Here is a 144,179-nt window from a genome sequence, read left to right on the forward strand (position 1 = left end):
CACAGCAACAGAACGTACCAGCGTGACTTCAAATACTTTGTTACAGGAAATGTTCAAAATGTCGTCCGTTAGCGAAGATACATGCATCCACCCTCCGTCGCATGGAATCCCTGATGCGCTGATGCAGCCCTGGAGAATGGCGTATTGTATCACAGCCGTCCACAATACAAGCACGAAGAGTCTCTACATTTGGTACCGGGATTGCGTAGACAAGAGCTTTCATATGCCCCCATAAATGAAAGTCAAGAGGGTTGAGGTCAGGAGAGCGTGGAGGCCATGGAATTGGTCCGCCTCTACCAATCCATCGGTCACCGAATCTGTTATTGAGAAGCGTACGAACACTTCGGCTGAAATGTGCAGGAGCTGCATCGTGCATGAATCACATGTTGTGTCGTGCACATGTTCTAGCAGCAGAGGTAGGGTATCCCGTATGAAATCATGGCGGTGAATCGAGGAAGTACATACTGACGAAACTAAAATGAGCTCTAACATGGAAATTAAGCGTTTCCGGACACATGTCCACATAACATCTTTTCTTTATTTGTGTGTGAGGAATGTTTCCTGAAAGTTTGGCTGTACCTTTTTGTAACACCCTGTATAACCATACGAGTGTCATTCCACCATGAACGATGAATTCCATCACCCTAGACAAACTTACTTTTTCTTCATCAGTCTTCTGGCAGGTTGGATGTGGCCCACCTCAAATTTCTCTCCTGTGCCAGACTCTTCACCTCAGAGTGGCAGTTGCAACCTACGTCCTCAATTATTTGCTGTATATATTGCAGTCTCTGTCTTCCTCTACAACTTTTACCGTATACAGCTTTTTTTAGTACCATGGAAGTTATTCCCTGATGACTAACAGATAACCTACCGTACTGTCTCTTCTTCTTGTCAGTGTTTTCCATATATTCATTCCCTCACCGATTCTGCGGAGAACCTCCTCATTCCTAACCTAATCAGTCCACCCAGTTTTCACATTCTTCTTAGCACCACATCTCGAAGTTTTCTATTCTCGTCTCTGCCGGTTTCCCCACAGTCCGGTGTTCTCAACCAGGTGGGCAGTGAAGTTTGATCTCTCATCTATATTATGCCTCTCTAAAGTTTAAATGCTCGCCAAACCTAATCTCAAATCTCCTTGGGTGTATTTTGGCTAACGGGGTTGATAAAAGATAAATACACCACCAATTGGGTGTGTAGAGAATGGAACGTCCAGACAGTGACGCCCGTTATGTGGGACTGACAGGTAGAAGACTTGAGGTTAGGTTTGGTTAGCATTTAAACTTCCAAGAAGCAGGATATAGTCGAGAGACCAAACTTTGCTGCCCACCTGGTTGAGGACACACCTTGCCCTCACTGAGGTCAGGTGTCAAGTTATTGCACTACGCTGAGAAAGGGAGATTCGTGGACCTCCTAGAGGAGATGGACATATGCTGACATCTGAGATCTAACGCCCACATGCTTAATGAGGAGGTATTGGTGAAGAGCACCCGAGTTTGATAGCTCTTCGACGATCTCCTACTTCGTGACAAAAGATGTCACGACCCACAAGGAATCTGACATAGAATTTCAGCCTGCCTTTAAACATAATGGAGTATTATCAAATGCTATATCTAATTTAGCAACTACAAGTAAATCAGTGTTGTAAATAAGTATTGAATTTTAACCTAAAGAGTAGGTATAATGGCAATTTGTTTTATCGCCTTTCTGCAAACAGCGCAATTCAGTTGTAACTACACAGTACGTTTAAGTGTGAAGTCTTACGTCAATAGAGGGCGTTTGTATGTTTTATTAAGTGTGCCTGGTTAAACTATCCTTGTCATTTTTATCTTCATTATTTTACTTTGATGTTGACAGGTCTTCTTAACAATTATTTGTAAGGACATTATTTCTTTATATTAAAGATTGTGTGGATCTTATAACCACTACGATATGATTCACTAACCTAGGTTTTAGCTTCTGACGAATTACAGTTTGGTATGTAACTATTTTACAAGACGATCTTTTTAGTTTGTTAATTTTTATTTCCAAAGTGATGTAATATGTTTGTAAAAGATAGTTATGTGAAGCGACTACTGATTCTTTGCATACTTTGTAATATTGCATTTCTTTAATATTTCAAAAGTGATACGCAAATATTCTTTTTTATTTTAGATATTATATTAAAAAAACTCTTTTTAAACTTTTGTAGTGAAACAACACTCAGTCATTTCGTACATAGAGTGCGTTACTTGTACTACATGACGTAAACCAAGGCGGTTGTACTTGCTGTAAGGAACCACCTGTGTCCCTCTGCCTACACACCTGTAAAAACACATGGTGATATGAACTGCTGAGATTCTGTTGAATTGTGACGAAAGTGGTATGTTGACCAGAGTGGTTAGCTGCACTATATCATGGTGTTTACTTCTTGTTCTATGTAAACTAAATTAATTTTGATTTAGTAATTTTCCTTGTTTTTTAGCACTGAAGATGGCTAGATATAGCCCTAATCTAAATTTGGAAGTATAAAAAAAAAACTAATGGGATTGCGACTGACTGCTGTGTGCCTCTCCTTGCTTATCTTCTTCAACATTTCCCTAGTTACATTACTAGTCCCTCTTAGAAAAAGATACCATGCACATGAAAACGGCAGCGAACTCACAGAATCTGCTACTTTTCGTGATGATTAACAAATTGTAGTAGAAACGCTACTCCTCCTGACGGTTTGAAAGCAGTCGGTGCATGGCACGCAGCTCAGGGGCAAAATTAAATAGAAACTAGCTGGCTGTAAAGAGTAAGGTACAGTGTATGTTTTAGCCTAAGTGGAAGTTTTTTTGCCTCCATTCCTCTGTAAAAAGAGCATTTTTGTAGAAACATGTTGACTACTGAAGAGACAGTATGGAAACCGCCCGCATAGCCGTGCGGATTAATGTCCCTATTCCTGTACTATGATGTGATCGGCCCCGGATCGAATCTGCCTGCCATATTAACGACGAGGGCGTGTGTACCTGCCATCCGGAAAGTAGCTTTCGGACGGTTTCTCACATCTCACTAAGTGAATTCCGTGCAGGTACCTAAGTCTCAGATACACGAATCGCAAACATTTAGAAATTTTCGCTCTCTTTTATATGGCTGTCTCTACGTGCGGAGAGTTGTGGTACACGTATTTCGTCCTGGGGAGTAACTGGATGGCGATAGGAATGGCATAAATTAATGATGCCAGATCAGTTAACAACCATGTCGACGCTGCGTCAGTGAGGGACAAAGGGACAACAGGAAGACTTAAGAAACCGAATGGAAAAATTTACAAAACAGGGGCTAGAGATAGGCACGAATGACATATTACCTCAGATTTTTTTATGTAATGTCTCATCGACAACGAGACCGAATAACTTTTTTGAATATGTTACGCTGCTGTTACCCGACGCATAAAAGGTACGATGTCTTGTCTACTATTGCTGTTATTTGCTATTTGCTTATTTCATTTCCTTACTGGTTGCATTAATGGATCGCCGTCAGGTGGACAGCGTGGTCTGACGTATGCCACATCAAATGGCTCTGAGCACTATGGGGCTTAACATCTATGGTCATCAGTCCCCTAGAACTTAGAACTACTTAAACCTAACTAACCTAAGGACATCACAACACCCAGTCATCACGAGGCAGAGAAAATTCCTGACCCCGCCGGGAATCGAACCCGGGAACCCGGGCGCGGGGAAGCGAGAACGCTACCGCACGACGACGAGCTGCGGACGAAGTATGGCACATCCATTACGTTCAACTATAATTAGCTTACGAATAGAATATGCACATAGTTACTTAAAAACAATGTCCAGTCATATTAAAATGACCAAGTTTTAGCCGGCCTCGGTGACCGAGCGGTTGTAGGCGCTTCAGTCTGGAACCACGCGGCTGCTACGGTCGCAGGTTCGAATCCTACCTCGGAAATGGATGTGCGTGATATCCTTAGGTTAGTTAGGTTTAAGCAGTTCTAAGTCTAGAGGACTGATGACCTCAGATGTTAAGTCCCATAGTGCTTAGAGCCATTTGAACAACCTTTTGAAAGCCTCAATAACCACCTTGTACAGCGCGAGACGTTCAGAGAGAGAGTCACTGAGGTTCTGGAAGGTACCTACAAGGATGTGCAGCCATACTCACTCCATTATCGTGGCCAGATGCGCTAGGTTTCTTGGTTGAGGATCCATAGCGCGAACAGCCAGAGCGAGGCGGTCCCACTAATCCTCGATTGAACTTAAATACGGGGAGTTTGGTGGCCAGAGCATTACGGTAAACTCATCTTGATGCTCTTCGGACAGACACTGTGAGCTGCGTGAGACATTGCGTTGTCCTGCTGGTAGAGGCCATCCCTCCGAGGAGAAACAAACCGCATGTAGGGACAGCCTTACGTTAAACTATACTTACCTTCCGAATAGAACACGGTCCCCACGAATATATGCTTACTTGCGTTTGATGCGTTATGCCTTTCAGAGTGACGAGGTCAAACAGGGAATGCCACGAAAACATTCCCCAGGGTATAACACCCCCTCTTGATTGCGGAGTGTTTGCTTTCAAACTTTTCGCGCCGTACACGCCAGAGTCCATCTTTCCGCTGGAGCATAAAAGGTTATTCACCTCAAAAGGCCAGCTGTCGCCACTCAGAGGACGTCCAGTTGCGGGATTAGCGTACAAATTCCAGACTTCGTCGCCGGTGAACAGCAGTCAGCATGGATGCAAGAACCAGGCGCTTGCAACTGGGGCGCATAAGCAGCAACGTTTGCTAAACAGTTGTTCAGAAAGATACTGTTGGTAGCCCTTTGGTTCATCTCGATGGTCAGTTGCTCGGAAGTTGGACGTATGGTGCTGTCGCGTATACATCTCTGCAGCCATCGTTCATCACCGCCGTCTAGGGACCGTGGTGGACACAGTTGTCTCGGCACCTGTTTTGGATAGCGCAGTTTTACCATGAAACGTGTGCTTTGACCATGGCGGCACGCAAACAGCTTACATAGTCAGCCGTTTCGGAAATGATTATTCCCTTGTCCTTTGGACATGAGGTAAAACATTCAGTTTCCGCATATTACAAGGGGCCCGAGCACACGAGTGATATCAAGATATGAGTAACTGGAATGTTTGGGATGGGTCATTCTTGCTGACACAATAGGTTTCTTTTTTGCTGTCATGTCGTTTATTAAAACAAAGGGTACAGCTCTTTGTCTACAGTTCAGAGGATGTACCACCACTTTATTACATACTATTATATACAGTCATATCACCAACTATTTTACATTTCATATCAACACTTCTACCACGGACAAAGACACAAATATCACATATGCATGCAGTCATTGAATTTTCAGAAGATGTATTTGTTCGTCATTTAACAGAATACCTGAGGACAATGTTTTATGATATCGATGTTCAACCATGTCGTTCTTGGCTTAATGCTATTCGTTACGCTAGTAAAGAAGACGTGAATTGCATATTTAATGTCTCTATATCTTACCGGACTTTTCGTCTCCAGCTTACTGTTTTCCACGTCCCCCGATCCCCTCGACACTGTTTACATACCCTCGACCGCTAGAGCTGCCATCTCCTATCTATGAGTGGTTTTTGCACGTAGAATTCGAACACAGGCGCTGGTCGTATTCAAGTGACTGAACTGTGTACATACCTTTCTATTAAACACTAAATGTGAAGTTAGAATTCTGTCACGAAAATAGTATTTTCTATTTGTAAAATCTGCATTGTTTTGAAATACTGCGTTGTTTTAGAAAATTGGAAAAGGGATCAGTGCTATTCTAATAACAATGCCATTAGAAATGAGCAACAAACACATGGCACAAGAATTGATAGAACACTGGTGACACAATAATATCCCTGCTGCCGTTTACCGTGGCTTAAGGTACTCGTTTATGAGCAGTGTGCGAGACTTGCCCCCACTTGATCCATGACGTAGTTTCTCGCTGTCGTCGGTGGACATCCGTTGTGTTGCAGAATGGCACCAACTCTAGCCTGGAAATACTTTTACGAAGGATATTCAGTTTTATTCGCTTTAAAAGATTAAAGACGTGTCTGCCATTTCTACGAAATAATAAAAGAAAAAACAAACTATGGAAACAAATAAATTAAAAACTTAACAATACTTCATTTACAGTGTGCTGCATGTGCCTACATAATACGCCTTTTTCGCTTTTAGCTCTTGAAAAGCAGAGTTCTTTAGCCTCAGTTTTCACCCTTCAGCACTAACTATTAGTAATGCCCAAATAGTGGTACGATCCCGATTTACGACATGATTTTGAGCAGGGTTTCAAAGAACTAGAAGGATCAGGGGAATACTGGTGATTTATTGCAGTTTTCCATCACTTATCAGTTTTCGAGAAAAAACAGCAGACGGTGGAAGGCTTGTATTCATTTATTTGCCTATTTAACATAAAATTTTGAGTCTATGTATCTTGAAACTGAGAGAGTCAAATTTTTTAAATCCTTTGTCGATTTCCAAGTTCAGTATAGGAAATAACAAGAATGAAAGTCCGAAATTCGATTATTTCAGAATCCGGTTATTTTGAGCGGTTTTAACAGTCAGCTTAAACTGGGGTGGAAAAAGTCGATATATAACCGAAAATCGGTTGTTTCAGAGATAACAGGGATCAGTAATAGAAGTATGAAAAACGCAGGCAACGACTACTTTGCTCTTACGAATATTGGGCAACTAGCACGTTGACGAAGGCGTTCAAGTACTCTATACACGTGCACTGCTATGCTGCAGTGCTTGTCCGGTTGCCGATACGCGGGATCGTAGGCGTTCCAACTCACATACGTACAAACGCATCATGCCTGTTTAGCTGTTGAGCTGGAAACTGCTAACTCAGTTGACTGTGTTGACTACTAGCTGATAATTTTATGGTGAACAACTACGAAGCGTTGTTTTAATCTATGAAATGTCATGTTTAAACGCAGTGCCCAGCCACGACAGCTGTGACATATTTGCTGCTCTGCTGTATGCTTGTTATTGCAGAAGTTAAACGCACCATATGCGTCAATAGTGTGACGCAAAAAATGCCGTACCGATACTGAACCAAAGCTTGTACTGATGATAATGGCCGAAATATTACACATATTCGTGTATGACTGCTTGTTTTACAAGGAAGAGGGCTTATGGAGTCATTATGAGACTGAAAAAGAAAGGATTTGGCTGCCAGTTCCACTTCAAGTAAATTTAGGGAAACCAAAGGTGACATTACTAATAAACATGTTTCACCACCCTGTTGGAAATCTTTAAGACGAACAATGGGATACATGGAAATTCGTACACGGTAGAACACTTTATACCGAAGGTTAATCAGCATTGGAGAATTGACATCTCAAGGGCTTAAAAAGTTTTACAAGACGGACACAGATGTTTAGTACAATTATGGTCTTTATGCTAACGATTTATGAAACCCATATCCACTTCGAAAATGCGAAACTTCCTCCAATCTAGAAAGAGATTTTCACTCTGCAGCGGAGTGTGCGCTGATATGAAACTTCCCGGCAGATTAAAACTGTGTGCCGGACCGAGACTCGAACTCGGGACCTTTGCCTTTCGCGGGCAAGTGCTCTACCAACTGAGCTACCCAAGCACTACTCACGCCCCGTCCTCACAGTTTTACTTCTGCTAGTATCTCGTCTCCTACCTTCCAAACTTTACAGAAGCTCTCCTGCGAACCTTGCAGAACTAGCACTCCTGAAGAAAGGATATTGCGGAGACATGGCTTAGCCACAGCCTGGGGGATGTCTCCAGAATGAGATTTTCACTCGGCAGCGTAGTGTGTGCTGATATGAAACTTCCTGGCAGATTAAAACTGTGTGCCGGACCGAGACTCGAACTCGGGACCTTTGCCTTTCGCGGGCAAGTGCTCTTGTCCCTAGTTCGAGTCTCGGTCCGGCACACAGTTTTAATCTGCCAGGAAGTTCCTTCAATCTGTCTCGAACTCGGCAAAAATCCAAGTAAATATTTTCTTAAAGTCGTAGAATTACGCATTTTTACAAACCAGAACTTAATAACCCTCTGCAATGCACTTAATTGTGAATAACAGAGTAATCACGTAGATGTGAGTCACTGCTTCCGAGGACATCAGATCAGCTCTAGGTTACAACTAAATAACAAACGCTGACGACTTCCTTCCTTATCCTTCCTTAATACGAGCCGGTGCAAACTGTCCGTAAAGACTTTATCGTAAACAGGACGTTAAAACTTGACATTCCTGTCGTTGTATAGTGTCACTGTAGTCTTTCCGTAGGCAACATGCTTCGAGTAAGTTCTTCATTCAAATGTCCGAAAGGGGACTGCCAGAGTGAGGTTCCAATCAGAGAAATACAGAAGTAACTGATTAACCAGTGCGGGATTCTTTATAAATAGGAAGGTTGGACAAAGAGTGAGGTACTCTGAACTGCTGAATGATAAGATTATTCCTATCAGTATCGATCTGCTTGATTCAAACGTAGTGGATACCCGTATCCAGTGGCGCCTTTCGGCTGAGAATGTTACTGAGGTCGGTCGGCGCCGTCTGGCGTTCTGAGGCCTGTTTGAACGGAGTTCAGCCCAGAGTTCGACAAAATTAAGGGATCGATTTTTCTGAATCCCGTAACTCCTACCAATTGCAACGCTGAAGTCTGAACTTTGGCTCAAAGCTGCGTATAACCTTTTGGTTTAATAGTGCGAAAGCGTGGCGCCCTACGACGACATCCGCAGCCTCGGCGACGCTTAAAACAGCAAGGTGTCGACACAAGCGGAGAAAAGACCACAACTCAGAATTTCAAGTGACATGTAACGCAGGTTAATGATCTCTCGTTGGTACCAAATTTCGACACAGTTCTGCCCAATACCACTGTGTACGTGTCAGACGATTTTGAAGGTCGTCACACCCACTCTTACCCGCATTTCCCGCCGCAATTTTCCTTTGTTTTGCCGATTCTGTGAAGGTGGTTATAAACTCGACGAACATCGTTCAAATCACGCGGTTTTTGTAGTGAATGACCGGGCAAAACATTTTAGACAAGCCGCTGCTGAAAATCGGCACGAAAAGCCCTCAGAGGGTGGCATGACGGGTGTCAATTAAACCACCCCTTTCTTGTGGCGTTGATTCCCACACTTATCGGGTCGGAAACAAGAGTTCGCATTGCGAAGAGGAACAGGAAAACGTTCTTCACAACCTTTGACACTGCTGATATCCTCGGAAGTTTTATTCTCTCTCTAAGGGAATTGTGCGCCTGCATACCCATTGCATGTGATGGCATCCATTTGGAACGCTGCGCGACCACAATTTTCGCCGGAGGGGACCAAACGACGAGGTTATTTGTCCCATCGGATTAGCGAAGGATAGAGAAAGAAGCCACCTTGCCCTTTCTAGGGGACCACCCCGGCATTTGCCTGAAGCGTTTTAGGAAAATCACGGAAGACTTAAATGAGGATGGCCGGACGCGGGTTTGAACCGTCGTTGTCCCGAATGCGAGTCCAGTGTGCTAACCAGAGCACCAATTCGCTCGGTTTCAGGTTTGAATCACAGGGTACCTTCAATACCATTCGATGAGATATGAAAGTGAAGCAACTAAGTGTGCTTGTGCTTTTCAGAGCTCCTATTTTGTGTCCTGTGACACGATCACGGAAGGAATACGACGTTAACACGTGTGCGAATAAAACGGCAAGGAGTCCCTCTAAGACCCGCAGTCATTCACCACTTCGGGAAAACCCTCGGTGGCATGTGCCTACCTTTATCGAGAATTTGAAAAATGTAGCTGTACAGACAGAATCCATGATGACGTCGTAGATGCTTGCAGACCAGCAAACCCTTTGACACTCTTCGATTCCGGAAGACCTACAATCAGACGCAAGGGCATCAGTGTAGAGCCGAAAGATCAGTAGCATAGAATACCTACAGGCGCCTGGGACTGTCGCCAAGTGTTCTGTTTGCGTAGACACATTGTTAAGATGGATAACAAAGAGGGTGGATGGCACCGAGGGGGTTGCCGAACTGGTGGTTCGTAAGAAAGGCCCTTGCATGTATCATTGTCACCCAACCATTCCCCTCCCACTATCACACTACAGTAGGGACGGATGAAGAAGCTTAAGCACCCTTTGTTGCTTCGAATCACTTTCTAGTTTCGTCGAGTAGTGTTGGGGAGTCCCTAGCGGTTCCGATCTATTACACCAGAGCGAAAATTACAGTTGCACTACGCTTCAAACGCGTAGATCACATTTAATGGGGATGCAGCCCTCAATGTCCTTAGAGAAGGGCTGAAACATCTGAGGGTGTGATCAGGTTGTCAATAAACGAAGTCCTGTTGCACATGATGTTGCGAAATGTTGTGTTAGACTGCATAATTTACGGACATTAAAACCCCAAGGAAAGCGCTCTTTTTTCTTGTCGGTTCTGAGCATCGGTTTTCCTCGACCATCTGTAAGAAAATCGAGCGATTTCAACGTTGGGGGTCGCTGTTCAGCCTCCATCGCAGAGGCGTCAAAAGACTGACTGATATGTGGGTAAAAGGGGAGAGGGGGGGGGGGGGTTGCCAACCTTCCTGCCGTTAAGGCTCACGGAGGCGTTGAATCGAATTATGATGAAATTTGTTGTCAATGAGACTTCATTAACTCACTTTAAACCTCACATGAACTTCTGAGCTGTGTCCTTTTTTTCGCGTATGTCGACGCCTTGGTGTTTGAAGAGTCGTCGAGCCCGAGGATGACGCCATGCTTTTGCACCATTACAAAAGAAGGTTGTACACACCTTTGAGCCAAGTTTCAAATCCAAGCGAGGCAATGGGTGGGAATTACGTGGGTCGGAAAAGTCGTCCTTTTATTCTGTTGCGCAGTGAACGGACAAAAAGAGTGGATTAGGTCCTTGAGAGGCTAGCTTGATATGTAAATGAAGATCAAATTCGGTCATGGGGACCTGGAACGCTTTTATTTATTTTAGTATTCAGTCTTCTGACTGGATTGATGCTACCTTCCACGAGTTTCTCTCTTGTTCTAACCTCTCAGAGTAGCACTTGCAACCTACATCTTCAATTATTTCTGGATGTATTCCAATCTCTATCTTCCGCTACAGTTTTTGCCCTCTACAGCTCCCTCTAGTACTATGTAAGTCATTCCCTCATGTCTTAACAGATGTCCTATCATCCTGTCCCGTCTCCTTACGGTGTTTTCCGCATATTCCTTTGCTCTCCGATTCTGCGTTGAACCTCCTCATTCCTTCTTCAGCTTATCAGTCGACCTAATTTTCGACATTCGACTGTAGCACCACATCTCAAATGCTTTGATTCTCTTCTGTTCCGGTTTTCCCAAAGTCCATGTTTCACTACCATACATACTACTCCACACATACATTCTCAGAAATTTCTTCTTCAAATTAAGGCCGATATTTGATATTAGTAGAATTCTCTTGGCCAGGAATGCCTTTGTCATAGCTGGTCTGCTTTTGATGTCCTCCTTGGCCCGTCCGTCATTGGTTATTTTACTGCCTAGGTAGCAGAATTCCTTAACTTCATTGACTTCGTGACCATCAATCCTGATGTTAAGTTTCTCGCTGTTCTCATTTCTACTACTTCTCATTACCTTCGTCTTTCTCCGATTTACCCTCAAACCATACTGTGTACTCATTAGACTGTTCATTCCGTTCAGCAGGTCGTGTAATTATTCTTCACTTTCACTCACGATAGCAATGTCATTAGCGAATTGTTTCATTGATATCCTTTCACCTTGAATTTTAATTCCACTCCGGAATCTTTATTTTATTTCCATCATTGCTTCTTCGATGTACAGATTGAACAGTAGGGGCGAAAGGCTACATCCTTGTCTTACACCGTTTTTAATAGGAGTGCTTCGTTCTTAGTCGTTCAGTCTTATTATTCCCTCTTGGCTGTGGCACATATTGAATATGACCCGTCTCTACCTACAGCTTTTCCCTACTTTTTTCGAACACCTTGCACCATTTTGTAGTGTCGAATGCTTATTCCAGGTCGACAATCCTATGAACGTGCCTTGATTTTTCTTTAGTCTTGCTTCCGTTATTAACCGCAACGTCAGAATTGCCTCTATCCTGCCTTTACTTTTCCTAAAGCCAAACTGACTGTCATCTAGCGCATCCTCAATTTTCTTTTCCATTCTACTGTTTATTATTCTTGTAAGCAACTTGCATGCATGAGTTGTTAAGCTGGTTATGCGATAATTGTCGCACTTGTCGGCTCTTGCAGTCTTCGAAATTGTGTGGATGACGCATTTTCGAAAGTCAGATAGTATGTCGCTAGACTCACACAATTTCTACACACCAACGTGACTAGACGTTTTATTGCCACTTCCCCCAATGATTTTAGAAATTCTGATGGAATGTTATCCATCCCTTCTGCCTTATTTGACCTTAAGGCCTCCAAAGCTCTTGATTTCTGATTCTAATACTGTGTCCCCTATGTCTTCTAAATCGACTCCTGGTTCTTCTTGTATCACATCAGACAAATCTTCTCTCTCTCATAGAGGCTTTCAACGTATTCTTTCCACCTATCCGTTCTCTGCATTTAACAGTTGAATTCCCGTTGCACTCTTAATGTTACCACCCTTGCTTGTAATATCACCGAAAGTTGTTTTGACTTTCCTGTAGGCTGAGTCTGTCTACTATCATTTCTTTTTCGATGTCTTCACATTTTTCCTGCAGCCATTTCATCTTAGCTTCCCTGCACTTCCTATTTATTTCATTTCTCAGCGACTTGTATTTCTCTATTCCTTAGTTTCCCGGAACATTTTTGTACTTCCTTCTTTCATCAATCAACTGAAGTATTTCTTCTGTTACCCATTGTTTCTTCACAGTTACCTTCTTTGTACCTATGTTTTCCTTCCGAACTTCTGTGATGGCCCTTTTTAGAGATGTCCATTCCTTTTCAACTGTACTGCCTACTGAGATATTCCTTATTGCTGAATCTATAGCCTTAGAGAACTTCAAGCGTATCTTGTCATTCCATAGTACTTCCGTATCCCACCTCTTTGCGTATTGGTTCTTCCTGACTAATGTCTTAAGCTTCAGCCTACTCTTCATCACTATGTTGTTATTAGGTCTATTATCTGCTCCTGGGTACACCTTACAATCCAGTACCTGATTTCGGAATCTCTGCCTGACCATGATGTAATCTAACTGAAATCTTCCCGTATCACCCGGCCTTTTCCAAGTATACCTCCACCTCTTGTGATTCTTGAACAGGGTATTCGCTATTACTAGCTGAAACTTGTTACAGAACTCAACTAGTCTTTTTCCTCTCTCATTCCTTGTCCCAAGCTCATATTCTTCTGTAATATTTTCTTTTACTCCTTCCCCCATAACTGCATTCCAGTCTCCCATAACTATTATGTTTTCATCCCCCTTTACATACTGTATTACCCTTTCAATATCATCATACACTTTCTCTAGCTCTTGATCTTCAGCTTGCGACGTCGGCATGTATACCTGAACTATCGTTGTCGGTGTTGGTTTGCTGACAACAACCCTGTCACTGAAGTGTTCACAGTAACACACTCTCTGCCCTACCTTCCTATTCATAACGAATCCTATTCCTGTTATACCATTTTCTGCTGCTCTTGATATTACCCTACACTCATCTCACCAGAAATCCTTGTCTTCTTTCCACTTCGCTTTTCTGATCCCTACTATACATAGATTGAACCTTTGTATTTTCCTCTTCATATTTTCTAGTTTCCCTACCACGTTCAAGATTCTGACATTCCACGCCCCGACTCGTAGAACGTTTTCCTTCCGTTGATTATTCAATCTTTTTCTTATCCTATCCTCCCCTTGGCAGCACCCTGCCGGAGACCTGAATGGGGGACTATTCCGGAATCTTTTGCCAATGGAAAGATCATCACGAGATTTCTCGTTTTACAGGCCACATGACCTCTGGATACACGTTACGTGTCTTTAATGTAGTGGTTCCCGTTGCCTTCTATATCTTCTTGCCGTTCATCAATGCTGACTCTTCCGCCTTTAGGGGCAGTTTCCCACTCCTAGGATAAGAGAGTTCCCTGAAGCTCTGTCAGCTCCTCCACCCTCTTTGACATGACCGTTGGCAGAATGAAGGTGACTTCTGGTGCCGGAAGTCTTCGGCCGCCAATGCTGATTATTATTCAAAATTTAAGAAGTGGTGGGATTCGAACCCGGGACCGAACACGTTTTGATTATAAATTAAAGGCGATGGAGTAGAAATAAATTCAGATCACAAGTTATTAATGGTGATAAGGCTAAAGTTAAAAAAATCGTCAAGAAATATCAAAGCGTAAACATGTAGCATACTGAAGTACTGATGAATGATACTTTGCGTTTGAAATTCTGAAGTTATAGATACTGGGATGATGAACAGAACATTAGACAGTTTAACTGAAGGAGAATGAAGGGCCCTAGACAGAGCAATAACATAAGCTAGAGAGTCAAATATAGGCACGAGAAATTTTGTGAAGATATCTTATGTAAGAGAAGAATTAATTCAATTGATTCACTAAAGACGGAAATATGAAAAATCCAGGAAGAGAAAGGAAAACAGCAACACATCAGTGGCCGGCCGGTCGTGGCCGAGCGGTTCTAGGCGCCACAGTCTGGAACCGCGCGACCGCTACGGTCGCAGGTTCGAATCCTGCCTTGGGCATGGATGTGTGTGATGTCCTTAGGTTAGTTAGGTTTAAGTAGTTCTAAGTTATAGGGGACCGATGACCTCAGAAATTAAGTCCCATAGTGCTCAGAGCCATTTGAACCATTTCTGAACACATCAATGAGGACTGGAATCAGTATGAAGTGCAGGGGCGTTAAGAGCAAAGTAACTGCAGGTGGAATGTTTGCAAATCGATCAAGAGATGCTTTCGAATGAAAGCTCCAAGCGACATTCGGTGAAACCTGATACGCCCTGCTAAACCCATAGGACAGTAGTACGAATTGTGGAAGGGGACCAGAATGACCAATAAGAAACCTTACTTCAAAATGGCTGAAGGCCTTCGTTTAAAAAAAATAAAAAATAAAACTGCAACCAATTTTCCAAGGCAGAAGGCCCAAAGCTTTTAACCTTAAATAGTATTTAAGCCCAAGTATTGTAAGATTTGATAAGTAAGAATCCAAAATTTGAAAGTGGCTGAAGGCCCATAATTTTAAGAACAACACAACTACAGTAAATTTTCAACAGGTAGAACGTCCACAGCTTATTTTGAAAGAATGTAATACTTGATAAGTAAGATCCCTAAAACTGAAGGCTTTTAAAAACAATACAAATCAATAAATTTTCAACTGGCAGAAAGCCTTTTATTTTAAAAACACAATTACAAGCATACAAATTCAAACCATCGGCTATTAGCTATTAAAAATACACAATTAAACGCAAATAAAAAAGGCAGTATAGGCAGCGGCGCTCAGAAGTTTCCACGGGGGTCGGTCTGCCCTTGAAATATTTACGTTCGCTTAGGAGCGACAAGAAGTCCGCCCAACTATACTCGATCCGCCGGCAACACAACCAAGAGACAGTCAGGAACCCACCGACAAGAGGACTTGCTAACAACCGACCAGTATACGAGGATTACAAAGCCAAAACGGTATAGACACAGCCGCACACAACCAAATATACATTAAGCTGTCAAAAACTACACACCATGTTGGACAGTGATAATAGGTGAGAAAAGGACACTGCCTAAATTTACGTCAGCGACCACGGCAGGTAACTGGAATACTATCAGCCACAAGGCAGAAAATTCCGCTGGTGAGATTGAATTTCAAATCGACAAATATAGTTGATTCCACAACACGGCGGCTAAATCTTCACCAACTCGAACACTCGCTGTTGCTCCCAGGAACACGACCAACCAACCGGACAACGTGGACATGGCGTCGGTAATTAAATCAACACTCAACTTTCATGTCCTGGGTCGATGAGCCACGACCCTCGCAGCACTCGGAACAGCCCCCACACGCTCCGACACTGCGTAGAGACCGCTTCAGGCCCGGCCGACAGCTCCGCGCGGAGACTTACTTGCTGATCCGGTCCAACCGACCGACTGGCTGCACACCGGCAAGCCGGAACTGTATTCACCAGACCAAAGATGGTATACGCTGCAAATGTCGATACACACCGCTGCTGCCACACATAGAAAGAGGAGGAACCACGGCATAACCGCAATAGCCGCGGGAAACCAAACGCAGAGTAACAGCCAAGTTTTAAGGCAACGCATAAGCCGGGGTCAGCACGGCTCAAAACCGACAACAATGGCGCCAACATTAAGAGTGCAAGTGAAACAGAGAGGGGATAGTGTACATATAGAAAGAGTTCGGTGAAGGCTTGTTCGACGGCAATCAACTGTGCGGTAACATGATAGAAGGAGACTGGAGAGGCGGAGGGTGTCGAGTGTTAGTCTGACGAGCAATAGGAGTAGGAGGGATAGAAAACATTTCTTAGAAATTTTTAAATTATTCAGGAAAGTTTAAGTTCGTTGATGGGATCTATGAGACAGGACGTAAAACATCAAAATTTCTGAATAATATCATCCAGACAATACCAGGTACAGCACGGGAAGATAAATGCAAGAACTTGGCTCATTTACTCGTAGCTTAATAGCACAAGTACCCAAGTTGCTAACAACAACAATATACCGAATACTGGAAGAGTAAAAAAAGGATCTGTTAGGTGTTGATCTGTTTGACATGAGGAAACGTAAAGATTATATTAGATTAGATGTACTTTTCGTTCCCGTAGATCTATTGTGAACAGATCTTCGACGATGTAGAACATGCCAGCCACCAAAAGGACAGTTAGAATGTTGCCCTTGATAGTGGAGGCAAGACGTAAGAAAAAGCAAGACTGCGTCATACGTTTTGTCAACTCTTAAAATGTGTTCGACGATATAAAATGGAGTAAGGTGTTTGAAATTATCAGAAAAATATAGTAAGTACCACAAAACTATAGCACGCCTCTAAAGGAGGCAATACCAGATGATGTTTTCCGTTGATAAAGTGCAGTACTATATGCAGATTCGTTCTTTACATTTCAAAGGGAACAATTCTGAAATAATCCACGCTTAGTTATTAGATGTGTCTGGCAACAGTGCACTATAAAATGACACGGTGTGTAAATTGCCCAGATAGGAACAATATGGCCAGACTATTCTGAATGACGAAGAACGAGGGACGAACGCTGTATGCATCACTATGACCGGAACCAATGGAGCAAAGTAAGCACCAGTAACTGAACAGTTGTTCGATCGACAGCTCATGCGTCTCTTCGAATACAGTCTTATTCGTGAAGGGGGCACGGCACGTTTATCGCGAGTGCCATTGAGATCGTTTTCCAGGTAGAGGCATGTATGAAACAGCAGGAAAGCACATGTTTGCGGAGCAACGGGCCTGCTATTCGTTCTATCGCCTGTGTTACTTCCATGTTGGCCTGGCTGATCATCATCCGGACACGAGTGACCTGCACCGGAAACGGAAGTGGACACATTATTCCATTGGATAACCAGGCCTGGAGGCGAGCGGTGGGTCGTCGTCATGCACACAGCTCCTGGCGGCTCCAGGGTTTTCCACTCTTTGTCAGCGCACTGTTACTGACAGCTTAGGGTTATCAGGTTCGGTGAACAGTGCAATGGAGTATCTGAGACCAGTCTTTAAAAATAACTTAAGTAAAATGCAAATGACACTCACATCTCTGAAGGAAGTAGCATCCATCATAAAACCCTTAATATATAAGTATTCCAATGGGTATGATAACATATCATCGAAGTTAATCAAAAGAGTGCTCAAACGAGTTGAGTTCTATCTTAAGTTATATGTGTAATCGATCTCTCATCGGCGGAACATTTCCAGAGTGAAAAAATATGCTGAAGTTAAGCCTCTTAAATTAGAGGCCACTGGCATTTTCTGTGACCTGTCAAAAGCCTTTGACTGTGTGAACCATAGCATTCTCCTCAGTAAATTAGAATATTATGGTGTCACCGGCAATGCTGCAAAATGGTTTGAGTCTTATCTATCTAACAGGAACAAAGGGTGTCGTTGCGAAATATCTGTGCAGTAAGCAGACAGTCTTCATCTGACTAGGAATTAAATACATATGGTGTTCCTCAAGGTTCCATCTTCGTCCATTGTTTTTCTTGTGTACATTAATGACCTCTCATCTGCTACAGTGCCAGATGCTAAGTGTTTTCAAGTACAGATTTATAAATAGCTCCTAATCAAATTTTCACTGACATTAATAAGTGGTTTAAAGCTAAGTGACTGTCTTTAAATTTTGAGGAGACCCACCATATTCAGTCCAGAACCCGTAAGAGATTTGAGTTTGATTACGCATGAACCTGTATTCAATGTATGCCGCCTTTAGAATCTGAAGATGATCATTGTATGGCCGAAACCGGTTATGACTGTGTTACAAGAATGTGATTGCGTCTTTAAATAAACAAAAAATTTTACAAAATAATCAATCACTCACTCCACTGACAAAATGTTTTTCCAGATTTCAGTTTTGATAGCACTTGGTCACAACAGTTAAGATTAGGTACTTTGTGCATGATAAATTTATTAATAGTGCATAACAATGTTTCGTTCTAACAACATGTTAATTCTGCAAATATTAGCTTTTCCAGTTTATCGCATTGTATTCTCCTATTTCGACAATATCCTTACAAATGATCAGGGTAGTAAGTACTATATTCAAATGGTTTATGATTTTATCTTATATTTCTGACATGTTCCAAACCCACGAGAATCATCACATTCTTTGGATCTATGGAACGAAAACTGAATCTAATCCAATCCAATATATCGGATTCTGTTCGGCCTTCTGTTGTTCTCTGTTCCTCTGCTTGACCAGGCAGTCTGAGGAGAGTGTCGCTTGTATCAAAACATAATAGCTTCCATTTGGTTATTGTCATAGAGTTATTATTTGATGGTGTGCTTTAAACTATGATTTCTTTAAAATTGATTTAATGTGTAATGAGTCATTGTTTTGGATGTTCAAGGTATATTTTTCTGGTTCGTTATTCACTAAATCGACTAAACTTTCTTTGATTACTTGGAGCCCAGAAGCTTATGCTCCTTACTGGGCAAATCTTGTGTATGTATTTCAGTGAGTTACATGTCCAAGCCAAGCTTGTGTTTACACAGGTGAGATTCACCAGCCACCCGCTCGCGTCCTCTTTCCACTCATGTTTCCGCCCCGCGCGACGGTTAAGTATTTACCGTATCTGCGTCGTGGCGTGATTTGAAGCTAAATGTCGGTTAGACGCTGAACTTCTTCGCAGTCAGATGTAAGTCGGTGTGGTTACCTCAGCCAGTTACCTTAGTATATTTTAGCGACTTTTCACAATCGTTTTGTCTATGTTGACAGCGTGTAGTCTGATGACTTAAGTTTTTTCTTGTTTTGCTTAAAAGTTACTCAACTATTCATGAGGTTCGTAGCTTGGGGCGTGTATCCACTAGCCACTTAGAAAACGAGAAGTGTCGTGAGCTGCTTAACGGGCCTGCCCTAAGTAATGTCCGGACGACATTGTCCGAAGTATGGTGGTTTTATATCAAGGAGCTTTAATTGTTTTCGATCCCTCTTAATTAATACCTTTTTAGATAAACGTCAATTATTCGTTGAATTTTAGTCAAACACATTCAGAAAATGTATATGGGATACTTATTAAAAGGCTGTTTTCTCAGGATCTCTGAAGAGATTGTTACGTAACTACAATTAGTGAAATATTATCTTGCTGTAAATATTTCAACAATAGTAACCAGTAGGACACAACATTTTTATATTTTTGGAAACAGAATAACATTTATCGTAAATTTAAACTTTCATACTTCACGTTGCTATGAATGACTTTTGGGGAGTTGAGAGCAATTGTTTGAATTGACACGCTAACCTTTTATCTGATCTCACCGAAATATTTGAAGACTTGATAGTTATCAGTAATAGTTTTTAAGTAATTCTATTTAATTTAACAGTTTCTTCTTAATATGTCAAGGTCATGTTGGTTCAATTAACAAAAAAAGAATGGCTCTGAGCACTATGGGACTTAACATCTGAGGTCATCAGTCCCCTAGAACTTAGAACTACTTAAACCTAACTAACCTAGGGACATCACACGGGCATCCATGCCTGAGGCAGGATTCGAATCTGCGAACGTAGCGGTCGCGCTGTTCCAGACTGAAGCGCCTAGAACCGCTTTACCACACCGGCCGGCCCTAATTAACAGTTATTTTCTAGGAAGCATTAATAAAAATCTTCATACGAATGATGTTCAACCGTTATTTGGCTTGGTCCTTCCACTCGCAGGCACCCTACGCCAGTAGTGGGTACCAGTAACATGTGGATTCACCATCACCGAAACAGGCGAAGACTCAACCTGAATCGGGCAAGTTGATGCTGAGTATTTTCTGCTACTAATGGCAAAACCCTCGTATACTACCGAAATATCCTGTTAAGGTTACGGGTGGCTTTTAAGGCGAAGCGTCTCAAAATACTGTCCAAAGAAGTGATGTTGCTCCCTGACAACGTCCCAGGTCATTCTGCTCAGAACACAGCCACACATGTTGGTTCTTTGCGCTATCAAATTTTTCCTTCCATACCCTCGCTCCAGCTCGCCATATTTTCTTGGCATGACGTTTTGTGAGTCAACATCAAAAACGGGAATCATGTTGTAGTTGAAGTGAACTAATTTTGGCACCATGAAAGCAGAAAAAAACACATGATAGACGAAGCAAGGATAATATTTGAGTGGGAAAACTGGAGGAGAAGAGAACCGAAGCGTCTGTAATATGGTGTTACAATAGGGTGCTGAAAATTAAGTGCACATAAGGTAAGAAACGTGGTGGTTCTCAAATGGATCAACGGGGAAAAGAATATCTCAGCGGTCGAAATCGTTCGATGTGCCACTCTGAATTTAAGAAGTTGGCACAAGAGAGGAAGTCTTGGTGGACCACATCGAACATGTCACAAGATTCAAAGAGAATCTTTACTTCCTTATTGCTACTTGGGACCGCACCTTCACCAATACAGCTATCAGAATACGTTGCGTGAAATAAATATCTGTGGTAGAAACGTTTCCTTATTCAAAGTTTGTAGGAACTTGCCATCTTCTTTTAATCCAGATTGTGTAATAGTACTCTACTGTGATATAGGAATGTCCACCTGTAGCTTCTCGATCACACTGTTGTTTAATATATATGAAAGTGTTACATAAACATTCGGATGAGAAATTGAACTTAATTTTAGTTGAGAGTAAAATAGGTGAGTTTCAACAAGTTTTATTTATTATTGCAGTCTAACAAGAAAGTATTGGCATCTTCAACTTTTGTAGTCCTGTATTCCTCAGTTGCGTGTAATATTACGGTATATTGATAATTTTGACTTATGGACCGTCTGAAAACAAGTGAATAAACACAATTTTAGTGCCATACGCGTTTCGCCTTTATGTTCTGCAAGGCATCATCAGTGGCCTGGAATATGGACATATGTTAGCTATTTAATTTACGTTTTTGTCACTGTGTCTATAGGTTATAAATAGTTCTGGTGGTTGGTATTTCCTATTAAGTAGTAATGTTTTGAACTGTACTTACAGGTTGCGTGGACAATTTTTTAAATATTACGCTCCTGTTGCATTTTCGGTGTTGTTCTTCTTCTTAAGAATGCCAATTTGCGGTTTTTTCCCACATTCCACAGCACTATGAACTGAAAGCTTGTTTCAATGCAATGTTTTGGTTTCTGTTGCCAACTGTCAATTGTTTTTGCCAAAGATCGAATGTTATTGCCAAACTTTCGAGTGTAATTATTGAATCATCACTGATTTCATTCGAAATAGAAAATATGTATACATCCATCCCTATCACAGAAACAATAGAAATCATAGAACAAAATCTCTCATCCCACAGCAACCTCACCACAGACGCAATAAAAGAAATAACAGATATTCTCAGACTGACAAGTGAACAAAACTACTTTCAGTTTCAGAAAGAATATTATCTACAAAGTGATAGATTGCCCATGGGATCCCCAATATCTGGAACACTAGCAAACATTTTCATCAGTCACCTAGAAAATCAGATATTTGAAAAGATAACCACTAATGAAATTTTCAAAATCATATATTGGTACACATACGTGGATGACATTATTTGTCCGGTAGATGAGCCAAGTGAAAAAATAGATGAACTCCATTCGGAAATAAACAAAGCTCATCAGAACATAAAATTCACACTTGAAAAAGAAAAAGAAAATCAAATAAATTTTCTTGACATTAAAATAAGAAAAGAAAATGGCAAACATACATTTAACATCTTTAGAAAACCAACAGCCATAGACACAATAATACATTCCACATCCAACCACCACCACAGGCAGAAACTTGTAGCACTAAGACACATGTTACATAGATTAAATAGAATCCCACTCAGCAAGAGAAACTATGAACATGAAATGTGTACAATCACACAAATAGCTAGGAACAACGGATATGACACACATGTGGTACACAGGCTCAATCAAAAAATAAAAACACGAATACAAAACAAACATAACATTTCCAGAATACAAGAGAACTCGCCAGCTGAAAACTTACAAACACACTCAACAAACACATACAATGAAAACACCACACAGAAAAGAACCAGATGGTACACCATGACCTACACACATAAACTAATACACAGATTTGCAAACATCCTAAAGAGACAGGGCTTCAAAATAGCATATAAGCCTGGGCAAACCCTCCAGTCACACCTAAGCCAGCCAGCTACCAAGAGGGACAAATTCCAACAATCAGGAATATATAAACTTGAATGTCAAAGTTGTGTTGCAGTATACATAGGCATGGCATGCAGGAATTTTGAAACACGATACAAAGAACATATCAGATGTTGGAAGTATGAAACAAACCATTCCAGAGCATTTAAAACACCATAACCATCATCCTACAAACATAGAACAAGAAATGAAAATAATGAGAATAAGCAACCATGACAAACATCTTATACAAACGCAAGAAAACTTCCACATCCAGAAAGCCATAGTAGAAAACAAACATGTGATAAATGAATAAACACACATCAGCACAGGCTCCCTACTACAGTTAATAAAGGAAATGATAACATAAAACAAAAAAACTCTTCACCACACCTTCTGGACAGACACACACACACACACACACACACACACACACACACACACACAAAGAGACACACACAAATGCACACACAAATACATACACGAACAGATCACCGATACTTCAATAATTACATTCGATCTTTGGCAAAAACAATTGACAGTCGGCAACAGAAACCAAAACATTGCATTGAAAGAAGCGTTCAGTTCATAGTGCTGTGGAATGTGGGAAAAACCGCAAATTGGCATTCCTAAGAAGAAGAACACCAAAAATGTAACAGGAGCGTAATATTTAAGAAATTGTCCACGCAACCTGTAAGTACAGTTCAAAACACTACTACTTAATAGGAAATACCAACCACCAGAACTGTTTATAACCTATACACACAGTGACAAAAATGTAAATTAAATAGCTAACATATGTACATATTCCATGTCACTTATGATGCCTTGCAGAAAATAAAGGCGAAACGCGTATGGCACTAAAATTGTGTTTCATTCAGTTGCTGTCAGACGGTCCATAAGTAAAAATTGTCAATATGCCGTAACAAGGAAGTATTTTAATGCAAGTATTGTTACAAAATAAACGAAACAAATCGTGCAGTTAAAATCGGTATAGGGGCGTGGCGTTTTTTATTAGTAATCAACACGTCCTGGGTCTCGCGTTCAAACCCCGCCACTGCTTAAATTCTGAATAAAAGTCATTAGCAATGGCGGCCGAATACTTCCGGCACAAGAACTCACCCTCACTCAGACAATGGTCGAGGGCGGAGGAACGGAGCAGAGGCCACTCTCTTGCCTTCGGGGTGGGAAACTGCCTCTGAAGACGGAGGACTCAGCAATGATCAAATGGATGAAGATGCAGAGGGCAACGTTAACCACATTCAAGAGTCTTGAACGAACTGTGACAGAAGTCCGGAGGACAGAGGCCTGACATACTGGAATATGCATTGATACTATTAAATGGTGCACTGATAATGGCTAGGCACTAGCCGAAGTCTAGATTTGTCGCATAAAACCTGCAAGAAAAGGACGACTGCTTGCTGTGCTCTGTCATTTGAAAGAAATAGACATTTTCGTACGATAACTCACAGAACGTTATTTCTCAAAGAGAATTTGGGAAACATTGGTGATATTGACTTTGTTCTTAGGAGGACCACTCCTCGGATGACGAGTTGCTCATCCACTTGTATGTGCCTGAATTTTTCAGTTTTTTTTTTCTTAAATATCACCTTCATTCCTCCACTCTTGCACTCTGAGCCACTGTTTAAATGACGTGGGCGTCAACGAGAGGTCACAACCTGTTCTTCAAGCTAGTCTTTCTCATGCTGTGTGTTCTGTACCTTTGAAGCTTCTAGCTTCTACAGACCCTCAGCCACATCGCGAACTGAAGACTCCTCTCATATCTCAAAGTCTTAGAGTTATCATTTTCTGTAATGATTGTAGACGCTTAGATTGATGATGCACAAGGATGCTTCTAACAGTTGGCTGTACGATAGGCAGCGAAGCATGTCAAATAATATTTTGATAAACAATAGTATCTCTGCACCATAAAATGTGTTTGAATCCTAATTCATAGGTAACGTGCAATAAAAATTAATTTAAAATAAAGAAAAGTATATGTGGTTCATGGTGTGGGTTCCTGTAGTCATGTTCTAGTTCACGAACCACGGGCAACGTATGAGTGGCCAAGTAAGTGGTCCCGACAGTCGGGATACCAGTTACTTTGGAATAAGGCTGGGCATCTCGGACATATTCTGAGTCGTGGTCACCTTTGTGCCCATACGGCAAAGACTACCAAACCCACCGGTTAGTCCCTCAACCGTTAGGGGTAAAACTCAATGGGACTCGGGGCAAGTAAGGCTAGCAACCTGCTTCCCTGGTACTTTAAATATGATGCTGGCAACAATCAGAGCAAAATTGCCACGGACCTTTGGAGGTGACGGAGTCCCACCTCTAACTGACAAACCAGGGACTCCTAAGATACGACTTGGCAAGCAAATGGTAATGAGATGGGGAGCTATTAATATCAATGGGGGCTACTCTGGGAAGACGGTAGAGCTGGCAGAGGCTGCAAGTAAGATGGGGCTGGACGTTTTAGCTCTTAGTGGCATTCGAGTAAGGGGTGAGAAAGAAGAGGAAGTGGGAGAATACAAGGTCTACCTGTCAGGAGTCAAAGCAGGAATAGCACAATGGGGTGTAGGGCTTTACATCAGGAAAGAAATGGAACCCAGCGTAGTTGCAATAAGGTATGTAAACGAACGACTGATGTGGATAGATTTGACAGTGTCTAGCAAGACAATTAGGATTGTGTCAGTATATTCGCATTGTGAAGGGACAGATCAAGATAAGATGGATAGTTTTTATGAGGCACTCAGGCCGGTGTGGCCGTGCGGTTAAAGGCGCTTCAGTCTGGAACCGCGTGACCGCTGCGGTCGCAGGTTCGAATCCTGCCTCGGGCATGGATGTGTGTGATGTCCTTAGGTTAGTTAGGTTTAATTAGTTCTAAGTTCTAGGCGACTGATGACCTCAGAAGTTGAGTCGCATAGTGCTCAGAGCCATTTGAACCATTTTTGGAGGCACTCAGTTATGTAGTTGTTAGAGTAAAGGACAAGGACAGTGTTCTGCTCATGGGTGATTTTAATGCCAGGATTGGAAATCGAACAGAAGGGTATGAAAAGGTTATGGGTAAATTTGGAGAGGATATGGATGCCAACAGGAACGGGAAAGAGCTCTTGGATTTCTGTGCCAGTATGGGCTTAGTAATCACAATCTCCTTTTTTAAACATAAGAACATTAACCGGTATACTTGGGAAGACAGGGGAATCAGATCTGTCATTGACTATATAATAACAGATCAGGAATTCAGGAAGGCTGTGAGGGACACACGTGTATTCAGGGGATTCTTTGATGACACTGATCATTATTTAATCTGCAGTGAAATTGGGATTGTTAGGCCGAAAGTGCAGGAGGTCAGGTCCATATGTAGGAGGATAAGAGTGGAGAAACTTCAGGATAAGGAAATCACGCACAAGTGCATAACAGCGATCTCAGAAAGGTACCAGTTAGTTGAATGTAGTCAATTACAGTCATTGGAAAAGGAATGGACAAGGTACAGGGACACAGTACTAGAAGTGGCTAAAGAATGTCTTGAAACAGTAGTGTGTAAAAGTAGGATGAAGCAAACAGCTTGGTGGAATGACACAGTCAAGGCAGCCTGTAAAAGGAAAAAGAAGGCGTATCAAAAATGGCTACATACTAGAACTCAGGTAGACAGAGAAAGTTATGTTGAGGAAAGAAACAAAGCCAAACAGATAGTTGCAGCATCCAAGAAGAAATCTTGGGAAGACTTTGGAAACAGGTTGGAGACTTTGGGTCAAGCTGCTGGAAAACCATTTTGGAGTGTAATTAGCAATCTTCGAAAGGGAGGTAAGAAGGAAATGACAAGTATTTTGGACAGGTCAGGAAAACTTCTGGTGAATCCTGTGGATGCCTTGGGCAGATGGAGGGAATATTTTGAAGAGTTGCTCAATGTAGGTGAAAATACGATCAGTAATGTTTCAGATTTCGAGGTACAATGGGATAGGAATGGTGATGGAAATACGATCACATTTGAGGAAGTGGAGAAAATGGTCAATAGATTGCAGTGCAATAAAGCAGCTGGGGTGGATGAAATTAAGTCGGAACTCATCAAATACAGTGGAATGTCAGGTCTTAAATGGCTACACAGGATAACTGAAATGGCCTGGGCGTCGGGACAGGTTCCATCAGACTGGACAAAAGCAGTAATCACACCAATCTTTAAACATGGAAACAGAAAAGATTGTAACAACTACAGAGGTATCTCTTTAATCAGCGTTGTGGGTAAAATCTTCTCAGGTATTGTCGAAAGGAAAGTGCGAGTATTAGTTGATGACCAATTGGAAGAAAATCACTGTGGGTTTAGGCCTCTTAGAGGTTTTCAGGACCAGATCTTTAGCTTGCGGCAAATAATGGAGAAGTGTTATGAGTGGAACAGGGAATTGTATCTATGCTTTATAGATCTAGAAAAGGCATATGACCGGGTTTCTGGGAGGAAGTTATTGTCTGTTCTACGAGATTATGGAATAGGAGGCAAACTTTTGCAAGCAATTAAAGGTCTTTACATGGATAGTCAGGCAGCAGTTAGAGTTGACGGTAAATTGAGTTCATGGTTCAGAGTAATTTCAGGGGTAAGACAAGGCTGCAACCTGTCTCCACTGTTGTTCATATTATTTATGGATCATATGTTGAAAACAATAGACTGGCTGGGTGAGATTAAGATATGTGAACACAAAATAAGCAGTCTTGCATATGCGGATGACTTAGTTGTGATGGCAGATTCGATTGAAAGTTTGCAAAGTAATATTTCAGAGCTAGATCAGAAATGTAAGGAATATGGTATGAAGATTAGCATCTCCAAAACGAAAGTAATGTCAGTAGGAAAGAAATGTAAACGGATTGAGTGCCAAATAGGAGGAACAAAGTTAGAAGAGGTGGACGGTTTCAAGTACTTAGGATGCATATTCTCACAGGATGGCAACGTAGTGAAAGAACTGGAAGCGAGGTGTAGCAAAGCTAGTGCAGTGAGCGCTCAGCTACGATCTTCTCTCTTCTGTAAGAAGGAAGTCAGTACCATCTGTGCACCGTTCAATCTTTCGACCAACTTTGTTGTATGGGAGCGAAAGCTGGGTGGATTCAGGTTACCTTATCAACAAGGTTGAGGTTACGGATATGAAAGTAGCTAGGATGATTGCAGGTACTAGTAGATGGGAACAATGGCAGGAGGGTGTCCACAATGAGGAAATCAAAGAAAAACTGGGAATGAACTCTATAGATGTAGCAGTCAGGGCGAACAGGCTTAGATAGTGGGGTCATGTTACACGCATGGGAGAAGCAAGGTTACCCAAGAGACTCATGGGTTCAGCAGTAGAGGGTAGGAGGAGTCGGGGTAGACCAAGGAGAAGGTACCTGGACTCGATTAAGAATGATTTTGAAGTAACAGAAGAGGCACCAATGTTAGCACTGAATAGGGGATCATGGAGGAATTTTATAAGGGGCTATGCTCCAGACTGAACGCTGAAAGGCATAATCAGTCTTAAATGATGATGATGATGATGATGAAAGAAAAGTATGTTTGTATCTGTATTAATAAATAACACTATCAATATTTCTCAACGTTAAGGAAGCATGAATCGTTATTTTTGGAAGATAGTATTACCGAGCTGTTTCCGTCGATACTGAACATCTTAACGCGTTTACTAGTTTCACCAACGATTATGAATATTATGCTCGTCAGACTGAGTAATGAGATGCACATTGGCATACAGGTGCATATCTGTAATCTAATGAAGCGAACGCAAAAATTCTGTGTGAGCTTTTTACCAACTGGGTAGTTAGTATGGGACGTTCAAATAGCTTGCCTAAAACATAACGTTTTATTGCACTTTACTTGCCACCGAAGAGTAGTGTTGAGCATAGGGTGTGGCTGCACACTCGCTGGGAGGTTACACCACAGCTTATGTGGACCGAGCAAAGCGTTCATGTGGATGCATTGTGCCCACCCGGCTGTGAGTTTCGCCTGGCTGAAGCCGAAACGCAATGACGTGCGCAGTATGGTGTAAGGCAAAGGGGAGGAGGAGACTGAGCATTGGCAGTGTGTTACTGCCAGCACAGGCTATAGCCGGTTATTGGTAGATTATCCTGGAAGTTTCTTCCCTTATATTTCACATTTTGCAAGAACTGGAGGAGAAGGGGTAGGGAGTAGGGAAAGGATGAATCGCAATTGTATATGCTTTCATTCGGAGATAACCATTCACTTGCCCCATCCTCCTGCATATATCAACCATAATTATGGGTCAGTAAGAATTTTAAACCTCGACTGCTTGTGGCACTGCCGGTATGAATCTCGTGATTTCATAGTGATTTTAAGTTTCTGTATGGAATAGTGCTCCACTTGTGTAGAAAATATAGACTGATGACCAAAACGTTATAACCACTGCCTTCCGTGGACTTGAATGGGATCTGGTGGGGTTGTGGGCAAGTGACGCAATAGTGAATATACGTTAGTATGTAAGTGGTGGGTGAAAACACGAGTAGGCGACAAGGCTTTAGACAACGACGAATCACCCAAATCATGAAGGTCGGAAGCCTGCTCGCCCTGTAAAGTAGGATAGGCGGCGATCTGTGGTAGATCTTACGACAGAGTACATTGCTGATGGAGGTACAATTGTTACGGAGCACATCGTTCACCACACACTGTTGTCATCGAACTCCACATCAGACGACCATTGTGTGTTCCCAAATTGATACGACAACATAGTCAGTTACTGTTTCAGTGGACACAGGATAATTGAGGTAGGATCACAAATCAATGGAAACGCGTTGCCTTATGGATGAGTCACGTTCCTGACTAACACTAGGTCCATGGTCGTGTCCGATGATTATCAACACAAGTGGAGTACCATGTTCCTTATGGTTGACATATGTAGGAGGATGAGACGAATGGATGGTTATCTCTGAATGAAAGTATATGCAGTTGTGATTAACCCCTTCTCTACTCCCTACCCTTTCTCTGACTCCCCCCTTCCCGACTCCCTCATACTTCACATTTTGTGCCATACGTCTGCGCTAGATTTCCACACCCCTAAACATCCCTAGGTCCACTGTTTCCGATGTGATAGTGAAGTGGAAACATGAAGGTATACGTAGAGCACAAAAGCGTACAGGCCGACCTCGTCTGTTGACTGACGGAAACCGCCGACAGTTGAAGAGGATCGTAATGTGTAACAGGCAGACATCTATCCAGACCATCACACAAAAATTCCAAACTGCATCAGGATCCACTTCAAGTACTATGATAGTTAGGCGGTAGTTGAGAAAACATGAATTTCATGTTGCTCATAAGCCATACATCACGCCAGTAAACACCAAACGACGCCTCGCTTGGTGTAAGAAGGGTAAACATTGGACGATTGAACAGCGAGAAAACGTTGTTTGGAGTGACGATTCAATGTACATAATGTGGCGATCCGATGACAGGGTGTGGATATGGCGAATGTCCGGTGAACATCATCTGCCAGCTTGTGTAGTGCCAACAGTAAAATTCGGTGATGGTGTTACGGTGTGGTCGTGTTTCTCATGGAGGGGGTTGCACCCCTTGTTGTTTTGCATGACACTATCACAGCATAGGTCTACATTGTTTTCGGGGATGGCGATTGCATCTTTCAACACGATCGAGCACCTGTCCATAACGCATCGCCTGTGGCGAGTGGTTACAAGACAATAACATCCCTGTAATAGACTGGCCTGCACAGAGTCCTAACCTGAATCCTACAGAACACCTTTGGGATGTTTTGGAACGTCGACTTCGTGCCAGGCCTCCCCGATCGACATCGATACTTCTCTTCAGTATAGCACTCCGTGAAGAATGGGATACTATTCCCCAAGAAACCTTCCAGCACCTGATTGAACGTATGTCCGCGAGAGTGGAAGCTGACATCTAGGCTAAGGATGGGCCAACACCATATTGAATTCCAGCATTACCGATGAAGAGCACCAAGAACTTGTAAGTCACTTTCAGACAGATGTAGTCTGTTACCCAAAGTTTCCTTCACAGTTACCTTCCTTGTAGCTGCGTTTGTATGTCCAACATATGTGTCTGCCTTCTGGACAGTCCACTCTTCTTCGTCTGAACTGCTTACTCTGGTGTTCCTTATCGCAGTATCCACATGCTTAGCGAACTTCAAACGCGTTTTGTCATTCCTCTGCATTACAGTATCCCATTTCGTTCACGCCGATTTGCCCGGACGATTGTCTGAAGCATCAGTCTGCACGTCATTACTAAATTTCTATTTAAGTCTAACGGATGTCCCAACCATTTTGGGTCGAGCTGATTGTTGATAACGGGTTCACAACCGATTATGTTGAGACAGGGAACCAGTGGTCTGAAAACCTCATTTATTGTGTTATGTACATACACAGCATATATCGCACAATAAAAGCGTAGCTCATACTAACTGCTCAAAGTGAAGACCGCCAGTGTCAATGCATGCATGGCCGCACTCTCTCAAAGAGCCCTGGTGTCTGTTGCACCAGCAGACAGGCAGCTTGGACCCTAGCAAGCAGGAGTTGATCCGTTTCTACAGGGGGTTCATACGCCGAAGTCTTGACGTAGTCCCAGAGTAAAAAGTCAGGAGATGTTAAGCCCAGCGAGTGCGCTGGCTGTGGGGCAGGACATTCTCTTCCAATGCATCGATGAGGGTACGTATTGTTCAGGTGCTCGCCAACATTAACATCGAAGTGGGCCGATTTTGGCGTGAAGGGGACGTAGCACGTTTGCTGCGAGCGCCGTTGAGGCGTTTTCTTTTTTTTAAATTTTTTTTTTCGTGAGAGGCAGTCAGTGCTGCATCACGGATAATGCAGGTCTGCAGGGTGAGGGGCCGGCTGTATGTTCTAACGCCCATGTGTCTTCCAAGTTGGTCTGGATGAATATCTACCAGACGTGAGGTGCGTACACCGGAATCGGGAATTATTCTTTTGGCAACCATTTCTGGGGGCGGGCACGAGGACGTCGTCATCCACACGTTTCCTGACAGTCCAAGTTTTTCCACTGATTGTCATCGCACAACAGCTTTGCATGACCGGTGAGTTGCTTTAAGATCGCTGCTTCAGTGCCGAGACCATGCGGCATTCGTAAAGACTGAATTTGGTGTCCGCTTTGAGCGTGATAATTGTGAATAGTTCGCTTCTTATGCGCGTTTATGCCCTGGCTCAGTTCAGCTTCCTGTCGTTTTCCTTGTTCTTGTGTCTGACCAGGTGATCTGAGTTCCGTATCGCAGGTATCAAAACAGTATAGCGTTCATTTGTTAATTGTTACAGAGTTGTGGTTTGCTTGTGTGACTTAATGAATTTTATGTAAATTTCGTTTATGTTCAATGTACCATTAGTCACGACGTCCAAAATTCTTTTTAGCCTGGTACACTAAATCGCCAGTCGCTTTTTTAAATTATTTGGACCCTGGAAGCTTATGCTGCTTACCAGAGCAAATCTAGTGGCATGAATTTCGGTAGGTTATACTTCCAAGTCAAGCTGGTGTTTAGGTAGGTGAGGTTCACAAGCCAAGCGCTCACGTCTTCCTTCCACCTTTGTTTTCCATACTGTGCAGCGGTTAAGCATTTATTGTTTCTACCTCGTGGCGTGATGTGAAGCTGGATCTCGGTTGGCCGCTGAACTTCCGTATTAACAGATATAAGTGGTGGCGATTTTCTTGGTCAGTTACCTTATTATCTTTTAGCAACTTTTCACAATCGTTTTGTCTAGGCTGCCAATGTGTAAATGATGACTGAAATTTTTACTCGTTTACTTAAAAATCATTCTTCTGTTCATCAGGCTATCATTGTACGTTTGTGGCTTGGTGCTTGTTCCCTCTAGCTGATTAGAAAAGGAGGAGCGTGGAGAGCTACGTAGCGGGCCTGCCCTACAGAGTTTCGGAGCTTCTGTTCCTGATGAGGCGTTAAACACATCACCGCGACACTTTATTCCCTCCAGCCTTCATTCGCGGAACGGGTTAATCGTAAACTAAAATCCTCTCTGAGGCTGAAACGAAATAGGGTCTTTTTTACCATGGTTGAGTCTAGCCTTTAATAGAGCCAGGCATGAGGCGCATAGAGTTACCCCAGCTTCGGGCCTGCTCGTCCGGACCACCCTGCCTGGCGTGAGGTGGTTCCACATCAAACAACTTTGTTTTGGTTTCCTTTTAATGAACCCTTTTAGGTAAACCTCAATTATTTGTTGTATTTTAGTCAAACATAGTCTAAGGATGTTTGTGACCATTTTCTCAGACCTTCGAAAATATTGTTAAGTAGCTTCAACTCCACGAACAATACGAAACCAGAACAGAAGGGAGAACCGATAGAGGTATTCAAAGTACCCTCCGCCACACACCGTCAGGTGGCTTGCGGAGTATGGATGTAGATGTAGATGTAGATGTAGAACTGGTGAAACATTATCTTCTCCCCACGATACCGAGGTGGCAGAATATCTTGCTAATTCAGTGGTTACGAAGGTTCCGGCATTGTTTGGTGACACTGAACAACAAAAAGAACAGGACCTCAACTTGAACTTTGTTAGGGAGCAGTTGAGAGCTGGTCAGCAAGTTCCCAGGTACGAATTGTAGAAGGACATTCTGCCGCATGCACAGGGATGAGGAGCTTAAAATGTGTCTGCCTGCTGCGGTAGTTTCCGCTCACTATCATATTTCCGTTGCGGGGGCTCATTTTAGGGTATATAAAACCATTCACCAGATCCGTGGATCCCTCACCAGGCCCACCCGAATTGCGATGATAGGAAAATGGTTAGTCATTGCCGAGAATGGAAGATGGCGAAACCGAATTCCGATGAGCGTAGAAGACTGCTTCAATCCACTCAGGTGGAGGTCCTTATAGAGCGTCTTTTTATTGATTACGTTGGTCCTCTACCGCGGCCCCAACGTGAGCAGTGCTATATATTTGTGGATTTGTGGTGGTTGATGGTTTTACTCGATTCAGATGGTTCCTTCCCATTAGTGATATTACTGATGGACAAAGTATTAAGTATTTGAGTTAGATTTTCTCTTAGTTCGGTCATGTAATCGTCATTGTCGGCGATAATGCGGCTTGTTTCTCTTCGAGGGAGTTTCGGAGCTTCCCGATCAGGCGTTAAACATCACCACGAGATTTTATTACCTCCAGCCTTCATTCGCGGAATGGGTTCATCGTAAACTAAAGTCCTCTCTGATTATTTTCCACTCTGAGGTTCAAACGAAATGGGATCTTTTTTACGATGGTTGAACCTAGCTTCTAATAGATCCAGGCATGATGCGCACAGAGCGATCCTTGCTTCTCTCATGTTTGTGTATTTCCTTAATTCCCATTTTTCAAATATCTGATCCATAGATGATTTGTTGCCCAATGATATTAGTGCTGGGTTAACCAAGGATAATTGGCGTAGAGCCAGTGCAAATATTCAGAGCTTGAATAAAAGGAAAACAGTGCAGTACAAACTGGGCCGATGACCATGGAACATTCAGGTCTTCGTAAGAATTTTCGAGGTAAGGCGAGTAAGGCGTCCCGAGAAGTTGTACCCCACCTTGTGGCATCATATAAGGTGTTGTAGGTACCCACTCCTGTCACGCTTAGTCTACGTAACCAAAAGAGTGGAAATGAGTTGCGGGTGCACCTTAGCCAAGTTAAGTGAGGTAACATTAATTAAGTCTCCTTTGTGAGCACTACCGTGGTTCCTGTTTCAGGGTGGGAGGCTGAACCGTTGCGTGATCGATAGCACACGCCATGTGTCATGGAACACAATCTTTGGCGTGAAGGTGGTATAGCACAGTTGCTGCGAATGTTGTTGAGATTTTTCTTCCTGGAGAGGCAGTCAGTGAAGCAGCACGAACAGCGCAGGTCTGCGGGGAAACGGGCCAGCTGTTTGTTCTTCCGCCCATAGGATTCCAATTTCGTCTGGCTGAGCATCTTCAGAGTACGAGGCTCGTGCACCGGAAACGGGAATGGACACGTTATTTCTTTGGCTGAGCAGATCTGGAAGCGAGCGGTTGGTCAAAGTCATCCACACGTCTTTCGCCAAACACTCTAAAGATGAAACTTCCTGGCAGATTAAAACTGTGTGCCCGACCGAAACTCGAACTCGGGATCTTTGCCTTTCGCGGGCAAGTGCTCTACCACCTGAGCTACCGAAGCACGACTCACGCCCGGTACTCACAGCTTTACTTCTGCCAGTACCTCGTCTCCTACCTTCCAAACTTTACAGAAGCTCTCCTGCGAACCTTGCAGAACTAGCACTCCTGAAAGAAAGGATATTGCGGAGACATGGCTTAGCCACAGCCTGGGGGATGTTTCAGAATGAGATTTTCACTCTGCAGCGGAGTGTGCGCTGATATGAAACTTCCTGGCAGATTAAAACTGTGTGCCGGACCGAGACTCGAACTCGGGACCTTTGCCTTTCGCGGGCAAGTGCTCTACCAACTGAGCTACCGAAGCACGACTCACGCCCGGTACTCACAGCTTTACTTCTGCCAGTACCTCGTCTCCTACCTTCCAAACTTTACAGAAGCTCTCCTGCGAACCTTGCAGATTTAGCACTCCTGAAAGAAAGGATATTGCGGAGACATGGCTTAGCCACAGCCTGGGGGATGTTTCCAGAATGAGATTTTCACTCTGCAGCGGTCCCGAGTTCGAGTTTCGGTCGGGCACACAGTTTTAATCTGCCAGGAAGTTTCATATCAGCGCACACTCCGCTGCAGAGTGAAAATCTCATTCTGTCACTCTAAAGATGTTTGTGACCTGCCTGTTTTGAAGACTGTTTTCTTAGACGCTCCGAAGAGTTTGTTATGTAGCTTCAATTGGTGAAATATTATCTTGCTTCTCCTATTGAAATTTGCTGTAAATATTTCAGTAATAGTAACTAATGATACACAAGATTTGTATATTTTTGCAAAGAGAATAAAATTTGTTGTAAATTTAAACTTTCATAGTTCATTTTGCCATGAATGATTTTTTTTTAGGGTTGAGAACAAGTATTTGAATTAACACTATAACCTTTTCGTTATTTGATCTCACTGAAACATTTGATGAAATTGTTGGTCGATTATCAGTAACCGTAGTTTTGGCTTAATATGTCAAGGCGCTGTTGATCTAATTGGTAAAATTATTTTTCCTGAGAAGTTCTAATAAAAATCCTGATGCGAATGATGTTCAATCCTTATTTTTCCGGTCCTTCCACTCCCAGGCAGCGTTATAGTAGTAGTGTGCACCAGACGCTTCATCTACAGTGAGGAGCCAAAGAAACTGGTACACCTGCGTAATATCGTGTAGGGCCCCCGCGAGCACGCAGAACTGCCGAAACATGAGGTGGCATGGACTCGACTAATGTCTGAATTAGTGCAGGAGGGAACTGATACCACGAATCGTTCAGGGCTGTCCATAAATCCGTAAGATTACGAGGGCTTGACACCTCTTCTAAACAGCACGTTGCAAGGCATCCCAGATATGCTGAATAATGTTCATGTCTGGGGAGTTTGGTGGCCAGCGGAAGTGTTTAAATTCAGAAGAGTGATCTAGACCCACTTTGTAGCAATTCTGGACATGTGGGATGTTGCATTGTTATGCTGGAATTGCTCAAGTCCGTCGGAATACACAATGGACATGAATGGATGCAGGTGATCAGACAGGATGCCTACACACGTGTCACCTGTCAGAGTCGTATATAGACGTATCAGGGTTCCCACATCACTAAAACTCCATACGCCCCACGGTGCCTCCACCAGCTTGAACAGTCCCCTGCTGACACGCAGAGCCCATGGATTCATTAGGTAGTCTTCACACCCATACACGTCCACCCGCTTGATACAGTTTGAAATGAGCCTCGTCTGACTAGGCAACATGTTTCAGTCATCAACAATCGAATGTCGGTGTTGACTGGTCCAGGCGAGGCGTAAAGCTTTGTGACGTGCAGTAATGAAGGTACACAAGTTGGCCTTCGGCTCCGAAAACCCATATCGATGGTACTTCGTTGAATGGTTCGCACGCTGACACTTGCTGAAAGCCGAGCAGTGGAATCTGCGGCAGTTTGCGGAAGGGTTGCACTTGTGTCACGTAGAACGATTCTCTTCAGTTGTCATTGGTCCAGTTCTTGCAGGATCTTTTTCCGGCAGCAGGGATGTCTGAGATTTGATGTTTTACCGGATTCCTGATATTCACGGTACACTCGTGAATTGGTGGTACGGGAAAATCCCCACTTCATCGCTACCTTGGAGATGCTCTGCCCCATCGCTCCTGCGCCGACTACTGCACCCCGTTCAAACTCACATAAATCTTGATAACCTGCCATTGTAGCAGCAGCAACCAGTCTAACAACTGCGCCAGACACTTGATGTCTTACATAGGCCGTTTTGTGCCTGTTTACATATTTATGTAATTGAATACGCATGCCTATACCAGTTTCTTTGGCGCTTCAGTGTTTGAACACTACAGACCGTGCAAAGTTCGGCACTAGAACACTGCGGTGGGTAGGCCATTGACAGAAGTAAACGCAGGGTTCAAAATCCGTTCGTTCCACTGTCTGCACACGTTCATTATGATAAGTTTGTAACACCTGTTCCGCTGCTACTGCCCACTCTGTATCCTTCGAACTGTGCATATCGCAGGCAAGTTAACGGGTGCTTATTGATGTGCGGTCAGCCACACAATCCAGAACCATCTCCTCCAAGCCTGGTGTTGGGAAACATATTTGGCGTTAACCTAGTGCGGCTCTTTGTGCTGTGAAGGACTCAGTTTCTCGTAAGTTGGTAACCACAAAGGCAAACTTCTTGCAGTTGGAATGACTCCACTCTAAATTCCAGGTGGTTTACGGGCACTACATCCTGCGGTACAGTACATTAAATGCATATCTTTCAACTCTCGTGACTAGTAACGTTCCATATTTCAGTACGCGTCATGCACTGTACACAGTAACACACATCACAATGGACACAAGGTGTCTGATGCATTTGACAAGTGACACCAGGGATAGTGGTGTGCATGCAGCACTGATTAACGCACCAATACGACGCCTGCGGTCGTCACATGACACACGTTCTATGAGCTAAGTTGTGTATAGTATGTTGTATAGTAAGTCTTTTTGGTCGTCAGGGGCTATACTGTTTATCACCCGCTGCCTGTTCCAGTGTACAACAGACATCCGGGAGTTTTGCGAGTGTGCGCCGCCAAAACTGCGAGGGGCTTTGCAGTATATGCATTGAGACAGGTGGTAGTCGCTTTGAACAATTACTATAAAGTACGTTGTTATTATGCGGTGTACACTGTGTACGTCCCTAACACAATAAATATACATTTGCAACCATTGGTTCGTTATCTCAATACAATTGGTTGTGGCAGATGATCCCGGCGGAGGTTCGAGTCATCCCTCGGGCATGGGTGTGTGTGTTTGTTCTTAGGATAATTTAGGTTAAGTAGTGTGTAAGCTTAGGGACTGCTGACCTTAGCAGTTAAGTCCCATAAGATTTCACACACATTTGAACAATCAGTTGTGAACCTACTATCACCTGTTTCAGTCTGACCCATAAGGTTTGAGACACCATGTATATCCCCTCCTGGGTACTCGTTATAATCCAATATCCGGTTTTGGAATATCTCTCTGACATTGATGTAATCCGGCTGGAATCTTTCCGTGTCTCTGGGCCTTTTCCACGTATATCTCCTCCTCTTGTGATTCTTGAGCAGTCGCTGCTACCAGCTGAAATTTGTAACACAACGCAATTGTTGGTTTTACTCCTGATTCCTACTAACGGGCCCATATCGTCCCTCAGTCCTTTCATTCACTCTTTTCCCTACTAGCGCATTCCAATCCCAAGATTATTAGATTTCTATCTACCTTGACGTTCTGAACTACCCGTTCAACATCCTCATATTCTTTACTTCTTCATCTTTTGTTCGCGACGGCATGTATACCTAAACGATGGCTGTTGCCGTCGGTTTGCTGTCAGATCTGATGAGGATACCCTGTCGCAGGCCTCTTGCACAATAGTAAGAAATGGGGGACTTTCATCTGAACTTCCATGGGAGCTGAGTTAGTAATCGGAAGCAGCACGTAAGTTGGCTACATGAACACTATTGCGGACCACCACCATCCTTTCAAGGTTGGTGAGTTCCCCGACGCCGATGGTATCTTTCAGTGGATGACTGTCAGTATCACAAGGTGTGAGTCGTCTGCAGTGGTTTGAGGTCACATCTTGGCCACCGAATTAGCCTTGTATGAACCCTATGGAAGATTTCTGGGGACGCTATCGGGCGCCAGCTTCGCTCGTAGAAACCAGCGTCTCGTGGTTTACGGGAATTGCGTGTCCTCTCCGTAGTCATCTGATGCCACAAAGCTCCGGAAAACTATCTAAGTACTTTTAGAATCCATGTTACGCAAGTCGCCACTGTACAGAATGTCCCATTTATCTTGACCAGCCTAAATAATTATTGGTCCAGATGCAAATTACAAAATGTTTCAAGCAAATGTCCTTTAGCCGACAGGGGGTCGTCAATCAGCATGACTGCCTTCGTTGTAGCTTTTTTTTTTTTTTTTTTTTTTTTACAAAGATATGAACAGCGGTATGACTTTTTTAAATGGCACCCTGTATTCTTTACTCGGCAATTCATTTCTTCATTTCCTCTCCTAAAGACCCATTGAAAAATGTAGCACAGGGCCCATTCACTGAAAAACAACGTTATTAATTTCATAACACAACATTGCCGTTGACGCTCCCAGTGCTTAGTGCAGGTAGCCGGCCGCTGTGGCCGAGCGGTTCTAGGCGCTTCAGTCCGAAACCGTGCTGCTGCTAATGTCGCAGGTTCGAATCCTGCCTCGGGCATGGATGTGTGTGATGTCCTTAGGTTAGTTAGGTTTAAGTATTTCTAAGTCTAGGAGACTGATAACGTCAGATCTTAAGTCCCATAGTGCTCAGAGCCATTTGAACCATTTAGTGCAGGTACTAGGAGTAACGGAACACATCCACGTGCTGCTGTTGACAGAGGACAAATGTAAACATAAGTAGAATGCACACCCGTCATTCCGTCAATCATCGTCAGTTGAAGAGTTGTCTGAATAAAATGTACACTAAAGAAGACAATGTAGAAATACTACTCATCTATGGGGAATGTAAGTTAGCAGAACAGTAATTGCAGTACTATTTTCTTATGCACGGGTACATTTAGTACAGTAGTTTAGTGCTTTTAAATACTGTTGTGTAGAGTAGACATGCAGTAAAGGCTGTCCTTCCCACAAAATGCATCGACATACACTGACGGGGGAAAAAAGTGTAGCCGCGCGGGATTAGCCGAGCGGTCATTGACTGTGCGGCTGGTCACGACGGACGTTCGAGTCCTCCCTCGGGCATGGGTGTGTGTGTTTGTCCTTAGGATAATTTAGTTTAAGTAGTGTGTAAGCTTAGGGACTGATGACCTTAGCAGTTAAGTCCCATAAGATTTCACACACATTTGAACATGTTTTGAAAAAAAATGTAGGCGCCATATGAGGACGCAAGTCAGATTTGCCTAAATAAACGCTGTAACGGTCTTGAGCGTTAGGTACCTTTGAGGTTGCACGTGATGTTAATCACGAAATCCTTTAAGGTGCCAAAGACGTCATTATACATACCTTACTGAGTTTGAAAGAGGTTGTGTAATCTGGCTGTGAGACTGTATGTTGTTTCTGCAATACTGCAGGAAGATTTGGCAGGAATATAGCCACCGTACATGACTGCTGGCGGTGGTGGTCACAAGAATATACTGTCACAAGAAGATGGGGCTCCGGACGACCACGTGGCACTACCGACAGGGAGGACCACGACGCAGCAAACCTTTATAAATCGGTTACTTCAAGGACAGCTCCGAACCAGACGAACTGTAGCGTGCACTCCACTGACTCCAAAACGCCGTCATTTGCGAATTCAGTGGTTTCAAGCGAGCTCCCATTGAAGGGCAGCGTGGAGGTTTGTTGTGTTTTCTAATGAAAGCTGGTTATTCCTCTGTGCCAGTGACGGAAATACGCTGGTTGGAGGCCAGCTGAGGGTCTGCAACCAGCCTGTCTGCGTGCCAGGAACACTGGACCTACACCTTGAGTGAGGCGCGATTTCGTATGACAGCAGAGCACCTCGTGGTTACCCGACGCACCCTGACTGAAAATTTATACGTCACTCTGGTGATTAGACATTTTGTGCTGCCACTCAAGAATAGCATGTCAGGGGGTGTTTTCCAACAGGCTAACACACGCTCACATAGTGTCGACATGTTGTCTTGGCCTGCACGATCACCAGATATATCTTCAATCAAGCACAAATTGGACGTTATCGGATTACAAGTCCAGCGTCATCCATAACCAGCATTAACTGTCCTTGTTTTGGCCCACCAAGTGCAACAGGTATGGAGCTCCAGACTACAAACTGACTCATGCACCTGTTCAGCAAGGTGCATGCATGTTGGCATGCTTGCATTCGACATTGTAGCGGTTGCACCGATTGTTAAGGTACGTCCATTGCACTTTCGCAACGGCTTTCTTTCGCTTACATTAACTTATGATATTGCAGTGTTAATCACTTAAATATGTTACTTAGACAAATGTATTCACGAAATTTAATTACTCTACATTAATTATTTTTCGATGTTGCCATTTTTTTCCATCGGTGGCTTCTGAATACCTATGAAATTAATATTTCGCTCTCTCTCTTTTCAACTGCAGCTGGTATCTCATGGAACGAGAGATTAATTTTTATTCTCCTCATCGAGGTAAAACATATTACTGAGATTTTACACTAGTTTGACTCGTGTGGAAATGCACTATGTAAAGAACACCGGTAACTTTTGGAGCTGCAGTATTTCCGTCGATAGTGTGAGTGACGTTATAGGGAAACAGAACCGGCTTTTTTATCCTCATGAACTAATATTAAACTTTCATTCCCTTTGCCTCTTACTCAACTATCTCCTTGAGATGTGCAGAACTCTATGACTAATCTTATAAGTGTTTTTGCCAATGTAAATTCGGTGCAAAATATTGATGGGGGCAGGTTGCTACTGTTGTAGACATTATGAATTCATGAACTACAACACAAATCTTACTTATCGAATCCATAATAACATAAAATATATTCTACAACATTTCATGCCCATTCGAGTTACGTCTCATAGTTGCAGATATATATTTGGTCTACCAAAGGGCCGCTAATTTGGGATCAAGTAAGACAAAAAAGTCTATTTTCGTGTCTGTAGGAAATTTTAACTGAATAAGCGAACAAGTCTTGCCATGCAGTTGCCTAAATTATTTCAGACGAACTCTATAAAGAGTAATTGTTCTTCTTAAATTTCAAAAGATTTTTTGATTTTGTATCGAATGTCCACAAAAGGAAAAATTCTTGAATATTAGGGAACAAGCTGGGGAAATACTAAGAAATAATTGGTTGTGCTCAAATCGAAAGTACAAACTAACACATTAATAACTTCACAAAATCATCCGCAAATCTCCTCTACGACAGTCCCATTTGTCACTACATTCTGTGTCGTGTAGTCGAGCGGTAGTCTGTATTTCGGAAAGGGTAATTGTCATTAAGAGCCAAAATACTTACACAGTTCACTACACATTTAAAGATTAATGTGGTGACATTGTCACTTGCAAGAGATGGCGTGTTTGCAGTCGCTTTATGCACAGGTATGTACGAGTACTAGGCACTGTTTCACAACTGGAAGGCAATGCTACATACACCCACCACTATTCTTGTGAAGTGGCTGTGTCCCTGGTTTGTATGCTACTACAAGAGGTATAATTTTTAATGGGCGCGAAGTAATATTTAAAAAAAAATTTAAAAAAACTTTACGCTGTACTGGTTCCCAATGTCAAATTTAATGAGATTTACGCACGAACGTCAGACTACACTGGCTGTTAAAAACTGAATATAAAATGACTCAAATGAGAAAAAGATCTCTTTGTCACGGAGTTCAAGTGAGCATAGCATTAAAAATTGTTTTTTAGCCTTTTGATTGAATATACATAGATAAAAATCATTTTGCTGAGTAAATTGTCGAAATCTATGAAATTATGGCTAAAGAAGATCTTTATTTCTACTTCTTTTCTGTAATTATACAGATGAGCAGTCATTAGGTCTCTTGCAGAAAGACAGACTTCGCGTTCCTACTTTTCCCTGTAAATATATTCCAGCTAACGTACAATATTTCGTACGGGAATATAATTTTTTAATGTGCATGTGGTACATAATTTCTTGCCACTATATCTGTGGGCACGGGTGCTTATTTTAAGTTCCCACTTAGGTATTTGAGAGAGCTATTTATTAGTGCTGCCTTGTGTCTGCAGTAATTTGTAACCTCCATTATGTGGTGACATACTGCAGCCGCATATTTGCATATTTGGATGACCAGAGTTGAGAGGCTATCTAACCGCACAGATATGGCAAATATACACAAATTCGCTTCCGAACTGCGGTTAGTCGGGCTGTGGTAATTGCGGGATTACACCGATCATCCAAAACATTATGACCACTGCGTACCACGACACTGGATGCCGCCTCGAGGTCTTGCAGGCACGTGGCGCGGTAGCAAAAGTACGTAAGCGAGGCAGAGACGGGCGGGGACCACAGTAGCGAACATATGGGCTGCAAATGGGGAAATTCGTTGAGATAAGCGAGTGTGACAAAGGGCAGTTTATTATTACGAAGAGCCTGTGAACGAGTATCTCGAAAACGGTGAAGCTGGTGGAATATTCACGTGCTACTGTCGTGAATATCTAGGGAAAGAGATAGAAGGACAGTGAAACTACTACTGGGCACTGAATGGCTGGACATCCACGACTCTTCACAGAACGTGGGGTTCGGAGACTTGTCCGTTCTGTAAAGTCAGATAGATGGTGATCCCTGGCATCTCTGCCGGCCGAAAGAGTCCAGCGCTGGTGCACGCGCAAGTGTTTCCTAGCACGCCGTTCATTGTACATTGTTGAACATGGAGCTCCGCAGCAGTGCCCTACGTGTTCACATGATGACCCAACGACATCGCCAGTTAGGTCTGCAGCGGGCACGGGACTATTCGGATGCGACCGTCGATCAGTGGAAACGTGTCGACTCTAGGGCTGAATCACATTTTTGCTAGGTCGATGGTCGTCTCTACAAACTTGCAAGTGCAGAAGAATGGCACCCACAGCATAATACTGCTCCCACCAGCCTGTATACGTGTGTGTGTGCAGGGACCGAATCCAGACCGGAAATGGAGGAAAAAAGATCCTATGAACATGTGTCCAGAAAAACAAGTCCCTTCAGTGTCACCAACCACATCAGACAACATTTAAAGCCCTTTTTGGGCGAGTGTTTGATCATGGGTCCTTTCAGACAGACGACCGTGTAGGGAGGCGGCGGATAGCGCGTACGCCAGATCTGGATAGTGAGACGAAACCTAGTACAAGTTCCAGTAAAGTGATCTGCCGACATGGTAGGAGCCAAAGTACGATAATGTGTGTCCGCTACAATCCCTATCACCTACAATCCAATGGAGACCACTTTGAACATCTGTTGTGATGTGGGTGCAATGCAGCTCTGTGCTGTGTTCTGGGACGGTTTGTCATCGTTGCATGCACACCCTCCGTATCTGGACACATGTTCATAGGAACTTTTTTCCAGTCTGGAATTCTTCCTCGCAGTGTGTCGGTTTTCATCTACACTTACATAATACTCCGAAAGCAACCTAATGATATACGGCGGAGGGTACTTTTTACCACTGAGCCCTCAAACCCTTTTCCACTTGCAAATAGCGCTTGGGAAGAATGATTGTCGGTTAGCATCTGTACGGGTTCTAATTTCTCGAATTTCCTCTCCGTGGTCCTTACACGAGATATATGCGGGAAAAAGTAATATGTTATCCGACTCTTCCCAGAAAGTTCTCCCTCGAAATTTCAGTAGCAAATCTCCCTGCGATGCACAACGCCTCTCTTGTAACGTCTGCCAAAAGGGTTTGTTGAGCATCTTTGTAACGCTAGAGTGCCAGCTGAAAGAACCCATGACGAAATGCACCGCTCTTGATTGGATCCTCTCTATTTCTTCTATCAGCCCTACATTGTGGGGATCCCAGACAGATGACAAATACAAAAAAGTGCTTTATAAGCCACTTCTTTCGAGGATGAGTTACATTTCCTGAAGTTTCTTCCTATGAAGAGAAGAGAAGAGAAATGGAGTTCTTCACATATATCGTCGTTTGTCTAGAGGAGGTTGCTGAAATAGGTTGTCCATCAGTGGACACGATTCATCACACATGTGTTGGAAGCCTTCTGCTAACTTTGGTATGGAGACATTTGCTGTTAACGAATGCAGGTAGACAGCACTCTAAGTTACACACAGAAGATGGAATTGTAAACAATTTGATTGCAAGTTACACCACACAACTGATGCACACCATGAGAACAACGGAAAATAATGATTAAATGTGTGGGAAATGAACTGCAGCAACCTCTTTCTCTCTATAGAATGCATCATCAGTCTTTCACTAAATCATACCTCATTACAACCCATCTCAATCAAAAATAGTTCAAATGGCTCTGAGGACTACGGGACTTAACATCGGAGGTCATCAGTCCGCTAGAACTTAGAACTACTTAAACCTAACTAACCTAAGGACATCAGACACATTCATGCCCGAGGCAGGATTCGAACTTGTGACTGTAGCAGTCGTGCGGTTCCAGACTGAAGCACCTAGAACCGCTCTGACACCCATCTCAATCGATCACTCCTCTTACTTTCTACCACCTTTTAATGTAGATCCACAGCAATTTGGAGACAGATGGTTCTTTTTCAGGAAAGCATCAAAGAAAGCAGTCAACTTGCTTGTATAATAACAACCTCAATAGACATACAGTACAATGTTGTTAAAAACAAACACACAGCAACTCTTGTGTAAGGTATCTGTTAGCTGACACCATACGGTTGTGATTGGTCAGAGAAACACATTGTAAATACCATTTGTTAGGGATTAAAACTCCTAAACCATCCTGCACAGGGTCAAATACACAATCCATTCTGTAGTTATAAATTGCAGTCCCCCAGCTGGTAGTACAGCACTTATTAGATAAGGCCACTTTACAAAAATCTGTAAGATGTTTGCCAATAGCTTTGGGATGACACCTTAGATTGTGATCTGACATATATTAATTTATTACTCTACATTTGGTGGTCATCCACATTAAACATTCTTTTCCAGCTGTCTTACCACTGCCGATGAAAAACAACTGTTTCCCTGGTTCCCAATGCTTCCATGTCAACTTTTTCTTTATTTCCTCTTTCTGTTCCCATGTACAAGAATATTCATGAACCAAGCAGAAGACATGCATGTACTTCCTCATTCCCCCTAAATTTCCCCGAATTTTGGCGCACTTTCCCCCAATTTAAAGGTATTTTCTGTCAATATCCTAATTTTATTTTATGTCACTTTTGCCCATGCATAATGTCATCACTTCTCGCTATGTATTCTAAAATTGCTTGTAAATGTAGTATAGTTGTCAACACCTAGCTCAAATCCACTATTTTTTTGGTCAGATGGTATAGTATACCATCGTACCATCCAGTCACCTTCAACCACATATTCTACAGCTGCATTTCATTCTCTCTCTTTTCCGTATGTCAGTGTTTATGCGTGTGTTGCAGATGGCTCCCATGACCCAGTCCTCTCACTGGTGGATCCACCTTCGGACACAGAACACATCTCTGGATGTAACTTGTGGTGGGTCCACCTTCGAACCCTATCCCACATGGAGCGTATTGTGGATCCATCTTTGAACATTGCTCTGGATGTAGAGTGCATTGGAGCCACCTTCAAACCCTATCCTGGATGTCGTGTATTGTGGATCCACGTCCAAACATCGCTGTGGATATAACATGTGGCAGTTCCACACTTGAACACCAGTTCAGGTCTACTCTGTATCTTTTCCCATAAAAGAGATTCCCCTGCCTGAAATTGAATTGCAGTAAAGGATGATAGAAAGTGGATGGAGTGATCGGATGAGAGGGGTCGTAATGAGATATGATTTAATGGTAGACTAATGATGCATTCTAGAGAGAGTGAGATGTTGCTGTAGGTCATTTATTATGCATTTAACATAGTTTTCTGTTGTTCTCTCATGGTGCATTAGTCATATGGTATAACTTGCGATCGACTAGTATACAGATGCGTGTTCTGTGTGTGACCTAAAATGCTATCTTCTTGTAATCGTTAACAGCAAACATCTCCATACCACAGCAGAGGGATTCCAACACATGCGTTATGGATCATGTCTGTCGATGGACAATCTGTTCTAGGAAAACGAAGATGTATACAGAGTAATCCGTTTCTCTGCCCATCTTGGACCTAGATCGACTCTTCAGTTTCTTAACTGCAGTGGTTCTAACCTAGTGACAGGTGTCTGTGAGGCACTGAAAACCACATGTATACATTTGGTTGACAGTTGTCCTGTTTACAAAGCTAGTGCAGTGTGGCATGTAATTTCACATGTCAAACACTGCTGCTATGCATTTGTCTATGTCCTTGTAAGAGACATTCTCCATTGCTAACAGTCATTCAATAGGACTAACACAAGCACAGTAAAGTTTCTGAACCATTGTAAGATGTGAGCAGTGGGCGCTATACACCTCTAGAAAGCCATTTTGTGCATATATCACGAAGGCTTTTTCTTTGATGTACAAGGAAGTTGTTCAAGTTTGTTGCTGTAGTGAGTGGCACGGAGAACTTGCACTGGATGTATGTCAGATATTAGATACATGTCCTATATTTGTGTAATAAGAGCACTGCACTCCACAAGGCTAAGGTTTTGGAAACCAGATGGAATTCATATTACAACATGTTTCAGTGCAGAACCATGTAGCCTTAGGACTGCATGTGTGTACGTTCTGTGATAATTTCCCTCTTGCCGATGCCTTCGTGGTACTGACTCCAGATAGAACTACTTTAGAATTGGTAGCAAAGCTTGAGCCATGCGTGGGTCATGGTCATGCCGTATATTGCTTGTCATCTTGTTTTCATGGTTCTGTCGCCTTTTTCTTATTCAATTTTTTTTGGCATCACTACGTTGCTGGTTCGATTCCCCATGAGTGGCAGCAGCAGCGCTTATCGATAAATGCACTGTCATACTGTCTCCAGAGTGACCGTTAGTATTTCCGGCTCGTTGTGTTTTGGGGGTTCAGTCGGGTATGGAGCGCCAGTGAGGCATGGACAGCCAGTGCATACCGACCGCTGGCCACACAGATGAACTGTCCAATGGAAGGAGATTGGAACGCGAACAATCGCCGGTTGGTCGTTCGGTTGGTCGTCTAATTGGGTGACGCGTATTTGGTCTTTTGACCGTTTCTGGCCCTTGTCAGTTGGTCACCTTGCCGGATGTGACAGAGATGTCGTCGCCAATGGGCAAGAGTTACCTCTGCATGGGTGGGTCCAAGCCAGTACACCCAAGTCGTCGAGTGTAAGTTCTAGGAGACTGATGACCTCAGATGTTAAGTCCCATAGTTCTCAGAGCCATTTGAACCATTTGAACTGATATTTTTGGTTCGTCAGGTGGAAGAGAATTGATTGGGTTGTTGGTTGGTTCTTCAGCCATCTCTAGGTCGTGCTGCCACCCAATTATTTAGTGTTACACTTGGCTGTCTGTCTCACCTAAACTGTTGTTAGAATTTCCTCCCGAGGCCGACCCTTGGAACACTTCTGAGCACCACTGTTTTGTTGTTTGTGACTGAGATTTTCTTTTTTCGCAAGTACTGTACCAGGCCTTCAGCCATGTATTAATTTGCTCTGTTCTATGTTCAGTATATGGCCTTCAGCCGTGTTTTATTTAAAATTCGTGTTTGCTCTGTATTTAGGCCTGCAGCCATGTTTGTTTTAAAATCTGTGGCTTTCAGCCCATAATGTGTAAATTCCTGTCTGTAAGCTTTGTCTTTAATTATCTTGGAATCTTGAAATGGCCTTCAGCTGAACTGTGTAGATGCTTATCTTAAGGTTTGTCTTTAATTATTTTGAATACTTGTTTGGGCCTTCAGTTGTACTGTTTAAATGCTTGACGTTAATGGTTCCCTTTTATTATGTTGAAATGTTATTGGGCTTTCAGCCAAGGAATTAATTTAAATTTCCCTTAATATGGCTTTTAGCCGAAATTTGTAAATGCTTGCCTTTAAAGAATTTCCCTTGCTGATCTGAAGTAATATTTGGGCCTTTAGCCGAGAAGATATTTTAACTTTATTTAAGTAAGGCCTGCAGCCATTTCTCTAAATCCTTGTGTTTGAAAGGAATTACTTAAACTTTATTATTGAGAAGTTACTTGGGCCCTCAGCCATGAATTGATCCTTGTTGTTTTAAAGAGAAAACTGTGCATTGGTTTTCGTGGAATAAAGTTGTGTGTTCTTGTGTAACTAACAGTAACTGATCTTGGACGCTTTCCACAACCTGATCCGCCCTGTCCTGTGAAACCAGATTTCACAGCTGATTTACGTAAAATGGGTCAAACTCTGTCCGTCTGCAGCTCTATCATACATAAACCAAACGATTCTTCTTAACCAAATATAATATCATCACAAAACTCTCATATCTATTACATGCCAATAAGGGGTGCTAACCTTCTGAATATGTGCACATCTAGAGAGGTCTTTGAGCTCTTGGATGGGTGCTGTGAGTAAGATAGGTGGAGAACAGTCTTTGCTGAACAGCAATAACATACTCAGCTTACTGTGTTCTTTCACGGGATGTGGACTGTAGCAGGTATAGTACCCCCCTACTTCTGGTCAGCTGGAAATTAAATCGGTGACAGTGTTGTAGGGAGGGTTGGACAAAGACAATGTTGGGAGATTTTTGAATCTCCAGCTTTATCCTACGACTGCAAGAATACTCAGTGACTCCCATCTACATAGGGAAAAATGGGCCATTGTAATCGTAAATTACGCACTGTGAACGAAGTGTTAGAGAAATGTAGATAAACTAACTGTATCGGTACAGAACTCTGTCTGATATTCTTTGGTGTGTATGTTCGAGAATTAACCTTCAATGGGCACACTGCTTAGTCATCTATCTACATTTGCTATCTAGTATATGGTACAGGCAGATTAGTAGAAGGGTAGTTTATGAATGATACAGAAACTGAGAAACATGCTGCTGTGTCGTTGGTCGGCGTCGAAAATTACGGAAAAACTGGTAAAATTGCAAAAATTTATTTGCACTATCGACTGTCGTGCTTGCTACAGAACATATCGACAATGTCTTCTCCAACCTATCCGTGCACCTGTAGCTTTTGATTACCACACAATGATTGACTGATACCACTTGTTTGACATGGAGAGAGTCTTGGTGAGAGCAACACCTTACAGATGTGGCTAGCACTGATACAATAATAGCATAGACATCTGCTATCCCATCATTGTGAAAGATGAGGTGAAATGTAGATGGTTTCTCCTTTGAGCAGCTGTTTGGAAATGCTCCACATTACTGCAATCTCTTCCAGTTTCCATATGTTGCGATGTCTTCTGCATTTTTGTCAATAAGGAACACCGCCTCTGTGTTTTATTTCAACCATCCTGTGTGTTGTGAGGCCAGCATAGTTTATATCACGCAATGTTAAGCTTTCTGTGAGAGCCAATGAATCAAAACGTGTTAATGACGATTTAGCACCTGACACAGACCTCCAAGTCATGGTGTAAAACCAAAATGTATGGCGGTGTAAAAAGTTTTAGTCATGCACTGCTGAGATATGTTACAACAGAAAAAGAATGCATCAAACTGCTTATGAAAGAACAGATCAGGGACCGTGTCTCGCTATTGATAGTCTGTAGGATATGGTCCTCCTGCAGAACTGGTGATGAAACCTTACCCTGGTCTGTACAAGCCACTTCTGTCGCTGGCCACCTGCTCCAATGGACCAACAACTGTATATTTAATAGAATCTACACATTTGCCCGATTTCAGCACACAGACAGTATTTGTTTTCGATATATCGAAGAAAGGGATGCTATGATATCTTATTGAGTTCTCTACTAGGTGAAATTAACAGAGTTTTTATAGATCATTGTACAAAATGACAATGATCGAGAGAATGTTTGGGTGATAAGCATGAATGCACCATTAGGGACGCAGATTTCCTTTGGACAGCAAAACCTGTATGGAGTTTGGAAATGCCCCACAACGCTGTAGGAAAGTCCTTGTCGTTCTTCCTGTTCCTGTATGATGTGGAGTCTTACTAATTTTCCCTATAAGAAACACTACCATAACTTCTCATAGTGTGTTTTCTACTATATTATGCTGCAGGAGAAGGGTTCGTTTGGAACTGGCCTTTCACATTGTACATGGTTGGTGCAGCTATGACAACATTCTCCCCTATCCACCAACTAGTCGAAACACGATCCTGTCGCTTTAATTCAGCTCAACTTCTGCGCAGGATGTAGAAGGTGGTAGCTATAGCACTCTGCGACTTCCGCTCAGTTCCGACTTAAACTGGGGCGATCACATGGATAAGGCTGCAGGGAGAGTCGGGCAGAGACTGAGGAGCAGTTACAAGATGCAGAGCGACTGTCTAAAACCACGTTGGAGTTTTTCTATATCGTGTCCTTAGCAGATAGGTTCGAAAAGGTGACTCATTTCGAGATAAGAAAGTGCCACAAATATGATCCACCAGTGACTGTAATCATTAAATTATGTCTCCATAGGATCCAATGCAAATATGTGGTTGAATGGAGATACTTGATTCCAAATCGCAGACAGCATTTCTACCAGTCAGCGTAACGTTATAGGTCTGAAAAGCTAGTGTGTCGGTCTTAGGATTTTGTATACTTATTACTACTTCAATCTATCGTTGCTTTTTTAAGTGGTTTCTTGCCTAGCACACCATCTACTGTAGGTGACCCTCCTGTCATCCTCCTCCCATACCTATAACCCCATGGATATATTGCAGAACCTCTGTCTACATTGGTGTTGAGGTGGAATAGATTACAAATACTGTTTGTTAGAGTGGGAAATATCTAGCAGCGGCATGAGGGAGCTGTATATATTGGCTTAATAGCACGTTCCTTAGCCAAATAACTATCCAAATTCAGTGATACGGGCGATTTTATTACGTTCTTACACCGCTGGCTACGTGCACACGTACTTTCGGTTCATTAATACACATCCAACGATCACCCTCATGGTATTTGTGTGGAAGAGGACTTCATTCGAAAACAATACCATGCCTCAATTTATAAAAATTGTTTTTGACATGGATGTCGTCAGCGATACTTGTGCCTATAGAATGAAGACGGCTTTTTATTCAGGATGGCAGTAACACAGTCGTTGTGATCGCGTTTTCAACCGCTGGTCGCTTATGCGATGATTATTTCTTTCATCCTGAAACACACTGATAACATTCATAAGAAAAACGAATGGGGGCACGTTAATCCACCGCGGATTTGTTTTGTGCCACCAGCACCTAGTTATTGGCGAAGTTTTATGCGTAGTAGGAGATGGGTGATAGATTCGCTGTGATCAGCAGGCTTATAAAGTTTGTGTTGGGGTGCGATGTTACTGTGGCCACTGTTCCAACATGCGCAAGGGAAGTGCTTATGTTCGTTTGTAGAGGTGGTGTGGATTTGATGTGGGAGATTGTGATTTCGACGCACTGTTAGCCTTAAGGAGAATGAAGGCTCCTTACGTGGAAAAGTATGTCTAGTTAGAAGATGAATATTGATGTTTCCAAAGCCACAGCCATGAGGAGGAGGTACTTCCGATCTTTCACTGACTGTCGGATGTCATCAGATTGTGTCTGAAATCACTGTATTTAGTTGTAATTTCAGTGATAAATATGTAGCTGATTCCTAGGACTCCGCCATTTGGCGTGCGGGGCACGAGACAGAGGTAGCCTGGGACTGAAATGAATTTAGATTTCCGGCTTGAGGCTCTCGTGAGCGGCGGGTACAAAGAAAAGTTCCGGCTGGCTGGCTAGTGAGTTCTTGACAGCAGCTGCAGGGGCAAGTCCTGGTGGTGTCGCCCTCTAGCTGAGTAGTATGGGTTGGGCAGCCTTCGCGGTCACATGTGTTGTAAGTAGCCTCTGATTTTTACATGTATATTTGAGAAGGTTCAATATCGATCACTGACAAGTGTTGGCACTGGATATATTGATAACATCCGAATTTCTACCACTCCAGTCATCCCAATATGCCCTCCACAGCTGAATGGTGACTTATGGTGGGCCAAGACCAGGCTGGTGACCGGGCACGATTGATGAGATGTATGTACACTGTGGGGACTAGCGCTGGCACAACTCTCTGGCTTGGGGCACTGCATGTGGACATCAGAAGATGAATGTGGGGGATGTATGAAAGATTCAGCAGTCTCAGACACCTAGCCATGACAACTACAACAACAAATTGAAACAAGGTTTAAGTGTGTGGTGTTTACTGCTTCTCAATACAGTCCAGTAGACACTGTATTGTGACAGAAATGTGGTTGCGGTATTCGTTGTTATTATTCTATTATTCCATCATGTGGTAGACCATTCCTCCTCCTCCTCCTCCTTCTTCTACTCACTTTTTGTCCTGGTATAGCTAAGAGAATCAACTTAGGAGTTACATAGTGCTTTATAAACACAATCACAATTTGGGGTTCCAGATTGATCAATTTATTTTTTCTGATAGTGCCACTGAGAGCACACACACCAGTCCAACCCTTATGCAGATTGTTTAAGGTCATAGCATGCAACTGAGCTAAATGTGAAATTTTCATCTACCTCCAGCGTAATGAACTTCCTACCAAATGTCCTAAGTGTGTCAGTAGCCGCAGACACGAGGCAAGGGAAAGAAAAGAATCCAATACGGTTTGGAAACCAGTTGGTTTACAGGATGGAATCACGCCAAATTTTCCAACCCTAGCATCCACTAATAGGAAGCAATGAAAAACAGTCCCACAAAAAGGGAATCAATTTAATTAATTAGTCAATCAATTTGATTGAGTGGTGGTAGTGCAGATGGACAATTCCCAAGACATCCACAGCTGGAGGTTTACTAGGTAAATGAAGCATTGTTTGTGGTTCAGTCCGACTGTGACTGATGTTGCAGACAGGCCCAGCAGTAGAATTCAATGGCATGTGGCCAATTGAGAAAGAGAGGGAGAGAGAGAGAGAGAGAGAAGTAGAGAGCAAGTATTTTGAGAGGGATTTTCCAGGTATCAAATATTAAAGGGTTGCCGCCACTGGATGCTTCATTTGGGGTTTAGCGCAACTTAGAGCTGTGGCATCTGATAGTGATCACGGGGCTTGAGTGGACATAGTGGAGTCTCTTGAACACCGTTGCATATTGCAGCCTGACAAAGCGGTTGGGGCATGAGCGCACAATACGCTGTGGTTGGTGTGAAAGATTTTTACAGTGTAATTACATGCTGGAGTTATGTCGACGGTATTCCTTTTGCGATCAGAATAAAAATGCTTTGTCAACCTCAAAATGTTTAAACAGTGTTCCATACACTGCACTCAGAATCCTGACAAATAGTTAGAATAAATAAATAAACAATACACAATAGCTTGTTTACCAGAAACTGTTTAAACAATATTGCATACACTGCAATCGATTTCCCGCCAGATAGCCGGCCAATTCCCATGTGTAGGGGGGGGGGGAGGAGAGGGGGCTGGGGATCTCTTAAAGGAGGAGAGGTATTTAGTTGATCGGTTTAATTAATTAGTCAATCAGATTGGTAGAGTTGGAGGGGGCTATTCGAATAACTCAGGCCTGAAAGTGTGCTTGTATTGGCGAGGGCAGGAGGCAGGGTAAGAGGTTTCCAGAGGTGTGGTGAAGGAGGAGGGAGAGGGTGAGGGGTATGGGTTTCTCAGAAGGACAGGGAATTATAAATTAACCCTGAAGGACCATAATTCACTTAGTAGAACCTAGGTTAAGTGGAGGGGGAGGATGCATAAATCAATCTACCTTGCCCCTGAATGTATGTAGCGTGCACTAAAAATGCACTTGTGCATTCCCCTTCTACTGATGTCAAAGATTTAGCTCTATAATTGTGTGCATCTGTGCTACGTCCCTTCCTGAATACTGGAATGACCTACGCTTTCTTCCATTTGATAGGTACCCTTTGTTGCTCAAGTGATCTACGATTCTGCTAGAAAGGGTGCAAGTTCTTTCGCATAATCTTTGTATAATGTTATCAGTATCTCTCCTCCTCCTGACGCCTTTCCACTATGTGGGCTTTCGAAATAACTACGTACTCTCCGACTCAACGTAGAAAAATTAAAAGTTTTGGCTGTTTTCGTTGTCTAGGGGCTGGGATACGTAGTTGCCGCATTACAGGCCATACACTGCTGAGTCTACAGTATACAATATGAATATACACATGAATCGAATGGTCGAAGGCTCCTATCACTCGGCAGTTGCGAATTTAGAACGTAACAAAGACATTCATAAATGAAAGACTGCAGTTAAATAAAATCTGCAGGTACTATCTTAACGACTTTAAATGATGAGTACGACAGTAGAAGTACTTTTGAGAATGCGGTATATTTGTGCAAAGCACTTATTGGTGTCGATGGTCCAGCAGTTATATAAAATATAAGTTGAATAACAGGGAAACAGTAGATTCCTAAAGCACATAATTAATTATGAACAACAACATAGCTCGCGAAACATTCACTTCTAAATGCACACTACGTCTTCACTGCAGAAGCCACGGAAATCACACAAGAGCACAAGCCGGCACTCCGAAGTATTTCTATCTCTCGCGATCATGCGCAAACTGCTCCACTCCAAGTCTTTCCCGCGACTGTGCGTCCGCCTCGCCGTCCAGCATATCCCGTGTGATGTCCCGTCCTGTCCAGCACTCCTCGTGTGCAGTGCCCCAGTCACCCAATTCACGCGCGCTGTGACTGGCTAGAGCGCTCGCGCCATATTTTCAAGCCAACGCACCCACACACATATTTAAGCACATACGAAATACTGGATTTACATTCAAATACTTGAAATTAAATAAATATTCCTGCGGCTGGACCATAAACACGCTCTAATACACACTATTAAATACATTAAACAATTAAATAAACATATAGCAGAAGAAATGGAACAACAGGTAGGCCAGGAACTCAATGTCCATCTACACAGCGTCACAATGGAATTCCGAGCCACGGGGCTGGACCGGCCGTTGTGCGACATCACGCGGTTTCTAAGCTAACTTCTGGCACCACGTGGCCGCTGCGGAGCCGCGGCTTTGACGAGCGTCGTGTACGGCCAACGCTAACTTCGAATATTTTCAGGGCGCCACAATTCGCCCGTTACCTCACAACTACTAATCGATTGCACTTGTTTTTCTATTCCAAGATTGGTTATCTCAATATCTGCCGTTTCAAGGTTCATACTCAGATTGAAGGAAGGGACAGTGTTACGATCTTCCGCGGTGAAACAATTTCGGAAGACTGAATTCAGTATTTTGGCCCTCTGTCTGTTTTCTTCCGTTTAGGTGCTAGTACGGTAAGTGAGTGACATTCACCCTGTATAGTCCAAAGACATATGTACACAGATTACAAAGATAATTTTCACTGTATCTGTGTTTGTGTACAGAGCTAAAATGAAAATCAACTACATGTCTGTAAATAGTGACATAGAAAAATAATATAAAAGTTATGTTAAAGCACCATACAAGGTCTCATTCTTCACAAGGAGCTCAGGATTGCATAAATGCAAATGTTTTCTCACAAATATTCAATGACAACGGCGTTCGAAGCTCTATGACCTTTATATTGGTATCTTACTTATTGTTCGTTAGTAAAAGGGGATGTAATCGAAAATGTAAACATTTGTTTAAAAAACCATTACATCCATAGTTATAAACATCTAAAATTTTGCGTGCATAAAGATAAAGATCTATGTTTTAACAGAAAAATATATAAAACACGCAGGATTAATACACTCCTGGAAATGGAAAAAAGAACACATTGACACCGGTGTGTCAGACCCACCATATTTGCTCCGGACACTGCGAGAGGGCTGTACAAGCAATGATCACACGCACGGCACAGCGGACACACCAGGAACCGCGGTGTTGGCCGTCGAATGGCGCTAGCTGCGCAGCATTTGTGCACCGCCGCCGTCAGTGTCAGCCAGTTTGCCGTGGCATACGGAGCTCCATCGCAGTCTTTAACACTGGTAGCATGCCGCGACAGCGTGGACGTGAACCGTATGTGCAGTTGACGGACTTTGAGCGAGGGCGTATAGTGGGCATGCGGGAGGCCGGGTGGACGTACCGCCGAATTGCTCAACACGTGGGGCGTGAGGTCTCCACAGTACATCGATGTTGTCGCCAGTGGTCGGCGGAAGGTGCACGTGCCCGTCGACCTGGGACCGGACCGCAGCGATGCACGGATGCACGCCAAGACCGTAGGATCCTACGCAGTGCCGTAGGGGACCGCACCGCCACTTCCCAGCAAATTAGGGACACTGTTGCTCCTGGGGTATCGGCGAGGACCATTCGCAACCGTCTCCATGAAGCTGGGCTACGGTCCCGCACACCGTTAGGCCGTCTTCCGCTCACGCCCCAACACCGTGCAGCCCGCCTCCAGTGGTGTCGCGACAGGCGTGAATGGAGGGACGAATGGAGACGTGTCGTCTTCAGCGATGAGAGTCGCTTCTGCCTTGGTGCTAATGATGGTCGTATGCGTGTTTGGCGCCGTGCAGGTGAGCGCCACAATCAGGACTGCATACGACCGAGGCACACAGGGCCAACACCCGGCATCATGGTGTGGGGAGCGATCGCCTACACTGGCCGTACACCACTGGTGATCGTCTAGGGGACACTGAATAGTGCACGGTACATCCAAACCGTCATCGAACCCATCGTTCTACCATTCCTAGAGCGGCAAGGGAACTTGCTGTTCCAACAGGACAATACACGTCCGCATGTATCCCGTGCCACACAACGTGCTCTAGAAGGTGTAAGTCAACTACCCTGGCCAGCAAGATCTCCGGATCTGTCCCCCATTGAGCATGTTTGGGACTGGATGAAGCGTCGTCTCACGCGGTCTGCACGTCCAGCACGAACGCTGGTCCAACTGAGGCGCCAGGTGGAAATGGCATGGCAAGCCGTTCCACAGGACTACATCCAGCATCTCTACGATCGTCTCCATGGGAGAATAGCAGCCTGCATTGCTGCGAAAGGTGGATATACACTGTACTAGTGCCGACATTGTGCATGCTCTGTTGCCTGTGTCTATGTGCCTGTGGTTCTGTCAGTGTGATCATGTGATGTATCTGACCCCAGGAATGTGTCAATAAAGTTTCCCCTTCCTGGGACAATGAATTCACGGTGTTCTTATTTCAATTTCCAGGAGTGTATTTTTTCAGCAGTTTGAATCTTTAATTTTTTATTGCCTTTTTTTTATAAAAAGCTGTAACTCAAATTCTAATCATGCATTGAATTTGGAAATGTTATTGTAGTGTCCTATGAAGGCTCTAACACCATTAAACTACAGTTATGAAATTATGGACTAAATTGTACTATTAAGAGAATTTTAAATTTTGCACAAACAAAATTAAGTCTTTTTTGCTATATACAGTCCTATAAAAATCAAAACGTAATCTCAGAATCTCGCTTTTTTTAGTTCCAATGAGACAAACATGTTTCAAACAGCTGCTGAAAATTTCGTAGCATTATCGCAGACACTTTTTGGGAAAATATTTCTAATATTGAAAAAATGTAAAATTGAGAAAATGGGGTATAAAGTTTTTCTTTTCATTCTTGTACAAGTAATAAGCTTACCTCAATTTTAAAATCTTCCATTCTGATACTCTTCATCCCCCAGATTTCTCTTCTCTCCTCTTTGACTCTGCCCAGCGTGTATTTGTTGGTAAGACTCTGCTCTCACAGATGGTGTAAAATGCTTTTGTTGTAAGTACACCTGGATCTATACCAACTCCCTTCAGCATTTCAATTCTGCCTCTGTTCCTGACACTATATTATGAAAGTGCGTTATAAATACCTATTTTGCGTACTTCAAGCCCACAGAATGTTCTTTCTGAGCATCTAATCCAAATTAAATTAATAATGCTTTCATTTGCATTCTCTCTTCCCATGAAGAACTTCCTCAGTAAATCAGGGTTAGCAAGAAATCTGAATCTTGGCTTAATGGTATTCATAACAAGTTTGGGTAAAGAATGTGGCTGCCACATCGCAGTCGCGAAGTGGGGCCAAGGCAGTTTCAGATAAGTTTTTACAGTCTGACGAGAATTTATGGATTTGTAGTTTTAGATTGACGGTGTCCACTATGGATAAACGGTAGTTACTTTTATTCTGAATAAGGTTGAGTTATCCCCACTGAAACCTAGGTAAATCTAGGTAAATTTTGCAACTGAGGCTGTTGGTTTTTAAAATTAAAATTAAAAATACCACTGTTTGAACTTCACAAATAATTACATATAGAATACAACAATTAATAATTAGAAGTGGAGGAAGGCTGATTAGGTTCGCCTTCCCCAACGCTCCACTCGCTGCTCTTCGTCTCGAAGACACTGTGAGCAGCGACACGCAAGCAAATGGCGAGATCTCAGAATGGTGGAGGTTTCACTACTTGAATTAAAGTCCACTCAAACTTCCTGGGTCCTGTTGACAACGAGGTTGTACCCTTCGCGGCTAGATCCCTTCCATCCGGCAGTGCATGCGTGCCACCAATGGTCCCGGCATGTTCTCGTGCTGTGCGGACCTGGCTGCTCGTTCGTCCCCAACCGATCTGCTGACTCACACGACACGGAAACACCACAAAGTCGCCCCAAAGATATTACGACCGTTACTAGATGTCGATAGCCGCCGCTGCTGCCACTAGCGGACAGACAACGCTTGCAAACGGAGTGGCGCCAATGAACACAAGAAGAAGACGACAACCTTAACGGCACCAACGTGAGCCGAAGCACGGCTCAACTTCCCCCCCCCCCCCCCTTTCCTTCATATACAAACCCGGGGGGCAACCCAACTAGCTGTCTAACTTAATTTGATTAAGATGGACGCAGTATTGCTTACCAGTATGGTTGTCCTTAACCAGAAGATTGATTGAACCTAAAATACGCATAATTGTACACGGACCCAGAAAACGGGAGTAAACTTACCAAGGTTGCCAACTCGCACCTCCCTCCCGGGAAAATTATGGACATACACCTGATCTCCCGGCTTACCTCTGAAGGCTCGTCGATTACGGTTATAACGATCAGCTTCTTTGTTGTGGGCCCTGAGAATATTGCGCCTCACGCTATTCCAGTTTTCCTTGATGAGCTGAGGGGTAATGTCCGAAGGAATTAGATCTTGAATCCCCTGTAAGTTCGAAAGGGGGGAATTAACAGGATAAGCAAAGATTAGGGAAACCGGGGTAGCCTTCAAAGAATCATGTCTGGCGGTATTGAAGGAAAAGCTAAGCCAAGGGAGTCTAGAATCCCACTTACTGGGAGACTTCTCATGAAAGTTAATCAGCGCAGATTTAAGGTTACGATTGACCCTTTCTGCGAAGGAGCCCTGCGGATAATACGGAGTGGTAGTCACGTGCTTCACACCGCTTTGTAAACAGAAGGCCTTGAAGGGGTCGAAAGGAAGACCGGCACTCTATCACTAGCGATTTGTTAGGGGGGTCCAAAAACACTAAATACGTTAGTTAAGTGCGCAATGGTGGTAGCAGTAGTCACATTACGACTCGAAAGAAGCATGATAAACCTCGAAAACGCGTCAATAATAACTAATACGTACCTATGACCTCCTTTGGTGCGAGGTAAGGGTCCCATATAATCGATGTAGAGCTTGTCCATGGGGCAGGATTCGCGCTCAGAACTCAGGAAGCCCTGTTGAAGAGCGTTCTTCGGTTTGGCCACACGACACAAATGACACCGAGAAACAATCTCTCTAACGTCTCGGTCCATAGACGACCAACTCGGATGCTCCTTAATCTTCTGCAAGGTCTTAAAAGTTCCTAAATGCCCGCCAATCAAAGAGTTGTGAATCTAATGGAAAAGTGGGCGAACTAGGGTGCCTGGTAGACGGATCTTAAACTCGCTGGCACGTCCCATCCTTTTACACAATATGCTTTTGCTGATAACGTGTTCATCCAAACGTTCTCCCGTCAAAAGCCGTTTCTTAACGGGTCCCCAGCTGGGGTCCTGATCCTGATGGTCGGCAAAGTCACTAAACAAATGAGGAATACCGCCTTCTTGGGTGCCCTCACTAGATGGATCATCAGGTAACATGCGGCTGAGGACGTCCGCGAGCACATTCTCAGTGCCCCTAATGTGTTTAACCTCGAAACACCGAAATGTGTACCGCCTACCTCGCGATACGACCGGTTTTACGCGGTGTGGTTAGCACCCAGCTTAAGGCTTGATTGTCAGTCTCTAGCTGAAATACTCTATGTTCGAGATAAAACCGGTACTTGCCTCACATTCGTAAACAGAATATTTGAGATCGGCGCTGGTTTACCGACGAAACGCGTATGCTAATGACTGCCTTTGACCCTCAAACTCCTGGAGGAAGACTGCCGAAATTCTCGCATTAGATGCGTCGGTTTGGACAATAAATTTCTTATTAAAATCAGGCACTCCAACCGGGGGATTCGGTATAGCTACCTTAAAGTGCTCAAAAGCGGACTCTTGGGCAGGTCCCCATTCAAAACGCACCCCCTTTCGGTGCAGTTCATTTAGAGGATCCGCCAGCTGAGCGAAATTAGGGACTAAAGGCCTAAAATAATTCACGATGCCTGTGATCTTGGCAATCCCAGTAGGCGGCGGCAGTGCCCTCAATGCTTTACTCCGCTCCTGGTCAATGCGAATGACTTAAGACGGATACCTGCGGCCTGGCTAATGTACCTTACTGGGTTTAACAGTCAAACCGACCCCCTGCAACCTAGCAAAAACTTGCTGGATAGGTTCCAAATGTTTGTGACGTCCCCTGGCTAGACATTCACAAAATCGTTGTAATGTACGTGGAAAAAAGAAACATTTATCTGTATTATTATTATTATTATTATTATTATTATTATTATTTCATTTCTGTTTGAACGGTTGTCAATTATGCAGGCTCTGGAAAAAACAAAAAGAAATAATCTTTTTCATTTATATGCTTGTGCGATAATTATGTATCTGTATTTTGCATTAGAGACTGTGGTCGGCGAGCGTAGAAATCAAAGCAGACAATGATAATTAAAACACAAAGATGCATATCAAATTGCCTATAAATAGTGGAGGTTAAAAACATTACTCTCTCTGTCTTCTTGTAGCCATCAAAGTTGTAAGAGCCTGTAACGCTCGATTGAATGCTTGCTTCGCTTTCTTTTGTTGCTTGTTCGAGAGACGCGGCATCGGAGGCTGATGAATGAAAAAGGTGTGTACATCAAATTTATGTTGATATTTGAATAGAGAAATTGTTAAAAATACTTGTAATAATATATTGCTAGCTTGCCCAGTATTTCATTCCACATTTTTAGCCGTTTTCAGCATATTTAGAATTTTTTATGACGTGGAACTGTGCATAGATCGCGGGAGCCGCTGCCTCGGCAACTTCGAATTAAATTGAATGAAAGCAGTTTTCCCGCAATTAAGCGGGCAGGTAACGGTACATTAAAATTATTTCTTTCAGCTTTCCGGAGACCTCAGAGGTGAATAGCGGATTTTATTACGTCATTTTCAGGTGGACATGGGCAACTGCTATTACAATATCAGGGACGTAAATAATTTACGTAAGTCAGAGCAATAAAATTTTACTTGTGTGATAGCAAAGACTGCTGTGATGAAACCTGTTCTGGCTAATAATGTTGTTTGTTGTGGTCTTCAGTCCTGAGACTGGTTTGATGCAGCTCTCCATGCTACTCTATCCTCTGCAAGCTTCTTCATCTCCCAGTATCTACTGCAACCTACATCCTTCTGAATCTGCTTAGTGTAGTCATCTCTTGGTCTCCCTCTACGATTTTTAGCCTCCACACTGCCCTCCAATGCTAAATTTGTGATCCCTTGATGCCTCAAAACATGTCCTACCAACCGATCCCTTCTTCTAGTCAAGTTGTGCCACAAACTTCTCTTCTCCCCAATCCTATTCAATACCTCCTCATTAGTTACGTGATCTACCCACCTTATCTTCAGCATTCTTCTGTAGCACCACATTTCGAAAGCTTCTATTCTCTTCTTGTCCAAAGTAGTTATCGTCCATGTCTCACTTCCATACATGGCTACACTCCATACAAATACTTTCAGAAACGACTTCCTGACACCTAAATCTATATTCGATGTTAACAAATTTCTCTTCTTCAGAAACACTTTCCTTGCCATTGCCAGTCTACATTTTATATCCTCTCTACTTCGACCATCATCGGTTATTTTACTCCCTAAATAGCAAAACTCCTTTACCACTTTAAGTGTCTCATTTCCTAATCTAATTCCCTCAGCATCACCCGACTTAATTTGACTACATTCCATTATCCTCGTTTTGCTTTTGTTGATGTTCATCTTATATCCTCCTTTCAAGACACTGTCCATTCCATTCAACTGATCTTCCAAGTCCTTTGCTGTCTCTGACAGAATTACAATGTCATCGGCGAACCTCAACGTTTTTATTTCTTCTCCATGGATTTTAATACCTACTCCGAATTTTTCTTTTGTTTCCTTTACTGCTTGCTCAATATACAGATTGAATAACATCGGGGAGAGGCTACAACCCTGTCTTACTCCCTTCCCAACCACTGCTTCCCTTTCATGCCCTCGACTCTTATAACTGCCATCTGGTTTCTGTACAAACTGTAAATAGCCTTTCGCTCCCTGTATTTTACCCCTGCCACCTTCAGAATTTGAAAGAGAGTATTCCAGTTAACATTGTCAAAAGCTTTCTCTAAGTCTACAAATGCTAGAAACGTAGGTTTGCCTTTTCTTAATCTTTCTTCTAAGATAAGTCGTAAGGTCAGTATTGCCTCACGTGTTCCAACATTTCTACGGAATCCAAACTGATCTTCCCCGAGGTCGGCTTCTACCAGTTTTTCCATTCGTCTGTAAAGAATTCGCGTTAGTATTTTGCAGCTGTGACTTATTAAACTGATAGTTCGGTAATTTTCACATCTGTCAACACCTGCTTTCTTTGGGATTCGAATTATTATATTCTTCTTGAAGTCTGAGGGTATTTCGCCTTTCTCATACATCGTGCTCACCAGATGGTAGAGTTTTGTCATGACTGGCTCTCCCGAGGCCATCAGTAGTTCAAATAGAATGTTGTCTACTCCCGGGGCCTTGTTTCGACTCAGGTATTTCAGTGCTCTGTCAAACTCTTCACGCAGTATCTTATCTCCCATTTCGTCTTCATCTACATCCTCTTCCATTTCCATAATATTGTCCTCAAGTACATCGCCCTTGTATAAACCCTCTATATACTCCTTCCACCTTTCTGCCTTCCCTTCTTTGCTTAGAACTGGGTTGCCATCTGAGCTCTTGATATTCATACAAGTGGTTCTCTTCTCTCCAAAGGTCTCTTTAATTTTCCTGTAGGCAGTATCTATCTTACCCCTAGTGAGACAAGCCTCTACCTCCTTACATTTGTCCTCTAGCCATCCCTGCTTAGCCATTTTGCACTTCCTGTCGATATCACTTTTGAGACGTTTGTATTCCTTTTTGCCTGCTTCATTTACTGCAGTTTTATATTTTCTCCTTTCATCAATTAAATTCAATATTTCTTCTGTTACCCAAGGATTTCTATTAGCCCTCGTCTTTTTACCTACTTGATCCTCTGCTGCCTTCACTACTTCATCCCTCAGAGCTACCCATTCTTCTTCTACTGTATTTCTTTGCCCCATTCCTGTCAATTGTTCCCTTATGCTCTCCCTGAAACTCTCTACAACCTCTGGTTCTTTCAGTTTATCCAGGTCCCATCTCCTTAAATTCCCACCTTTTTGCAGTTTCTTCAGTTTCAATCTGCAGTTCATAACCAATAGATTGTGGTCAGAATCCATATATGCCCCAGGAAATGTCTTACAATTTAAAACCTGGTTCCTAAATCTCTGTCTTACCATTATATAATCTATCTGATACCTTTTAGTATCTCCAGGATTCTTCCAGGTATACAACCTTCTTTTATGATTCTTGAACCAAGTGTTGGCTATGATTAAGTTATGCTCTGTGCAAAATTCTACAAGGCGGCTTCCTCTTTCATTCCTTCCCCCCAATCCATATTCACCTACTATGTTTCCTTCTCTCCCTTTTCCTACTGACGAATTCCAGTCACCCATCACTATTAAATTTTCGTCTCCCTTCACTACCTGAATAATTTCTTTTATCTCGTCATACATTTCATCTATTTCTTCATCATCTGCAGAGGTAGTCGGCATATAAACTTGTACTACTGTAGTAGGCATGGGCTTTGTGTCTATCTTGGCCACAATAATGCGTTCACTATGCTGTTTGTAGTAGCTAACCCGCACTCCTATTTTTTTATTCATTATTAAACCTACTCCTGCATTACCTCTATTTGATTTTGTATTTATAACCCTGTAATCACCTGACCAAAAGTCTTGTTCCTCCTGCCACCGAACTTCACTAATTCCCACTATATCTAACTTTAACCTATCCATTTCCCTTTTTAAATTTTCTAACCTACCTGCCCGATTAAGGGATCTGACATTCCACGCTCCGATCCGTAGAACGCCAGTTTTCTTTCTCCTGATAATGACGTCCTCCTGAGTAGTCCCCGCCCGGAGATCCGAATGGGGGACTATTTTACCTCCGGAATATTAATACAAAAACAAAATTTGATTTTTAGTTTCATGCTCTCGTGTTAGTCGTGGCAATCAATAGTGTTCCTATATTAAAAAATCTACTGCAGCTTTTACGTTTAGCGAACGTAGCATACTGTAACTTCCTTACGTATAATAAGAGTAATTTTCAGTGAATTTCAGAGATGAAAGTAGCGAACGACATGTTTAATTTCATAATTAGTTACAGTAATGATACTGTGTTCCATTTCTAGCAAGTCAGATCAAGGTTATATTAAAATAGTTTGTAAATTAAAGATCATATACGCACAGCAACGATCGCAGGTTCGAATCCTGCCTCGGGCACGGATGTGTGTGATGTTCTTAGGTTAGTTAGGTTTAAGTAGTTCTAAGTTCTAGGGGACATGACCTCAGAAGTTAAGTCCCATAGTGCTCAGAGCCATTTGAACCATTTTTATGCACAACAGAAAATCTTTTAGTGTTGTGCGAATCCCCACGTAATAGATCAAGGCGCACAAAGTTAAAACATTTTCAACTGTAGAAACTAATAGTGAAAATCACATTTTGTCTGTTGTGCTCGCAACAATAAGTAATATACAGCTAATTAAAATATTATGCCATATAAACTGCATATAAAGTCAAAGCGCGGTGGGGATTACGCGTTATGCTCTTGAAAGGAACGACTATAAATTACCCGGTCGTCCAGATAATTATAAACACAGGCTAATTTCGAGTCTCCAAGAATATTATCCAGCAAACGAGTAAGGACGGCAGCACCAATAGCCAAACCAAAGGGGACCCCGTTAAACTCAAACAGATTCCAAACAGTACAAAATGCTGTAACGTGTTTACATCCTTCGGCTAAGGGAATCTGATAATAGGCCTTATTCAGATCGAGCAGAGTGAACCAATTAGCCCCAGTAAACCAAGTAAAAGAGTTATGGAGATCAGGTAAGAAAGTGATTCTAGGATAACCTTCGAATTTAGGCGACGGTACTCAACAACAGGCCGAAAATCCCGCCTAAGATCCTTAGGGACGAGGAATATAGGGGAGGCATAAGCAGATATAGAAGGTCTAATAACTCCTTGCTCAAGCATTTTGGTGATCTTTCCCCTTAGTATATTCATCTAGGCAGTGAGAGACGATATGGGGACTGCCTGACGAGAATGTGGTCAGATAGACGAATATGGTAATCAAGAACATTAGTAACACCCAGTCTGTCACAGAGAAGCTCTGGGAACCTCTCCAACAAACCCCCTAGTTCAAGTGGTTCAAATGGCTCTGAGCACTATGGGACTCAACATCTTAGGTCATAAGTCCCCTAGAACTTAGAAATACTTAAACCTAACTAACCTAAGGACATCACACACACCCATGCCCGAGGCAGTATTCGAACCTGCGACCGTAGCAGACCCGCGGTTCCGGACTGCAGCGCCAGAACCGCTAGACCACCGCGGCCGGCTCCCCCTAGTGAACTGCCTGCTGCGAAGAAAGATAGGTGAGATCAAATTCACTAACCTTAGTATCAATAGCCAGTATTCCCGCATCTCGATGCACCTTACGTTTAGCACATTAACAGAACCCAAATTTCTGAGCAGAAGCGAACTTAAAGAAAAAGGTGTACCCGGAATAATCCAAGACAAGACCAGTTTTACCGATAAAATCACACCCCAAAATCAAATCTACCGGCAGCTTCTAACCAAGGCCAAATACAAGGGCCACGAGAAATCGCCAACCGAGATACTCCCTTGGATCCAACCATGCAGGGGCAACACCTGCCCTCTGGCAACCCATCTCTGCACCAGAGAAGGGAGCGACCTAAGGTTCGCAACATGACCAAATTCAAGGAACCATTCCAAGCTCAACAATGAAAAGGAGCTACCGGAATGCAAAAGGGCACAAATAGGTTCGCCACCTACTCGACAACAAATATAAGGCAGAGGAGGTGATGATCGAGCAGCGACACGGGCACACAAGGTTTTAAAGGCTCGATCCCGGTGTCACTGCCCAGCCTGGCGTCATTTATTGACTCTGGGTGTCTGCGGCTGAACGCAAGAACGAAATAAATGCCCTGTCCGACCGCACCTGAAACAATGCCGCGATTCCCTTTTAGTAGACTCAGCCGATATAGGCAATCCGAAATTCTTCTCGACAACGCCCGCGGACTGAACTTTAACTTCACGGCATCTGTCGTCCGAGAGCGGCAACGCGGATATCGCTACACCGGCGGCACGAAGTTCCTCCCAAGTGGAGGGACAACCACGAAAAACAAAGTGTGACTTACCCGCCGCTCACACCCACCTCCGGACAATAGAAACTAACTCCTTTTCTGGCAAGTCAACTAACAATGCCAAACAGGCCGTCTTGACTCTTTCCACATATTGATGTAACTCCTCTTTATCTTGCTGCATCTGCCAAATGTACTGACACTCAAGCTACTTGCGAACCCCCATGATCAACCTCTCGCTAATTACAAGCTCGCTCAACTGCTGCAAGTAAAACCATTTTGCCATGGCCCTTGATACCAGGGTCCTCAATTCGCCTCTAGTTAAAGGATACAATAGAGACAAAACTACTTTATGCGAAACACCAAACGCATCAGCATGCGGCTCAAAGCGAACCACCAACCATGACAACCTTTCAAATTGCTCGAGTCGGTCGACAACTAATTCCGTGATGTCTCAGAACAAATGCACGAGGGCATTAGGCAATTTAGCAAACACCCCGTCTAATCTCTCGGGAGACAATCGGGCACTATTGCTGGGCTCGCTAGCGCACCGCCCCGACGATAACAAGTGCTGAACCCCAGTCCTCTTCCCATCAAGGTCTAAGCATGTGACCTTAAACTGCAATTTACTAACCAAGGATCTTAATTCTGCTGTTGATTCCTTATCACGATCGTCTAACTTTAATCGCCTTAAATCAGATATCCGACTGGTTAAAGGTATCAACTGCGCCCGCACCCTGTCTAACTGACTGCCACTAGGTTGAGTGCCCTCTATGAAACCGATGCTATCCTCTAGATTACTAACGGCTTTAAACAAGAACTCAATGGCTGCCTTTGTCTCATCCACAACATCAGGCGTGACGTCAACCGGCTGAAGCACGGTAGCACATAATCTGGCTGCACGTAATCGGGCTAATGACTGCCTTTGAGCCTCAAACTCCTGGAGGAAGACTGCCGAAATTCTCGCATTAGATGCGTCGGTTTGGACAATAAATTTCTTATTAAAATCAGGCACTCCAACCGGGGGATTCGGTATAGCTGCCTTAAAGTGCTCAAAAGCGGCCTCTTGGGCAGGTCCCCATTCAAAACGCACCCCCTTTCGGTGCAGTTCATTTAGAGGATCCGACAGCTGAGCGAAATTAGGGACAAAACACTATCCTCAATAGCCTGGCGTCTTATCGCCAGCTCATAAATAAGGTTGTCCTTACTCAACAGGCCGAGCCCGGGGCACTGCCTGACCACCATTAGAATTGGTCACCTAAAACAGAACACAATACCGAAGACAAATACCGTATAACACTGGCAGAATTACAGTTCAAACCAACAGCAATTGAAATGGCAATATTACAATCGTAACCATGCTCTGCTACCAGTTGAGACGTGGTACCAAGGGAGGCAGGATTGAGTTACGATTGTGGACGGGGCCGTAATCAATTACTGTTGGTTAGTTTATTTTTCAATCAGGTACACTTTATTTGGAAACAACAACAAATAAAATTCTGTTAAAACATTGGAAGAATGATGGGACCCCAACACAAGTCGCCGGCATACTCGCAGACGGTGATGGGGTGATGCAGAAACGTGATTCGCTGCTGAACACATGTGACGCTGCTCACCAGCAATGTATGGTTCCCAGTCATGGCTCCACTCCAACGGTAGAGTATGTACTGAACGGCAGTCCCAAGCCTGGTTGCTGCTACGCTCGGTCCAGTGGCGTAGGGTGACACGAGAATGCTACCTTCTTGTTCCCATTCAATCCAACATTGGGCCACTCTCACATTCTAATGCCTCACATATCTTGATATTACACGATTCGACCAACCGGCCAAATGAAGCCCACAATGGACACTTTCAAACTCTGTCATTTGATGATAACGCTGTCTCACATTAGTACGCGCGTCTCCGTGGCCCTACGAAGGTTTTCACGCCCTTTTGGTACCCTACCACGCTTGTTAATAACCGCTACACGGGAACAATGCTAATGTGTTTTGGTGACCATTCTATCTGTTACAGAGAATTGCAACTTTAATCATTTACATACCCACCAATACTGTATATATTTACGACGTTTCTGTCGTGTTTTCCGAAGAACGGGGTGCCAAAGCAAAGTTGGCACCGTACAACGAAACCAAACAAGAGTATAGTCTCTGCATGCCGCACCAGCGATTGAGAATCGCCGGCTTAGCCACGCCTCCTGGAACTTCTCCACGTCACTGCATCGGCTCGTCTACTTACGGTTGTGCAGATGAACGCTAGCCCCGGTTTGCAACCAATGATCAAGGCGACAGCATTGCCTGTATTATGTAACGCTTTAATCTTCAGAGGCAGTTGTAAATATTCAGAAAATTCCTGGGAAATGGACTGTACAAAACTAAAGCTTTAATTTTGTACAATCCATTTCCCTAGGAATTTTCTGAATATTTACAACTGCTTCTGAAGATTAAAGCGTCACATTATATATATATATATATATATATATAAGTTAAGTATACTAAGACGTGTTATAGTTCCGCTCAACCTCCTCCCAGAGCAAACCAAAGAACCCACTGTTGTTCCGGTGAATGTATTTTCGTACGGCTCAACAGTCACATTAACAACCTCCCGTGTCTTCTGGGTGTTTCACTTTTTTTGTCAGGCACTGTACATGTCCTGCAAATTTTATTGACGTTGTAAATAAATACATTCAAAATGGTAATACTGGTTAATTACTTAATCTTAAAAAAACATACAGATGTATAGTGCTTGGTCACTTATGAACTTGAAATGAGTAATATTTTAACTGTTGCATCTAATTTCTTAATTAAAATCTTTGTTCAATGTAACATATCTTGTAAATACTGTTATAAGTTAATGGAACAATAGTGTATTTGATTAGTTTTATACAGGGTGTTACAAAAAGGTACGGCCAAACGTTCAGGAAACATTCCTCACACACAAATAAAGAAAAGATGTTATGTGGACATGTGTCCGGAAACGCTTAATTCCCATGTTAGAGCTCATTTTAGTTTCTTCCACCTACGCTCAATGGAGCACGTTATCATGATTTCATACGGGATACTCTACCTGTGCTGCTATAACGTGTGCCTTTACAAGTACAACACAACATGTGGTTCATGCACGATGGAGCTCCTGCACATTTCAGACGAAGTATTCGTACGCCTCTCAACAACAGATTCGGTGACCGATGGATTGGTAGAGGCGAACCAATTCCATGGCTTCCACGCTCTCCTGACCTCAACCCTCTTGACTTCCATTTATGGGGGCATTTGAAAGCTTTTGTCTACACAACCCTGGTACCACATGTAGAGACTCTTCGTGCTCGTATTGTGGATGGCTGTGATACAATACACCATTCTCCAGGGCTGCATCAGCGCATCAGGGATTCCATGCGACGGAGGGTGGATGCATGTATCCTCGCTACCGGAGGACATTTTGAACATTTCCTGTAACAAAGTGTTTGAAGTCATGCTGGTACGTTCTGTTGCTGTGTGTTTCCATTCCATGATTAATGTGATTTGAAGGGAAGTAATAAAATGAGCTCTAACATGGAAAGTAAGAGTTTCCGGACACATGCCACATAACATATTTTCTTTCTTTGTGTGTGAGGAATGTTTCCTGAAAGTTTGGCCGTACCTTTTTGTAACACCCTGTATAATTTACTGACCGACGTGGAAAATTATTACATCTCAATTTACAATATATGTTAGGGAAAAAAACAGAAAAAGCCGGAGGCAACGAACAAGATGATATCTTACTTAGAAGGGGCGAGTGCAAATCCCCGTCCGGCAGACACCCAGATTTATTTCAGCCATATGTCTCGAATTTCTTACGGGAGATAGCGTAAGCATTATATCAGGACTGTTTTTCTCTTCTAGCCGAACGGTGCTACTGCGTGCTCCTTAGAGAGCGGGTTTAGCAATATCGAGCCGAAACAGACAGGTAACTTCCCAGAAATGTTTCAGTCAGCGGTGTTGGAAGAAGCAGCAGGAGCAACACCATTAACTACAATTAGGTCAGAGTAGCTGCGTTCAGCGCTGTGGAAGACCCGCAGAGCACTCTCGGAGCTGCTCTGCTTTAAGATCTCGCTCCAGCTCCAGCCAGTGTTCTCTCGTGGCTGAGGGCGGCTCGTGGGACCGAACGACAACCCGGCGGGCTTTCAAGTGGCCGTCCGGAGGGGCTGGTGCGGGATGGGGGTGCTGTTTACACGCCGCAGACGCCGAGCAGCGCCAACGGCCTGAGTAGGGGTCCGCCTAATTCCTCTTTAAATTTCCGCCACGACCGTAAATTATTTACCAATTTTCCAGGACGTTCAGACTGTGTAAACGGGGGTAATTGCTAAACAGAGACGAGGGGCACTGTCTCAAGCAAGGAAATGTGAGAAAGAAGGGCAGCATTCCCTCGGAGAATCTGTTCAGAAAAATTTGACACGAAACGTGGCTCGTATTTTCTACAACCTTATACCATCGCAAAGTGTACGATAACAATCCAAAAGAAAATTATTGCTTTAAGTTTTGGATAAATCTCTGTCTCTCGGCCTTGATGCCAGTAATCTCTATACTATCTAGATGTAGAACTCTGGTCTTTGAGTGTACAATATCCGCTTGCCTGCCGATTCACGTATTTGGCATCACCGTCTTCTTATACATAAGCAAAAAGTTACTATCGGACTTAACGCGGTGACCTTACAAAGCGGAGCAAGCGACGTGCTAGCTGTCATCATTGCTGGACGCTCTGAAACGACCTGCTACCATGCAGCGCTCTCAAGAGGCAGTTGTCGGCTACTTTTGGCGCGCTAATCTCACAATTTGTCTACGAAAACGAACGCGCGTGAAATAGTTACGTTAACACTGTTAGCGACAGACGAAAACCGTGTTTAAGATTCTGGATTTGGTGATGGCTTGAGTAGCGAATTGCTGGCGTAGGAGTGCCAGATATACTGAACAATGAGGGCGCTGATGACCTCGACGTTGAGCACGTTGCAAAACGATCTGAGATACATACTAATGGAGGTTATTCAATTGAATCTCCATCACATTTTCTGTTTTAAAATGAATATAGTTACAGCATAGTGCCTAATACCAGTTTGCACATGCACAGTATCTGTATTATCCATCTTGTATTGACTACGAAGAACGTTCAGTGAGTAATGCAACCCAGTTTTTCTCACCCAATTTTGTCTCGGCGGAATTTGTTGTGGGACATCGTGATATATTCCCATTTCAGCTCCCACAGTTTCATGAACATCCGTTAGGTGGCGGCACTACACGTATCCTTCAAAATGGCGTCTGTAAATTATGTACGTTCCAAGGAGAGAGATGTCATTGAGTTTATATTGGGGGAAAACCAAAGCATCGCAGAATGTCTAAGGAGATCTGGTATTGAACAAAAGCACGGTGAGTCGTTGGGCGTGTCATAATCACAATAAGGTCGCGCAAACCCGTACGTCACACGTATCGGACAGCCGCTCACAGCTGCGACTCCTGCGATGGTGGAACGTGCAGACATTCTCATTCGAGATGATCGACGGTTGCAACGAACGTCCCCTTCTCCATGAAAACACAAAGCCTCACACAAGTCTGTGCATGCGAGAGGATCTCACAAAACGTCAGTGGAGTGTTCTTCCTGATCCACTTCAGAGCCAGAATCTCGCACCCTCTGACTTCCATCTGTCTGGTCCAGCGTAGGATGCACTCAGCAGGAAGCAGGACGTGGATGATGGGGAGATTATTGATGCAGCAAGACCATTAGAGTAGTACCACGCGGATACAAGGTGTGACAATAAATTAACGAGACTGATGTGAAAAAAAATGTTGCTTACCGTTTTAGTCAAGTTTAGTGCTGTCTCCTTCAAGTAGTTCCCTTCTGATTGCACACTCTTTTTCCAGCGCTTCTGCCATTAATGGTAACATTTCTGGAACTCATCTTCTGTAATATCCTCCAAGACCCTCGTCACAGCTTTTTGGATATCTTGTGTTGTTTGAAAATGGTGTCCCTTGACCGCCGTTCTGACTCATGGAAATAGAAAAAAGTCGCACGGAGTGATATCGGTGAATAAGGTGGCTGTGGTAGTACTGAAATTTGTTTTGAGGTTAAAAATTGATGTACTGACAGAGCAGTGTGGGATGGCGTATTATCGTGATGCAGAATCCAATTATCAGCAATGTTGGCACGGACAGGAAGAACTCTTTTACAAAGTCTTTCTAAAATTTCTTTGTAGTAATATTGGTTAACTGTCTGTCCAGGAGGCACCCACTGTTTTTGAACAATTCCCTTGGAATCAAGGAAGCACACAAGCATGCATTTCACTTTTGACTTTGACATGAGAGCTTTTTTTTTTGTCTGGGTGACCTCTTTGAGCACCATTGCGAACTTTGGCGTTTTGTCTCTGGATCGTAATGAAAACACCAACTTTCATCACCAGTGATAACACGTTTCAACAATTCTGGACTGATTTCCGTTTGCTCTAACAGATCGGCTGCCACATTTTTCTGTGTTTCTCGCTGTTGTGGTGTGAGGTTTTTGGGGACCATTTTTGCACAAATCTTTCTCATACCAAGATCTTCAGTTATTATTAGACGAACCGTTTCTCGATTGATGTTCAGCTCCTCTGCAATAATTTTCACAGATAATCTTCGATCAGATCGTGCGAGTTCACACACCCTGGCCAAGTTGACATCCGTCCGTGAGGTTGATGGTCGTCCACTGCAGTCTTCATCTTCAACATTCGTTCTGCCTTCACTAAACATTTTATGCCAACGAAAAACTTGAGCTCCTGACATAACCTCCTCTCCAAAAGCCTTCTGAAGCTTACCGTAAGTTGTCGTCGCGTTTTCACCCAATTTAACGCAAAAAGTAATGGCATACCGTTGCGCAATATTATGCGGTTCCATTTCCTTGACGAGAGACACAAACATGTGTTAACTTATTATAGCACAACTCACAACTCAGCAGTTGCATCGTTGTGCCGCTTGGACTAGAAGCAGCTTATATATATCAAGGTCAAAGCTATTGTGCCTATGCAAGCCTGCAGGGTTGCCACATATGACAAAGAAAATCAGTCTCATTACTTTATTGTCGCACCTCATATATGGGCGATACTAATAAAGTGACGTTAGGCCGTTGCAATTAAAGGAGATTATGTTGAAAAATAGCATTTTGTAGCCAAAATCACGTGAGTAATAATATGGTGCATTGGAATGCTGAATATAACGAATGCAACAATATAATGTTGCTTTACTTACTGGACATCCCTCATATCATCGCTCTAAAGTAACGTACTTTATCACATAAAGTTCAAGATCGAGATTCATTTCATAATTTCATTCGAATGGAAGAGTAACTTTTTTGGAAGTATTCGCCATCATTGAAAATGATATTCACCAGCAAGATACAAACATGAGACAGTCCGGAAAAGGAAGAGATACCGAGAAGAGCTTGCTTAGAAGTCATGTCTCCGAATTTTTTTTTCTGTTCTCAATATCATTTGAGGTAATTACATGTCATGCATATTAAGGGTGGGTGACCCTAACAACACTGAAAGCACGAATTACGTGACTTCGTCCGCACAGGCAGTACGCTCTCATTCAGCACGACAATGCCACACCATACACGAGCGCTGCGACATCTGCAACAACTGGACGCATTGGGCTCGCTGTCTTCGATCATGTTCCATACAGTCCTAGTCTGGCCTCATTTCCATCTTCGAGGACATCACTTTGATAGTTATGAAGCAGTGCAAACGGAGATGGAGCTGCGGCTCCGTCAACAAAATCTTTCTACTGTGACGGCATCAACAAACTGGTCTTTCGTTGGGAGAAATGTCTTCGTCGCCAGAGTGACTGCATTGAGAAATAAATATGAAGATATAAATAATAAAGATATAGAATGTTAATAATGATGTTAATGTTAAGAATGAAGGAGCTTGTGAAGCCACACCACAGTCACATATGCTGAGTGCAGTGGACGTTCATGTACAACATGTGGCGAAGCAGAACCACATATGGGAGAATTCTGTCCATTCATGGTACCTTGCGGAGTCAAATGTGCCTCGTTCGTCCAAATGATGTCAATGTTTATTTGAAAAGCCTTAAGAGTTTTCACATAAAAAATTCGAAGGCATTTCTTCTCGGCAGGCCCTCGTATATATCTTTCACATAAACATTAAGAATAGCAAAAACTTCCAGTGTGAAACTTGTGTTTGCATTCTGTCATAAGCTTGCAGTTACATTAAGACTTCTGGCCACTGGCGAAACATTCCAGTCGTTCGCCTTTGCAGCATATACGTTATTTGTAGTAAATAACATCGAGTAATGCAGATCGTTCTTCTATTAAATTAATGAGAGTGTCCCATAAGCTTTTAGAAAGCAAAATAATGAAAAAAATTGGAGGTAGCTAGACGTAAACATACTACCTTTCTCTTCACATTTAACGACGCTGTCAGTTACCGTATGGTGTCACAAGATAGTAGCGTCTACGTTACATGGTATACCATTTGCACAAATATCTGTAGAATGTACCTACAGATATCATTATTTGATATTTAAAACAAATTCTGCGAAAAACTACGTATTTCTGATAAATCATAATTGTGTTGTAGTACTGAAACGGTATACTTTCATAGCACAAAAGTAATAATACATAGAACATCAAGTACGAGAAGCCTTGAAGTACCGCTAATTCTTTCCTGTCGTTTTAATACAGCAAATCGTACAGAAATCGACGCGTTTTCGAGAGATCCCCAATTGCTGGTGCTTTGAAACAGCTTATATTCATATCACGTACGCTATAATATGAAAACCAACAAATACAGAGTTCACCTCCATATGATTTAACATTATGTGGCGTCTCCTAAGTGCTGAATGTAATGTAAAACCGATGCTCCATTTCAATGGCCCAGTTCTTCTCCATGAGGCAGAGCTCTCACATGGCAAATGCAGTGAAACGCGGAATTCTACTCTAGGACGTCAACAGCTTCTCGTCCACGAACGTTTTCACCCACAGTGACAAGACGCTTTATTGTGAATTGCGGTTTATAGATGTAGATGCAGAACAGAGTGTCACATAGGCCCGATGGCCAAACTGTTTTATTAAATTAACCGAGTCCCATTCTTATTGACTTTAATTTGTTAGTTTTAGGGTTCTGTAATGGTTTTGTTTGACAGCATTCTGATGACGCCACGTTATACAGCTACTTATAAACAGTTTGGCTTGAAGAACTTCTTTAATTTTGACTTAAATACATGTATATATAATCTACAAAGGGTACTTCCAGAATTATGAAACGAAACGTCGGGGACTGAAACGTAACTTAGACATCGGCCTATTGTTTACTAAACAAAATTCGCCAAGGATGCTAATGTTCTATTGTGCATATGTAGTACTAGCAAACCTGGCAATGTTTCACAATTCCCAAATACGTATGCGAAATAGGATATATGTCTTAATGCTCTTCTCCCCCCCTCACCCTCCATTTCCACCCCTCTCTTCCTCCCCCTTCTCTCTGCCCATCACCTCGCTCTCCCCAACCGTCTGTGACCATCACGCCCTCCTTCCGTCTCCTTCCCTCTCGCTGTCCACCTGCTTCTCCTTCCTCTGTAGGTCCATTACCTTCCCCTTCTCACTCTCAATCTTCTTCCCCCCCCCTCTCTCTCTGACCTTGCGCCTTGTTTATTGTTATTGCAAAAAAAAAAAATGGTTCAAATGGCTCTGAACACTATGGGACTCAACATCTTAGGTCATAAGTCCCCTAGAACTTAGAACTACTTAAACCTAACTAAACTAAGGACATCACACACACCCATGCCCGAGGCAGGATTCGAACCTGCGACCGTAGCAGTCCCGCGGTTCCGGACTGCAGCGCCAGAACCGCACGGCCACCGCGGCCGGCTGTTATTGCAAACTCAGATACCGTAGTAGTATTAAAGTCATAACCGATAAGCCATAAAAATAACTTTCTTGTTTTCTGTGAAAACCAAGGAAGAAAACAAAACAGGACATTGTTGTCTACACATTTTTTCTAATAATATATACACACATCAAAAAAAGGTTTGCATAACCTCGGTTCCGAGGATTCCGGAACCACTACAGAAAATTGGAATAAGATCAATAAAATGAACATTTCCGCCCTTTTTATTGCTCATGAAAACCACACATTGCAATTTGTCCTACCATAAAGCGAGACCTCCAGAGATGGTGGTCGAGACTGCTGTACACACCAGTACCTCTAATACCCAGCGGCATGTCCTCTCGCATTGATGCATGCCTGATTTCCATACTATCCACAAGTTCATCAAGACACTGTTGGTCCAGATTGTCCCATGCCTCACTGGCGATTCGGTGTTGATCCCTCAGAGTGGTTGGTCGGTCACGTCGTCCACAAGCAGCAGTATTCAATCTATCCCAGGCATGTGTGATGGGATTCATGTCTGGTCACTGTAGTCGGGCGATGTTGTTATCCTGAAGGAAGTCATTCACAAGATGTGCACGATGGGGGCGCGAATTGTCGTCCATGAAGACGAATGCCTCGCCAATATGCTGCCGACATGGTTAGAATATCGGTCGGAGGATGGCATTCACTATCATACACCGTTACGGCGGCTTCCATGACCACCAGCGGCGTACGTCGACCACACATAATGCCACCCTGAAACATCAGGGAACCTCCATCTTGCTGCACTCGTTTGACAGTATGTCTAACTCGTTCAGCCTGACCGTGGTGCCTTCAAACAGGTCTCCGGCGATTGTCTGGTTGAAGGCACATGCCACACTCATCGGTGAAGAGAACGTGATGCCAGTCCTAACTGGTCCATCTGTATCTCGGTGCACGGTATCGTGGTTGCAAAGGTGGACCTCGCCATGGACGTCGGGAGTGAAGTTGCACATCATGCAGCCTATTTCGCATAATTAGAGTCGTAACATGACGTCCTGTGGCTGAAAGAAAAGCATTATTCAACATGTTGGCGTTGCTGTCAGGGTTTCTCCGAGCCATAATCCGCAGATAGCGGTCATCCACTGCAGTAGTAGCCCTTGGGCGGCCTGAGCGAGGTATGTCATCGACAGTTTCTGTCTCTCCATGTCCGAACAACATCGCTTTGGTTCACTCCGAGACGCCTGGACACTTACCTTGTTGTGAGCCCTTCCTGGCACAAAGTAACAATGCGGACGCTATCGAACCGAGGTAATGACGGTCTAGGCATCGTTGAACTACAGACAATAAGAGCCGTGTACCTCCTTCCTAGTGGAATGACTGGAAGTGATCGGCTGTCGGACCCCCTCAGTCTAATAGGCGCATGGTTGTTTACATCTTTCTGTGGGTTTAGTGACATTTCTGAACAATCAAACGGAATGTAGCTGTGATACAGTATCCACAATCAACGTCTGTGTCCAGGAGATCTGGGAACTGGGCTGATGCAGAACATTTTTGATCTGTGTGTAATGAGAAATAATGCATATGAGAGAAACAATTTGTCTAATGGTTTAAATGCTGGAGGAAGAAAACAAAACAGCACATTGATGTCTACACATTTTTTTCTAAAAATATATATAATGAGAAATAATATATATGGGAGAAACAATTTGTCTAATGGTTTAAATACCCTGCTATCGTAGTTTAAACGGACTGCGAGAAAAGAAAAAGAGTTCACATTTTCAAGCAGACAACAGAAAGGCAATTTGTTTATCGCGGTTTGAAGGTGCAAAGGAAGTGATTCATCCGACGAAGTGATACGTTTCCATGGCACCGCGGTTCACTCTCGGTATTGCTGTCCCTATCCTCATCATAACTGACGATGGCTTTGGGACAACATAGTCTGCTATGGAGTCCTGTGTCCAGTACTGTACGGTGAACGGTGATCGGAGACACGCCTGCACCAGCTTTGTGCTGTTGCGAAATCTGCCAAAATCGCCGCCTAACCTGCGTTACAGAGCGGACAAGTCTCCGACCTCTATGTTCCGTGAAGAGTCGTGGAAGGCCAACACTTTGTCGTACACTCATAGCTTCATCGCCCTTCAACCATTCACCGTAGGTCTTCAAGACAAGCGTGCGAACAGCCGACAAGCTTCAGCGTTTCCTAGATGCTCGTTGCCAGGAGTCTTCGCAATACGCCCTTTGTCAGAGTCGCTTATACTAGTGGACTCTACCATTTGCGGCCCGCATCTTCGCTAGAATCATTGCTCGTTTGTATCTGCTCCCCTGCTTACTTACCGTGTCACGTGCTCTCGACGTCACCGGGCGGCTTTCCGTCTCCTGCTGGGCACTGTTCACAACGCTGGGTCTTTATACAACTTCACTACTCGAGCCAGTGAAGGCAGAAAACTATGTGCCATATGGATACTCAACTACTGATGTTGAGACTGATGCGCTACAGGATCTGCATTGTTAATAGCGTTAGTGCCATGACCTGACCTTAGGCACCGGTACTTGTACGGCGACGTAGGGTTGAAACCTGGTAGGTGAAGACGTTCGACGTAGGTCTGGGCAAGGTGAGCAGGGCTTCACCATACCCACAGTAATAGTGCTACCGCTACGCGTATCGACGCATTAAAAGGTTACAGAGAGGTCCTCTTTCCGCACCGGGGTTGAAGAACATTATTCGGAAGTTCGAATTAACTGGTGATTTGGGGATTGCTCTTGGGAGAGACCGACGACCAATTGCGCCACTAGTTGTTGAACGAGTTACTGTTGCCATGGCTGAGACTAATGGAAGCAATGTGCGATCTTGAAGCAGAACACGAGCTGTGTCACGACAGGTGAACGTTCCATTGTCCACCGTTAGAAAACTGCTGCGAACAATACATTGTGAAACTGTATCCGCACAAAATTCAAATGCAGCTGATCGTCACGCACAGCTGCGTTTGTAACGCAACATGATACGGTGTTAACAGATGTTACCCCCTCTCTAGTGGGGATGAAAATGCGTGTCTTTCAATTCGTTATTTCTCATCCGCATGTCCTTACAAAGGTTTGCACAAAGCTCCATTGTCCTACGAAGGCTGCCCTGTCAAGCAGCGATAGTGTAATTATAGGCACCCTGTATAATGGCTCTTCGAGTAGTCGTACTAACACGGATCGATTTTGCATTAACGGGTATAGTAGTAGTGGGTGTCTTTTTATAACTTCCAGATTCATGTTGTCCGCGTCAAGGAAATTAATTTGATCGTTCCGTATGATCTGAACAGTAAAGCTGACCTTAGGGTGTATCGATGGCACGGTCTTCGCCACCTCTTGAACGTCCGCTGCATTACTTCTATGCAATAAGATAAAGTTGTCCGTGTGTCTACAATAACACGGGCTTCTTTCAGTGGACCAATCGTGTTGTTTAAAAAAACGAAGTTTATGGTTGTTAAAAAAAATTCCGGGAGAATGCACACAATGATTCCTGCTCGGAGTTAACCATACTTGTTGTCCAAAGGATTTTCCATTTAATTTAAAACTCTGCGTACGATGATTAACTTCAAGGCTCACATTCGAGTATATCCACAATTCATACTTTTTTGTGGGTCAACAGATTACCTTTTATGGTGTTCATGGTGTTGTGGACTGGCAAGACAGCCAATCCACTAGGAGGAAGCCGAAAGGCACGCGTTTAAGCTCACGCAGGCTGGCGTGAGGTCTGGAACAGGACAAGGTAATGAGACTAACAAAAATAGTACGTAGCTGCTCACGCCCGGGTTCCCGGGTTCGATTCCCGGCGGGGTCAGGGATTTTCTTTGCCTCGTGATGGCTGGGTGTTGTGTGCTGTCATAAGGTTAGTTAGGTTTAAGTAGTTCTAAGTTCTAGGGGACTGATGACCATAGATGTTAAGTCCCATAGTGCTCAGAGCCATTTGAACCATTTGAACGTAGCTGCTGGAATACTTAACTTTAATCCATAATTGGTGAACATCACTCTTGACGGTACATGTTTTACAGCATCAATAGTAACTGGTAATGGCGCCTTGCTAGGTCGTAGCAAATGACGTAGCTAAAGGCTATGCTAACTAACGTCTCGGCAAATGAGAGCGTAATTTGTCAGTGAACCATCGCTAGCAAAGTCGGCTGTACAACTGGGGCGAGTGCTAGGAAGTCTCTCTAGACCTGCCGTGTGGCGGCGCTCGGTCTGCAATCACTGATAGTGGCGACACGCGGGTCCGACGTATACTAACGGACCGCGGCCGATTTAAAGGCTACCACCTAGCAAGTGTGGTGTCTGGCGGTGACACCACACATGGTTTCGTGTAAAGGAATGTTGTTTGAAGTTAATTACTGTCGACTTACGCCAAACAAGAGGCATTTAGTTCCGACGCTCCCGACAGGGAGGCAAATTGGTCGCTTTTAGGGTTCTGCTTCTTAACTGGTAAAAACGGAACTCTTATAGAATCACTTTGTTGTCCATCTGTCTGGCTCTCTGTCTCTGTCTGTCTGTCCCTCCGACACTTAGGACCTATTTTCCTAAGGAACGGGTACAAGTATCACATTGAAATTTACATTGCAAGCAACGATTCCTCGACGGTGTAAAAATATTAAGCTTATAAGTCAATGCAACCAAGAGATACCACCATTTATGTGACATATTTTGATACTTGAAAACTCATTCATCAAAATCTATGGGGTACTTCCCGTTGACCTAGAATCACGGAATTGGACAACAAGCAAGTTTCACAGTAGAAGTCAAGGAAAAAAATCCTAAAATTGTTACATTATAATTATGTCACATCAAAGTATCTTTATGCCATTAGAACCAATATTGTATTCATCACTCGCCACAAGTCTAATAGAAAAATATTGCTGTGTGCAAACATAAGACGTAAGTTGTAGTCATGTTTTAGCAAGGCTTGGAATTCTCGGGACTGATATCACACCAGTATCAATATCACTAACAGGGAAAATCAACCGAGATTCTCGATGTCCGGAACTACCTACGTACATACTTCAGTTTGTACTGAACCCTCGGAGGGCACTGGCCAGTCGATTTTTTTAAATAAGGGAACCAACGAAAATTGCAGGTGTTACACAATTCTTGTACAGCCTTTGAAGCTGTAATATGTTGGAGGTTGATTCGGAGGTTGATTCTGTTCACACTGAAATGAATTTGTTTCAATCTTTGTAAATATTACGTCGATACCGGTTGGATCAGGGAAGTCCTACGTCAGATTCCAAATAATAAGAAAAGTCCAATATCGTGGCTCAATGGAAGGAGGGTTGACAACATGCTGAAGACCGTAATGCACACAAGTTTGGAGGGGGGGGGGGGGCGGGGGCCTCCATCTAGCAGTGTATGTCTAACGGGTAATGATGATCCATCACATACGAACAAAACACTCACTCAGAGTGATTGAATTCTATGTCGCTATGCGCTCCATGAAAAAATACCTTAGCCAGCGGCTTTCTCGCATTTCTCTCCAAGTTTAATTAAGTCTGTGAGACGGAATGCTTCATTGTCAGCGGACTAACTCTTTGTCTAAGTAGAAATCCGACCGGACATTATTCTCGCCTTTGCTTCGCTGTCTGCTCGTTAATCTCACCTTCACAAAAGAAGTTCAGTAAACTGTAATGAACCAGGCATAGCATTGGGTACATTTTCTTTCCTTCAGTAGAGCTCGACTGATTTTGCTGCGTAAACAATAGAAGCAGAATACTGGTGACAACGGTTATGAATAAGAGTGTTTTGAAACAGCTTGAGCGCTTTAATAGTAACTTTGAGGCTCAATTAAGCCACTGAAATACTGAGTCACGAAATTTCATGGTGGAGTAGCAGGGCTGCTACTGAAAGTCTTCAGGCTTTCGCCACCCCTTGATGTCAGTCATGTTGTTTACGTGCCACTGCGAGTCCTCATTACTGATAAGTAAATTACTCTGAAAATGCCAACCATTATCGAAATGTTAGAAGCTGTCTGATTTGTGGTGTAAAGTATTGTTTGTTGGTCCACCACGGCCGGAGACACGAAGAGTACTTTTCTTCACTAATTGTATCCTAGCCCGTCAAGTAAAATTTCTCTTTTCGTGACAGATATTTTAATCACAAAAGTCATAAATCTGTCAATATATCGTAATACACGAAACAGAGGTAACACATCTGAACAGTATTCTTCTGATGACTACGACATGATTTTTAAATGGCTTCTAATGTATTTCTCAAAAGTGCAATCAGACTACAGAAATTTAAAAACACGTTTGAAGTAGTAGTTTTATTAATCGCCACTTCAATTAAATGTGTGTGTTTTCCCCGAGCTGTCTTCTCGCTATGCACACATTTCTTAATTACAACGTCCCAGATTACTTGCTTATTGGTTACTTTAATTCGTGTTGTAAATTTCTGTATCGTCGAGCTATTTTGGGAGTATGCAGCAGTTGGCACTAGCTGTTATTTGAAGCGGTATATGTCTCTGTAGGTACGCAGACTTAATAGTAATTAAAGATTTTTTGAATGCCGTCGTGCTCTAGTTAATTCATATGTTGTCGCTTTGCGATGTTCATCGTTAAGACTGATGTGAAGGGTTGATGCTCTCGTTTCATTAACACAAATAAAAGTAGTGCTTAGATTTTTTATAATTAACTGATCATGTAGTTTTATGATTAATTGATTATGTTGTTGTTGTTGCTGTTGCTGCTGCTGCTGATGCTGTTGCTGTGGTCTTCACTCAGAACAGTGGTTTGACGCAGCTCTCCGGGCTATAGGTGATTGCCTTAATAGAGATTGTTAGACTAACTTCATTAAAAATGTCTGCTCAAGATTAGGTGTTTTGTGTATAATAAATTTATTAAAATTGCATAACCACGGTTCATTCTGACAATGTATCAATTATGTAAATGTTAGCATTTCCAGTTTACTGTAATGTATTCATATATTTTGACAATCTCCTGAAACATAATCTGGTAAGTGCGTAATATACGCAAATGTTCTGTGTCTTTTATGTTATTATTTCTGACATATTCTACACCCACGAGAATCATCTCATTTCTGGGTCTACGGAATGGAAACTGAATGTAATCTAATCTCTACTGAGCAAGCTCTTCATCTCCGATTATCTACTGCAACCCATGATATTTTGAACCTGTTTACTGTATTCATCTCTTGGTCTCCCTCTACAATTTTTATCGCCCCCCCCCTCCCCCATACTCCCACATCCCACACTTCCCTACAATACTAAACTGCTGATCCTTTGATATCTCAGAAGGTGCCCTATCAACCGATCCCTTTATGTGGTCAAGTTATACCCCAAATTTCTTCTCCCGATTTCTGCTCATTAGCACCTCATTTGTTGGATGATGTAGCCATGTAATATTCAATAGTCTTCTGTAGCACCACGTTTCAAAAGCTCCTATTCTCATCTTGTCTGAACTGTTAATCGTCCACGTTTCACTTCCATACAGTACTATACTCCAGATACCTTCAGAAAATACTTCCTAACGCTGACATCTACAGGGTGCAGAAAAATTTGCGCTCTCGGACTTCGCAGCGCGATTCCTCACTTACAGACAAAAATGTCTGTCACAGAATTTCATCCTGCGCATATTTCTGTCAGTAAATGGACGTTAAAGATTGACAATCTGGCAACATTGTAATCACATGTACGGTAACTACCTCGTTCAACTTACGGTTTTAGATCTGTGCAGTTGGTTAGCATGCAGGAGTTATCGGGTTCTATTCTGGGCTGAAGCGTGTTTCATTCTGCCATATACTACTGTGATATACACCATTTCGTAGGCCACACGAATCCGACATTTTGTAAGTGGGCTGCTTCTGTGTTGACAGCGCTGTATATCGCTTTGCGTTGGAACTGAGTGCGCTTTCTTTATAAGAGACTCTGTGGCTGGTTGGACTCGTTGTTGGAAGTTAATCGCTAGTAGTGTTGGGCAGTTGGGAGTTAGCCGCCAGCAGTGATGGAAGTTAGAGGTGGACAGCCAGCAGTGATGGATGTTAAATGTGAGAAGTTAGCATTGATGGAGGGTAGAGGTCTGAAGTGTTAGCGTAGGCTAACGATCTGGAAGTATCCGACTTGGAAATTGAAAATTATTCATGGTTATATATCTGTAACATTATTAAGGTAAAAAATACACTCCTGGAAATGGAAAAAAGAGCACATTGACACCGGTGTGTCAGACCCACCATACTTGCTCCGGACACTGCGAGAGGGCTGTACAAGCAATGATCACACGCACGGCACAGCGGACACACCGGGAACCGCGGTGTTGGCCGTCGAATGGCGCTAGCTGCGCAGCATTTGTGCACCACCGCCGTCAGTGTCAGCCAGTTTGCCGTGGCATACGGAGCTCCATCGCAGTCTTTAACACTGGTAGCATGCCGCGACAGCGTGGACGTGAACCGTATGTGCAGTTGACGGACTTTGAGCGAGGGCGTATAGTGGGCATGCGGGAGGCCGGGTGGACGTACCGCCGAATTGCTCAACACGTGGGGCGTGAGGTCTCCACAGTACATCGATGTTGTCGCCAGTGGTCGGCGGAAGGTGCACGTGCCCGTCGACCTGGGACCGGACCGCAGCGACGCACGGATGCACGCCAAGACCGTAGGATCCTACGCAGTGCCGTAGGGGACCGCACCGCCACTTCCCAGCAAATTAGGGACACTGTTGCTCCTGGGGTATCGGCGAGGACCATTCGCAACCGTCTCCATGAAGCTGGGCTACGGTCCCGCACACCGTTAGGCCGTCTTCCGCTCACGCCCCAACATCGTGCAGCCCGCCTCCAGTGGTGTCGCGACAGGCGTGAATGGAGGGACGAATGGAGACGTGTCGTCTTCAGCAATGAGAGTCGCTTCTGCCTTGGTGCCAATGATGGTCGTATGCGTGTTTGGCGCCGTGCAGGTGAGCGCCACAATCAGGACTGCATACGACCGAGGCACACAGGGCCAACACCCGGCATCATGGTGTGGGGAGCGATCTCCTACACTGGCCGTACACCACTGGTGATCGTCGAGGGGACACTGAATAGTGCACGGTACATCCAAACCGTCATCGAACCCATAGTTCTACCATTCCTAGACTGGCAAGAGAACTTGCTGTTCCAACAGGACAATGCACGTCAGCATGTATCCCGTGCCACCCAACGTGCTCTAGAAGGTGTAAGTCAACTACCCTGGCCAGCAAGATCTCCGGATCTGTCCCCCATTGAGCATGTTTGGGCCTGGATGAAGCGTCGTCTCACGCGGTCTGCACGTCCAGCACGAACGCTGGTCCAACTGAGGCGCCAGGTGGAAATGGCATGGCAAGCCGTTCCACAGGACTACATCCAGCATCTCTACGATCGTCTCCATGGGAGAATAGCAGCCTGCATTGCTGCGAAAGATGGATATACACTGTACTAGTGCCGACATTGTGCATGCTCTGTTGCCTGTGTCTATGTGCCTGTGGTTCTGTCAGTGTGATCATGTGATGTATCTGACCCCAGGAATGTGTCAATAAAGTTTCCCCTTCCTGGGACAATGAATTCACGGTGTTCTTATTTCAATTTCCAGGAGTGTACATTATTTGGTTTGCAACAAAATCTTTCCTTTGCTAACCATATGCCTATTAGTAGTTAATGGCTTTAGTAGTTAGAATCTTTTACTTAGCTGACAGTATTGACACTCGCTGTATTGCAGTAGTTCGCGCAATGAAGATTTTTGTGAGGTAAGTGCTTAATGAAATGTATAGGTTATTGTTAAGATTTCTTTTTAGTCAGCGCCATTCTTTTGAATTATTTGAAGTCGGGTGTAATTTTTTTGAGCAGTCAGTGTGTTGCGCTGGAATGTTGTGGTTTAGTGATGACATGATATGAAAAAGTAAAGAGAAAGTAGGCTCAGTACGTTCAGTTTTACTCAGCTGTTTCAGAATCAGAAACGTAGAAGCTTCATCTTGTCAGTCATTCTGCAATTTAAGCACAGATTCACATATTTAAATAAAGAAGTTTCAATTTATATAGTACAGTGTTTTGTAATGGTGAACATAACAAAAAAGTGGTCAGATAAGTCAGAAATCGATAGATGAAACAGGTGACCTGTCATAGGACGAATAACTACGAAAGCAATATTAATTTCGAGATGCTAACGATGACTGCACAGTTAAATAACTCAACGTCTACTAGTCATTTATACTACATGCAGAATGTCTACTCAAATGTAACAGGTTAGCAACCAGTGGCGATAATCATTTCCATATTAATAACCATACGACGTTTTCAGAAGAGTATGTCCTTAGAGCAGATGCTCAAAGCGCCCCTCCCCCTCCTACACGACGAAACATTGCGCGACCCGCTGGATCATACAGTACCGGGCTGTTCGCAACACGGCTGCATCCACAGATACAAGATATCAGTTCTTGCACATGTGTCGGCCGAGTAGAAGACACGTGCACACGTGCACCTCCAACTGTCCCCACAGGAAGAACTCCAGGGGATTTAGGTCAGATGAACGTGGAGGCCATACAACTGGACCTCCCCGTCTGAGCCATTTTCCCAGAAATGTTGTGTCTAAATACCTGAGCCGTGCTGCGGCTCGCGTTGGTACTGTTTGTAGGTTGCAGACCAGACGGTATCGTTTAGTTGGCATGGTTGTGGTTGTTTGTCTTCTTCTCGTGTTGACTGGCACCGCTCGGTTCCACAAGCGTTGCCTGTCCGCTAGTAGTAGCAGCGGCGGTTATCGACATGTAGTAACTGTTGATCTATCTTTGGGGCGACGTCGTTGTTTTTTCCGGGTCGTGTGAGTGTGCGAGTACGATTGGGGACTCAGGAGGAGCCAGGTCCGCGCAGTGCGAGAACACTCCGGGACCGCTGGCGGTACGCAGGGACTGCCGGATGAACTGGCTGTGGTCACGAGGGTGCATGATCTCGTTGTAAACAGGTTGCAGCAAGCCTTAAGATGAGTACATTTCAATCCAATTAGAGAAACCTCCACCATTGTGATATCTCACGATCATCCAGTGACTTGGGTTCGTGTTGCTGCTCGTAGTGTCGCCGAGGGGAAGAGCAGCGAGTGGAGTGCTTTCTACGCTGGTGGTAGTGGTTCCTTTCTCGTTCCTGGAGCTGCAAACACAGTATGCTGGGGACGTAGCACAGACCGCCGGCTCCGGCTTGGGCGTATTGTTCCATCGTTGGGTTTGATTTATCGGACGTCAGGTAGCTTTAGCAAGATTATCATTAGTCATTCGTTAGACTGCCACTAGTCTGAGTTACCACCTTGTGAAGTGAATGCAACTCTTGGCTGCCTATCTCATCGAGCACTGTCTGTGGCCCGTGTGTTACAAAGTTTACCGTCATCTTATTTCACACGGTTCGTGATCAGCTGCTTGTTTTTTCAATTAACCTTGGCTATTGCATTTGCTGTTTTACAGCAGGTTTCTATATTTTTATATTATTGCCGTTCCTGGCGTGTAAGGCCTTCAGCCATGATTGTGGTCATTTGCCTTAAAATTCTAATATGGTATTTGTATTTTAGCCGTAAGCCTTAAAACCTTATTTACTGCTATTCCTAGTGTCTGATACCTTATGGTGTGTTTATGGTGACTTACCTTTAATATTTCAGTACCTGTAAGTTGTAAATTGCAACGAGGTCTTAAACAATTCTTAATTTATTGCCATTCTTGGCGTGTAAGGCCTTCAACCGTGATTGTGGTCAACTGCCTTAAAATTCTAGTTTTGTATTTGTATTTACGCAGTATGCTTTTCAAATCTTGTTTACTGCCATTCCTGGCGTGTAAGGCATTCTGCCCAGATCACAGTGGCTTGCTTTTAAAACATTATCTGTCGTACCGGTATTTAATGGTGATTTGCTAAATTGTAGCTCACTGCACAGTTGTTTATTCCTTAATTAATAACGTGTGGTATTTTATTTATTGTAGAGTGTGTAACTGTAAAAGGCAACCAATAGTAACTGATTACAGCCCCGTCCACAATCGTAACCGAATCCTGCCTTCCCTTGACTACCAGGTCTCAATACCGTCGCACATTAATTCCAAAATGTGGAGGGGCACTTTCACCTCTGCCGAACTTGAAGTGGAACATCTTCCAGTGCGCCAGGCAAATATCTTGAGAGGAATGCATGATACCTTTCTGCAGCCCAGACGTTAATGCGAAAGTGAGCATCATATCCACGGTCGCGGTTGACGCGTGGGTTGCCTTTACACCAATGGTGGGCATTGTGCACATTGAAAAACCCTTGAGAGTGAACGCTGCTTCGTCCGACTATATTACAGTTTTTACGAAGTCGTCGTTGGCTTCCTGTTGTTTTTGCAACCATTCACAGAACTGCATACGCAAACGGCTGTCTGCAGGATGCAAGTTTTGCGTTAAAGAATAGTGATAGGTGTGCAACCTATGCTCGTGCAGTGTGTCAACCACCGTGTGTTGCGAGATACGCAGCTGCGTTACTAGGCTACGTGGTACTTTGGTGGGGTTCTTGGTGTATGACCTCCAGAATAACTACGTCAGTAGCTGATATACTGCAAGTCCGTGGACGCCCTCTGTCACACGATGGTGGAAGCAGAGAACTTGTCTCCAGAAGGCGCAGCTACAGACAACGAACCACATTTTCGACTGGGTGACTTCGAACACGATGTGTAGCAGCATATTCACGAGCGGCAACACCAGCCCTGGTATCAGATGCACCAAGAACCAGAAGCATATTCGCATATTCATCATGCGTGTATATCCCATGTACGCCACACTGTTTCAGAATAACTCAAGAAGAAAATACGATTTGCTTACGAATGTCCATGCAGTCTGTATGGGCGTGTTACTCCGCTAGCAACTAGTCCCTGTCTGGTGGGCAGCGCTTACGGTATAAATAGTTCATTAGTCGCAGCGGCCAGTTCCACATAATGCGCATCACTTCTTTCACAGTTTTTCTTTTGCAGGATTCATTCCGACACTGCTAACTGAAATATGTTGACTTTGAAATTACAGTGGTTCCCTAACGATAATGGACGTTATGTTTCCACAGTTCCATCGATGATAATAATAATAATAATAATAGTAATAATACCTGTGGAGGCCCGGGAAAAGAATAGGCTTCCGGTATGTTCTGCCAGTCGTAAAAGGCGACGAAAAGAACAAACCACTAATAGGGCTAAACCCCGTTCTAGTGTGATTAGTTGGTTCAGGACAGAACTAAAGAACCCTCGGACAAGCGCCGTCATGGTCGGGGACGACGCTTGAACCCTATGCCCACCCACAATGGTAACGACACTGCTAGCCAACTGGAAAATGATTTAAATCCAAATAGAGATGTTTTGCAGGATATGATTCCTGCAACCACCCTAGAAGGAAAACAAAGACAGAGGATGAGATGGTCAAATGAAGTTAATCGACACCTCATGTTCTGTTATTACCAAGCAACAAACCTAGGAACCAACACAACTGGATACAGATCACAAGTATACACAACATTTATTACCAGATACCCAGAATTAAAATTTTTAACAGAACGACGACTAGCTGATCAGATCCGTGTAATAATAAAAAATAACAGGATACCCCAGTCAGAATTAGAAAACATCAAACAACAAGTACAACAAATACTGGAACAAAATAATGTGCAATCAGAAGCAGAAGAAAATACAGTAATGGACTCAAACATTCCAGAGCAAACAAACAAAGAACAACACGCATCAATTAAACAATCAGAAGAAAACGAAATCTTAAGACAGCCACCAGGTCAAGCACAAATAGAACACAAAGTGACACACATGTTAGATATAGAAGAAAAATTTCAGCTGACATATATAGAATACAAAGACACAAATATAGACATTAGACCATTCTTGCATAGACCGCCAAATAACCCACTAGTCGAAACAACAATAAAAAGTATCAACACAATCATACACAACAAAATAAATGAAAACCCAACTATGGAAGAGTTACAACTACTGGTTTATGTAGGAGCACTCACTACACTAAATATACACACTAGGCAGAGATCAGAACCAACCAACACACAGAAGAAACCCACAAAACCAGCATGGCAACACAGGCTACAGATCAGAATAGAAAAACTGAGAAAAGACATCGCACAGCTAACACAATTTATAAGAAATGAAATATCAGAAAAAAAAACGAAAAAGATTAGGTAAAATCTCACAACAAGAAGCGATAGAGCACTTAGATGAAAACAAGCAGAAATTACAAGCATTGGCCAAACGACTTAGAAGATACAAAAAAGTGAAAATAGAAGGAAATAAAATCAAACATTCAACACAACCAAAATTAATTTTACCAGACAATAGATAACACACACGTTAAAATAGACAGTCCACCAAACATAACAGACATGGAACACTTCTGGAGCAACATATGGTCAAACCCGATACAACATAACAGGCATGCACGGTGGATACAAGCAGAAACAGACACGTACAAGATGATACCACAAATGCCTGAAGTGATAATTTTGCAACATGAAGTCACCCAAGCAATTAATTCTACTCACAATTGGAAAGCCCCTGGAAAAGATAAAATAGCAAATTTCTGGCTAAAGAAGTTCACCTCAACACATTCACATCTAACTAAATTATTTAACAGTTACATTGCAGACCCATACACATTCCCTGATACACTTACACATGCAATAACATATCTGAAACCTAAAGATCAAGCAGACACAGCAAACCCAGCTAAATATCGCCCCATTACATGCCTACCAACAATATACAAAATATTAACTTCAGTCATTACACAGAAATTAATGACACTTACAACACAGAACAAAATTATAAATGAAGAACAAAAAGGCTGTTGCAAAGAAGCACAAGGATGTAAAGAGCAACTGATAATAAATGCAGAGGTGACATATCAAGCTAAAACTAAACAAAGGTTGCTACACTACACATACATTGATTACCAAAAAGCTTTTGATAGTGTACCCCACTCATGGTTACTACAAATATTGGAAATATACAAAGTAGATCCTAAATTGATACAGTTCCTAAAGATAGTAATGAAAAATTGGAAAACCACACTTAATACCCAAACAAATTCAAATAATATCACATCACAGCCAATACAGATTAAGTGTGGAATATACCAAAGGAGACTCATGAAGTCCTTTCTGGTTCTGCCTTGCTCTGGACCCACAATCCAACATGCTAAATAATACAAATTATGGATACAATATTACTGGAACATACCCACACAAAATCACACATTTGCTATACATGGATGATCTAAAACTGCTGGCAGCAACAAATCAACAACTCAACCAATTACTAAAGAAAACAGAAGTATTCAGCAATGATATAAATATGGCTTTTGGAACAGACAAATGTAAGAAAAATAGCATAGTCAAGGGAAAAAACACTAAACAAGAATATTACATATTGAATAACCACAGCGACTGCATAGAAGCGATGGAAAAAACAGATGCCTATAAATATCTAGGATACAGACAAAAAATAGGAATAGATAAACCAAATATTAAAGAAGAACTAAAAGAAAAATATAGACAAAGACTAACAAAAATACTGAAAACAGAATTGACAGCAAGAAACAAGACAAAAGCTTTAAATACTTATGCTATACCAATATTGACCTACTCATTTGAAGTAGTGAAATGGAGTAACACAGACCTAGAAGCACTCAATACACTTACACGATCACAATGCCACAAATATAAAATACATCACATACATTCAGCAACAGAAAGATTCACATTAAGCAGAAAGGAAGGAGGAAGGGGATTTATCGACATAAGAAACCTACATTATGGACAGGTAGACAATTTAAGAAAATTCTTTCTAGAACGAGCAGAACCTAGCAAAATACACAAAGCGATCACTCATATAAATACATCGGCTACACCACTGCAATTTCATAACCACTTCTACAACCCTTTAGATCACATAACATCAATAGATACGAAGAAAGTAAATTGGAAAAAGAACACACTACATGGCAAGCACCCGTATCATCTAACACAGCCACACATTGATCAAGACGCATCCAACACATGGCTAAGAAAAGGCAATATATACAGTGAGACGGAAGGATTCATGATTGCAATACAAGATCAAACAATAAACACCAGATATTACAGCAAGCATATTAATAAAGATCCCAACACTACAACAAATAAATGCAGACTTTGCAAAGAAGAAATAGAAACAGTAGATCACATCACAAGCAGATGTACAATACTAGCAAATACAGAATACCCCAGAAGACATGACAATGTAGCAAAAATAATACATCAACAACTTGACTTACAACATAAACTTATAAAACAACACGTTCCCACATACAAGTATGCACCACAAAATGTACTGGAGAATGATGAATACAAATTATACTGGAACAGAACCATTATAACAGCTAAAACAACACCACATAACAAACCTGACATCATACTCACCAATAAAAAGAAGAAATTAACACAACTAATCGAAATATCCATACCCAATAGAACAAATATACAAAAGAAAACAGGAGAAAAAATAGAAAAATACATCCTACTGGCTGAGGAAGTCAAGGACATGTGGCATCAGGATGAAGTTGACATTATACCAATTATACTATCAACTACAGGAGGCATACCACACAATATCCACCAGTACATCAATGCAGTACAGCTACATCCAAACTTATATATACAACTACAGAAATCCGTAATTATTGATACAAGTTCAATTATCCGAATGTTCCTAAATGCAATATAACATATTCCGTACAGTTAAACGGAAGTCACGCTTGATCAAGGTCCGCGTCACTTTTCATTTTTGCCCATACATAATGTCTGAGAAAAGAAAGAAAGAGTAATAATAATAATAATAATAATAACAATAACGCATGGAAATACTAAACAGAATGCGCTTATCAGACTCAGTGCTGTAATGCACAAGTAGTGGTTCCATGACGATAATACATAGAAACAGTAATCGAGTTTGGAAGTAATTTGAAAAGCACGTTGCAAGCCTTTCTAGTGACATGTAACACTAACGAAATGTAATGGACCTGAACGTGGCAAGAATAATACACTACTGGCCATTAAAATTGCTACACCAAGAAGAAATGTAGATGATAAAACGGTATTCATTAGACAAATATATTATACTAGAACTGACATGTGATTAAATTTTCACGCATTTTGGGTGCATAATTTTGAGAAATCAGCACCCAAAACAACCACCTCTGGCCATAATGACGGCCTAGATACGCCTGGGCATTGAGTCAAACAGAGCTTGGATAGCGTGTACAGGTACAGCTGCCCATGCAGCTTCAACACGATACCACAGTTCATCAAGAGTAGTGACTGGCGTATTGTGACGAGCCAGTTGCTCGGCCACAATTGACCAGACGTTTTCAGTTGGTGAGAGATCTGGAGAATGTGCTGGCCAGGGCAGCAGTCGGACATTTTCTGTATCCAGAAAGGCCCGTACAGGACCTGCAACATGCGGTCGTGCATTGTCCTGCTGAAATGTAGGGTTTCGCAGGGATCGAATGAAGGGTAGAGCCACGGGTCGTAACACATCTCAAATGTAACGTCCACTGTTCAAAGTGCCGTCAATGCGAAGAAGAGGTGACCGAGACGTGTAACCAATGGCTCCCCATACCATCACGCCGGATGATACGCCAGTATGGCGATGACGAATACACGCTTCCAATGTGCGTTCACTGCAATGTCGCCAATGCTATCATCATGATGCTGTAAACAGAACCTGGAATCAATCGAAAAAATGACGTCTTGCCATTCGTGCACCCAGGTTCGTGGTTGAGTCCACCATCTCAGGCGCTCCTGTCTGTGATGCAGCGTCAAGAGTAACCGCAGACATGGTATCCGAGCTGATAGTCCATGCTGCTGCAAACGTTGTTGAACTGTTCGTGCAGATGCCTGTTATCACGACTGCTAGTGATACGAGGCCGTTGAGATCCAGCACGGCGTTCCGTATTACCTTCCTGACCCCACCGATTCCATATTCTGCTAACACTCATTTTATCTCGACCAACGCGAGCACCAATGTCGCGTTACGATAAACCGCAATCGCGATAGGCTACAATCCGACCTTTATCAAAGTGGGAAACGTGATTGTACGCATTTCTCCTCCTTACACGAGGTGTCACAACAACGTTTCACCAGGCAACGCCGGTCAACTGCTGTTTGTGTATGGGAAATAGGTTGGAAACTTTCCTCGTGTCAGCACGTTGTAGGTGTCGCCACCGGCGCCAACCTTGTGTGAATGTTTAGAAAAGCTAATCATTTGCATATCACAGCATCTTCTTCCTGTCTGTTAAATTTCGCATCTGTAGCACGTCATCTTCGTGGTGTAGCAATTTTAATGGCCAGCAGGGTAGTTGGTACTAATCGATGGGGCCATCAGGGAAGGGTATACAGAAAACAGTTTTGGAATCTAACAGATGCAGTGATGAGAAGCAATTCGTGTCCACGAAGTGCAGCAAGCTTATTTAAAAGCTGAGCAATGAAAACGATTGTACTTCCATTTCTGTGTTCGTAGTATGTAAGTGCAATTGCTTTGAAGAAGACCCACTGCAATCGTTGTATGACGATTAAAATGCGAGATACCGTACCATCCAGACTACATGAAAAGCAAATACACGTCGATCCAGAAGACAACCCTCGACCTTCTGCATGCTGTCCATTGCAACAATTGCACAACACTGCTCTTATACGCTTACAGATGTACTTACCGTACATGCGACTACAGTGTTGCGGATATATGCGCAGGACCAAATTTTGTGAGAAACATTTTTGAATTGCTAACACTTTAGAAATCGCGATGCGAAATCCGAGCGTGCGAATTATCCTTCACCCTGTATTTTCGATGTTAACAAATTTCTCTTCTTCAGAAACGTTTTTCTTGTCATCGCCAGTCTGCACTTCATATTGTCTCTGCTTCGGCCATGATCAGTGATTTTACTACCAAAATAGTAAAACTGATCTACTACTTTTAGTGTCTCGTTTCCTAATCTAATCCCTGAACATCACCCGATTTAATTCGAATACGTTCCATTATCCTTGATTTGCCTTTGTTGATGTTCGCATTATAACCTTCTTTCACGACACTGTCCATTTCGTTCACCTGCTCGTCCAAGCCCTTTAATACAGGGTGTTTATAGATGAATATCGGGGTTTTAACGCTTTGTAATATTTATTATATTAAATTTACAATTATAAATGATATGACAAATGAAAGAGCAACTCAAACAGTTTTACCAAGTACCTTACAAATGTTCAATGTGAGCACCATTTGTCACACGACACACATCAAGTCCATATCGGAGTTCTTCCCAAACGTTCATAAGTGTGTCTTCAGTGACTGTAGCAACAGTCTGCTGGTAGAGGAGGCAAGTACACACGATCCTTGATGGAGCCCCAAAGGAAATATCACATGGCGTTAGGTCGGGTGAATGTGGAGGCCATGCAAAGCAAGCCCTGTCATTGGGCCCCTTGCGGTCTATCCAGCGCTTAGGTACAGTGAAGTTCAACCAGTCATGTACTTCGCTATGCCAGTGAGGTGGCGCACCATCTTGCTGGAAAATGAAGTTCTCTGGCTCATCTTCTTCCAACTGAGGGAAGCCATTGCTCTAGTGTATCAAGGTAAGAAGTGCCAGTTACAGTAGGTTCACCAAAAAAGAAAGGCCCATAAACTTTTTGCCGGGATAGGGCACAAAAAAACACTTTAGGGGAATCTCGTTGCATTTGTACCACCTCATGAGGATTTTCTGAGCCCCAGATGCATACATTGTGAGTTTTAACATGTCCACTAAGGTGAAAGGTCGATTCATCACTGATAACAACATGATCCAGAAAATCTACATCATCATGAAACAACATTTCGTTTGCGAAGTTGGCACATAATCCATGGTCTGCCAGCTTTAGAGCCTGTAATAACTGTAAACGGTAAGGACATAGTTGTACGCATTTTCTTAAAACTTTCCAAACAGTCGACACGGGAACTTGTAAGTCATGACTAGCCTTCTGGAGTGATTTCTTTGGGCTACGAGTGAACGACTCTCTCACTGCTCAACAGTCTCTTCACTAACTCTTGGTCGTCCTGTGCTCTTCCCCTTACAAAGGCAGTCGGTATCTTCAAACTGATGATACCATCCACAAATGTTATTATCACTTATAGGATCACAACCGAACTTCAGCTGGAACGCACGTTTCACAGTAACTACAGATTCGGTCTTTGCAAAGTGCAGAACACAAAACACTTTCTGTTCACTAGTCGCCATCTTCGCTACTACAGCTGTCTAGCGGATTGCGGCGGAAATATTGTGCGCTGTGCATGCGCACTGGTGCCAAACACAACTGTTAGAATTGCTCTTTCATTTGACATATCATTTATAACTGTAAGTTTAATGTAATAAATATTATAAAGCGTTAAATTCCCGATATTCATTTATAAACACCCTGTACCTCTGACAGGACCGTGTGGGGTAGCCATGCAGTCTTGGGTGTCTTGTTATGGTTCACACGGCTCCTCCGGTGAGAGGTTAGATCATCCCTCGGGCATGGATGTGTGTGTTGTCCTAAGCGTAAGTTAGCTGAAGTTAGATAAGGTAGTGTGTAAGACTAGGGTCCGATGACTGCAGCAGTTTGGTTCCATAGTACCTTACCGCAAATTTACAAAACTTTACCTCTGACAGAATTATAATGTCATCGGCAAACCTCAAACTTTTTATATCTCCTCCCTGAATTTTAATCCCTTCCTCAAATTTTTCTTTGGTTTCCTTTACTTCTGTTTCAATATAAAGACTGAATAACATTGGGGATAGGCTACAACCCTGTCTCACGCCCTTTTCAACCACTGCTTCCATTTTGTGCCCTCGACTCTTATAACTGCCGTGTGGTTTCTGTACAACATGTACATAATCTTTGGCTTTTTGTACATCACCCCTACGGTGTTCAGAAAATCGCTCTATTCCATTCGACACTATCAAAAATTTCTTCAAATCTACAAAAGCTATAAATGTAAAATTGCCTTCCCTTAACCTGTCTTCTAAGATTTATCAGTATTGCCTCACTTGTTCCTACAGTTCTCTAGACTCTAAACTGATCTTTCCCGAAGTTGGCTTCTACCAATTTTTTCTATTTGTCGGTAAATAATTCATATTAGTATTTTGCAGCTGTGACTTATTACACTGATAGTTCGGTAATTTCACACCTGTCTTCATCTGCTTTCTTTGAAATTGGAATTATCGCTATTTTGTCGAAAGTCGACATGTTAAGAAACGTGGCTGTTGTACTTAAGGTTTATAATTTATATAAAAAAAACAGCTACCAGCCACATGTATGGTTTAAAAAGGTTTATTATCTTCAGATCATGACCGGTTTCGGATTTATCTTTACAAATCCATCTTCAGATGGCAGATTACAAGCGTTCTTAGTTGGACCTAGTTTTGTTTATGTTATTCATTTGCTGCACTGGGAAAGAAAAGAAATATTTTGTTGTCATATCGGTAATGGTATTTTTACGAAAGATTTACTTCTTTTACAAGATCTAATTACTCAGAGATGGTTTTTATAAACATTAGTAAACTTGCAGGTTAGTGTACTTACGAGCTGTGTAGTTCTGCCTGACGAAATATTCGTGCGTTTATGTTTTCGAACGCAAGCTTGATACACTTTTCAATATGCACTATGTGAGTGCTATTCCAATCTATGGATGTCACTTTTAACCTCATCATCTTAATTACACACGCAGCACACACGAATAACGTTTACAAAACGTGGCCCAGCTTCACATTACAAACGAGAACAATATTTGCAAAGAGCTTACAGTCATAACGATGTTAACTTACAGATGCTGTATAGTCGATATGGGTACAGTAAAATATCTCTTTGCTATTGTATGAAATTAATCTAAAACGGAATAAATAAAATTACATACAAATAAGATTACAAACATTATATGTGGTACAGAGTTACTGTGTGTTACTAATTAGTTGTTACAATAGTAGGAGAAAAATTCTAATATATGACATAATATACAATGCACATGTTTTCATTATGCAATTTTTCAATGGCATATGAACAGTTTTTGGGGCCTGTATACTGAATGTGTTTGATGGGATATTGGGCTTAAGTTATTTTAAAAAAAGTAAAAGTTTCTTCAAAGTTATTTAAGAAGGGGGTGTTAACTGATTCTGTCTGTTCATTCAAAATGAGATCAGGGAACCTGTTTTTATGTGTATGAATCTCAATCTCCTCTAGGAGATTCAATGTGAAACCTTTGTCTTTGAGGTGTAATATCTGCAGGTTGTTTTCTATATTCTCAATTGTATGATTGTTTTCTGCAAGATGGGTGGCAAAAGCAGATTTGCTTAGGTTTTTCAGACGTAGGGCATCAAGGTGTTCCTTGAATCTTGTTTCAAAAGCTCTACCTCTTTGGCCTATGTAGAATTTAGGACAGTTATTACACTTTAGTTTATAAATTCCAGATCTTTTATGGGGTAAGCTATTGTGTGGGAGTGAGTGTATGACTCTTTGTTGGAGTTTGTTATTGGTATAGAAACTAATTTTGACATTCTTCTTCTTGAATAAGTTGGAAATTTTATATGAAAGTGGGCCTATATATGGTAGGGCTACATATTTTACTGATTTTTTGTCTTTCATAGTTATTGTGGCTGTTGCTTGTTGCAAGGACTTATTGCTAGCAATTTTTACTTTAGTTTTTTGAGAGCGTGTGTCTATTATTGAAGCGTCATAGCCATTATTTTGGGCAATTGATTTGATTATGCTGATTTCTTTGTGCTGTTCAGTGGGTTTGAGGGGGACTTTATGCATACGATGTAGCATTGACCGGAAATTAGCCATCTTATGTTGATTTGGGTGGCAGGATGTGTTACTGATGGTAACATCTGTGGTTGTTGGCTTTCGAAAGATACCAAAATGGTGTTTGTTATTTATGTTTGATATTTTGAGATCCATAAAATTGATGCTATTATTTATTTCATGCTCTACTGTAAATTTGATGTTGTTGTGTAATTTGCTCAGATCTTCAGCTAAGGCATCAATTTCGCTGCTATTACCATCAAAAAGTAAAAGAGTGTCATCTACGTATCTCTTGTATTAAATTATTTTACTGTTCATTTGGTTATTGGATGAGAAGAACTTTTGCTCAAGATGGTTAATGTAAATATCGGCTAATAATCCAGCAAGACTGCTACCCATTGCAAGGCCATCATTTTGGTTATAGACTTTATTATTGAAGGTGAAGTAATTATTAGACAAAATGAGTGTGAGGATCTCTATTAACTCATATATTTCTGGTAGATTGATCTTTTTGTGTTTTAAAAGGTTACTTTTTATTACGTTAATTGTTTCATCTATTGGGATGTTAGTGTATAGGTTTACAATATCTAGTGAGGCAAATCTAGCTGTTGGTGGTATGTGGATGTCTTTGATATGTTCTATAAGGTCTGTTGTATTTTTAACTGTATAACTATGTTCGAACGTGTAGTAAGTGGTAAGGAGATCCTCCAATTTTCTGCTTATGTAGTATGCTGGGCTGTTTCTTGAGTTCACAACAGGGCGTATGGGGGAATTTTCTTTGTGGATCTTAGGCTGTGACCGAAGTTTCGGTGCAGTTGGATTCATGGTAATGCAGTCCCGAATTTGATATTTATTTAAAAGGGATTCAAAACTGTTGAGTAATTTACGAAGTTTAGTTTGAAATTTCTAGTTCTGTGAAGTTATTGGACTGAAAAAATTCAAGAGTTTTTTCAATGTATTCTGATTCATATTAAACAACAACAGAATTTCGTTTATCAGCCTTTACAAAAATATTTCTTTTCTTTCCCAGTGCAGCAAATGAATAACATAAAAAAAACTAGGTCCAACTAAGAACGCTTGTAATCTGCCATCTGAAGATGGATTTTTAAAGATAAATCCGAAACCGGTCATGGTCTGAAGATAATAAACCTTTTTAAACCATACATGTGGCTGGTTGCTGTTTTTTATATAAATTATAAACCTTAAGTAAACAGTCGACCTTCGACAAAATAGCATTAAGCTTACCTAGCCAGGTAATGAGAATGTTACATGCGTTCAAAAAATGTAAGATTGATGTAATGAAAACAATTAACAACATAAAATTCAACAAAAGATGTCTGTTAGAAAAAGTTACCCCAAATTATGTTAAAGTTAAGGTCAATAGTCAAACAAAAGCTGCCAAGCTTGCTAAAGTAAAATGTGAAACTATTTGGATAAAAATAGAAATCAAATTACAATATAAGAAGAAAGATAAGCTGAATAAATCTATGTACAAGCTGCATTTACAATTAGGAAATAGTCTCACACCTCTACAGTTCATATATGTAACACACCATATTAATCACGCTCTTAGCAGAGAACAACAACAAATCTCCTCTAGGCACAAGAAGAAGTTTAAATCCCTCATTCAACTCAAACTAAAGGAACCACTTAACATTGGTGAACAGCAGAAACACATACACTCCTGGAAATTGAAATAAGAACACCTTGAATTCATTGTCCCAGGAAGGGGAAACTTTATTGACACATTCCTGGGGTCAGATACATCACATAATCACACTGACAGAACCACAGGCACATTGACACAGGCAACAGAGCATGCACAATGTCGGCACTAGTACAGTGTATATCCACCTTTCGCAGCAATGCAGGCTGCTATTCTCCCATGGAGACGATCGTAGAGATGCTGGATGTAGTCCTGTGGAACGGCTTGCCATGCCATTTCCACCTGGCGCCTCAGTTGGACCAGCGTTCGTGCTGGACGTGCAGACCGCGTGAGACGACGCTTCATCCAGTCCCAAACATGCTCAATGGGGGACAGATCCGGAGATCCTGCTGGCCAGGGTAGTTGACTTACACCTTCTAGAGCACGTTGGGTGGCACGGGATACATGCGGACGTGCATTGTCCTGTTGGAACAGCAAGTTCCCTTGCCGGTCTAGGAATGGTAGAACGATGGGTTCGATGACGGTTTGGATGTACTGTGCACTATTCAGTGTCCCCTCGACGATCACCAGTGGTGTACGGCCAGTGTAGGAGATCGCTCCCCACACCATGATGCCGGGTGTTGGCCCTGTGTGCCTCGGTCGTATGCAGTCCTGATTGTGGCGCTCACCTGCACGGCGCCAAACACGCATACGACCATCATTGGCACCAAGGCAGAAGCGACTCTCATCGCTGAAGACGACACGTCTCCATTCGTCCCTCCATTCACGCCTGTCGCGACACCACTGGAGGCGGGCTGCACGATGTTGGGGCGTGAGCGGAAGACGGCCTAACGGTGAGCGGGACCGTAGCCCAGCTTCATGGAGACGGTTGCGAATGGTCCTCGCCGATACCCCAGGAGCAACAGTGTCCCTAATTTGCTGGGAAGTGGCGGTGCGGTCCCCTACGGCACTGCGTAGGATCCTACGGTCTTGGCGTGCATCCGTGCGTCGCTGCGGTCCGGTCCCAGGTCGACGGGCACGTGCACCTTCCGCCGACCACTGGCGACAACATCGATGTACTGTGGAGACCTCACGCCCCACGTGTTGAGCAATTCGGTGGTACGTCCACCCGGCCTCCCGCATGCCCACTATACGCCCTCGCTCAAAGTCCGTCAACTGCACATACGGTTCACGTCCACGCTGTCGCGGCGTGCTACCAGTGTTAAAGACTGCGATGGCGCTCCGTATGCCACGGCAAACTGGCTGACACTGACGGCGGCGGTGCACAAATGCTGCGCAGCTAGCGCCATTCGACGGCCAACACCGCGGTTCCTGGTGTGTCCGCTGTGCCGTGCGTGTGATCATTGCTTGTACAGCCCTCTTGCAGTGTCCGGAGCAAGTATGGTGGGTCTGACACACCGGTGTCAATGTGTTCTTTTTTCCATTTCCAGGAGTGTATTTTATAACAGAGTGGTAAACACAACAGATATTTCTTTCAATCCCAATGAACTTAACCTCTTAGATAAAGGCTTCAAGCATAATATTGCCCCAAGATTAACTAATAAGAACATAAAAGACCTAATAGCAGCTACAAAACTGGCATGTGACACTGCCAAACTTAAGTCTAATGAGAAAAATGCGTTGGCATATAAAGCCAACAAACTCATCACTAAACACATGCTTTCAAAAAATAATATCATTAATAATGAACAAAAAATTCTTAAAGATATCAATGATAAACTTACTGCTAACAAAGCTCTCATGGTAAAGGTTGATAAAGGAAATTCAGTTGTTGTTTAATATGAATCAGAATAAAATGAAAAAACTCTTGAATTTTTTCAGCCCAATAACTTCACAGAACTAGAATCAGACCCCACAGCAAAATTTCAAGCTAAACTTCGTAAATTACTCAACAGTTTTGAATCCCTTTTAAATAAATATCAAATTCGGGACTGCATTACCATGAATCCAACTGCACCGAAACTTCGGTCACAGCCTAAGATCCACAAAGAAAATTCCCCCATACACCCTGTTGTGAACTCAAGAAACAGCCCAGCATACTACATAAGCAGAAAATTGAAGGATCTCCTTACCACTTACTACACGTTCGAACATAGTTATACAGTTAAAAATACAACAGACCTTATAGAACATATCAAAGACATCCACATACCACCAACAGCTAGATTTGCCTCACTAGATATTGTAAACCTATACACTAACATCCCAATAGATGAAACAATTAACGTAATAAAAAGTAACCTTTTAAAACACAAAAAGATCAATCTACCAGAAATATATGAGTTAATAGAGATCCTCACACTCATTTTGTCTAATAATTACTTCACCTTCAATAATAAAGTCTATAACCAAAATGATGGCCTTGCAATGGGTAGCAGTCTTGCTGGATTATTAGCCGATATTTACATTAACCATCTTGAGCAAAAGTTCTTCTCATCCAATAACCAAATGAACAGTAAAATAATTTACTACAAGAGATACGTAGATGACACTCTTTTACTTTTTGATGGTAATAGCAGCGAAATTGATGCCTTAGCTGAAGATCTGAGCAAATTACACAACAACATCAAATTTACAGTAGAGCATGAAATAAATAATAGCATCAATTTTATGGATCTCAAAATATCAAACATAAATAACAAACACCATTTTGGTATCTTTCGAAAGCCAACAACCACAGATGTTACCATCAGTAACACATCCTGCCACCCGAAACAACATAAGATGGCTAATTTCCGGTCAATGCTACATCGTATGCATAAAGTCCCCCTCAAACCCACTGAACAGCACAAAGAAATCAGCATAATCAAATCAATTGCCCAAAATAATGGATATGATGCTTCAATAATAGACACACTCTCTCAAAAAACTAAAGTAAAAATTGCTAGCAATAAGTCCTTGCAAATAGCAACAGCCACAATAACTATGAATGACAAAAAATCAGTAAAATATGTAGCCCTACTATATATAGGCCCACTTTCATATAAAATTTCTAACTTATTCAAGAAGAATGTCAAAATTAGTTTCTCTACCAATAACAAACTCCAACAAAGAGTCATACACTCAGTCCCACACAATAGCATACCCCATAAAAGATCTGGAATTTATAAACTAAAGTGTAATAACTGTCCTAAATTCTACATAGGCCGAAGAGGTAGAGCTTTTGAAACAAGATTCAAGGAACACCTTGATGCCCTACGTCTGAAAAACCTAAGCAAATCTGCTTTTGCCACCCATCTTGCAGAAAACAATCATGTTGTTGTTGTTATGGTCTTCAGTCCTGAGACTGGTTTGTTGCAGCTCTCCATGCTACTCTATCCTGTGCAAGCTTCTTCATCTCCCAGTACCTACTGCAACCTACGTCCTTCTGAATCTGCTTAGTGTATTTATCTCTTGGTCTCCCCCTACGATTTTTACCCTCCACGCTGCCCTCCAATACTAAAGTGGTGATCCCTTGATGCCTCAGAACATGTCCTACCAACCGATCCCTTCTTCTGGTCAAGTTGTGCCACAAACTTCTCTTCTCCCCAATCCTATTCAATACTTCCTCATTAGTTATGTGATCTACCCATCTAATCTTCAGCATTCTTCTGTAGCACCACATTTCGAAAGCTTCTATTCTCCTCTTGTCCAAACTATTTACCGTCCATGTTTCACTTCCATACATGGCTACACTCCATACAAATACTTTCAGAAATGACTTCCTGACACTTAAATCTGTACTCGATGTTAACAAATTTCTCTTCGTCAGAAACGCTTTCCTTGCCATTGCCAGTCTACATTTTATATCCTCTCTACTTCGGCCATCATCAGTTATTTTGCTCCCCAAATAGCAAAACTCCTTTACTACTTTAAGTGTCTCATTTCCGTATCAAATACCCTCAACATCACCCGACTTAATTCGACTACATTCCATTATCTTCGTTTTGCTTTTGTTGATGTTCATCTTATATCCTCCCTTCAAGACACCATCCATTCCATTCAACTGCTCTTCCAAGTCCTTTGCTGTCTCTGACAGAATTACAATGTCATCGGCGAACCTCAACGTTTTTATTTCTTCTCCATGGATTTTAATACCTACTCCGAATTTTTCTTTTGTTTCCTTTACTGCTTGCTCAATATACAGATTGAATAACATCGGGGAGAGACTACAACCCTGTCTTACTCCCTTCTTAACCACTGCTTCCCTTTCATGTCCCTCGACTCTTATAACTGCCATCTGGTTTCTGTACAAATTGTAAATAGCCTTTCGCTCCCTGTATTTTACCCCTACCACCTTTAGAATTTGAAAGAGAGTATGCCAGTCAACATTGTCAAAAGCTTTCTCTAAGTCTACAAATGCTAGAAACGTAGGTTTGCCTTTCCTTAATCTTTCTTCTAAGATAAGTCGTAAGGTCAGTATTGCCTCACGTGTTCCAACATTTCTACGGAATCATACAGTTGAGAATATAGAAAACAACCTGCAGATATTACACCTCAAAGACAAAGGTTTCACATTGAATCTCCTAGAGGAGATTGAGATTCATACACATAAAAACAGGTTCCCTGATCTCATTTTGAATGAACAGACAGAATCAGTTAACACCCCCTTCTTAAATAACTTTGAAGAAACTTTTACTTTTTTTAAAATAACTTAAGCCCAATATCCCATCAAACACATTCAGTATACAGGCCCCAAAAACTGTTCATATGCCATTGAAAAATTGCATAATGAAAACATGTGCATTGTATATTATGTCATATATTAGAATTTTTCTCCTACTATTGTAACAACTAATTAGTAACACACAGTAACTCTGTACCACATATAATGTTTGTAATCTTATTTGTATGTAATTTTATTTATTCCGTTTTAGATTAATTTCATACAATAGCAAAGAGATATTTTACTGTACCCATATCGACTATACAGCATCTGTAAGTTAACATCGTTATGACTGTAAGCTCTTTGCAAATATTGTTCTCGTTTGTAATGTGAAGCTGGGCCACGTTTTGTAAACGTTATTCGTGTGTGCTGCGTGTGTAATTAAGATGATGAGGTTAAAAGTGACATCCATAGACTGGAATAGCACTCACATAGTGCATATTGAAAAGTGTATCAAGCTTGCGTTCGAAAACATAAACGCACGAATATTTCGTCAGGCAGAACTACACAGCTCGTAAGTACACTAACCTGCAAGTTTACTAATGTTTATAAAAACCATCTCTGAGTAATTAGATCTTGTAAAAGAAGTAAATCTTTCGTAAAAATACCATTACCGATATGAGAACAAAAATATTTCTTTTCTTTCCCAGTGCAGCAAATGAATAACATAAACAAAACTAGGTCCAACTAAGAACGCTTGTAATCTGCCATCTGAAGATGGATTTGTAAAGACAAATCCGAAACCGGTCATGGTCTGAAGATAATAAACCTTTTAAAACCATACATGTGGCTGGTAGCTGTTTTTTATATAAATTGGAATTATTACATTCTTCTTTAAGTCTGAGAGTATTTCACGTGTCTCATACGTCTTGTATATCGGTTTTTTTTTATGTCTGTCTCTACCAGGGACACCAGTAGTTCTAAGTGAATTGCGTCTACTCCATGTGCCTTGTTTCAATAAAGGTATACAAGTAATCTGTCAAATTCCTCTTGCAGTATATCATCTCCTATCTTATCTTCATCTACGTTTTCTTATCTTTCTGTAATATCTCCTTCAAATGTTTCTCTTGTGTAGTCCTTATATCTACTACTTCCACCATCAGCTGTTCCTTCTTTGCTTAGTACTGCTTTACCATCTGCGCTCTTGGTATTCAATCATCTCTCTAATTTTCCTATAGGTGGTATCTACCTTTATCCTAGATATATATACGTCTACATTCTTACATATGTCCTCTAGCCATTCCTGCTTAGCCATTTCTCATCAGTCTCATATTGTTAGATGTTTGTATTCTGTGTCGCCTGCATCATCTGCTGCATTTTTATGTTTCTATTTTAATCAATGAAATTCAGTATCTTCTGCGATATCCAAGAGTTTCTACAAGACCAATCCTCTGGTGCTTTTAGTATTTCATCTCTCAGACTTACACATCCGTATTCTACCGTATTTCTTTCCCTTGTCTCAGTCAATTTTGCCTAATGTTCCACTCTAAAACGCCGAACAACCTCTGGTTCTTTCGATTTATCCACGCTTCATCCCCTTAATTTACTACCTATTCTTTGCGATTTCTTCATTTCGTAACCAGTGGTTAGAGTCCACAACTGCCCCTGGAAATGTCTTATAGTTTAAAATCTGATTCCAAAATCTCGGCCTTCCCATTGTATAATTAGTCTGGAACCGTCCTGTGTCTCCTGGCAGACAGCCTTCTTTCATGATTCGTTAACCAAGTGTTAGCGAAGATTAAAATATGTACTATCGAGGTCCAGTCCCAATCATAGTTAAGTTTTCCTTTTCTTTAACCAAATTCTCGCTGTACACTGTGGTTTCCCTGGTGACAAGCTGCAATCACCAGCGGCAACCAACAGTTATCGGGAATATAGTTAGACACTTAGAGCACGGAATTTTATGTAATTACATATTTTTCCTCTCGCACCTGCACATGTGGAAAGCATAAATGTTCACGAATTTTGTTACCAGCCTTAATATATTTAATTTTATCGTTCCATATTTTATATATTTCACTACAATTACATATTTTTACTAGTTTTAGCTTTATTGAAGACAGGTGTTAAAAATTATCTCTAAAAACACATGCTCGTGCAATAAAACGCCATTCCACTCCCTTTAGATTTAAAGGTTAAACAAAGCAGATGTTAAGTAAAACCGTTCCAATGGAATTTGATTGTCAGTGGTCTGGACCGACTCAGGGGTCTGTTGAGACGCTTTGTTTAACCTTTAAATCTAAAGGTAGTTTAAGGGCTGATCCAATAAAGTGAACATTTCAATTCCAATATGTTTATTAACTACCAAAAAGAATCTCACATAAAAAATGACAGACGCCACTCAGGCAAGATTATTTACAAATCACTCGTTACATAAAATCATAAACAAGTTAATAAATCATTATCCAACAATCTCCCATAAACATTGAGAAACGTCACTAAGGCAAAATATTTAAGAAACTCTCTCATTGCATAAAATCAATGATAAACTAATAAACTATTAGCAACGATCTCATATAAAAATTGACAGAAGCCACTAAGGCTGAATCTGACCATAACTTTAACAAAACAACCCTAGTTAAGACACGTTATTTAAGACCCTTTCAATTCCAATACTTTAACATTACATGTAAAATACCAGTGGACACACAGCCTCAATTTTAACACGAATACTTAGAACATATTTATTAAAACGTAGCTTGGGCAATCTTGAAAATTACTAAGCTAGAGAACCTTGCAGAGCGAACCACGAAATTATTCAAATGCCCATTGGCTTGTAAGATGGGATTTTAGGGCATAGAAAGTTACAACTTTGTACAATCATAAATGCGTAACAACAGAAGTAAGGGCCAAGCTTGTAAGGCCGAAGTTTAACCGCGAACGTTGGAACCGACTGCGGGAAGTAATACTTAACTTCGAACCAAGACGTAGCTCCGTTTGCAACCCCACATCGAGTAGGCCACCGAAATGTGAACCCAGCAAACGCTACCGAAGAGGAACACACGAGCTCAGGTGAAGTCCACCGCCCGTAAGCCAAACTTGTAATGTAAAGGGAAGCTCTGCGCTTCGGTTGCCCGCTGCCTCAACTCACTGAAACACAGACCACACCCGACAACAGGAAGCCAAAAACTGTTCTTAACTTTAACATTCAAGATTCACCACTAAATTAACACTATAAAATCAAGGCTAAACAACAACTAATTTCACTCGCAAGTCCTTTCTTTAAGTGAAACAGTACCTGAGAAACGCTAAGAGTGGGAAATGAAGTGGCTCACGAGAACAGACACTCACTAGAACTTAATGACACACATATTGGCCACCTTAAGTGGGCCTGCAAAGCTCAACACGGTAACCTTTAGAAATAAAAACTCATGTTGCCAGAATAGGACATATGGACATGGATTAACCGAGATCGTAAGCAAAAATTATTTTTATATTTCTTCCATTTACGGACCAGACTGTTTTATATCACGTAATGAATTGCGGTCTCTGATGACCATCTTCAGACTGGCTAACAACTATGAAAATGAGAGAAGCGTTTGTATATTGAGAAAACCATAAAAAGAGGAAATGTTGCTAAATACGTATGAGGAACTTGAGACAGTTCTCGTCAGGAGCATATAGAAGAACTGTGGCTCTGTTTAAAAAGAACAGATGACTACGCTCTTGAAAAATACAGGAGATGGACAAAAATGTGGAAACAGCTCGAGAAAACCATTCTCGAACGTAAGCGCAGATGCTAGACAAACATGGAGGTTTCGGTGTTGTGTTTGACTACGAACGGCAACTGTACAATGTCACTCGTGGCCAGAACAGTGTTCTGTGTAGTCGTGAGAATTTCATGTCGGTGCCAGTGGCTGTAGCCGGGGGTAAATCGTTGGTGCTTGTATGATGGGTCCTTCCATGACCAAGGGAGTCGAGGTGTTCGTTGTTTCAAGAGGCACCGCATCGAAGATTTTTACTGCAGACGGGAAAAAGCGGAAAAGAACATCGTCCATTAACTACAGCTGCAAAAGTCACTGCAGAGCTGAATATCGCACACTCGAATTCCATCAGCACCAAAACAACACAGAGGGAGCTCCACAAGCAAGGGTCTGCAAAGTGAGTTGTAATCCCAAAACCATTCATCAGTGATGCTAATTCCCCTAACGATAGAAAGTGGCGCTGAAGCTATGGAACAATGGAAGAGAGTCATTTGATCGGATGAGTCGTATTTCTCATTGTTTCCAACTTCTAGGCGAGTTTGCGTCCCAAGAATGAGATACGGCGGGAGTTCGGTGATGACTTAGGGCTCATGGGTCCTCTGCGACATCGCGTTGTTGTCATTACTTTGCCTGATCAGGTCCGTCCTATGGTACAATGCTGTTGCCCAATGGCGATGCCGTGTTCCAAGCCGACAATGCTCCAGTTCACACAACTCGCATCGTCCGGAACTGGCATTGAAAAAACGAGGATAAATTGTCTCATCTCCCGTGCCTCCACAGTTACCAGATTTTTGAAAGTTTACGATTTGCTTTCGAGAGAAGGGTGCGTGACTGCCGTTATCCGCTTCCCTCATCGTCACCCGAACTTGCCGTTATTTAACAGGAAGAAATCATACACGATCTGAGTTTATCCATTTCGAGATAACTGAAAGTTGTTTTTAATGCCTAGACCTTATTATTCACGGTAAGGTAATCTGATGCGTTTATGTGTTTGTATATTTTTATCCACCTCCTGTGCATACATAGTAGAACAAACCGTAATGGAAGGGGCTCTTCTAGGTATATAATCACCTCAAAGAAACTTCTAAATAACCAGAAACCACTGCATACTCGCTGTGAAACAATCCATAAGGCTCAAGATAGAGATGCTCAATGAAACGTGATTGGTTATCAAGAGCGCACGCAGGTTCGAATCCTGCCTCGGGCATGAATGTGTGTGATGTCCTTAGGTTAGTTAGGTGTAAGTAGTTTCTAAGTCTATGGGACTGACGACCTCAGATGTTAAGTCCCATAGTGCTTAGAGACATCAAGAGCGCAATGCGTGAAGCCTTCAGGACTACATAGCATAATATTACTGAAAGATTTTTCACAGCACACAAAGAAATTTTGATCACATTTGGAGGCTCTTAGAGGCGTCAGAGTTAGTGTCAGACACACATAGACGAGAGAAAATGAAACTGTGCGTAGAAAAGCAGAAGCAGAAATTCTGAGCTCTGAAAATGCTCCTTTACAAAGGAAAATGCAAGGAAATTTTCCTAGTTTAATTCTTGCATCACTACAAAGTTGAGTGAAATGCATATTATTATTATTCCTATAATAATATTAATAATAATATAGACAAAGACTAACAAAAATACTGAAAACAGAATTGACAGCAAAAAATCAGACAAAAGCTGTAAATTCTTATGATATACAAATATTGACTTATTCATTTGGAGTAGAGAGATGGAGTAACACAGAACTAGATGCACTCAATACACTTACACGATCACAATGCCATAAATATAGAATACATCACTTACATTCAGCAACAGAAAGATTCACATTAAGCAGAAAGGAAGGAGGAAGGGGATTTATCGACATAAAAAATCTGCATTATGGACAGGTAGACAATTTAAGAAAATTCTTCCTAGAACGAGCAGAAACTAGCAAAATACACAAAGCAATCACTCATATAATTACATCGGCTACACCATTGTCTACAACCCTTTAGATCACATAACATCAACAGATACGAAGAAAGTAAATTGGAAAAAGAAAACACTACACATCGATCAAGACGCATCCAACACATGACTAAGAAAAAGCAGTATCTACAGTGAGACGGAAGGATTCATGATTGCAATACAGGATCAAACAATAAATACCAGATATTACAGCAAGCATATTATTAAAGATCCCAAACAACAAATAGAAACAGTAGATCGCATCACAAGCGGATGTACAACACTAGCAAATACAGAATACACCAGAAGACATGACAATGTAGCAAAAATAATACATCAACAACTTGCCATACAACATAAACTAATAAAACAACACGTTCCCACATACAAGTATGCACCACAAAATGTACTGGAGACTGATGAATAAAAATTATACTGGAACAGAACCATTATAACAGATAAAACAACACCACATAACAAACTTGACATCATACTCACCAATAAAAATACAACCAACTGGCTGAGGAAGTCAAGGACATGTGTAATCAGGATAAAGTTGACATTACACCAATTATACTACCAACTACAGGAGTCATACCACACAATATCCATCAGTACATCAACGCAACACAGCTACATCCAAACGCATATATACAACTACTGAAATCTGTTATTATTGATACATGTTCAGTTACCCGAAAGTTCTTAAATACAATGTAACATATACCGTACAGTTAAAAGGAAGTCACGCTTGATCAAGGTCCGCGTCACTTTCCATTTTTAACCAGACATAACGTCTGAGGAAGGAAAGATAATAATAATAATAATAATAATAATAATAATAATAATAATAATTAATACTTCCCACGTATGATGCAACTGTTTCTTTATTCTTCCGTTCCGATTGTTTACGTTTATTCTGTGAAACTTCAAATGTACTCTGTAGGTTTGCTACTTTCAAATAAATGAAGCGAAAGCACCGACTGCCAATAGAACATTGTTATAAACACCGAACGCTATTTTTACTAAATATGACGGCTCGCACGATTATTTATTGATCTGGAATAAGATGGTGATTCTACATATGACATTTCGTGGGGAGCCAATATGTTTCTTAATTTATGGCCAACTTTGAGCCTGAAAGCACATTGAATGTCCTGCAACGTATGTTAACGACATAAAATCAAATACTACAAAATAGCATAAAAGGCCAAAACCCGGGTTGTACTTACACAATGAAACAGTCAAATGGCGGTTTTCTCCCTTTAAAAAAATTCAGTGGACACACGTTAGCGTTTAAAAATATGTACTTTATCAGTACTGAAAAAATTTCACCGGTACTGATGCGTTGTCCGAGGAAGCACCAGGTACTTTAGTCAAGAATTGCAGACCACTTTCGTCACCTTGCTCAAACTCTATTGAAGTCGGCAGTTACTCTTAAATAGAGGGGTGGGGGAGGGTTGAGGTGGGAGGGAATGATATGTTTTATTTTTAATTTAAAGGTGTTATTTACTGATGATAGTGAAAAATATGACTGCTGCGTTTTGAGATATACCCAATAGTATAGTTCATTCCCAGCATTCGATGTAACTTTGTTCTAACCTGCAGTTTCCAGGGAGTCGAACTTTCCTCCGTAAAAAAAGTGTACATAAAGAAAATATCGTCGTAACAGTATGCCTTTCGAATATTACGCTGTTTAAACATGTTTTGTGTAAACAATGTTTTGGACAATGGACAATCCTTAATAACAAATATCTTGTCAACAGTGTGGGGAGCTCCTGACGTTTAGTTCTGAGATGATGTCGCACCCAACGATTAGCTTTCACAAAATAAAAAGCCAAAAATACTCAGTGTCCGGTTGTCTTAGAGGCAGCATCTGACAGAAGAGAGTGATTAGAAAAGTTAAGTGCCCTGAAAATCGGGGCTTTCTGCAGCTGCAGGGAATCCCGACAGTAAACAGATAGAGATCATAAAGCTAAAATCAAGCATAGGCTGTCACATAGCAAACCATATGTCTGTTTTGTCTACAGAGTACTCTAGTATTGCTATATGTCTAGATGAAAGGTGCAGATATGGATACCGTCACAGAAATGCACAATTTGTCGCATCTGGCTAACAGCCAGAGCTAAGTGGATCTGCACCGACAGCACCAAGCAATTCTGCTTTTCCATTTATACCTGCCAGACAACTTACCGTGACTACATCAAGTTGACGTTGGACACTGTAGTTGATTATGGTTTCGTCTGTCAACGGGCGTTTCTTAAGGATACAATTGATGTTTTTCCGACATAATCCAGAGAGAGCCATGCGTTTTCCTCCTGTGGAACAACAGCATGTGAAGATGGCCGTTTGAAACGGTTGAAACCGTTTCTCTGAAGGGATAATTGTGACTGTATTGCAATATTAGAAAAAAAACAGTTCTATATATTATATCAAGTACTGTTGTCTCCATGCCATATAGAGCAATGTTCCACTTTATCAGTGATACGGCACTGAATGCACTATATTTTGCACTGATCAGGATGCTGTTCTCAGCATATTAGCAGTTATAATTGTTGTATGTTACTGCATGCTGCCGCTCCATGAATCACCTATCTGTGGGAATAATTTTGCGACAGTGACGGCAATATACACTACTGGCCAATAAAACTGCTACACCACGAAGATGACTTGCTAAAGATGCGAAACTTAACCGACAGGAAGAAGATGCTGTAATATGCAAATAATTAGCTTTTCAGAGCATTCACACAAGGTTGGCGCCGGTGGCGACACCTACAACGTGATGACATGAGGAAAGTTTTCAATCGATTTCTCATACACAAACAGCAGTTGACCGGCGTTGCCTGGTGAAACGTTGTTGTGATGCCTCGTGCAAGGAGGATAAATGCGTACCATCACGTTTCCCATTTTGATAAAGGTCGGATTGTAGCCTATCGTGATTGCGGTTTATCGTAACGCGACATTGGTGCTCGCGTTGGTCGAGATCCAATGACTGTTAGCAGAATATGGAATCGGTGGGGTCAGGAGGGTAATACGGAAAGCCGTGCTGGATCCCAACGGCCTCGTATCACTAGCACTTGAGATGACAGGCATCTTATCCACATGGCTGTAACGGATCGTGCAGCCACATCTCGATCCCTGAGTCAACAGACGGGGACGTTTGCAAGACAACCATCTGCACGAACAGTTCGACGACGTTTGCAGCAGCATGGACTATCAGCTCGGAGACCATGGCTGCGGTTACCCTTGACACTGCATTACAGACAGGAGCGCCTGCGATGGTGTATTGAACGGATGAATCCAGGTTCTGTTTACAGCATCATGATGGTCGCATCCGTGTTTGGCGACATCGCGGTGAACGCACATTGGAAGCGTGTATTCGTCATCGCCATACTGGCGTATCACCCGGCGTGATGTTATGAGGTGCCATTGGCTACGCGTCTCGGTCACCTCTTCTTCGCAATGACGGCACTTTGAAGAGTGGACGTTACATTTCAGATGTGTTACGACCCGTGGCTCTACCCTTCATTCGATCCATGTGAAATCCTACATTTCAGCAGGATAATGCACGACCACATGTTGTAGGTCCTGTGCGGGCCTTTGTGGATACAGAAAATGTTCGACTGCTGCCCTGGCCAGCACATACTCCAGATGTCTCACCAATTGAAAACGTCTGGTCAATGGTGGTCAGCAACTGGCTCGTCACAAGACGCCAGTCAATACTCTTGATGAACTGTGGTGTCGTGTTGAAGCTGCGTGGGCAGCTGTACCTGTACACACCATCCAAGCTCTGCTTGACTCAATGCCCAGGCGTATCAAGGCCGTTATTGCGGCCAGAGGTGATTGTTCTGGATACTGATTTCCCTGGATCTATGCAGCGAAATTGCGTGAAAACGTAATCACATGTCAGTTCTAGTATAATATATTTGTCCAATGAATACCCGTTTATCATCTGCATTTCTTCTTGGTGTAACAATTTTAATGTAGTTACTGAAACTTCCTGGCAGATTAAAGCTGTGGGCCGGACCGAGACATGAACTCCGGACCGAGGCTCGGTCCGGCAAAGAGTTTTCATCTGCCTGTAAGTTTCATATCAGCGCACACACAGTGAAAGTTTCATTCTCGAAATATAGTTACTGTAGCGTAATTTGGAGGATTGGAAGAATTGTTTGGAAACTTGATGGGAATCCGTTATATAATCCTAACGTCAAAATTTAACGAAGACAGCTGATGTCTTTCACCTGCTACACTTTGTTAATTAGTCATCACTGATTTGAGGTTGTTGCTGTTGCACTTTGGTAAAGTGAAGAGTAATTCTTCATCAGTCTTTATAATGGTCTGACGCATTTCTCAGTTTTTCCCCTTTCTTGTGCTTGTCTTTTCATATCAGAGCAACTACTTCACTTAACACTTCACATAACATTCTCTACAATCAGCTTCGCTTATTCTAGTCTTTGTCTGTCCTTACTGTTTTCCCCTTTCCACTGCTCCTTCCATAGCCAAGGATGCCGTAGCAGGCTCTCCGAGGACATATTTATGGTAAGACCTTCCAAAAATTTATTTCCTCATCTGTTCATCTCGTACTTTATCTTTCTGCTTAATTTTAATGTGATTCTATAGCTGCTCTTTCAAATCCTTCTAGTATCTTCTTCTCCGGAATTTTGAAGGTCCATGCTTCACGTCCATACAGTACAACGTTCAAGATGTAGACATTCAGAAACTTCTCCCTCGTTTTAAAGTGTTACGGTAAGTGTAACGTACTTTCGTGTCGTAATAATTTTCTAGTCGATGCTCAGATGAAATTGCCTGACTACTTTAGGATCAGTATTACACTTTCTCTCCGACGGATTTAGCCGCAGGTTCGTTTACAGTTTCAGAAAGAACAATTAATTTTATCTATGTGATGAAAGCACAGATTAAAGTTGTTAGTAATATTTTTGCTATTGTTTGGCGTCTTGCTGTGAGAACCCAAGACGTTATTTTATTTGAATGCAGTAACTTGCATCTCTCAAAGTGGAATGGATATTCAAGTTAAATTCAAATTAAATCTTACTTACCTTACTTTTGATTGTTGCCTGTCACTGACCACTTTTCATATGATAAAGCGGCTTTCTTCTCAGTAATAGATTGCATGTAGTTTCCTCCTTTGAAGAAAGATTAATGTATTCTTTTATGAACTGATTTCATCGAAGCCATGGAGAATTGGAGATGAAATATTGTGATAGTTTACTGTAATATTTGCATTTCACATCTAATTCAGGTTTTTTAACAAGTATGATTCAAATGGACTCATAGCAAAATAATTCCTTTTACATATGGTCAACAGATTCACCATAAAACATGATGAATATATTGCACTGACTGTTATACATGTCGTTGTGACATAATGAAAAACTTTAAGTTATTTAAAAGTGTTTGTGTGAAAGCAAGCGCGACCAAATGACAACTGTTATATACTTAACATTAACATTTTTTCTTTTGAATGCCAGTAACAGAAAAAGAATCCTTGACGTAGCGTCAGTCATCTCTCTGCGGGGAACGTCTTTCTCTCGGAGACAATGTGATCCTGCGACTCGCAACTACTGTACGTACCGCGCTCGGAAGATCCATTTTCTTACGTTAAGTCTCCGCGTCGAACACGCAACAAATAGAAAATACCAAGAAACATTTTGTGATCGTTCGTGAAGAAAAATTCATAACACGAAATTCGTTTACATGCTCAGAAATAGATAGTATATCGTGGATGCGGCGATATTCAGAGTGGTACAGCGTGAGATGTTGTCTCACTACGATTTTCATAAATATATTTGATACCACTAATGCTCTTTACTTGAAGAATGATTTCTTCGCATGTGTCATTCAGCTATCCTTAACTCATATAATCTGATTAGCATACTGTCCATTCCTTCCCCTGTGCCTTCGCTACTTCCAGCCAGAAGGGCTGCGAACTATATCATTAATTTTTGTTTTCCTTAATTTTTTTCCATTTCCAAAATTTTCTTTCAATTCTTTCCTCGTTTGTCATTCTTACTTCATCTCCCACTTTGCTCACCGCTCTTTGGGCTTTGTAGATGATATACATTATTCTTTAGTCTCTGCACTTCTGCCTCAATATTGGAAGAATTGGCAACAGCTTGATCCACATTACATAGCTGATGTTTCTCTCTAAGTCAACAAATCCTAGGAATGTATATTGATTTTTCTTCAGTCTGCTTTCTGTTAGTAACCTTAGTGTGTCACCGTCTTCAGGTTGCCTCTTACTTTCATGAAAGAAAACTGATCTTTGAGTCATGGCAGCTTTAATTTTGGTGGCATGGTACTCTCCCAGAACCTGTAACTACTTGGGTTCCTGATACAAATCTGATCATATGTCGCGAGCCAGGGTCTTTGGCTGAGGTATGTGTTGTTGGTTTGGCGGGCCCTGTTACGGCCAGTTAGTGGGAGGGCACGTGACTGGCAATTTGCTGCTTTTGAGAGAGACTAGCTGTCCGGTAAGGGACTCGAGAAGCGACGAGTGGTTAAATCGATCGGAAGCCAGCTTTGACGGCTCGCTCAAGGATTGGTAGTGGCGAGTTGCGGGAAGAAAAGCGGACGTCACATGCAACTTGATCATTAAGATCCCGGTCTACCCTGCAAGCTTAAATTTTACGGCACCTCGAAGACCGCCCGTACTGACTGGATGCAATAACACTCCGGCTTGGACTCCTGGAAGTCGCAGCTCCTTCAGACATTAGTGGAGTGAAGTGTTGTTTTATATTTTTTGGGTACTTGATATCGTAAGGCCGTGTCTGTGTTAATGTGAAATTGGACCTTTTGTATTAATGTGCCTCTGAGTGAGATGCGTATGACCAGTGTAACTGGCGGTAATTTGTTGTTCCAGGCCATATTACGTGCAAGTGTACGAGTGTTCTCTGTTATAAAATGACTTGACGAAATTAAATTTGTAACATAATCTGTGTCGGAGGCAAGGCACCGTTTGTGGATGAGTATGGCAGTCATTGCATCAGGAGGCGCTGATATTTCGTCTTGTAATTTACAAGTAATTTCAGGAGTGTTAAGCTTGCAACTTGTATGTGTAGCCGCAAGTTAAAAGTTCCTATATCTTAGGTATTCTCGTCCGTTGACTTACTTGCGCAGATTGCTGTTCCTTTCTGATATGTGTTGGCAGAGTAGCTTTGGCAGCGGACGACCATTCTTGTTCCGTGGGCTCGGAGCAGATATGTTTTCTTTCTGCTGAGGCGGCACTTCCGTCATCGCACGACGTCCGGGTTCGCCGGCCATCTGATGCCCCTACCAGCCGCATCGTAGTGGCTCAAGTTAGGTGAAGCTGAGTGTTTGGTGTGTGCAACGGCGGAGCGTCACCTTTTAATCGTGAATAATTAATCTGCCCTATTTGGTGAATTCACTAAGCTCATGAGGTTTAGAGCGTGTTCTGGGCCAGTCTTCATTCAGTATGTCTTCAAATTTTATTTCTATTGTTCTGTATGTTACTATGGTCAGCAAACGACACTATGGAACTGCCGGACCAATTGGCTGATAGTTTTCAAATTAATCCGCACATGAATTCTTTTGTAATGTGTTAATAATACTTTCCTGAAAATCTGACGATAATTCATCACTCTTATAGAGTTCCGACACTAACTCAAATAGCGTTTCCGTTTCTACATTTCCCACAGTCTTCAGCTAACCAGAAGCTATCTTATCGAGTTCACCTAACCTGTTTGAGATCATATCGTCAGTGCACTGTCAACTCTTTCCTTCATCATCTTTTTTCTCCTCTTCGATTCCCGGCCGGATTGGGAATTTTCTCTGCCCGGGAACTGGGTGTTTGTGTTGTCCTCATCATTTCATCATCATCATCATCATCATCATCATTGATAACAGTGGCTCGATTGGACTGTGTACAGAATTGGACTGTGAAAAAAATAGGACTCTGTAAGGGCGGTGATGCGGCGCAGTTGAGGGCCCCACAGAGCACTCTTAATCATCATCATCTCCTCTACTGATACACTGAGGGCCTGTTTCACTCCTAGTAAGAGGTATCAGTTGTCCGACTCCAATAAGTCTCCCACTTCTTCTGCCTTTAACAGAGGTTTTGTCTCTGCGTTTCGTCAGTTAACGCTTTATAATTTACGTCTCCAAAGTTATGATTAATCTTCCTGCACGCCATGTCGATGTTTAGTACAATCTTTGTCTTTACGTATTCCTTTGAATCATTCTGATCCATCCTGGCCAGCCGGTGTGGTCGATCGGTTCTAGGCGTTTCAGTCTAGAACCGCGCGACCGCTACCGTCGCAGGTTCGAATCCTGCCTCGGGCATGGATGTGTGTGATGTCCTTAGGTTAGTTAGGTTTAAGTAGTTCTAAGTTCTAGGGGACTGATGACCTCAGATTTTAAGTCATATAGTGCTCAGAGCCAATTTCGACTCACTCCATGTGCTTCATCAATTTCTGTATTCTGAAACGTTGTCTGTCATTCAGCCGGGTGGCGTGGTCCAAATAACGCGCTATTTCAGCAGACAGGCTTGCTGCCATATTCAGACGCTCCTCTCGACCGCCTCAAGAAGAGAACCAGTTAGTCTGCTGAAATATCGCACCATTTTGACGATGCCATCCGGCTATATAGCCTAGGGGATTTTCAAATAATTACACTCTGGGAAAGCCTACCACAGTTTCTATATTTCTTCGCACCCTTCCTCTGTTTAGTCATCATCAACGTGATCAATGTACACTCATGCAAAATAATATTCCCCAGAAGAATAAATTATTAATGTTGTGTATTACTCAATGTAAGTCAACCATATTACGATGATCTGTTGAACCATATTTAATGTACCTCTCTATTCGTAATGACACTGAGATCGTTCAATGAGCTGCTGTTATTATCATGTGACCATCGGACCATAGATCTTCGTATTATTCCCGCCTCATTTCACTAATCACTGCAAAGTCGAATTTAAGCATGTTCGCCTCTCCTTTCAGACTCCCCCGTTTCTCAACAACTTTCAGGCTTCTAACATTCCAACATTCCTCTCTCCTATCCGTAGAACGTCAACCATGTTCCTCTAGTATAATCTATAATACATGGATGATCATAAAAAAAAACGAAAACGTTTCCGGTCACGCAAATAGAAGGTACTTTAATTCCCATGGAAAATATATCTATGTAATAAAATCATTTGTTCATTCGACTTCAGCTTATTCAAATGGTTCAAATGGCTCTGAGCACTATGGGACTTAACATCTGAGGTCATCAGTCCCCTAGAACTTAGAACTACGTAAATCTAAATAACCTAAGGACATCACCCACACCCATGCCCGAGGCAGGATTCGAACCTGCGACCGTAGCAGCAGCGCGGTTCCGGACTGAAGCGCCTAGAACCGCTCGGCCAGTCCAGCAGCTCAGCTTATTCCAGACAGCTGGACTCAAGGAAGGTTTTAACAATCGGCGTTTCAGTCAGTTATCACTGCTATTACTGATAGCAGTTTGACTCAGAAACGGACGTCTCAACTGGTTTTGACGCTATTCTCTTCTGCTGAGTGCTGGTTCAGAACAGGAGCTCTCATTACTATTGTGTGTATTCTAATGGTCTTGCAAGTTTCCTTTTATGTCATGAAAAACGCTCTGATAATTAATACCAACCCGTCAACTCCTACAAGAGAATATTTGAGGGCGCTGAAAACCTTCTAAACGAACTCTACTTAGGTTAAGGAAGGCCATCAGTGCATCAGCTGATATGTATCACATATGTGACTGCTGGATGCAGCTCACTTTGATGGAAATATACCTAAAATCTGCCATATTCCTGCTTGCAACAGAAATGGCGCCCATTTTCTGACGGTCTGTTGCACCATTCTTAATGTGCGAAAATCGCTTCCAGCATTGGAACTAAGATAATGTACTATTATAAAAAAAAAACGCTCTCTGCTAGCTCGAAAATGTCGTAACAGTCTGGATTACGAAAAGACAGGTAATCAGCCCTCAGTGACCATATTTTAATCCCTTCGGTGGGCGCGCCTTTCATACTTCCATGAGTAGGCACGCTACGGCTTTTGCACCGCAATTAGTTTTACATTTTTAACCTAAGGATAAATAATCATCCCATCAGTAATAGATAGGTAACATGTATCAATTTCTTTTTCCGTAATTTCAGCACTTGCTTTTGGACATGGCAAAACTTTTACGACGTTCTTGGCCTTGGTTTTAGAAGAAGACGGAAGCGCTTCACTTATCCAAATAGTTTCACCTTTTCCTACGTAAAATCTGTAATCGTCTGTTGAGTGTTCGGAGTCACTGCTGTGGTTTTCTTCTTCAATAACGTCCTCTTCCGACTCAGATCCACATGAATCTGACAATTCTCGTAATTTTTCTTCTGACAATTCTCGCAGTACTTTCTCATAGTCTTCAGGACGCACAATTAGACGGTGCCTGTCAAATGCCTTCTTTTTCTCCATTTCCACGCTTTTATGAGATCTAATGAAACACATGTTTTTTTAAAAGTAAATATATTGTACCAAATCAGTATAGAAGACTGTAAAAAGTAATGAAAATTGCATATGGGAACTTTGGTTTGATTCCAATATTCATTATATACGAGGTGCATTCAAGTTCTAAGGCCTCCGATTTTTTTTCTCCGGGCAGGAAAGAGATAGAAACATGTGCATTGTTTTAAAATGAGGCCGCATTCATTGTCAATACGTCCCAGAGATGGAAGCACCGTACAGCAGATGGAATTTTACCACCAGCGGCGAGAATGAGAACTGTTTTCCTTACTTGAACAGCGTGCAATCATTTATTTTCTGAACTTGCGTGGTGTGAAACCAATTGAAATTCATCAACAGTTGAAGGAGACATGTGATGATGGAGTTATGGATGTGCCGAAAGTGCGTTCATGGGTGCGACAGTTTAATGAAGGCAGAACATCGTGTGACGACAAACCGAAACAACCTCAGGCTCGCACAAGCCGGTCTGACGACATGATCGAGAAAGTGGAGAGAATTGTTTTGGGGGGTCGCCGAATGACTGTTGAACAGATCGACTCCAGAGTTGGAATTTCTGTGGGTTCTGTGCACACAATCCTGCATGACGACCTGAAAATGCGAAAAGTGTCATCCAGGTTGGTGCCACGAATGCTGACGGACGACCACATGGCTGCCCGTGTGGCATGTTGCCAAGCAATGTTGACGCGCAACGACAGCATGAATGGGACTTTCTTTTCGTCGGTTGTGACAATGGATGAGACGTGGATGCGATTTTTCAATCCAGTAACAAAGCGCCAGTCAGCTCAATGGAAGCACACAGATTCACCGCCACCAAAAAAATTTCGGGTAACCGCCAGTGCTGAAAAAATGATGGTGTCCATGTTCTGGGCCAGCGAGGGCGTAATCTTTATCCATTGCGTTCCAAAGGACACTACGGTAACAGGTGCATCCTACGAAAATGTTTTGAAGAACAAATTCCTTCCTGCACTGCAACAAAAACGTCCAGGAAGGGCTGCGCGTGTGCTGTTTCACCAAGACAACGCACCCGCACATCGAGCTACCGTTACTCAACAGTTTCTTCGTGATAACAACTTTGAAGTGATTCCTCATGCTCCCTACTCACCTGACCTGCCTCCTAGTGACTTTTGGCTTTTTCCAACAATGGAAGACACTCTCTGCGGCCGCACATTCACCAGCCGTGCTGCTATTGCCTCAGCGATTTTCCAGTGGTCAAAACAGACTCCTAAAGAAGCCTTCGCCGCTGCCATGGAATCATGGCGTCAGCGTTGTGAAAAATGTGTACGTCTGCAGGGCGATTACGTCGAGAAGTAACGCCAGTTTCATCGATTTCGGGTGAGTAGTTAATTAGAAAAAAAATCGGGGGCCTTAGAACTTGAATGCACCTCGTACTAATATAAAAGGAAGATTGCCTTGAGGCGAAAGAAAAACACGGAAAACTCACGTTTCAAACAACAACAGCGACCAAACTGCTGAAAGCATGAATCACGCAAATGTAGCTAGTGGTGACGCCTGTTGAGAACAACAAATCCGTATCTGGAGGTGGACGTAATTGTAACGCTGTCTGTGATACTAACAGAAAACTAAATCTTGCGGCTATCTGCCGCAAGCGCATCCCCAGAAGGGTTAATGAGCAGCAGTTTGAATCGGAACCCTTAAAGGGAGATGAACGATAATCGTGGACACAATACTCACATTGCTAGACTGGAACCTCGTTGAACACGTCATTATTTAAGAAAAGCAACAATGTGTTGTGCGTTCACTGTGCGTGGGACAGGCGTTTCCAAACGACTCGCCGTCTTGGTCCAGCACTCACAGTACAGTCACGCGTCAGTGGACCAGTGCTACCAACTGTGAAAATAATGAAGGCTGGCCCGTAGTGGCGGCCAACTCATCAGCGGTAGTCCGTGCTGGAACAGAAATAAAAAAAAAGGAAGGAGGAAAACGACCCGGCGGGCGACAGGTCTGGGTGGCACGCCTGTGGGATTACGCCGGCCCACGCAATTCGTTAAGCCGCCCGACTGCCTGCCTGGCACCGCCGACGCCGCCGCAACTGCCGAAACTCCGACGATCGTAATCCCCCTAGGCGCCGGAACGACGGCCTTCACGGCAGGGCAACAAGAAAAACTATTCCTGTATAACGCAAGCTCGGTATAATAGTTTATCACAGCTTTCCACCACTTCTTTCTTTACTATCGTCTCACTTCCCTCCCCACAAACGCTCAAGAGATGGGCTACCAGTGGTATAATCCACCTGCTGTTCACCCAGAGGAGGATGCATACACAAAGACGGAAAACAATCAATTAAAAGGTGAAATACACTCCAGGCCATTAAAATTGCTACACCACGAAGATGACGTGATACAGAGGCGAAATTTAACCGACAGGAAGAAGATGCTGTGATGTGCAAATGATTAGCTTTTCAGAGCATTCACACAAGGTTGGCGCCGGTGGCGACACCTACAACGTTCTGACACGAGGAAAGTTTCCAACCGATTTCTCATACACAAACAGCAGTTGACCGGCATTGCCTGGTGAAACGTTGTTGCGATGCCTCGTGTAAGGAAGAGAAATGCGTAAAATCACGTTTCCGACTTTGATAAAGATCGGTTTGTAGCCTATCACGATTGTGGTTTATCGTATCGCGACATTGCTGCAGGCGTTGGTCGAGATCCAATATGTGTTAGCAGAATGTGGAATCGGTGGGTTCAGGAGGGTAACACGGAACGCCGTGCTGGATCCGAACGGCCTTGTATCACTATCAGTCGAGGTGACAGGCATCTTATCCGCATGGCTGTAACGGATCGTGCTGTCAAGTCTCGATCCCTGAGTCTACAGATGTGGACGTTTGCAAGACAACAACCATTTGCACGAATAGTTCGACGACGTTTGCAGCAGCATGGACTATCAGCTCGGAGACCATGGCTGCGGTTACCCTTGATGCCGCATCACAGACAGGAGCGCCTGCAATGATGTACTCAATGACGAACCTGGGTGCACTAATGGCAAAACATGATTTTTTCGGATGAATCCAGGTTCTCTTTACAGTATCATGATGGTCGCATCCGTGTTTGGCGACATCGCGGTGAACGCACATTGGAAGCGTGTATTCGTCATCGCCATACTGGCGTATCACCCGTCGTGATGGTATGGGGTGCCATTGGCTACACGTCTCGGTCACCTCTTCTTAGCAATGACGGCACTTTGAACAGTGGACGTTACATTTCAGATGTGTTACGACCCGTGGCTGTACCCTTCATTCGATCCCTGTGAAATCATATATTTCAGCAGGATAATGGACGACCGCAAGTTGCAGGTCCTGTGCGGGCCTTTCTGGATACAGAAAATGTTCGACTGCTGCCCTGGCTAGCACATACTCCCGATGTCTCACCAATTGAAAACGTCTGGTCAATGGTGGTCAGCAACTGGCTCGTCACAAGACGCCAGTCAATACTCTTCATGAACTGTGGTGTCGTGTTGAAGCTGCATGGGCAGCTGTACCTGTACACGCCATCCAAGCTGTGTGTGACTCAATGCCCAGGCGTATCAAGGCCGTTGTTGAGGCCAGAGGTGGTTGTTCTGGGTACTGATTTTTCAGGATCTATGCACCCAAATTCGTGAAAATGTAATCACATGTCAGTTCTAGTATAATATAAATGTCCAATGAATACCCATTTATCATCTGCATTTCTTCTTGGTGTAGCAATTTTAATGACCAGTAGTGTATTTACGAATAGTTTACAGTATGTAAGGGGATGAATTTTATGCAGATTTTTTAAAAAAGAAACTTGATTTCCTTTGATTTTAATAATTAAAACAGGAAAAATCTAAAAGTTATAATAAAAAGTTTTGCATCCTGCCTAGTCGTCGAATATGGAGAGTCGAGGAAACCTGCTTTCTCGGATCGCTAGACAACAATTCTAGCAAATAGTATTAATTAATTTTATTATGAAAAGAAAATGACAATACTTAACTTTGAGAAATACAGATGTGTCGCATGCAATGGGCGACAGAGAAACTAAGAAATCTCTTCAGTATAACAATTCTAACACAAGTGATGTAATACAGTTGATGCTTCTATCCAGGTCGCTGGTCTTGACGCTTTTGTAGCACTGCGCCGCGACCAGTCGGCGCGGCACTAATGTTCTCTTCGTATAGAGGCCGCTGCCGTCGGGTTGACGTCCCGTAGAGGAGTCGGTCAGCGAGCAATTGGCTGCCGTCTTCTTCTCAGCCCTCTCCGTTCTAACGTTTCCGACTGGTGTTCCGGCACTTCACTTTACGCCATAACAAAAAGTATACTTTTAAAACTCGAGAGATAGCATTTTCCGGGAAGAGTCGGACAACACATAACTGCCCCCTCATACGTCTTGTTCAGTGATAACGAGGAGAAAATTAGAGCAAATAGAGCCAATACAGAAGCTTACTGGCAATCATTATTTCCACGCGCTATTCGCGAGTAAAACACGAAAGGCGGGATCAGTTAGTGGTAACAGAAGTATCCTGCACCACACACCATTAGGTGACTTGCGGAATATGACGTAGATGTGAAGCGCGCTGATGGAGAAATGGAACACTCTACAAAAGAACTGCTTGGAAACCTTATGTCTAACGTGGGAGCACGTTGCAGAACATGCAGTGCCGTGATGATCAGAGGCCGTATTTAGAACCATGTCCCATCATTTTTAATGTCTGAGGGAGTATTACGAATCGCGGTGATTTCAGTGTAATTACTGGTTTTAAATAGAAGTGAAATTCTTATTTCCATTCGCCACAATGCGCTTTTCTTTAGTTCCCTTCTGTATACGATGCAGCATGTAACAATTACCCCCATTCTTAAGTTCGCTCACCAATATGCGAAGGAGAAAATGGACAAGGAAAGCTGAAACTTGTGAGGGGGGGGGGGGGAGGAGTAGACGGGAAGGTGTAGGGAACGACGAGCAGGGAAGGTGGAAGGGAGAAGCCCTGATGAGATGCAATGGATGCGGTGGAATTAAACATACTTGGTACGACAATATTATGACGATTTTCATTGTCTGGAGGAGGGGAACGGTTGAAATTTTGTTGGGAGAGGAGGCGGAGTGTCTTTAGGTTGGAATGTGTCGCTGTAGTCACAGCGGCATCCTGGAATTGGAAATTAGAGAGGAGGCAATAGCAGTAGCCGGAATTTCAACCAATATCTCTTCTCCAGTGTAAGTGTGGAATAGTACCTTTCTATCCAGTGACGATGGGCCGCCAATGGTATCTGCATCAGAACGGAAATATTAGCCTACGACTATGGGCCATCAATGGTAGCCATATGAATTTCAACCAATACTATCACTTCTCCAGCACGAATGCGAGAAACTTCCCTTTATAAGAGGACGCGACACTCGTCTCTGACAGTGTTCTAGCATTAGTGGACACCAGAAGACCCTGAGGAAGATCCCAGCAGAGGGGTCGAAATGTCGATCATTTTAGTAGAAATATGACGCGGCGTAATAACACAGAAGATTTTAACTACAAACCAAGGAGTGATTGTGAGTCGTACGTTGTTTCCATCTTCAGAAAATTGATAATCCTTCGTCGAACCCGGATGCACACAAGAGTGCGACGCCAACAGCGCTACACACAGCCTGGATGGCTTGAGTACTTTACATGACTGTCTGCTGCACTTTAGGAAGATAACTAGCTCCGTAATCCTTAAATTATGCGCAAAAATATAACCATCAGCTGGTGCCCAGGTATGTATGTCCAGAAGCTACAAAATAATAAAGAAATTCAGAGAGTGCTCATAAAACGATAGTCACAGGGTAATATACCAATTGTGATAAGTTTTGTGAGGATATCTTTCCGCCTGCTTACGGAAAGAAGTGATATGTGTGGTCTAAGAACTGTGGGAGACTGTAAAAGATGAAAAGCTGAGAGACAATCCATCGCCCTCAGACGGGTTCGGTATGCCATTGATGAAATGTTATTATGAACGATATTGTGATATCACCGTTCTCGTGTTAACGTTGGTGTAACGTCCTTTGGACGAGCAGATATTGATGATGCAACGGCATGTAACTTGAATAAAACCGAGTGAAGGACACGTCTTGTAAGAGAAACAGCTTGAGGCCGACGTTCTGACATGTTCCGTCATTGTGGCGCAGAAACACGGTGAAAAATGTCACCAGACGCTATGAAAAGGGATGTGCCGACGATACAGTAGCCACATGTCCGACGCCTTCGAATGCCGCGCGCAACCTTCCCGCGCCGGTACTACAGTTTGGCGCGACCAGGTGTCGCCCTCTGCCGACAGTCATGAGAGACGACCGGAGCCAGCTACTGGGAGGAAGATTGCAACCAGCGAGCGAGACGGAAGAGCGGAGCCCCGGACTGGGTCAACATGCTACACGGCGCGTTCCGCACAGAAGATGACTTTGCTCGGTATCGGTGACTCCGTGGATAGTAACTATCATTAACCTTTTTGAGTTATAGTGAGCTGTGGTGATTGGAACAGTCGTCACCCTGGGATGTGAATACCGGGCGTGTTCTATGTGGCTCAGCTGTGGCGTATATTTAACTAAGAGAACTCTGCGGAGGGGGAAGTCCGAAAACTTGTCATGCTACTCATATGTACTGTATTCAGTTGGTTATTTTCGTGTCCCTTCCACAGGCAAATTCTGATAGTTGTGGTTGCTTTTGTAACTGTTTGCATTGAGTAAAGATAGACGAATGAGGACTTGCAGTAATTTTGATAGAATGAACGCATGTGTTATATTCACTTCTGGTTGTAAAGTTTTTCTTGGACAAGGCGTTGTTGTTGTGGTCTTAAGTCCTGAGACTGGTGTGATGTAGCTCTCCATGCTACTCTACCTCTTAGTGTATTCATCTCTGGGTCTCCCTCTACGATTTTTACGATCCACGCTGCCCTCCAATGCTAAATTTGTGATCCCTTGATGCCTCAGAACATGTCCTACCTCCCAGTCCCTTCTTCTTGTCAAGTTGTGCCACAAACTCCTCTTCTCCCCAGTTCTATTCAATACCTCATCATTAGTTACGTGATCTACCCATCTAATCTTCATCATTCTTCTGTAGCACTACATTTCGAAAGATTCTATTCTCTTCTTGTCCAAACTATTTATCGTCCATGTTTCACTTCCATACATGGCTACACTCCATACAAATACTTTCAGAATTGACTTCCTGACACTTAAATCTATACTAGATGTTAACAAATTTCTCTTCTTCAGAAACGCTTTCCTTGCCATTGCCAGTCTACATTTTATATCCTCTCTACTTCGACCATCATCAGTTATTTTACTCCTCAAATAGCAAAACTCCTTTACTACTTTAAGTGTCTCATTTCCTAATCTAATTCCCTCAGCATCACCCGACTTAATTCGACTACATTCCATTATCCTCTTTTTGGTTTTGTTGTTGTTCATCTTACATCCTCCTTTCAAGACGCTCTCCATTCCGTTCAACTGCTCTTCCAAGTCCTTTGCTGTCTCTGACAGAATTACAATGTCATTGGCAAACCTCAAAGTTTTTATTTCTTCTCCATGGATTTTAATACCTACTCTGAATTTTTCTTTTGTTTCCTTTACTGCTTGCTCAATTTACAGATTGAACAACATCGGGGAGAGGCCACAACCCTGTCTTACTCCCTTCCCAACCGCTGCTTCCCTTTCATGCCCCTCAACTCTTATAACTGCCATCTGGTTTCTGTACAAATTGTGAATAGCTTTTCGCTCCCTGCATTTTACCCCTGCCACCTTTATAATTTGAAAGAGAGTATTCCAGTCAACATTGTCAAAAGCTTTCTGTAAGTCTACAAATGCTAGAACATCGATTTGCCTTTCCTTAATCCATTTTTTAAGATAAGTCGTAGGGTCAGTATTGCCTCACGTATTCCAACATTTCTACGGAATACAAACTGATCTTCGCCGAGGTCAGCTTCTACCAGTTTTTTCACTGGACAAAGTACCACATTAAATTAAATTAAACCTTTCATTGTAAAGTTTTTTTGACATATTGTTTCAAATCAATTATTGCGTGTTGTTTTAAAAGTTTGGTTTTATGAGTATCAGTGGATTTTACTGGACGTTTACTTGCAGTAAAATTATGCTTAGAGCTGTTGTATTACGCCTACCTCCTCACTCGTAGCCCTTTCACTTAATGCTCTGTTACAACGGTCATGCTGTTTTTGAAGACCACAGGGCCCCTGCTCAAACGGCTCGCATATTTCAGATCTGATTTTGTGAGCACGAGGATGAATTCTCTGGGTACCACAGTCACCTGATCTTGATATTATCGAGCTTTTGTTTTGTACTTTAGAAAGAAGCGTGCGTGATCGCTGTCCACCTCCATCATCTTTAGCTGAAATGACGACTATTTTTAGGAGGAATGGCGTAACATTCCCTTGAAAACCTTATGGTACTTGTCCTAATCCGTTTCGACACAACTAGATGGGCTTACTAGACCATGTTAGGCTTGGTAGTGTCTTGTGTTTGTGATCTTTCTATATTTTTGTTAGAGTTCCGTAACAAGGCTTAACGACACCTTTTGTCGCCTGGAAGTTTCTGCGAACAATTTGTCTCCATCAGAAGTCTCCGATGACGTGTTCTCTCACCCCTAGAGGTTTGTTGCTAAGACTTTGAAATATCCTGTGTTTTTCGCGTATAGATAATACGGACAATATCCTATATTTCAGTAAACTGCTCTCCTAAATTATTTAATGGCCATATCGGTTGCGAATGACTAGTCATTATCAACTGTGTTATAGAAATATGAGCAGCAATGTATTTATTGACATTTTATGAAAGTACACTTATAAAATTAACACATATGTAACTAAAGGATATAACATTTAAAAGTTTATATAGTGGAAGTAATGTGAATGCTAATGCCCTCAGTGAATGAGATGTCATATTTTAATACTTTTTCCTTGTTTCTTTTGTGGGAAACATGAAAGAAAAACACTAGCAGTGTTATACTGCGCTCTACGCTACGAAATGTGCAGTGGCTCGTGGATACCGTTTGCAGACGTATTGACAGTCCATCTTATACTGATGATGTTAGTGCTATATCGTCCAACTGCTTTGCTGACTAGTTTGTTGCCCATATTGAAAAGAATCGATAAATAACATTGTATGGACTGGATATGGAAGACAGAGATACCTTGACAATCTGGAGTACTAAGCGTCCATAGTTTGTGAGAAACCGGCCCTCTCTTGAATTTAACCAAAGTATATGATTTTAGATGTATAGCTCCAGATATTGTGATAAGTGGTGCCTTAATACGTACCGACTTAAATGCATTGCTCGAGTTTTCTCCGCATCTAATAGTAATCCCAGCAAACATATCACGTAATTTACTACCTAATGTTTCCTGCACGGTCGTAACTGCTCCGCATAGTGGACTACGCCTGTCAGGATATACTATCATTCCTGTGTAAATGCATCCACGCGTCAATACCTGTCCTTCTGCCCAGACGAAAATAAACATTAATGGCTCGCTTGTGCCACACGTACTTAATCAGCTGAGAAACAGACTTAACGTAATAGCTATAATTATTTGTCTTCAAATTAAGTATATGCTGATGGAATGTTATTTAGTACACTGTGCTCATCATCAATAGGAAAATCTGCGCTTACACCCCTAACGCAGTCTATATAACTGGTATGACATCATTATCAATGTCTAGAAAATAATCTCTCATATAGGAGATTTTGACCCATGAATAAGTACTAACGCAATCTGACTTCTGTTTCTGACATTTCAGAGGTGAGAAAGGTATACCTAGGACAATGGCAAATATAAGGTAACTTGACGTATAGCGGTTGGAAAAAAAATATAAAAACACCACATATACAAAACATTACCTGAAACGCCTGGTTAAATCCGCAGGACAGAACAGGTAGTTAGAACTGCCGAAAGGGGTAAAAATGAGCGGCTGTCAGTTACACCCGAACACATATAACTTTATTTAGTTGCTCAAACATTACAGCCCAAATTTCCGAGCTTAACTATCAACTGAATATGTCACACAATCTTATGGTTTAAGGGCACAACCTCTTTAATTTTTGAAACGACTAAAGGCCCATGATTTAAAACACAACGACACTAAATTTTCAAAAGGCAGAAAGCGCAAGGTCTTATCCTTAAATAATATTTCAAATGAGGCGGAAGGCCCAAACAATCTAAGACTTGACAAGTAAGGAATTTTAATTTTTAAACGGCTGAAGGCCCACGATTTAAAAACACAACTACAATAAATTTTCAAAGGCAGAAGGCCCAAAGCTTTATCCTTAAATAATTTTAAAAAAAAGGAGGCTGAAGGTTCAAACAATCTAAGACTTATCAAGTAAGGAATTTTACTTTTAAGGCGGCTGAAGGCCCATGATTGAAAAACACAACTACAATGAATTTTCAAAACGTAAAGATCTATCAAAAACAAAAAAAAAAAAAAAAATTATTTGATGCTGAAGACCCAAATAATGCAAGACTTGACAGGTAAGGATATTTCAATTTTAAAACTGCTGAAGGCCCATTATTACATACAAATTCAAACCATCGGCTATGAGCCATTAACATACACAATCAAACAACAATAAGAAAACGCAGTACAGTCAGCGGCGCTCAGAAGTTTCAGGGGGTCAGTCTGAACTTGAAATATTAACTTTCGCTTAGCGGAGACAGGTAGTCGTCCCAACTATATCCGATCCGCCGGCAACCCAACCAAGAGACAGTCACGACTTGCTTTCCACACGACCAGTGCACAAGGAACTCCAATGCCAAAACGCAAAAGGCGTAGCCGCCCACAAGCAAGTATGCATAAGCTGTCAAAACTACACACACCTGTTGGACAGCAACAATGTGAACAGACTGGCTTCGGTAATTAAATCACCACTCAACTTAGATGTCCTGGGTCGGTGAGTTACGAACCTCGTAGCAATCGGAACAGCTCCCACACACTCCGACACTGTGTAGAGACACAGACAGTGGGCCCTGCCCACTGTGCCGCGCGGAGATTTCCTGGCTGATCCACACCAACCGACTGCTCAGAGCCAGTAGGGGCACAAAATTTAAAATAACTTGTCAGTAAAAATCACACAATGTACACACAGTTTCACGCACACTTGCACGAAGAACTAGACAATGCTAAGGGCAGTGACCGTACAATAACAGGGACGAATCACGTGTCAGCACACATAGCCAACCCGTAAGCGATCACCAGACAAATACACGTCTTCCGGCAAGACGACCGACCGACGACCAACCAAAGTCGTCCATAACCCAAACATGTGTGTCGGCAACCGTTGGGCGAGTCATGCCGGTCTGGATCTCAGCTGCCGCGCCCCAACTGAACTTGTGCCGCATGCCAACTGAAACACTGCCAGGTCCGAAATAACTGCTGACGTTCCGCCTGTCTGGCAGAGCTGAACGAACTCACAACAAATGAGAACCGGGAAGTAATAGCAGTCAGCAAAGATAATACGCCACGGCTTATATCGATAAACGCCGCTGCTGCCGCTCACGGGCCGGCAAGTCGGCAACTCAGTGAGACCAGTAATTGAAATTAACATAACGAGGTGGTAGTACAGGATGTCAAATGAGATATGGCAGGAACACGAGCCACGCACGGCTCATTTCCATTCTAATACGTTTTAGTAAAACAGTTATCATTCAAAATACACTCCTGGAAATTGAAATAAGAACACCGTGAATTCATTGTCCCAGGAAGGGGAAACTTTATTGACATATTCTTGGGGTCAGATACATCACATGATCACACTGACAGAACCACAGGCACATAGACACAGGCAACAGAGCATGCACAATGTCGGCACTAGTACAGTGTATATCCACCTTTCGCAGCAATGCAGGCTGATATTCTTCCATGAAGACGATCGTAGAGATGCTGGATTTAGTCCTGTGGAACGGCTTGCCATGCCATTCCCACCTGGCGCCTCAGTTGGACCAGCGTTCGTGCTGGACGTGCAGACCGCGTGAGACGACGCTTCATCCAGTCCCAAACATGCTCAATGGGGGACAGATCCGGAGATCTTGCTGGCCAGGGTAGTTGACTTACAGCTTCTAGAGCACGTTGGGTGGCACGGGATACATGCGGACGTACATTGTCCTGTTGGAACAGCAAGTTCCCTTGCCGGTCTAGGAATGGTAGAACGATGAGTTCGATGACGGTTTGGATGTACCGTGCACTATTCAGTGTCCCCTCGACGATCACCAGTGGTGTACGGCCAGTGTGGGAGATCGCTCCCCACACCATGATGCCGGGTGTTGGCCCTGTGTGCCTCGGTCGTATGCAGTCCTGATTGTGGCGCTCACCTGCACGGCGCCAAACACGCATACGACCATCATTGGCACCAAGGCAGAAGCGACTCTCATCGCTGAAGACGACACGTCTCCATTCGTCCCTCCATTCACGCCTGTCGCGTCACCACTGGAGGCGGGCTGCACGATGTTGGGGCGTGAGCGGAAGACGGCCTAACGGTGTGCGGGACCGTAGCCCAGCTTCATGGAGACGGTTGCGAATGGTCCTCGCCGATACCCCAGGAGCAACAGTGTCCCTAATTTGCTGGGAAGTGGCGGTGCGGTCCCCTACGGCACTGCGTAGGATCCTACGGTCTTGGCGTGCATCCGTGCGTCGCTGCGGTCCGGTCCCAGGTCGACGGGCACGTGCACCTTCCGCCGACCACTGGCGACAACATCGATGTACTGTGGAGACCTCACGCCCCACGTGTTGAGCAATTCGGCGGTACGTCCACCCGGCCTCCCGCATGCCCACTATACGCCCTCGCTCAAAGTCCGTCAACTGCACATACGATTCACGTCCACGCTGTAGCGGCATGCTACCAGTGTTAAAGACTGCGATGGAGCTCCGTATGCCACGGCAAACTGGCTGACACTGACGGGGGCGGTGCACAAATGCTGCGCAGCTAGCGCCATTCGACGGCCAACACCGCGGTTCCTGGTGTGTCCGCTGTGCCGTGCGTGTGATCATTGCTTGTACAGCCCTCTCGCAGTGTCCGGAGCAAGTATGGTAGGTCTGACACACCGGTGTCAATGTGTTCTTTTTTCCATTTCCAGGAGTGTAGCTTCCAGCGTCTCGGAATGGATAACAACAGGTCCTGCATGTTTTTCACGGGAATCTTGTACTATTCTTCCTGCAAAACTGTGGCAAGTACAGCTAAAGATGAAAGATATAGATAGCGACCACGCACGCTTCTTTCCAAAGTAGAAGGCAAAGGCTTAATAATATTGAGGTTAGGAGACGGTGGTGTCCAGGGAAGATGCGACAGTTCGTCCATGTGCTTACAAAACCAGTTCTGGACTATGCGAGCTGTGTGAAAGGCGGTGCTGTCGCTTTGGAAAACAGTATCGCCATTGGCGAACAAACATTGTACCGTGGGATGTGCCTGATCAGCCGAAATGGTAACACAATCCTTGGCGGTAACGCGATGCTGCAAAGTAGCTATGGGGCGCATCGAACACCACGGCATGGCTGCCCAAATCATCACCGTACCTTCGCCACATTTCACTTCTGGAACGTGAGCTCGGCCAGAAGTTAGAAACAGGGTGCAACAAAACTCACCAGATCAAATGACTTTCTTCCATTACTCCATAATGCAGATTTTATGGCTTCGGTACCATATTTTCCCGTTATGGGCATTTGTATCACTGATGGCTGGCTTTACAGCTGTTGTTCTCTTACTTTTCGTCTCAATCCTTTTGAATGGCAGGATGTCAAGATCATCAGGATCACTCGAGACACACTCTCATCCGCGTTGTGACTTATCGGGTGATGGTTTTGCGCTTTCCCTGTATGGGACACGAATCTCCGATACAGTAACTCTGGAAACCCTCAACACTTCGGTTCTCCTGTTTACAGAATCACTCATACAAACACAAAAAATTTGCACACGTCGAATTCACTTAGCTCCGATATAATTCACTTGCAACTACACAGAACACTGTTCTGCCACGACTAACTCTTGCAACGTGTTGGGGATCCCGCACAGGTCCCATTACTGGTCAAATACAACAGCGCAACCTGCAGCCCTGGCATGCATCTGCATTTATGTCAAGCCTGCATTTCTTGCGGTGTTCCTACAACTTTTCACACCCGGTATGTTTGACGAATGCAAAGTTACATCCTATGTGTTGAAATCTCACTGAAACGATATGAACGTGTAGCTTCCCTCCTTACAGGGAGCAAGCGTGTGCTGGAGATACTCCACATTGTACATATTAACTCCCATTCACACGAAACATTAAAGACAATAGTCATAGTCAACAAGTTGTCTGCAGCTCAGACCTACCTTGTTGTAATATCCGTGTATAGAAATAACAGTACACTGTGCTGTTGTAGCTTGCATGAACGATTCCAATGAAGGCAGAATGTATTAGGTGTATTCACGACAGTTACAATTTTATAGAAAGAATAAATGAGTGCATGGGATCTAACAAACAAAACATGAAAAAATAATGAGTGGTTTTATGATGAGTAGTAATTAAAGAGTAATTGGAATAATGGTTGGATATTATTGAAATAAAACAATAGGTAAGCTCATCAATGATTTTATGGAAGTCATCCATGGGATCACGTAGTATACAACGATCAGAAATCATAAAAAACGAAACAAACGGAACCCTATATAGTTTATAATCCCCTTCTTCATTGACTGGCTCTTACTCTACCGGCTTGGATCGCTATTTCGTTAACATTATTCGTTGATCTTTCTCATGAAGGTAATGAAAGAGAACAGACTTCTGTTAACATTATGGAAAACCGATAAAGAAACGAACCTAATTCAATCCGTAGAAGCACAGTATAGTTAAGAAGGCCAGACAAATATAAATATTTAACCGTTAATTTTATGTTGTTAAAATTCACAAAACTACGAGGTATAATTTACCTAAACATCAATAATCTGTAAGTACACAAGCAAGCCGGTGGTGCAATAAGCCCCTTCAATGAATAGCAAAAAAAGTAGAATACGGAAAATAATTCGTTCAGTCGGAAATTTTTGTGCAGTAGTAGCAGGGAATCCCGTCAACAACATACTAAAAAATCCTGTACTGGGGGAGGGGGGGAGGGGGGAGGAGGAGGATAGGAGGGGGTTGGGGATGCGTTTGAAGTTCACTTCTGTACGTTTTTCTTGAATAACCTGAAAATTGCGGCCTCTAGTGAAAATATATCCCAGAATAAAAGTAAACTGCATTAAATTTACGACAAAAAGGTCCTACTCACTTTTTCTCTAGGACTTACAGTTTGCGCGAAGTGAGCGAGAGAATATTAAACAACCGCGCGACTCTCATGCGCTGTAGCTTAGGTGGTTTTTGTAGGGCATTTTGAGGCAGTTTCCCAACTCGATAGGCCACGTCTGCGGAACGTTGAAAGCAATTATCGTTGACACGCTGTACATGTGCTTGCACTAGGTAGCGAGAGACTGTTAGTTACTTGATACCTAGTACGTTTGAGCAATTCTTTTGCCGAAATAATATGGAACAGATCAATGATATGCATACATGATAAATGTTGACATTATTTTTTCGTCCCATTCATGCCACTACACTTAAAAATTGTTTCCTTTCGGGCTATACGTATTTAAATAGAAATTCGTCCTTGGAATAGAAAGAGTTGTTCAAGAGAAATGATGTTACGCTGATTCAAAATTTTATTTATAACTTGCTTTGCTACCTGTCCGACATGTTATTAGGCGAATGGTTAAGTTATTATTGTCGTATATTGAACTCCTTTCTGAGGAACTGACAGCTTTAATAATGTGTAGTAAAGCTCATCTTTCATTCTAGTGTTGACGGTGTGGGTATCACTATTCTCAAATACTGCTGGATTTTGTTTAAAGAATCTCTTTAGTGAATGCATGTACTGTGATGGTGTAGTGAAAGTGGCTTACTCTCTGAAGAAGTGAAGAAGTACCTGTATGACGACCTCAGGTGAACACCACTTATTATTCTTGCTGCTCGCTTTTGTGCAGCCAATACTTTCTTTCTAAGTGGTTAGTTACCCCAGAAAATCACATCATAAATGAGTAGAAATATTCAAATTATGTCAAGAGTACAATTCATTTCTCTCCAGACTAATAATTATAAAAAGAGCAAAAGAAGCTCAAAATTGTTTGAGAAGTTCAGTAACATGCTTCTTTCAGTTCAAGTTCTCAATATATACGCCCAAAAATTTGGAGCATTTAACCCTACTTCCTGACTCCTGTTAATGTGCTACATTAGTTGTTGAAATGACTCCATATTTTGTACAGAATTGAATACAGCGTCAAATTTTCTTTTCCCAGATTCACAGTCAGGTAAAATTTTCGAAAAGGATATCCGCCAGTTGACTATGTATAATTTGTTTCTTTCACTATATTCATTTCGACCTTAGGCCATTTTTCAAGTGTTACAACATCAAAAATCGTCCGACATGTGTGAAACACAAGCCAACATCAAAGCGTTATATATATTTTTCGACGATGAATTGAGTTTCACAAACGCCAGATGATTTTTGAAGTTGTAACACTTGAAAAATGGCCTAAGTCAGAAATGTAGATAGTGTAATAAATAGATCGTATGTAGTCAAACGTCGGAAATCTCTTTTCGAAAACTGAAAGTAGTGTGTCTTCTCAAAGTCTGCAGTGAATCACTTAATAATTCTTTGAAAAATATCATCAACAACATCTTCTGCTGCTGTCTCTTTAACGGAACTAATGATAAAACTTGTATCATCAGCAAACTGTAACAATTCTGTTAGTTGCAGGTAAGGTGGAGCATTATTTACACGTATATGGAACGTGAGTCGACTCAAAACTGATCTCAGTTACATTGCCTTTGTGATTTCACCTGAGTCACTTTTTTTCTTCTCTTCCAGCTGCAGCGGTATCAGACGCCAAATGTGGCATATTGAAAATCGGCAACAACTTTCCAAATGATTTATTTGTTCCCACTACAGTGCTCCATTGACCTCAGTCTGCATCACAGGGTCCCGCAACGCAGAGGAAGCACCCCAGTGGCCTGTGCAACGCAACGCTGTGTCATGCTGGCCTTGGCCAGCCTGTTGAGTTCCGATGATGTCAGGATGGCTGCGTCAGCAGCTGACTCAGCAGCCACCATCCCCATTGAGTCCATGGTGCTCTGCCGGGAGCCGTAAGCTGGCCTCGCTGCTGCTTCTTCCCTGCTGGCGTAGCTGAGAACACGGCAGCAACGACTACCCACAATCCGTCGTCCGAATCTGCTACCCTTGCCTTAGAAGTCTCCGGCATCTGTCAGGAGCCGAGACGACTGCCAGTGGTAGAGAGCCGAAGAGTGGCCTGCCACTGGCTGGCTGCATCAGCCTCAGAGGGTCGAACCAACGACCCGCTGTGGACTGGGATGCTGTCGCCCCATCTGTTGCTGCGTGTATCCTGGCGGTGTGACATGCCCCACTGTCCAGGAGAGCTGTCACACTTGAATGAATCTCATTAGAAAACAGCACCTATTTATATTCGGCTGTGGGCCTCTGTTTTGCCAAGCATGTCGCATCGCGTCACGTGTGCATAACACTTGGATTGGCCAGTGGCCCTCTTCTGCCTGTGACTTGCGCCATGGAAACTACTGTGTGCGCCCTCTCTGGCAGTTCTACGCCCCTGTGGCCTCTATTTGTCTTCGCAACTGCTGGTATGCATAACTTACTGCAATCTGGCCCACAATTGGCTGTAACTTGTACTCCGAATATAGCACAAAACTAACTTTCCGTACCCTAAAAGATGGTGCCGATACACAGCACTGACCTAAATCAGCAAAACCTTTTGCATTGTGTTCGTTTAGTATGATTTTAAAAAATGGTTCAAATGGCTCTGAGCACTATGGTACTTAACTTCTATGGTCATCAGTCCCCTAGAACTTAGAACTACTTAAACCTAACTAACCTAAGGACATCACACACATCCATGCCTGAGTCAGGATTCGAACCTGCGACCATAGCGGTCGCGCAGTTCCAGACTGGAGCACCTAGAACCGCTCGGCCACACTGGCCGGCTCAGTATGGTTTAAACCTGCTTTGTGTACAGCCATCAATTCCATAAAATTTGAATTTCTCTAAACGTGTAACAAGATCTACACAATCAAACACCTTGAAAGGGTAACAAGAAATACCATCTGGCAATATTTATTTATTTCTAGCATGTAATGTTTGGTGAGAGAATGTACCAATAGCAGTCTCAATACTGAGCGACTATTCTGGAATCCAAACTGTGATATGGTGCCTATGTAAAATGGGTGCATTATGTTTCCGAATATTTTTGAAAAACACGTCAGTAAGGAAACTTGACAATAATTATGTAACTCTCTCTCATCATCTTTCTTATAAAGAGGTTTAATAATTGCCTATTTTAATGTCTGAAAAAATTCTTCTTGCCAGTGCTGAATTACATGTACCACAATGGACATTACTTATTAAGTAAGAACAACTTGCCAGAACTCTGTCTGAAGTTCCACCAGGACAATATGAGCTTTTGATTTTCAGAATTTGTCATGATACTGAACGTTCAGCTTCTTGTTACTTAACGTTGTGTAAAATGACATTTTTGATATATTCTCTTCCTTCTTCAACTGAACCATTTAATTCTCTCTTTGCTGCTATATGTAGAAAGTGACTGTTAAAAGTACTCCCAGATTGTTAATAATCAGTCAGAACATTATCATTTAGTTTCAGTGTCATTATACCTTGTAGACTTTGTGACTGTCCTGTCTCGCATTGGACACTATCCCATACAGTATTAATCTTATTAGCTGCATTGTTAGCTTTTGTCAGGAAGTACATACTTATTTACATTCCAATTATTTACATTCTGTGAAATATTATAGTATTTTTTGCAGTATGCAAGTAATTTCAGAATAGCACCTTTCAAATACTGACATAAATTTAGTACAGAATAAATTGAATCTGAGATTAGAATCTTTTTTTGTATATATTTGACACTATACCATCCCATTTAACATAGTCTTAAAACACTGTATCCTCTTCTCATTAATAAGCCTCAAATGCGTACTATGAACCTGCCTGGGAACTATAAAGTGCTACGTTGTTTATTTCTATTAAGTATGCACCGTGATCCATTAACAACTGTGTATACATTGTTTCAGCCTGAACACTGTATATACAAATGTTATAAGTGTCCTACCATCTTGCTGCATACGATTTGGAAAATCAACCACTGAAATTTGATCAAACTATACAAATAATGATTCTATTTCATTTTTTCTGTCCTTGTCTTCCAAGAAATCTAAATACTAACTGTTTCTTCTTGTGTAGTAGGTAGGGCAATAACGCATCTACATTTCTCATAAATAGCTGAAATTTCCCAAAGGGGATCTGTAGACTGATACAATTACCATAGAAGTATTCTGCAGTAGCAACTCACAAGCACACGCCTCTAGATTCTAATAGGCACAAAAACTGTTTAAATATTTCTGGCCGTGTCCAGTATTTACATATGTGCGAGCTCCTCCTTTTCTCTTGTCAACTCTACATGAAAAGAGCAAGGCTTCAATTTCTGTCAGTTAACGTCTGCGTCCCTGTCGTTAGATGCTGTTCAAAGAGGCAAAGAACATCTATCATTTCAGAATGTTTAGCGTATACAGAAGCTCATCTATCATGTTCTTTAAGTTGTCATGAAGCAAATTAATTTTACTTTTGTGGAAACCGTTGCAGATACACAGTAAAAAAAGTGAAACGACACACTACGAAGGAATTAATGGGACGGAAGTAGGTGGATATACATATACATACAAACAAACGATTACGATTACAGAGAAATTGCATAATTTATTCAAGAGAAAGAGCTTCACGAATTTAGCAATAACGCGTAGGTTTGCCTCTGGTGTTTATGCAAGTCATTATTTCGCTCGGCGTTGATTGATGGAGTTGTTGGGTGTCCTGAGGGATATGGTGCCAAATTCTGTCCAATTGGTGCGCTAGATCGTCAAAACCCTCTGCTGGTAGGTGCCCTCCTTTTAAAGCTCCAAACTTGCGGCACCTGGCGCGACGCGCATGTTTTCAATGAATTTCGCCCGAGTGCCTCTCCGCTCCGGTGTGGAACCGTAATGCCTGCCCGGTTAGCCGAACGGTCTGATGCACAGCTTTCAGGAGTGGGAAGGAGCGCATGGTCCCGGGCACGAATCCACCCGGCGGGCTTGTGTCGAAGTCTGGTGAGCCGGCCAGTCTGTGGATGATTTTTCGGCGATTTTCCATTTGCCTCGGCGAATGCGGGCTGGTTCACCTTATTCCGCCTCTGCTACACTATGTCGGCGATTGATGCGCAATCAAGTTATCCACATAATCGTACACCACCATTACTCTACCACGCAAATGTAGGGGTTACACTCGTGTGGTGTGAGACGTTCCATGGGGGGGGGGGGGGGGGAAGGGGTCCACCGGGGGTCGAACCGCACAATAACTTTGGGTTTGGTGTGGGGCGGCGGAGGGTTGAAGTGGACTGCGGTAGTCGTCATGGGGTTCTGGACCACTGCGATTGCAGCGGAGACGGAGCCTCTCCATCGTTTCTAGGTCCTCGGTTAACATACAATACAATACAATGCTCCAAACTTCCTCAGGTGGGGATAGATGCAAAGACCTTGGCGGCCAAGGTAAAGTTTGGCAAGCACGAACACAAGCGGTAGAAGCTCTCGCCGTGAGGATGGGCTTTATCTCGCTGAAAAGCACGCCTAGGACGGCTTGCCTTGAAGGTCGACAAATCGAGACTTAAAATATCGTCTACGTACTGCTGTGGTGTAAGGACGCTGCAGGTGAGAACCAAAGGGGTTCTGGTGTGAAATCAAATGGCGCTCTAGACCATCACACCTGGTTGTCAGGCCGTACGGCGGGCGACAGGTAGGCATCCAACCGCTGTGTGGTGCGTCTCCAGACACGTCTTCGCTGATGATCGGGGCTCAGTTCAAAGCGGGACTCATTACGGAAGTCAGTTTATCACGGTATAAGTGTATATTTTTTATTTTTATAATTATATGTTTTATGATTTTGGTTGGGGTGGCTTTAAACATTGTGGGCTAGCATGAGACTTTTAATTAACTTATACCGCCATAACACTCGTACGGACATCGGCTGCCCCGAAGTACGTACGATATAATTTTTTTTTTAAACACAGAGCGCGACTCACCGCCTTCTAATAAATAGTTTGTGTGAGCGCTGCTATTTAGAAAAGAAAATATGCGTATTCTTACGCAAACTGTAATTATTAATATGATTCTCAGGGGCTACTGGTTATTTATGTGCCAAATTACATAAAGATTAACTGAGATATTGCAGAATATAATGCTTTTCAATATATCTTGTTCAGGCAAGACTGGAGAGAATCTCGTCTGCCGTTAGGCGGCCAAAATGAAACATACTGAACTCGCTC

Source organism: Schistocerca cancellata, chromosome 5 (assembly GCF_023864275.1).
Source record: "Schistocerca cancellata isolate TAMUIC-IGC-003103 chromosome 5, iqSchCanc2.1, whole genome shotgun sequence".
In the NCBI taxonomy this organism is placed as follows: domain Eukaryota; kingdom Metazoa; phylum Arthropoda; class Insecta; order Orthoptera; family Acrididae; genus Schistocerca; species Schistocerca cancellata.